This window comes from Abrus precatorius, unplaced genomic scaffold (genome assembly GCF_003935025.1).
Source record: "Abrus precatorius isolate BTA unplaced genomic scaffold, Abrus_2018 Scaffold5, whole genome shotgun sequence".
Lineage (NCBI taxonomy): Eukaryota > Viridiplantae > Streptophyta > Magnoliopsida > Fabales > Fabaceae > Abrus > Abrus precatorius.
In genome coordinates, this window is record NW_020874395.1 from 13,587,879 (window position 1) to 13,724,551 (window position 136,673).

Sequence of the window (136,673 nt, forward strand, 5' to 3'; positions counted from 1 at the left end):
TGATCCACCGTAGTGCCTTCCATTTCCGTTTCGGAAGAGGGTTCCGCGCCAGAAAAAATGGGGATACACAGTAAATTCGGATAAGTTCAGTTAACGCGGGATGTCCAGTTTCATTTTCTATTATTAATTGGATTGGATTCGGATCAGTCTACAGTAGAGCACCATTATTTCTAATTTTTCAAAATTAAACCGATAGATTTCTTTTCTATAATTTTAAAAAAATTATAAAACATTCTCTTTTAAGTTTATACAATATTCATATATTTGGATGACCATTGAATATTTTTCGAAATTATATTAAAATATTCAAAAATATTTAGATATTTTTTAAATAAATCATTCACTTCACTGTTAAAACATTAAATACTCCTTAATTTCCGAACCACCTCAGAATTTACCCTTAAACAAATCCACCAACCTTGGAACAATTTTATATGTCTTATTAGTTGTTTTCCCAACGCGCATTGAGAGATACATTATCCACTAAACTGATAAAAACAATATATAGAAGATAAGGAATTGTTTACACTCAAAAGAACTAGAAAGTTCCAGAAAAGTTCACATATGTGCTCCAGAAAGATATAGTGCAAGGAAATTGACACCTTTTGCATTGTTAAATAAACGTGTTATTAGCGTGTTCAATTATTCAACACACAGTACTCTTTTAACGTCTCGAATACATATTTTATTTGAGCAGCATTAGCCGTGACACGTTGTCTTCTTGAATAATTTACAGGTTGGTCTACTCTTCTTATTCCTTTTCTTTTTTAATCAAAACATGGTATTTTTATCTCCCTTCCTTAAAAGAAAAGTTGTCTTCAAATTTTAACTTACTAAGCTTACTCTTATTTCCCAACCAACACAATCATTCCTACAATTAGATCAACATCCACTGAACAATGAAATTTGTTACCCAATCAAATAATCACTTATAGGCATACCCATAACTAAAATTTTATTATTGACACAAATATAATGTTTTGTATAGATCTTTGTGCATTAATTAATAAATTAAACTAATAAACATTAACCTTTTCCACTGTCATGTGATCTGAGAGTGGAACAAAATATTTTAATGTTATTGTATAATCAAATTTTATAGTATCGAGATATAATTACATTATTTTTTTTAAAATTATGCAATTCCAAGAAATTAAAAAGAAGATCTAGACGTGTGAAGCTTCGTCGAAATTTGTTTGCTGGAGTTTGGTAGTCTGAACTAAGTTTTCGTTAGTGTTTATTGTGAAGACACAACCCTCCATCCATCCTCACAGCACTAAGCTTTCTTCTCAGTTCTAATGGCTGTGTCACCATCCCATTACTCACCCTCCTCTTCCTTCAGCTATGCATTTACCTACGATGTTTTTCTCAGCTTCAGAGGAGAAGATACTCGCTACGGTTTTACTGGTAATCTTTACAAAGCTCTTTGTGACAAAGGCATTCATACCTTCATTGATGATGAGAAGCTTCGAGGAGGGGACGAAATAACACCGTCACTTGTGAAGGCCATTGAAGGGTCTCGGATTGCAATCCCCATTTTCTCTATTGACTATGCTTCTTCTTCTTTTTGCTTAGATGAACTTGCCACCATCATGAATGGGAAAGATATGTTGGTTTTGCCAGTTTTTTATAACGTGAATCCTTGTGATGTGAGACATCAAAGAGGCAATTATGGAAAAGCATTGGCAAATCATGGAAAAAAGTTGAAGCCTAACAAGGAGAAGTTGGAGAAATGGAAGATGGCTCTGCATCAAGTAGCTAACTTGTCTGGTTATCACTTCAAACATGGGTACCCCTTCTCATCAATCTTTTAACTTTCTTACTATTACTATTATGATTAAATGATAAGAATATCGAGAGAAAGGAAAAGCTCGTTTGCTTGAACAAAACAAGCATATGGAACTGAGGCTTTTAGTGTGACTTCACATGTACTTGATCTCTAATTGAACAAGGATGGATATGAGTATGAGTTTATTGGGAGGATTGTTGAATTGGTCTGCAGCAAGATTAATCGTACTCTCTTACATGTTACAAATTACCCAGTTGGACTAGAGTCACGAATACTAGAGGTAAAGAACCTTTTGGATGTTCAATCTGACGAAGGTGCCCACATGGTAAGGATACATAGACCTGGTGGAATCGGTAAAACTGCTTGTCACTTGATCAACTTCCTCCGTTTCTTATTTAATGATAATAGGCAGCACTAATGTTTCGTGCACTGTTTCTTACTTAATGATATTTTTATTTTTTTGGTCAATTTTGTATGATTTGGTTTCGAAGAAGATTGAGCAGTTAAAGCTGTTTACATGTTTCTCTGAATCAAAATCAATGTTATCAAGAAGATTTAGACTTAAACAAGGTTCTCTGTCTTCTTTATTTATTTATTTATTTTTTAAATTTTGAGTATCTCTACTGTATATATAGTACTTAATTTAATTTTTTTAAGAAATGGGAAAGAAGGCTAGATGGGGCGGTTCTATTGCTTTGTATTTAAAGCTGTTCCCATTTCCTTGTAGCATATGTCAGAAAAAGGCATGTGAAAATTGTCTAAATTGCAGATCCTACTTTACAGTTGTCAATAACGAGGTCTTCTCCCAAGTTCATGTCTTATTAAATCGTTTAATTACCATCACATCAGTTAAGTAAGGTCTAAATATTTCATTTAATATCACTCTTTTACTCCTAAATTACGTTCTTAGTAGACTAATGTTCTCAGTGCCAATACTGAATTTTATGATGTTTTAAAAAATTATTATTATTTAAATTTTGTATATGTCTATTTTATTATATTATTTGAGATTGAAATAATATTTTTATTTAATGATGTAAATTTATGAAATTTTGATCATGATTATACTTTTGAAAGAGCAGATAGAATAATTTTTTTTAAAATAATGTGTTATAAATTCTATAATTATGAATTATTCATGTGTAACTCATTCTCTTATTTATTTATTTATTTATTATTTTTATGTAATAAGACAATGGTGTTGGAAGTCTTAATTGTTTCAATAACATTATTATTATTATTTTATTATATTTTTTACTCTTATCAATTTTGATAAATTTGTCATATTACTTATTTAAAAAATTATTTTATTTCATGTGTTGATTTCTATACAGGTTTGACAAATTTATCATATTACCTGTTTAAAAAAGTTTATTATTTCACTGTTTATTTCATGTGTTTATTGCCTATTAATCCGTGGGCCGACTACGAATCCCTATTTCACCTGGTAACGCAACATATTACTTCATTTTTTTCAAAATCTGTTATTTAATTGTACAAATTTTGACCGAAAAAAGCTGCAGGTGGATGATAAATGACATGATCAACAGTGATTTGGTTATTTTAATTTCTTAGATCTATTTGGTTATAAACTATTTGTGTTTTTCGGTTTATACTATACTGAATGTTTGACAATTGGATTGTTGCTTGGGCATTGGTTCCAAAACGAGTATATGTACTAATCTTCGTGGAAATTGTTGCGCTCTGCTAGACCCAGTTTGATAGTCTTCAACTCTATACCTTTGATTTTAATTAAAGACCCAAAAATTGCATCCACACTCAAACTAAGATTTTCTAGGTATGAATCAACCACTGTCCCTCGGTTCACCCTCCTCTTCTTTCAGCTATGCATTCACCTACGACGTGTTTCTCAGCTTCAGAGGTCCTGATACTCGTTACGGTTTTACTGGTAATCTCTACAAAGCTTTGTGTGCCAAAGGAATTCATACCTTCATTGATGACGAGGAGCTTCGCGGAGGGGACGAAATTAGACCATCGCTTGTGGAGGCCATTAAAGAGTCCAGGATTGCCATCCCTGTCTTCTCTGCCAACTATGCTTCTTCTTCTTTTTGCTTAGACGAACTTGTCACCATCACTGATTGCATTAAGGCAAAGGGTCGATTGGTTTTGCCGGTTTTCTATAAAGTTGACCCTTCTCACGTGCGAAAGCAGATTGGAACTTATGGTGAAGCATTGGCTAAGCATGAATTCAAGAAAAACAAGGAAAAGTTAAAGGGTAACATGGAGAAGTTGAAGAAATGGAAGATGGCTCTTAATCAAACGGCTAATTTGTCCGGATGTCACTACAAACCCGGGTACCTTCTAATATTTTGTTTATGTAGTTTTCATTTGGGTAATTTTCACAATTTGAACTGTAGTAATTAAGGAAGTATAAATGAACATGGACATGACACAAACTTTTCTTGCTGTGTAGGGATGAATATGAACACGAGTTTATTGGGAAGATCGTCGAACAGGTATCCAGAACGATTAATCGTGTTCCTTTGCCTATTGCTGATTACCCAGTGGGACTGAAGGCCCTTGTGAAAAAAATGAATTCGCTGCTTGATGTGGGGTCTGATGATCGAGTCCACGTTGTAGGGATCCATGGAATTGGCGGAGTTGGTAAAACGACACTTGCTCTAGCTGTTTATAATTCAATTGCTGACAGTTTTGATGGTTTATGTTTTCTTGAAAACGTGAGAGAAAATTCAGACAAACATGGATTACAACATCTTCAAAGCATCCTTCTTTGTGAAACAGCTGGATTGAAGAAAATCAAGTTAACAAGTATCAAACAAGGAATGTCAATGATACAACGGAGGATGCGGCGAAATAAGGTTCTATTGATTTTGGATGATGTTGACAAGGAAGAACAATTACAAGCAATTGTGGGAAGACCTGAATGGTTTGGTCCTGGCAGCAGAGTTATCATCACAACTAGGGACCAACAGTTGTTAGCAAGTCATGATGTTAAAACAACATATGCGATGAATACGTTGAGTGAGGAAGATGCTCTTCGATTGCTTAGTTGGAAAGCATTTAAATCAGAAAATGTCGATACAAGGTATGTGGATATCTTGAATCGTGTAGTAACTTATGCTTCTGGACTTCCATTGGCTTTGGAAGTAATAGGTTCTAATTTGTGTGGAAAAAGTATAGAAGCATGGGATTCTGCTATAAATCAATATGAAAGAATTCCTAATCACAAAATCCTAGAGATACTTAAAATAAGCTTTGATCCCTTGGAGGAAGAAGAAAAGAGAGTTTTTCTTGATATTGCTTGTTGCTTCAAGGGATATGACTTGGCAGGGGTAAAAGATATCCTTCAAGCTCATTACGGTTATAACCTGACTCATCATATTCAAGTTTTGGTTGATAAATCTCTCATTAAGATTAGTAATAAATTTGGGTATGATGACATGACACTACATCTACATGACTTAATAGAAGATATGGGTAGGGAAATTGTTCGTCAAGAATCACCGATAAAGCCCGAAAAACGCAGTAGAGTATGGTTTCATGAAGATATTGTTCATATATTAAAGCACAGTAAGGTGAGCAACTCATATGTAGATTGTTTGGTTTTTATCTTGAACCTTAATTTATTCCCTTAGACTATTATTTGCTCACACATAATTGTTTTTATTTTTCGATTACATACACATATGAGATAAACTATTTATTCATGAAAAAAATAAATGTTCAATTTCAATTTCTAAAAGTATGATATTTATAGCTCTTCCAATCAGCGAATAAAATAATTTACTAATAACGTATATAGTAATCAAGTTAAGCATTAAGAATTTGCTAATAAAAAGATGCCTAGTAGTAATAGAAACAGTGACCATAGAGAACATTGTTTTGCCTAAGAAATTAACTAGGATCATCATCATCACTGTTTTTTGAGAATTTTGATTCCAAATCAAGATAAATATAGTTTAACACGTGTAAATAAGGATAAGCTTTCAATTTCAAAGTATAAATTTTAACTCGTTGTCTATCTTATATTATGTTTTCTTTGACTATATCTTAGAAATAATAATGTAAACAAAGGGTGGAAAAATAATTCATTATGCTAACTAATTTTAGTTATTTATATAAATTTAAGAAAATAAATTAAACTTAAATATTTTCATGAAAAATAATCAATAATATGTATTTAAAATTTAGCTAAATAGTAATCGAATTATGAAAGTTGATTGGTTGTAAATAAAATAATAAGATTAAAACGTTATTATTTTAAGCAAAACAATCATAAAATAACTCATGCACTTAATAATAAAATATTGTTTTAATAGTATTTTCAGAAAATTGAATCAATAACTAAGTGTGTTAAAGAAAGTGTACTTGCAAAGTGAGTTTCTGGTACTCTCTTGAAATGCTATGTTATGATTGCAGTTGACTTTTGTTTTTTTTAATGTTTTAAGGGTTCCAATAAAATTGAAATCATATTTCTAGAATTTCCCTTTTCTGGAAATGAAGAAGTAAAATGGGATGGAGATGCCTTCAAGAAGATGCAAAGTCTAAAAACTCTTATTATCAAGAATGGTTGTTTTTCTCAAGGCCCCAATCATCTTCCAAATAGTTTAAGGGTATTGGAATGGCATAAATATCCTTCAGAGGATTTACCATCTGATTTTCAGCCAGAGAAACTTGCTATATGCAAGTTACCCAATAGTTGCTTTTCATCACTAGGTTTGGCTGGCTTATTATTGAAAAAGGCAAGTGCGTTGAGTTAATTTCCTTATACCTTAATAAGTGCAATTTTAAACTATGCATTCGGTTCTTATTGTCTTATATTCTTTTAATGAATTAACCTTTAGTTTATTGATTTGCTTCTTGTTTCCTTTGATTTTGTTGCAGGAGTTTATGACTTTGACAAGTTTGAATTTTGACAAGTGTAATTATTTAAAACAGATACCTGATGTATCAAGTCTCCAAAATTTAGAAAAATTGTCGTTTGCCTGGTGTCTGAATTTATCAACAATTCACAATTCGGTTGAGTTACTGAATAATCTTAAATCCTTGAGTGCTCTTGCATGCTCTCATCTAAGGAGTTTTCCACCAATCATGCTGAACTCACTTGTAACACTCAATCTTTCATGGTGTACTAGCCTCAAGAGTTTTCCAGAAGTATTAGGAAACATGGAAAATATGAAAGAATTGATATTGTATGGAACTCCAATAAAAAGATTCCCACGTTCATTTCCAAATCTTACTGGGCTTCGAAGATTACAAATGCATACAAGTGAATGGACAAGCAACGATACTTGCATTCTTAATTGGAACATTGTCACGATGCCAGAACTGACAGATATTTCAATTGCAGGAACAAAACTGTGTCTATTGCCTAAAGAAGATGAGGAAGAAGAAAACACGAGCTTTTCAAACGTACAAAGTGTTCATCTCGAAAAATGTGAACTAAAAGATGAATTTTTTCTAGTAGTTTCCACCTGGTTTGCTAATGTGAAGGAATTAATCTTGCGAGAAAATCATTTCAGAATCATTCCTGAGTGCATCAAAGAATGTCGTTATTTAGAGGATCTTATACTTGACAAATGTGAAGAACTTCGAGAAATTAGAGGGATTCCACCAAACTTGTGTTTGTTCAGCGCAGTTGGATGCACATCCATGACTCACCGGTGTAGAAGAATGTTACTGAAGCAGGTTTTGTCCTGTTTTTATGCATTTAGCATGCTGTTTGATATATATTATTATATATGTATTCTACACTAAAATGCTGCTAAGCTTAGAAAATATTTATGGCTAACAGGAACTGCATGAGGCTGGAAACACGGATTTTTTTTTGCCAGGATCAGAGATTCCAGAATGGTTTGAGCACCAAAGCATGGGAACATCAATATCTTTCTGGTTTCGTAACAAGATCCCTCAATTAGTTTTCTGTCTTGTGGAACTTGACCCAGGGAGAAATAGGAGGCCTGAATTTGCTCTGATCGTCAATGGCATTAGACAACCTTTATACTTTCCTCAAATTTCATTTAGTAACCAAGTTCATACATATCTCTTTCATATGCCATGGATGTGTTTTAATCTTTTAGACAACGAATGGAATCACGCAGAAATAAGTCTTCTGGACCAAAGCGGAGTTTCAGTTAATATAAAATGCGGAATTCATGTATGCAAACAGGAATGTGTCATGGAGGGTGTTCAATTCACTGATCCTCATAGAAAGAGAAAATTAGATGATAATCTTGATATCTCAGAATCACAAGTTTGAGAGACAACTTGTGGAACTGAGCACATAATTTCTTCATATTTCTCATTTCTTCCTTCTTCAGCAATGCTGACATTGAATGGTGATATAAATGAAGATTCAAGGTTTTTGGCATCAATGGAGGGGAACACAAGACTGCCAAATATAACTTCTCTTGTGATGTGCCATCACTTAAAATTTAGTCATCCTATTGCTTATTGATATATGTTTTTCGGGCAAAGTTGGGTTTTAGACATTTAGTTTGAGCATTGACGCTGTTTGTATGTTTCTCTGAATATGTTCATTGTTCTGTATTTTATCGCACTCTTCTGCGTACCAAATTTTTTTAAAGGGAAAAGTAGTCTTCTGTCGTTATTAATTAATTATCATTGATATACAGTGCATCTTAATTAATTAACTGTCAAAGTTCAAGAGATTAAGAAACCCATCTATCAGAAGCTTAATTCATTAAAATTAATTTAATACAGCTGATGTTTTAATATGTTAAACGAATTTATTTTAATTTATATTATGCGTTCTGCTTTTATTTATTTACTTCCCAATATTCAAAAACCCAACACAGAAACACCGAATATGAATGAAGTTATATTATTTTGACCAAATATATTTATTTTAAGCGAAAGTGGGTTTGAAGGAGGGGAGATGGACAGAAGAAGAGGAGGATGAAATTTTGATCAAATATATGTATTTGATCAAAATATTACTGCATGAGGCTGGAAACACGGAGTTTTTTTTGCCAGGATCAGAGATTCCAGAATGGTTTGAGCATCAAAGCATGGGAACATCAATATCTTTCCGGTTTTGTAACAAGCTCCCTGAATTAGTTCTATGTCTTGTGGTGCTCGATCCCTCGTTAGAAAATGAGCCGTATAATTTCTACCTGATCATCAATGGCATTAAAGAAAATCTTGCAAGTATTATGATTGAAACAGATCATACATATCTTTTTCATCTGAGAAAGGGGCACCTGGATATCATAATGAAACACTTCCAGAAAATGAATGGAAACATGCAGAGGTTAAATGTCCTAACTGCAGTCCTTATAGAAGGAGGAATTCATGTATGCAAACAGGAATGTATCATGGAGGATTTTTATTTCACCGACTCTCAGAGAAAGAGAAAATTCGATGATGATCTTGATTGCTTAGAATCACAAAACCATCAGTTGTTGAAAAAGAATAGGTTCATGGACTTGGAAGTTTCTGAGACACAAATTGTGCGGGAGGAACAACCTACGAGTATTTTGTCAAATGTGAAGAAGTGGGCATTTGGTGTTTTATTTTTCCTGCTGCAGAGATGCTGCCATTAGATGATAAGATGAATGAGGATTGAAGGTCTTTGGTGTCAACGCAGATGAGTGGCACTGTCAAAGGTAAATTGTCTTGTTTCTTATTCAATCCAGCGGCAGCTGCAACAAAACCACTTTTTATTGGAGTTCTCTCTCTTTATGGTTCCTCCTCATTCACGTACGTTTCTTACTTCTATTTATTCTTTTTGGATTTTGAAAAGCCCGTTTATGGCCTATTTATTTTTTCCTTTTACATACATAGTCTATGGTGAATTTTTAAAGTTGAGGATAATGTTCTTAGGATAATTTTTAAATTCTTAAAATATGCTCATTACTTAAAGATATAATAAAAATTAGTTATTAATATGTTTTAGTTTTAGGAATGGTATATTTTAAAATTTTGAGCATAGATATCCAAATTTATTTGTCACTAAATCTTGTAGTTTCAGAATATAATTATGGAAACCAATTTAGTGATTTTTTATTGTTGTGAGTGAATTATCACAATGACATATTTTTATAATTATCATTGTTATTATTTATTATATGTTATTTTTTACAAATTATTTACTTAGAGAAATAAGTTTTAAAGTTATTCCTTGATCATATGAAAATTTATTATAATATATATTTTGTTTAATTATATAAATCTATTTGTAAAGTGTGAAAAAAGTAATTATTTTAATTTTTATTTTATATTATTTAATTATAAAACAAATGCATTGATATTTTTATTGTTGAAAATAAGTGAAAATGACCTTTTGCAATGCAAATATTTTTAAGAAAAGTTATGTTAAAACTTTGTAACCATTAGCATAAAGAAATAATGATAAAGTGTACTTAATTATACTTTGAGAAGAGAATGTTAGCCGTGAGATGGAATAGTCAATGTATAGAGGGGCTATCAACAGAGTAGAGTATCCGTTGAAATTAATTACAACATAGTATACATAAGAAATTTACCCATTAGATAGAGCTACTCCTAGAAGAGATCACCATTAGAAGGAGAAGACTATGAACAAATGGGGCTGTTATGGACTTCAATTTTCTCACGAACGACTTTTATATTATTATATTAACATTTGTTTTTATGATACTCTAAAAAATTATTATTATTTAATTTTTTATATGCGTATTTTATTATAGTATTTAAGATTAAATGATATTTTCGTATAATAGTATAAATTTGTGAACTTTTAATTATGAAAATTATAATATATTTTTTTTTAAAACAATGTGTTATAAGTTCTATAATTATGAATTATTCATGTATAATTTACTCTCTTGTTTATTTATTTATTATTTTCATATAATATAGTGGTGTTGCAAGCTAATGGGATGGAAACATCATTTCATTTTATTAGAATCTTTATTGTCAAGCCTATGTTGTTTTGATAACTTCACTTATTTTAAAAAAAAAAACTTAGTATTTCATGTATTGATTTCTAAATTAATTTATCAAGTTAAGTAGTGTTTGTAACTTAATCGGTGAGCCAACCCCAAATCCCTATTCCACCCAGTAACACGATCAACAGGGAATTAGTTATTTTAATTTCTTAGATCTGATTGCTTACAAACTAAGTATATGTGTTTTTCGGGTAATACTAACATAATGTTTGTAAATTGGATTGTTACTTGGCCACTGAATACAATATCATTTGATGAAGAGTCAGTCTATAAGGAAAAAGAAAAATTCAAACATGCACCAAATAGAACATTCTCACTGAACACACAATCTTATTAAAACCTTTAATATTTCATAGGAAGGAACCACTCCAATGAGTTGGACAAAAAAAATAATATAAAAGAAAATGAACACAGAGAAGATTCAAAAGTCACAAAATATATAGAATGTACTTGGGAATTAAAAAAGGCAATTTCTTCAAAGGTATGTTACAAGAAGATATAAAATATAGAATTGCCATTGGTTCCAAAACGCGTATATATACGAATCTTCGTGGAATTGCGCTCTGCTAGACCCAGTTTGATAGTCTTCAACTCTATGCATTTGACATTTGATTTTGAAGACCCAAAAATTGCATCGATCCACACCCAAACTAAGATTTTCTCGGTATGGATCAACCACTGCCCCTCTGTTCATCCTCCTCTTCCTTCAGCTATGCATTCACCTACGACGTGTTTCTCAGCTTCAGAGGCTGTGATACTCGTTATGGTTTTGCTGGTAATCTCTACAAAGCTTTGTGTGACAAAGGAATTCGTACATTCATTGATTATGAAGAGCTTCTCGGAGGGGACGAAATTAGACCATCGCTTGTGGAGGCCATTAAAGAGTCCAGGATTGCCATTCCTGTCCTCTCTGCCAACTATGCTTCTTCTTCTTTTTGCTTAGACGAACTTGTCACCATCACAGATTGCATTAAGGCAAAGGGTCGATTGGTTTTGCCGGTTTTCTATAACGTTGACCCTTCTCACGTGCGACATAAGATTGGCACTTATGGTGAAGCATTGGCAAAGCATGAAGCAAGATTCAAGAAAAACAAGGAAAAGTTGAAGGGTAACATGGAGAGGTTGCAGAAATGGAAGATGGCTCTTTATCAAACAGCTAACTTGTCCGGACGTCACTACAAACACGGGTACCTTCTAGTAGTTTGTTTATGTAGTTTTCATTTGGGTAATTTTCACTGTTTGAACTGTAGTAACAAACTATAAATTATTTCACAAACTTTTCTCCCTGTGTAGGGATGGATATGAACACGAGTTTATTGGGAAGATCGTTGAAGAGGTATCTAGAACGATTAATCGTGATCCTTTATCTATTGCTAATTACCCAGTGGGACTGCAGGCTCCTATGGAAAAAGTGAATTCACTGCTTGATGTGGGATCTGAGGATGGAGTCCACGTTGTAGGGATCCATGGAATTGGCGGAGTTGGTAAAACGACACTTGCTCTAGCTGTTTATAATTCAATTGCTGAAAGTTTTGATGGTTCATGTTTTCTTGAAAACGTGAGAGAAACTTCAAAGAAACATGGGTTACAGCATCTCCAAAGCATCCTCCTTAACAGAACAGTTGGAGGGGAGAAGAAAATTGAGTTAACAAGTGTCCAAGAAGGAAAGTCAATGATACGGCAAAGGCTAGGGCGAAAGAAGGTTCTGTTGATTTTGGATGATGTTGACGAGCAAGATCAATTACAAGCAATTGTGGGAAAACCTGAATGGTTTGGTCCTGGCAGCAGAGTTATCATCACAACTCGGGACCAACAGTTGTTAGCAAGTCATGATGTTAAAACAACATATGAGGTAAATACGTTGAGTGACGAAGATGCTCTTCGATTACTTAGTTATAAAGCTTTTAAATCGGAAAATGTTGATACAAGTTATGCTGATGTCTTGAATCGTGTAGTAACTTATGCTTCGGGTCTTCCGTTGGCTTTGGAAGTAATAGGTTCTAATTTGTGTGGAAAAAGTATAGAAGCATGGGATTCTGCTATAAGTCAATATGAGAGAATTCCTAGTAATAAAATCCTAGAGACACTCAAAATAAGCTTCGATGCGTTGGAGGAAGAAGAAAAGAATGTTTTTCTCGACATTGCTTGTTGCTTCAAAGGATATGACTTGGTAGAGGTCAAAAATATACTCCATGCTCATCATGGTTACTGTGTGGAACATCATATTCAAGTTTTGACTGACAGATCTCTCATAAAAGTGAGTAAATATAACGGTGGCAAAGTGACATTGCATGACTTGATAGAGGACATGGGTAAGGAAATTGTTCGACGTGAATCGTCAAAAGAGCCTGGAAAACGTAGTAGACTATGGTTCCATAAAGATGTGGTTCCAGTTTTAGAGCAAGATGAGGTGAGCAAGACAAATACACATGGTTTGCTTTTTCATCTTAAACTTTGATTTATTTCTTTCAACTACTGTTTTCTCACCCCCATAGTTGTTTTTAATTCTCTTTATAACTAGTAAATTTCTCTACTTAATCTTGCATGTATAACGCATACTAGAGGAACATCCCATGGATGAGCAAATAGAAAATTGTTGTTTTAAAATATTACATATTTCTTGATTGTTTAGCTTGAAGACTCTCTTTCTCTCGATTGGCTTGGTAAAAATAAGTTTAGAATTTTAATTTTCGAAGGGTGAATATTACTTCCGTTATCACAATTTACTTACACTTATTATATTACGTACTTACTATTTACGTAAATTTTGGTCTATTTGTATTTTATTAATTTAATTTATCTACGATGTTGGCAGGGATCCAATAAAACTGAAATCATATTTCTAGAATTTACTTTTTCCAAAGAAGAAGTAAAATGGGATGGAGATGCCTTGAAGAAGATGAAAAGTCTGAGAACTCTTATAGTAAAGAATGGTTGTTTTTCTCAATGCCCCAATCATCTTCCAAATAGTTTAAGAGTATTGGAATGGCAGGAATATCCTTCAGAGCATTTACCATCTGATTTTTGTCCCAACAAACTTGCTATATGCAACTTGGACAGGAGTTGCATTTCATCACTCGGGTTGAGTGGCTTATTATTGAAGAAGGTAGGTGCATTGAGTTAATTTCCTTATACTTGTGTTTTTACTTATTAGTTGGGTTCTTGACGTGTTATATTCAAATAATGAATTAAATTTTAGTTTATTGATTTGCTTGTTTTTCCCTTTGTTTTTGTTGCAGGAGTTTAAGACCTTGACAAGTTTGAATTTTGACTATTGTGAATATTTAACGGAGATACCTGATGTTTCTGGTCTCCAAAATTTAGAAAAATTGTCGTTTAAATATTGTTTTAATATATGTAGGATTCACGACTCCGTCGGGTTACTAAACAATCTTAAATTCTTGAGTGCTAATGGATGCGAGAGTCTTAGGTGTTTCCCCCCACTCAACTTAACCTCACTCCAAACACTCGATCTTACAAGTTGTCGTAGCCTTGAGAGCTTTCCCGAAATATCAGTAAAGATGGAAAATATAACAAAATTGCTGTTGCTTGGGTCTCTCATAAAAAGATTCCCACGTTCATTTATAAATCTTACTGGGCTTCGAAGATTAATATTGTATTCAAATCGGACCTACGATGTTGTTGCTCCCCTTCTCCGTTGGGACATTGTCACGATGCCAGAACTGTCTGACATTTCAATTAAGGGAATCGGAGGGTGCGTAGTGCATAACAAAGAAGATGAGGAGGAAGAAAAGGAGAGCTCTTCAAACGTACGAATACTTAATATGGAAAGATGCAAACTAACAGATGAATTTTTTCTCGTAGTTAACGCGTGGTTTCCTAAAGTGAGGTCATTATCCCTGCCAGGAAATGATTTCGTAATCATTCCAGAGTGCATCAAAGAATGTTACTTCTTAAAGAAGCTTAATCTTGACAATTGCAAACTTCTTCAGGAAATTGAAAGGATTCCACCGAACTTGAATATATTCAGTGCAACTGGATGCACATCCATGACTTCCTCGTGCAGAAGCAAGTTACTGAACCAGGTTTTGTCTTGCTTTCATCCATTAGACTTGATGTTTGATATTCTGCATTCCACTCTGACAAACTTGTGAATTGTTTATGACTAACAGGAACTGCATGTGGCCAGAAAGACTATTTTTCTAGATGACTATTACCCAACCATTATAACTAATTTTGGTTTACCAGGATCAGAGATTCCAAGATGGTTTGAGCACCAAAGCATGGGAACATCATTATCTTTCTGGTTTCGCAACAGGATCCCTCGATTAGTTTTCTGTCTTGTGGTACTTGGACCCGCAGTGAGAAATGAGAAGCTTCAATTTGTCAAGATAATCAATGGCATCAGAAAACCTGTCTTTTTACCTGGAACTGATAAGATTAAACAAGATCATATATATCTCTTTCATTACTGTCTCATCGAAATGATAAGTTATGAACATGAACTTTTAAACCAATGGAACCATGCAGAGATAAGTGTTCTTGACGATAGTGGAATCTCACGTAAGATACTAGGCGGAATTCATGTATGCAAACAGGAATATGACATGGAGGATATTCAATTCATTGATCCTCGTGGAAAGAGAAAATTAGATCATGATCTTGATACCTCAGAATCACAGCACCATCAGTTGCGGAAAAAGCATAGATTTGTGGACTCGCAAGTTTCTGAGACAAAAATTGTGCAGCAGCAACAAGAAACAGGTTTTTTGTCACATGTGAAGAATTGGGCACGCAGTGTTTTCTCATTTCTTCCTACTCCAGCAATGCAATCATTGGATGATCATGTGAGTGAGAATTCATGGTCTTTGGCATCAAACGCAGATAATGGGCAGCACTAATGTTTAGTTGCCCTGTTTCTTACTTGATGATATTTTTATTTTTTGGCCACTTTTGTCTGATTTGGTTTGGAAGAAGATTGAGCAGTTGAAGCTGTTTATATGTTTTTCTGAATCAATGTTATCAAGAAGTTTTAGACTTGAACAAGGCTTTTTTTTTTTTTTTTTAATTGTGTGTATCTCTACTGTACATACAGTACTTAATTTAATTTTTTTAAGAATATTTTTATTTAATGTAATTCTTGACATGGGTAATATACACCCTATATGTGGCAAAAATTATCCTAGTTAAATAAATTATTTTATTTGTATATTTTTTTATAAATATTCTTTAAAAATTAAAAAATAGGTACTTTATAACGAATCTTAGAATGAAAACAACAATTAAAATTTAACCTATTGTTCAACTTTTGTATATAATTTTTAATATTAACTTTTGAACAAAAACAATTTTAAGAGTTCTTAAATAAAAGTTAATTTTCTTTTCTATGACTTTAAGTAATCTTCTATATCAAATATTTATTTTTAAATTTAATTTAATTTAAATTTTGAATTTTTTATAATTTATTTTTAATTAAAAAAGTATAACTTTATTTTTTTAATAGAATATAAACATTTTTTATTAATAATTATTAATATTTACTTCTAAATTGTTTTAAAATATTAAATTTTAAGATGGTAAACTCATTTTTTATTTAAAATATTAAATATTGCATGGAAAATTCAATGAATTAAAAAATATTTTCATGTTTCAATTATGATAAATATTATTTTCAGAAGTCTGGGCGATATTGGGGCAGGCAGAGGATAAGAATTGGAAAAGAAGGATGCATGGAATGGTTCTATTGGCTTTAAAGCTGTTCCCATTTTCTTGTAGCAAATTTCAGAAAAAGGCACTGAAAATTCTTGGAAAGTTCAGTTCCTACTTCACAGTTGTTAATAACAACGTCCCTTCTCAACATACACATCACAATTAAAATAATCACACTGTGGATGTATTATATGTTCTCAGTGCCAGTAAAATTAGCAACTTATTGTCATTTTCCTCTCTCACCTAAGGTAAAGAAAATAAAATAAGGACTAAACACAGGACATGATGTTCCATTTATCCAAGCGAATAACTTGGATAGACAATATTACAGATTGCATTTTCTTTTACACAGAATTTTCCACGTTACAAATGTTGATGTATAAAATCTAGAATATTATTAATTTGAGTGTTTTTTTTAAATAAAAAAATTTGAACAGTATTTTCAAGAATTAATTTCCGAAAAGAAAAACAGATGAGAAATAGGAAGTTAGTTCCCTCTTGGTCTTTGGTACGATGTAAAGGCCTCCATTATTGTTTGAAATTTCAGACGACCCAACCCTCTTACCATATTCCAAACTCTCTCTAACCTTTCTTCTCAATTACCATGGATCGGCCTTCATCCTTCTCTTCGTTCAGCTATTATGCATTCACCTATGATGTGTTTCTCAGCTTCAGAGGTTTTATGGTTTTACCGGTAATATTTACAAAGCTCTCTGTGACAAAGGAATTCATACTTTCATTGATGATGAAGAGCTACGCGGAGAGGATAAAATATGACTGAATCTGAGATAAGTATATTTTAAAACCAAATAATAAAATAATAAACATTTTCAAACAAATAATATAATACATTTGCTAAAAATTTTAACAAATTTTTAATTGTATTTTTACTATTTCAAAATGTGATAACTTATTAGAATTAATTTAATCTATAGCTCAATTACAATGGATAACTCCCTTGTTTTCTTGAAGTATTATCTCTAACTCTAAAAATTTATCCAAAAGTTATATATGTTAAGAGAAAAAATAATATATTGGATTACAAAGATTTTTTTGAAACTTTAAAAAGATAAATTAAAAAAATAAAATTTGTTCAGATAAAAAAAATGCAACAAAGAGTGAGATAAAATTGTGATAGACAAGAGGCCAAGGCGAGAATGTGTATACTGAGGGAGAGTGGTTATGTGTTTTTATCTCCCTCCCTTCCAAGAAAATCCATCTTCAAATTTTAACTTACTAAGCTTACCCTTATTTCCCAACCAATACACTCATTCCTAAAATTACATCAACATCCATTATTTGAAGAAAAATGGAATTTGTTAGCCTATCTCAAAGAATCACTTCAGAAAGTAGTATATATTTTTTATCTTAAATAAAACTGGATGTTTCATATTGATCACAAATATAATATTTTGTATATAGCTTTGTGCATTAATTAATAAATTAAACTAATAAACATTAACCATTTCCACTGTCAAGTTTTAATTTGATCGAATTGTCCTGCAAAAAACAAGGAACTCTCACAACTGTCATGTGATCTGAGAGGGGAACAAAATATTTTAATGCAATTGTATAATCAAATTATACAGTATCGACATATAATTACATTATTTTATTTTTAATTTGCAACTCCAAGAAATTTAAAAGATCTAGACGTGTGAAGCTTCGTCGAAATTTGTTTGCTAGAGTTTGGTAGTCTTAAACTAAGTTTTCCTTAGCGTTTGATTGTGAAGACACAACACTCCATCCATTCTCACAGCACTAAGCTTTCTTCTCAGTTCTAATGGCTGTGTCACCATCCCATTACTCACCCTCCTCTTCCTTCAGCTGTGCATATACCTACGATGTTTTTCTCAGCTTCAGAGGGGAAGATACTCGCTACGGTTTTACTGGTAATCTTTACAAAGCTCTCCGTGACAAAGGCATTCATACCTTCATTGATGATGAGAAGCTTCGAGGAGGGGACGAAATAACACCGTCACTTGTGAAGGCCATTGAAGGGTCTCGGATTGCAATCCCCATTTTCTCTATTGGCTATGCTGCTTCTTCTTTTTGCTTAGATGAACTTGCCACCATCATGAATAGGAAAGATATGTTGGTTTTGCCAGTTTTTTATAACGTTGACCCTTGTGATGTGAGACATCAAAGAGGCAATTATGGAAAAGCATTGGCAAATCATGGAAAGAAGTTGAAGGCTAACAACGAGAAGTTGGAGAAATGGAAGATGGCTCTTCATCAAGTAGCTAACTTGTCTGGTTACCACTTCAAACACGGGTACCCCTTCTCATCAATCTTTTATCTTTTTTATTATTACTGTGATTAAATGATAAAAATATTGAGAGAAAGGAACTCATTTTCTTGAACAACACATGCATTATTGAGATATGGAACTGAGGATTTTAGTGACTTCACATGTACTTGATCTCTAATCTAACAGGGATGGATATGAGTATGAGTTTATTGGGAGGATTGTTGAATTGGTCTCTAGCAAGATTAATCGTACTCTCTTACATGTTGCAAATTACCCAGTTGGACTAGAGTCACGAATACTAGAAGTAAAGAACCTTTTGGATGTTCAATCTGATGAAGGTGCCGACATGGTAGGGATACATGGACCTGGTGGAATGGGTAAAACAACACTTGCTTTAGCAGTTTATAACTTGATTGCTCACCAGTTTGACAGTTCATGTTTTCTTCAAGATGCTAGAGAAAATTCAAAAACCTATGGGTTACAATATCTCCAAAATATGGTTCTTTTGAAAACACTTGGAGAAAAGGATATTAAGTTAGCAAGTGTTAATGAAGGAATTTCAATAATAAAGAACAGGCTCAAGCAAAAGAAGGTTCTCTTGATTCTAGACGACGTTTGCAATCAGGAGCAGTTGCAGGCAATTGCTGGAGCACCAAATTGGTTTGGTCTGGGCAGTAGAGTCATCATCACAACTCGAGACCAACAATTGCTAGCACATCACAATGTTAAAAGAACATATGAGGTGAGCGAGTTGAATAGAAAAGATGCCCTTCAATTGCTCAGTTGGAATGCTTTTAAATCAGAAAAAAATGATCCAAGTTATGTCAATGTCTTGGATCGTTTAATAACTTATGCTTCGGGGCTTCCATTGGCTTTGGAAGTAATAGGTTCCAACTTGTATGGAAAAAACATAGAAGCATGGGAATCAGCTATAAATCAATATGAAAGGATTCCTAACAAAAAAATCCTAGGTATACTTAAAGTAAGCTTTGATGCCTTGGAGGAAGAAGAAAAGTGTGTTTTTCTTGATATTGCTTGTTGCTTCAAAGGATATGACTTGGCAGAAGTCGAAGATATACTTCATGCTCATTATGGTGACAACATGAAACATCATATTCAAGTTTTGATTGACAAATCTCTCATAAAAATTAAAGGATTTTGCTATAAAACAGTTACACTACATGGCTTGATACGGGAGATGGGTAAGGAAATTGTTCGACAAGAATCACCAAAAGAGCCTGGAAAACGTAGTAGATTGTGGTTCCATGAAGATGTAGTTCAAGTTTTAGAGCAAAACGAGGTGAGTAAACAGATAGATGGTTAGAAAATTTATTCCTTTCGACTATTATTTGCTCACATCATAATTGTTGTTTAATTATCTTTATAACAGGTAAATTTCTCAACTAATGTGTGCTAATTAAAGTCTGACACATACACATCTAGGGGAATGTTTTGGTACATAGAAGAAAAAAAAGGTCTTTAAAATGATTGCGAATTTCTTGATATTTTAAATTTATCACATAATTTTGATAAATTATAAGACATAAAAGAAATAAAGAATGATATTAAGAAACTAAAACAGGAATATTAGTTTATTATTATATTATTGTAGTATATTATATAGTTTCTTTTAACGTATGTTTATGACACATAATAAGAATTTAACAAATAATAACTTTTTTATTGAAAATTGTGGCATTTAATTTTATCATTGTATTAAATTTTGCGATATCCTAATATTTTTAATAAAAAATTACTCTACATACATTCTTATTATATGTCCCTAAACCAACATTAGGAAAACCATATATAATATATTATAATATTAGATTTTACATATCAATAGTATAGTAAAACATATATAAGCAATGTGATAGGTAATTAATTAAAAAAAAACAATCAATTGAATAATATACACATATAATTCGGGTTGATTCTTGTTTTATTGTTTATTTATTGTGTTTCCAGGGATCCAATCAAATTGAAATCATAATTCTACAATTTCCCTTTTCTGGAAAAAGAGAAGATGAAGAAGTAAAATGGGATGGAGATGCATTCAAGAAGATGAAAAGTCTCAAAACTCTTATTATAAAAAATGGTTGTTTTTCCAAAGGCCCCAATCATCTTCCAAATAATTTAAGAGTATTGGAATGGAATAAATATCCTTCAGAAGATTTTCCTTCTAATTTTTGTCCAAAGAAACTTGCTATATGCAACTTACCTAGCAGTCGCATTTCGTCATGTTTCTTATTGAGAAAGGCAAGTGCATTGAATTAATTTCCTTATACATGTAGAAGTTCAATTTAAATTTATTCATTTGGTTCTTGATCTGCTATATTATTTTAATGAATTAACGTTCTGTTCATTGATTTTCTTGCAGGAGTTCACAACTTTGACAAGTTTAAATTTTGATTGGTGTCAATATTTAAAAGAGATACCTAATGTTTCTAGTCTCCAAAATTTAGAAAATTTGTCATTTGCTTGGTGTAAGAATTTATGTAAGATTCACGATTCCATTGGGTCACTGAATAATCTAAAATTCTTGAGTTCTAATGGATGCTACAACCTTAAGAGTTTCCCTCCAATCATGTTAACCTCACTTGAATCGCTCAGTCTTTCAAATTGTGCTAGTCTTGAGAGTTTTCCAGAAGTATTAGGAGAGATGGGAAATTTGACAGAATTGGTGTTGATTGATTCTAAAATAAAAAAACTCCCACCTTCATTTCAAAATCTTACTGGGCTTGCAAGATTAAGAATGGGGTGTTCAGATATTTACAGGACCTGGGATGGAACTTTCATGCTCAATTGGAACAACGTCACGATGCCAGGACTGACTGAGATTTCAATTGAAGGAATGGAAGTGGAAGTATTTCGTAAAGAGAATGAGGGAGAAGAAAAAGCAAGCTCTTCAAACATGCAAAGTATTCATCTCCAAAGATGCAAACTAACAGATGAATTTTTTCTAGTAGTTCCCAGGTGGCTTGCTAATGTGAAGGAATTAGTCCTAAAGCAAAATGATTTCATAATCATTCCAGAGAGTATCAAAGAATGTCACTTTTTAAAAAAAATTGACTTGAGCTATTGCAAGCGTCTTCAAGAAATCAAAGGGATTCCACCAAACCTGGAATGTTTCAATGCAACAAGATGCACATCCATGACACCCTCATGCAGAAGCATGTTACTGAACCAGGTTTAGTCCTGTTTTAATGCATTTGATGTGATGTTTGATGTCCTTCATTCATGCTACTAATTTTGTGAATTATTTATGACTAACAGGAACTACATGAGGCCAGAAACACTGATTTTTGTTTGCCAGCAACAGAGATTCCAGAATGGTTTGAGCGTCAAAGCATGGGAACATCAATATATTTCTGGTTTCGTAAAAAGGTTCCTGAATTAGTTCTATGTCTTGCTGTCATGTATCCCACATTAAAAGATGAGCCGTATCAATTCATCCTGATTATCAATGGTGCTCAAAAACATCTTAAAGGTTTTAATATAAAAACAAAACATACATATCTTTTTCATGTGAAAGAGGAGACACTTGGATTTCTTAATCAAGCACTTTTAGAAAACAAATGGAACTATGCAGAGGTTAGATGTGTTTTGGGGCATTTTAAAGACCAAATCCCTGTCCATATACTAGGTGGAATTCATTTACTGAAACAGGAATGTAGCATGGAGGATATTCAGTTCAGCAATTCCTGTATAAAGAGAAAGTTAGATGATGATCTTGATACCTCAGAATCACAGCACCATCAGCTGCGGAAAAAGCATAGATTTGTGGACTCGCAAGTTTCTGATACACAAATTGTGCAGCAGCAACAAGGAACAGGTTTTTTGTCACATGTGAAGAATTGGGCACGTAGTGTTTCCTCATTTCTTCCTACTCCAGAAATGCAATCATTGGATGATCATGTGAATGAAAATTCATGGTCTTTGCCATCAAATGCAGATGATGGGCAGCACTAATGATTAGTTGCCCTGTTTCTTAATGATATTTTTATTTTTTGGCCAATTTTATCTGTAGTTGAAGCTATTTATATGTTTCGCTGAATCAATGTTATAAGAAGATTTAGATCTATACCTTAAACAAGGCTCTTCGGCTTTTTTTTTTTTTTTTTTTTTTTTGAATTTTGAGTATCTCTACTGTACATACAATACATAATTTAATTTTTTTAAGAATATTTTTATTAATGTCATTCTTGACATGGGTAATATACACCCTATATGTGGCAAAAACTATCCTAGTTAAATAAATTATTTTATTTAAATATTTTTTATAAATATTTTTAAAAAATTAAAAAAGACAATATACAATACATATGGGTACTTTAAAACGTATCTTTGAATGAAAACAACAATTAAAATTTAATCTATCAATCCACTTTAATATATTATTTTTGAATATTAACTTTTAAACAAAAACAATTTTAAGAGCTTTTTTAAATGAAAGTATTTCTATAATAAGTTAAGTAAATTTTTATTTTAAATATTTAACTTTTGATTTAATATTAATTTAAAATTTGAATTTTTTGTATTTTTTTAATTAAAAAAGTATATCTTTATTTTATTTTGTTTAATAGAATATAATATTTATCATTAATAATTATAATATTTACTTCTATATTTTTGAACTTTATTAAATACTAAGATAGTAATTTTAATTTTTTTAAATATTAATATTGCATGGAAAATTCACTGAATTAAAAAATATTTTCATGTTTCAATTATGATACATGGGACGGTTCTGTTGCTTTGTATTTAAAGCTGTTCCAATTTCCTTGTAGCATATGTCAGAAAAAGGCACGTGAAAATGTGGAAATTCCGGTTCCTACTTTACAGTTGTCAATTACGAGGTCTTCTCCCAAGTTCATGTCTTATTAAATCGTTTAATTACCATCACATCAGTTAAGTAAGGTCTAAATATTTCATTTAATTTCACTCTTTTACTCTTCAATTACGTTCTTTGTAAATTAATGTTCTCTGTGCCAATAAAATTGGCAACCTATTATCATTTTCCTCTTCCAATAATGATAAAGAAAAATAAGACAAGGACTTAACATACGACAGCATGTTCCATTTCTCCAAGTAAATGACCTGTTTAGACAACAGGAAGGAAGTTCCCTCCTAGTCTTTGGTCCGACTTAAAAGTCCTCCATTATTGTTTGAAATTTCAGACCCAACACTCTTACCATAATCCAAACTCTCTCTAACCTTTCTTCTCAATTCCCATGGATCTGCCTTCACCCTCCTCTTCCTTCGGCTATGCATTCACCTATGATGTGTTTCTCAGCTTCAGAGGTTCTGATACTCGTCATGGTTTTACCGGTAATCTCTACAAAGCTCTCTGTGACAAAGGAATTCATACATTCATTGATGATGAAGAGCTACGCGGAGGGGATGAAATCACGCCATCACTTGTCAACGCCATTCAAGAGTCCACGATTGCCATACCTGTCTTCTCTGCCAACTATGCTTCTTCTTCTTTTTGCTTAGACGAACTTGTCACCATCACTGATTGCATTAAGGCAAAGGGTCGACTGGTTTTGCCAGTTTTCTATAACGTTGACCCTTCTCACGTGCGACATCAGACTGGGACTTATGCTAAAGCATTGGCTAAGCATGAAGCAAGGTTCAAGAAAAACAAGGAAAAGTTGAAGGGTAACATGGAGAGGTTGAAGAAATGGAAGATGGCTCTTAATCAAACAGCTAACTTGTCCGGACGTCATTACAAACACGGGTACCGTCGAATAGTTTGTTTATGTAGTTTTCATTTGGGTAATTTTCAGAGTTTGAACTGTAGTAACGAACTATAAATTATTTCACAAACTTTTCTTGCTATGTAGGCATGAATATGAACACGAGTTCATTGGGAAGATCGTCGAAGAGGTATCTAGAGCGATTAATCGTGCTCCTTTACCTATTGCTAATTACCCAGTGGGGCTGCAGGCTCCTATGGAAAAAGTGAATTCACTGCTTGTTGTGGGATCTGATGATGGAGTCCACATTGTAGGCATCCATGGAATTGGAGGAGTTGGTAAAACGACACTTGCTCTAGCTGTTTATAATTCAATTGCCGACAGTTTTGATGGTTCATGTTTTCTTGAAAACGTGAGAGAAACTTCAAAGAAACATGGGTTACAGCATCTCCAAAGCATCCTTCTTAACAGAACAGTTGGAGGGGAGAAGAAAATTGTGTTAACAAGTGTCCAAGAAGGAAAGTCAATGATATCGCAAAGGCTAGGGCGAAAGAAGGTTCTGTTGATTTTGGATGATGTTGACGAGCAAGATCAATTACAAGCAATCGTGGGAAGACCTGAATGGTTTGGTCCTGGTAGCAGAGTTATCATCACAACTCGGGATCAACAGTTGTTAGCAAGTCATGATGTTAATACAACATATGAGTTGAATCCGTTGAGTGAGGAAGATGCTCTTCGATTGCTTAGTTATAAAGCTTTTAAATCGGAAAATGTTGATACAAGTTATGCTGATGTCTTGAATCGGGTAGTAAATTATGCTTCGGGTCTTCCATTGGCTTTGGAAGTAATAGGTTCTAATTTGTGTGGAAAAAGTATAGAAGCATGGGATTCTGCTATAAATCAATATGAAAGAATTCCTAGTAATAAAATCCTAGAGACACTCAAAATAAGTTTTGATGCGTTGGAGGAAGAAGAAAAGAATGTTTTTCTCGACATTGCTTGTTGCTTCAAAGGATATGACTTGGTAGAGGTCAAAGATATACTCCATGCTCATCATGGTTACTGTGTGGAACATCATATTCAAGTTTTGAATGACAGATCTCTCATAAAAGTGAGTGAATATTACAGTGACAAAGTGACATTGCATGACTTGATAGAGGACATGGGTAAGGAAATTGTTCGACGTGAATCGTCAAAAGAGCCTGGAAAACGTAGTAGACTATGGTTCCATAAAGATGTGGTTCAAGTTTTTGAGCAAGATGAGGTGAGCAAGACAAATGCATATGGTTTGCTTTTTCATCTTAAGCTTGGATTTATTTCTTTCAACTACCATTTTCTCACGCCATAGTTGATTTTAATTATTTCTATAACTTAATCTTGCATGTATAACGCATTCTAGAGGAACATCCCATGCATGAGCAAATAGAAAACTGTTGTTTTAAAAAGATTACATATTTCTTGATTTTTTAAATTCACTTTATAATCATTGAAAGGCACCGAAGAATGGCAATAAACTGAAAACAAATAGCTTGAAGACTCTCTCTCTCTCGATTGGCTTGTTAAAAATAAGTTTACAATTTTAATTTTCGAATTCCGTTATCACGATTTACTACACATTTATATTACGTACTTTCTATTTACGTAAATTTAATATACTTACCATACTTAGTTTTATTTACTTAATTTAAGTTTTTAGAAATAAATAGAAAATAAATAACATTTACACACTTTCTGAGGGTAAAGTAATTTATAATGACTACTTATTTACGTTAATAAAATAATGTATTTTATTAATTAATTTATCTACGATGTTTGCAGGGATCCAATAAAATTGAAATCATATTTCTAGAATTTCAATTTTCTGAAGAAGAAGAAGTAAAATGGGATGGAGATGGGTTGAAGAAGATGAAAAGTCTGAAAACTCTTATTATAAAAAATGGTCGTTTTTCTCAAGGCCCCAGTCATCTTCCAAATAGTTTGAGAGTATTGGAATGGCGGAAATATCCTTTAGAGTATTTACCATCTCATTTTTGTCCCAACAAACTTGCTATATGCAAATTTGACAGGAGTTGCATTTCATCACTCGGGTTGAGTGGCTTATTATTAAAGAAGGTAGGTGCATTGAGTTAATTTTTGATGGGTTTATAGTGTAGGTGATGAATAAGATAGTTAAAATATGTTAGTTGAAATTGTTAAAAAATGATAGTTGAAGAAGTTTTAGTTAGACACTCAAGAGATAGAGAATTGATAGTTTGATTACTTCTTTATACCTTTACAATGTAGTATCATACCTATTTATAGGCATCCTCCACCATGATGTTTGAGTGGTTCAATATTCTAAAACTATCTTGAAACTAGAAGATTTATAATATTTTAGAACTATCTCTAGAAGTATCTTGAAACTAGAAGATTAAAATGGCTTTTTCTTAAATTGTTTCTAGTATTTTTTCTAAACTATTCTAGAAATTTGTATCAATTTCTAATACTCCTCCTTAATGCAAATTTCTGTGACTCCAAGCATTGTGCATAGTTGTTCAAATTTTTGTCTTTGTAGTACTTTAGTGAAAATGTCTGTAACTTGATTTTTAGTTGTATAGTACTCGAGCTTGATTTCTTTAGTTCCTTCTACTTTCCTAATAAAGTGGTATTTGATTGCTATATGTTTTGTTCTGTTATGATGCACTGAATTCTTTGTAATTGCTATATTTGATTTGTTGTCGGAATAGATTGTAGTAGGCTTGTTTTGTTTTTCCTCTCATTTCTTCAAGTATTCTTCATAACCATATTGTTTGACTTGTAGTCTTAGTAACTGCCATATATTTCGCTTCTGCTATTGATTTTGCAACTGTTGCTTGCTTCTTCAAAGTCCACGAGATTGTTCCTAATCCTAGTGAACAGGCATAACCAAACATGCTCTTCATGTGTAGTTAAGTAGTTTTGAGTTGCTTATAGTTAAGTACTATATATCATACTCCTTTGTGCCTTGTAGGTATCCTAGGATTTTTGTTGTTGTTCCAAAGTGAATTTGGCTTGAACTTTGCATGAATCTTGAAAGAAGACTTATAGCGTACATTATGTCTGGTCGTGTGGCTATGAGACATAGTAAGCTTCCAATCAAGCTTTTGTAGCATGATGCATCAATTTCTGGTGCTCCATCATTTTTCTTTAATTTCTCATTTGTCATTAGTGGAGTGCTAACAATCTTACATTAATTCATCTTGAATTTCTTGAGTAGTGCTTCAACGTATTTCTTTTGTGAGATAAATATTCATTCTTTCTTTTGTTTTACCTCTATTCCAAGAAAGTAGTTCATCAAGCCAAGATCAGTCACTTCGAAGGTCTTTATCATATCTTCTTTGCACTTAGCGATTATCTCCACATTGTTCCTTGTGCAAATAAGATCATCTATGTAACATCTTGCATTTTGATTTAAATAAAATAAGATTTATTAAAGTATAATTAGAATAGATTTGGATGGAATTTATATTAAAAAATTATATAAAAAAAGATGTTGACATCATCAGTGATGTCATGCTGACGTCACGTACACGTACAGTACATGCGCACAGTATTTTTGCCATGAATAGTGACCGTAAACAGTGTTTCTGGCGTAAATAGTAAGGCGGTAAACAGTAAATTTCAAAAAATTTCTATAAAAAAGGGGGTTTCGCACAAAATTTTCATTTTTTTCACTCCTATCCAAGGTTCTCAAGGGTTTCAAGGCTATATCTCACTATTTTCTCTCACTATTTCTCTTCAGATTTGTGATTCTACATCCATTCTAAGGGATTTCAAGTAAGTTTCTCAAAATTTAAAGTTAGATTTACCATTTGTTTCTCTTCTTCTTTTTTTCTTATAGATGTTCATAGTGTTCTTAGGAAAAACTCCGTTTTAGAGTTAAATCTTTGCAAAAGCTCTGTTTTGAGATAAGGGGGCTCTACTTTATCATTTTGTTATGTTTATTACTTGTATTCTCATAAATCTTGTCATATATGTGATTATATGTAGAATAATCCTTATTTTATGAAAAATAATCGGTATGAAAATATTTTTCTGAACCTTTTCATCTTTTTTCAATTTCAAGCAGCATTTTCATCAAATTCAACATTCCGACTAATAGTGAGCTTTTTGGTTTGTAAGTTGTAGACTCGACATCCTTTCGATTGTGTGTTATACTCCAAGAAGATACCTCATATGGTTTTGTCTTCTAGTTTGTGTGTCTTCTCTTCTGGAATGTGTATGTAGCAAATCAATCCAAAAATCCTGAGGTGTTTTGTTGATGGTTTTTGTCCCTTCCAAGCTTCAATTGGGATTTTATCTTAGACAACCTTAGTTGGGCATCTGTTAAGTATATAGACAGTAGTGTAAACTACTTCAGCCCAGAAGGTATTTAGTAATTCTTTCTCCTTCAGCATGGATCTAGTCATCTCCATTAATGTGCAATTTTTCCTTTCAGTTACTCTATTTTTCTATGGGGTATATGCGACGGTAAGTTGTCATTGAATGCCTTCATCCTTACAGAATTTATCAAACTCTTGAGAGGTATACTCTTTGCCACGATCACTTCTTAATACTTTTATTTGTTTACCACTTTGCTTCTCGATAAGGGCCTTAAACTTCTTGAATATTCTAAAGACTTTTGATTTTGCTTTGATAAAGTAGACCCAAGTCATTCTAGAAAATTCATTGTAACACCTTAATTTTAATTTCAATTGAATAATAATTTCACAAATTGGATAACCAAATTTTCATAAAATATTTCGAAATAACTGCTACAGGACTAGTTCAGTTACAACAATTTCAAATTAAAATCTAGGTCCTATAGCAGTCCATCCGTCCCTTCACTGAGTCCGGTGCTGATTGTCTTGATTACCTGAAAAATAAATGTAAGGGTGAGTACTTTACACTACTCAAAAGCACACAATTTATCATAGAGTCTCACCTCCAATACATTTCAATACCTTTGCACAGATATAACACAAACAGTATCAATACATGGTTCATTCTAATTCCACATCGGTGCACTTACGGCACCAATAACATTTCACATTCATAAATACAAATAACGACAACAATCCTCGTGCATGTGCACGCCAGCCATGCTCACTATGGCACTGTGATCACAAATTCACACCATGAATTGTCACCAGTTACCCCCGCCTCACGGATACCACGTGGGCAGTCACGGGTCGCTCAGCAAAGGTAGTGGTCAAAGATCTAGTCGGAAAAAGAGTATGTAGCCCGTGGTGCACTCGTTCCACAGTCGGTGTCACTACATCATTCTCTCCTCCCCAAAGTATTTCTACCGTCCTCATATTCCACACCCCTAGTGTATCGCTGAACTATTCACAGCACATTACAACGGCGCTAACACGCCCCATTCACATACATTTTATTCATATACATTTTATTCACACACGCAATATTTATGCTTGCACACAGCACACAGCCTATATTCAATTCACATTACACAGCACATAGCCCAATTTGTTCACAATATCATTAATTCATCAATCAATGGCATTCCACCACACACAATTTCTCCCACAGGGCCTAACTATTCCAGCACACATCACATTGCACACCGATTTCCATCAAACACATAATTTCTACTCCCTATCTCATCCACAGTGCATTAATCAACAAAACACACAAGAATTACAACACATTGAGATAGGGTAGAGTCTCCTCTTACTTCGGATCGAAGACCCACACACTAAATCTACCAAAAAGTGCTCCCCCTCATGGATTTCGTCCTAAACACATGGAGAAATTCCATGAGAACTCAGGAAAACCATGAAAATAGAGAAAGGGGTGAAAAATTGAAACCCTAACTATTAAAACTCACCTCCAAGCGTTCTCCACATGGATTCAACCTTCAATCAAACTCCCGAACGGCTTTGGAGGCAATTAATCGGTGGAATAAGGCTTCGGATCGAGAGGATTGAAGAGATTTGGGAGAGAATTTGAGAAATGAATCTCAAATCCCTAAACCCCCTTTTAAAACCCCTCAGGTCGCGACACTCTCGCTACAGCGAGAAATTCTCGCTGCAGTGAGGCATCTCTCGCTACAGCAACGTCCTCTGTCGCCACAACGAAAATCTCAGACGAAACTGCACTCTGATTTCTGCAGAATCTCGCTACAGCGAGACTGCACCCAGAAATGCACTTTAAACTATCGCTCTATTGCTATAGCGAGACGTCTTTCGCTACAGCGAGAAGGCGAAAGTTTTGGTCCTTCCTTCCAGGGCTCTCTCGCTACAGCGAGAATCATCTCACTACAGCAAGGACAACCCAGTATTACACCCTGCACTTCGGCACTAAGCCCATTTTTAGCCCTATGCAGTCATGCATACACACACACACACATTCATGCTCATTACCCACAAAATATCATTGTTATGCATTCAATGCAAATTTATAACATTCATTTACACTTATACACACATATATACGCATTTAGATTTATATAAATAACAATAATTAATATTACAAAATTCAGGATGTTACATTTATCGGTAAAAAGGATAAAATACCTGTTATTATGAAGTAATGGTGTCCGCCTTGGTCCATAAATATCTGTATGGTAAGCTCCAATAAGTCTTTTGCTCTCCAAGCTTTTCTAGTAGAAAACGGTAGTTGATGTTGTTTGCCAAGGAGACATCCTTCACAAGTTTCATTATTTTTTTCAAGATATGGAAGATCCTTCATCATATTCTTTTGATATAACAATTTTAAGGCATGAGTATTGAAGTGGTCAAATCTTCAATGCTAAATTCGTAAAGTATCAACTTCTACTTTCATGACAATGTTAGTGCTTTGTTGAAAGCTTATTAGAAAACTTTTGTTTCTTTTCTCCACCTTTATTTGGCCAATCTCTTACTTTTTACTATTATATATCTTATATGTGTCCCCTTTGAAGTTGAGAGAATAACCTTTTTCTATCATTTGGCCAATACTTAAGAGATTTTCCTTGAGGTTAGGGACTAGTAAGACATTAGTAATAAGTCTCATACCTTTTTTTGTCTTCACCATAACTGTGCCTTTGCCTTTTGACTCAGCGATAGTACCGTTCTCCATTTGAACTTTCACTTTGATGGATTCGTCGATATCATTGAAGATGATTATATCTTTGGGCATGTGATCTACAACCGCCATGCAAGTAGCAATTTATGCTCTCTTCAGTGCTGGAATCTTGGGTAGCATAGAAAGATATGGTTCTCGATCATACTCTTCAACGAAATTTGCTTGATACTTGTTTTTGTTGTGACAATACTTTTCCACATGTTCAAATTTCTTGCAGTATCGACATTGTGGTTTTCCACTATACCAACATTCTTCTTCAGCATGATTTATCCTCTTACAGATGCTGCATGGAGGATATTTATCTTGATTGTTTCTAGAGAAATTTCTAGAATTTTATTTGTTTCTAGAAGTTTCTCCATTATTCTGTCTTCCTTCATTCCCTTTATTCTGAGACTATAATTTGAGCTTTGATTGAAAGACATTTTCTATTGAGTTCTCATCATGCCTTTTCAACCTTTGCTCATAAGTTTCAAGGGACCTACCAACTCTGTCACTAATAGAGTAGATAGATCATTTGTTTGCTCAATAGTAGTCACAATTGGATTATATCTATGGGAAACTATGATTAGTAATTTCTCAACAACCTTTTTTTCAAAAAAAAATTTCCCGTAAACTCTCATTTGGTTAACTATTTCTTTTATTTTGGAATAATAGGCATTTACGATGTCAGACTCTTTCATTTTTAGTAATTCAAACTCTCACCATAGAGCTTGGAGTTTTATAGTGCGTACATTTTCACTTCTTTCAAATTTCTCCTGCAGTGTACTTCATGTTTCTTTGGCTTTTATAGCACTCATTATTCTTGAAAAAATTGGACCAGTCACAATTTGTTGTAGAGTAAACAAAGTCTTCAAGTGTTCTTTTTTTTAAGTTGTAGTAAGGGATTATATGTCTGTTGATATAGTGAATCCTTCTTTTACAATATCCCACTAATCTTGGAATGTAAAATATGTCTTTATATTTGTGCCTTAAAAATCATAATTTTTGCAATTGAAAATGGGGATGAGAAGAGACGATGGTTGAGTTGTGGTAGCCATGAATTATAAAATTTTTGGAAGTAGTTTATTTTAATTTTGGAATAGTATAGTAATATTTTTACATCCAATAGATGACTAAATGTAACGCTGATGCCACTTATGGGTTTATAGTGTAGGTAATGAATAAGATAGTTGAAATAGTTGAAAAATGATAGTTAAAAAAGTTTTAGTAAAACACTTAAGAGATGGAGAATTGATAGTTTAATTACTTCTTCATGGCCTTTACAATGTGATAGCTAATGTATCTGGTCTCCAAATTTTAGAAAAGTTGTCGTTTCAACATTGTAGCAATTTATGTAGGATTCACGACTCCGTTGGGTTACTAAACAATCTTAAATTCTTGAATGCGTGGGGATGCAAGAGGCTTAGGTGTTTCCCCCCACTCAACTTAACCTCACTTGAAACTCTCGATCTTTCACATTGTCTTAGCCTTGAGAGCTTTCCCGAAATATCAGTAAAGATGGAAAATATGACAGAATTGCTCTTGCTTGAGTCTCCGATAAAAAGGTTCCCACGTTCATTTATAAATCTTACTGGGCTTCAAACTTTAATAGTGACTTCATGTTCGACCTCCGATGTTGTTGCTCCCCTTCTCCGTCGGGACATTGTCACAATGCCAAAACTGTCACTCATTTCAATTACGGGAATCGAAGGGTGCATAGTGCATAACAAAGAAGATGAGGGGGAAGAAAAAGTGAGCTCTTCAAACGTAGAGACAATTTGTATGCAAAGATGCAATCTAACAGATGATTTTTTTCTGTTAGTTAACGCGTGGTTTCCTAAAGTGAGGTCATTAATCCTGCCAGAAAATGATTTCGTAATCATTCCTGAGTGCATCAAAGAATGTTTCTTTTTAAATGAGCTTTATCTTCACAACTGCAAACATCTTCAAGAAATTGAAGGGATTCCACCGAACTTGAAAATATTCAATGCAATTGGATGCACATCCATGACTCCCTCGTGCAGAAGCAAGTTACTGAACCAGGTTTTTTCTTGCTTTCATTCATTAGACTTGATGTTTGATATTCTGCATTCCACTCTGATAAACTTGTGAATTGTTTATGACTAACAGGAACTGTATGTGGCAAGAAAGACTATTTTTCCAGATGACTGTTACCCAAGCACTATAAATAATTTTAGTTTACCAGGATCAGAGATTCCAAACTGGTTTGAGCCCCAAAGCATGGGAACATCAATATCTTTCCGGTTTCGTAACAGGATCCCTCGATTAGTTTTCTGTCTTGTGGTACTTGGACCCGCAGTGAGAAATGAGAACCTTAAATTTGTCCAGATAATCAATGGCATCAGAGAACCTGTCTATATACCTGGAATTGATTATATTAAACAAGATCATATATATCTCCTTCATTTCGGGAAGATGACTTATGAACATGAACTTCTAAACCAATGGAACCATGCAGAGATAAGTGTTGTTGATGATAGTGGAATGTCACGTAAGATACTAGGCGGAATGCATGTATGCAAAGAGGAATATGATATGGAGGATATTCAATTCATTGATCCTCGTGGAAAGAGAAAATTAGATGATGATCTTGATACCTCAGAATCACAGCACCATCAGCTGCGGAAAAAGCATAGATTTGTGGACTCGCAAGTTTCTGAGACACAAATTGTGCAGCAGCAACAAGGAACAGGTTTTTTGTCACATGTGAAGAATTGGGCACGTAGTGTTTTCTCATTTCTTCCTACTCCAGCAATGCAATCATTGGATGATCATGTGAATGAAAATTCATGGTCTTTGGCATCAAATGCAGATAATGGACAGCACTAATGTTTAGTTGCCCTGTTTCTTACTAAATGATATTTTTATTTTTTGGGCCAATTTTGTCTGATTTGGTTTGGAAGAAGATTGAGCAGTTGAAGTTGTTTATGTTTCTGTGAATCAATGTTATTAAAAAGATTTAGACTTATACCTTAAACAAGGCTCTTTGGCTATTTTTTTCTTTTTTTTTTATTTGTGAGTATCACTATAGACATACAGTACTTAATTGAAATTATTTTAAAGAATATTTTTATTTAATGTCATTCTTGACTTGGGTAATATACACACTATATGTGGCAAAAATTATCCTAGTTAAATAAATTATTTTATTTATATATTTTTTATAAATATCTTTTAAAAATTAAAAAAGACAATGTACAATACATTATGGGTACTTTAAAACGTATCTTTGAATGAAAACAACAATTAAAATTTAACCTATTGTCAAACTTTTGTATATAATTTTGAATATTAACTTTTGAACAAAAACAATTTTAAGAGTTCTTAAATAAAAGTTAATTTTCTTTTCTATCACGTTAAGTAATCTTTTATATCCAATATTTATTTTTAAATTTAATTTAATTTAAATTTTGGATTTTTTATAATTTATTTTTAATTAAAAAAGTATATCTTTATATTATTTTGTTTAATAGAATATAAACATTTTTTATTAATAATTATAATATTTACTTCTAAATTGTTTTAAAATATTAAATTTTAAGATGGTAAACTTATTTTTTATTTAAAATATTAAATATTGCATGGAAAATTCACTCTTGGTCTTTGGTACGATGTAAAGTCCTCCATTATTGTTTGCAATTTCAGACGACCCAAACACTCTCACCATATTCCAAACTCTCCCTAACCTTTCTTCTCAATTACTATGGATGGGTCTTCACCTTTCTCTATCTTCAGCTATGCATTCACCTATGATGTGTTTCTCAGCTTCAGAGGTTCTGATACTCGTTATGGTTTTACCGGTAATCTTTACAAAGCTCTATGTGACAAAGGAATTCATACATTCATTGATGATGAAGAGATTCGTGGAGGGGATGAAATTACACCATCACTTGTCAATGCCATTCAGGAATCCAGAATTGCGATCCCCATCTTCTCTGTGAACTATGCTTCTTCTTCTTTTTGCCTAGACGAACTTGTCACCATCATAGACTGTATTAAGGAGAAGGGTCGATTGGTTTTGCCGGTTTTCTACAACGTTGACCCTTCTCACGTACGACATCAGATTGGGTCTTACGGCGAAGCATTGGCTAAGCATGAAGCGAGGTTCAAGAAAAACAAGGAAAAGTTGAAGGGTAACACGGAGAGGTTGAAGAAATGGAAGATAGCCCTTAATCAAACAGCTAACTTATCCGGAAGTCATTACAAACATGGGTTGGTTTCAGTTTTAGTTTTCATTTGCCTAATTTTTTCAATTTGAATTGTAACAAAGAATAAGCATCGACATGATGCATTTGTGTCACATGATACAAACTTTTCTTATTGTGTAGGGATGGATATGAGCACGAGGTTATTGCAAAGATCGTTGAAGAGGTGTCTAGAAAGATTAATCGTGTTCCTTTACATGTTGCTGATTACCCAGTTGGATTGGAATCCCAAGTGTTGACACTGAATTCGCTTCTAGATGTTGGGTCTGATGATGGAGTGCACATGGTAGGGATCCATGGAATTGGTGGAGTTGGTAAAACAACACTTGCTCTAGCAGTTTATAACTCAATTGCTGACCGTTTTGAGGGTTTATGTTTTCTTGAAAACGTGAGAGAAAATTCAGAGAAACATGGATTACAACATGTCCAAAGCATCCTTCTTTGTGAAATAGTTGGAGTGAAAAAAATAAAGTTAACAAGTATCAAACAAGGAATGTCAATGATACAACAGAGGCTGCGGCGAAAGAAGGTTCTATTGATTTTGGATGATGTTGACAAGCAAGAGCAATTACAAGCAATTATGGGAAGACCTGAATGGTTTGGTCCTGGCAGCAGAGTTATCATCACAACTAGGGACCAACAGTTGTTAGCAAGCCATGATGTTAAAACAACATATGAGGTGAAGGCTTTGAACAAGGAAGATGCTCTTCGATTGCTTAGTTGGAAAGCATTTAAATCAGAAAATGTTGATACAAGGTATGTGGATATCTTGAATCGTGTAGTAACTTATGCTTCTGGACTTCCATTGGCTTTGGAAGTAATAGGTTCTAATTTGTGTGGAAAAAGTATAGAAGCATGGGATTCTGCTATAAATCAATATGAAAGAATTCCTAATCACAAAATCCTAGAGATACTTAAAATAAGCTTTGATCCCTTGGAGGAAGAAGAAAAGAGAGTTTTTCTTGATGTTGCTTGTTGCTTCAAGGGATATGACTTGGCAGAGGTAAAAGATATCCTTCAAGCTCATCACGGTTATAACCTGACTCATCATATTCAAGTTTTGGTAGATAAATCTCTCATTAAGATTAGTAATAAATTTGGGTATGATGACATGACACTACATCTACATGACTTAATAGAAGATATGGGTAGGGAAATTGTTCGTCAAGAATCACCGATAAAGCCCGAAAAACGCAGTAGAGTATGGTTTCATGAAGATATTGTTCATATTTTAAAGCACTGTAAGGTGAGCAATACATATGTAGATTGTTTGGTTTATATCTTGAATCTTAATTTATTCCTTTAAACTATTATTTGCTCACACATAATTGTTTTTATTTTTCGCTTCATATACATATGAGATAAACTATTTATTCATGAAAAAATAAATGTTCAATTTCAATTTCTAAAAGTATGATATTCATAGCTCTCACAATCAGCGAATAAAATAATTTACTAATAACGTATATAGCAATCAAGTTAAGCATTAACAATTTGCTAATGAAAAGATGCCTAGTAGTAATAGAAACAGTGACCATCGAGAACAGCGTTTTGCCTAAGAAATTAACTAGGATAATCATCATCACTGTGTTTTGAGAATTTTTCTTCCAAATCAAGATAAATATAGTTTAACATGTGTAAATAAGGATAAACTTTCAATTTCAAAGTATAAATTTTAACTCGTTGTCTATCTTATATTATGTTTTCTTTGACTATCTCTTAGAAATAATAACGTAAACAAAGAGTGGAAAAATAATTCATTATATGCTGACTAATGTTAGTTATTTATATAAATTTAAGAAAATAAATTAAACTTAAATATTTTCATGAATCAATAATATGTATTTAAAATTTAGCTAAATAGTAATCCAATTATGAAAGTCGATTGGTTGCAAATAAAATAATAAGATTAAAACGCTATTATTTTAAGCAAAACAATCATAAAATAACTCATGCACTTAATAATAAAATATTGTTTTAATACTATTTTGGGAAAATTTAATCCATAACTATGTGTGTTAAAGGAAGTGTACTTGCAAAGTGAGTTTCTGGTACTCTCTTGAAATGCTATGTTATGATTGCAGTTGATTTATTTTTATTTTTTTGTTTATGTTTTAAGGGATCCAATAAAATTGAAATCATATTTCTAGAATTTCCCTTTTCTGGAAATGAAGAAGTAAAATGGGATGGAGATGCCTTCAAGAAGATGCAAAGTCTAAAAACTCTTATTATCAAGAATGGTTGTTTTTCTCAAGGCCCCAATCATCTTCCAAATAGTTTAAGGGTATTGGAATGGCATAAATATCCTTCAGAGGATTTACCATCTGATTTTCAGCCAGAGAAACTTGCTATATGCAAGTTACCCAATAGTTGCTTTTCATCACTTGATTTGACTGGCTTATTATTGAGAAAGGCAAGTGTATTGAGTTAATTTCCTTATTCGTTAATAAGTGCAATTTTAAATTATTAATTCGGTCTTATATTCTTTTAATGAATTAACCTTTAGTTTATTGATTTGCTTCTTGTTTCCTTTGATTTTGTTGCAGGAGTTTATGACTTTGACAAGTTTGAATTTTGACGATTGTAATTATTTAAAACAGATACCTGATGTATCAAGTCTCCAAAATTTAGAAAAATTGTCGTTTGCTTGGTGTTTGAATTTATCCACAATTCACAATTCGGTTGGGTTACTGAATAATCTTAAATCCTTGAGTGCTTTTGGATGTTTTGATCTAAGGAGTTTTCCACCAATCATGCTGAACTCACTTGAAACACTCAATCTTTCATGGTGTACTAGCCTCAAGAGTTTTCCAGATGTGCTAGGAAACATGGAAAATATGAAAGAATTGACATTGTTTGAAACTCCAATAAAAAGATTCCCAAGTTCATTTCCAAATCTCACTGGGCTTCGAAGATTACAAATGCATACAAGTGAATGGACCAGCAACGGTACTTCCATTCTTAATTGGAACATTGTCACGATGCCAGAACTGACAGATATTTCAATTGCAGGAACAGAACTGTGTTTATTGCCTAAAGAAGATGAGGAAGAAGAAAACACGAGCTTTTCAAATGTACAAAGTGTTCATCTCGAAAAATGCGAACTAAAAGATGAATTTTTTCTAGTAGTTTCCACCTGGTTTGCTAATGTGAAGGCATTAATCTTGCCAGAAAATCATTTCAGAATCATTCCTGAATGCATCAAAGAATGTCGCTATTTAGAGAAGATTATACTTGACAAATGTGAAGAACTTCGAGAAATTAGAGGGATTCCACCAAACTTGTGTTTGTTCAGCGCACTTGGATGCACATCCATGACTCACCGATGTAGAAGAATGTTACTGAATCAGGTTTTGTCCTGTTTTTATGCATTTAGCATGCTGTTTGATAGATATATTCTACACTCAAATGCTGCTAAGCTTACACAATATTTATGACTAACAGGAACTGCATGAGGCTGGAAACACGGAGTTTTTTTTGCCAGCAACAGAGATTCCAGAATGGTTTGAGCATCAAAGCATGGGAACATCAATATCTTTCCGGTTTCGTAACAAGCTCCCTGAATTAGTTCTATGTCTTGCGGTGCTCGATCCCTCGTTAGAAAATGAGCCGCATAATTTCTACCTGATCATCAATGGCATTAAACAAAATCTTGCAAGTATTGTGATTGAAACAGATCATACATATCTTTTTCATCTGAGAAAGGGGGCACCTGGATATCATAACGAAACAGTTCCAGAAAATGAATGGAAACATGCAGAGGTTAAATGTGATTTTGGTGTTGAAGTCCTAACTGCAGTCCTTATAGAAGGAGGAATTCATGTATGCAAACAGGAATGTATCATGGAGGATTTTTATTTCACCAACTCTCAGAGAAAGAGAAAATTCGATGATGATCTTGATTGCTTAGAATCGCAAAGCCATCAGTTGTTGAAAAAGAATAGGTTCGTGGACTTGGAAGTTTCTGAGACACAAATTGTGCGGGAGGAACAACCTACGAGTATTATGTCAAATGTGAAGAAGTGGGCATGTGGTGTTTTATTTTTCCTGCTGCAGAGATGCTGCCATTAGATGATAAGATGAATAAGATGAATGAGGATTGAAGGTCTTTGGTGTCAACGCAGATGAGTGGCACTGTCAAAAGTAATTGTCTTGTTTCTTATTCAATCCAGCGGCAGCTGCAACAAAATCCACTTTTTATTGGACGTACACTTCTTACTTTTATTTATTTTTTGTTTAGATTTTGAAAAGCCCGTTTATAGCCTATTTATTTTTTCCTTTTACATGCATAGTCTTTGGGGAATTTTTAAAGTTGAGGAGAATGTTCAAATAAAAAAAAAAGGTGTTACTCGTTAATTTTTTTTTAATTTATAAAATACGCTCACAACTTAAAGATATAAGAAAAATTAATTATTGGTATGTTTCAGTTGTAGAAATGGTATATATTAACGGAATAAAACTACCGTTGAGATTAACTGCAACATGATATATATGTACAGAAAAGGTTACCTGTTACTCCGAGAGATCATCCCAGGAAGTAGAAGACTATCAACGAAATGGGGTCATTATGAACTCTAATTTTCTCCTGAATAACTCTTATATTTTTATATTAATATTTACTTTTTTTATGCTTTAAAAAACTATTATTATTTAATTTTTATATGTACATATTTTATCACAGCATTTGAGATTAGAATGATATTTTTATTTAATAGTGTAAATTTGTAAACTTTTAATCATGACAATTGAGAGAGCGGTTAAAATGAATTTATTTTAAAATAATGTGTTATAAGTGCTATAATTATGAATTATTCATGTGTAACTTGGCTATAATTATGAATTATTCATGTGTAACTTGGCCTCAGTTGTTTTGATAACCTTATTATTATTATTATTTACTCTTATCAAATTTTGACAAATTTGCTATATTACCTATTCGAAAAAATTATTTTATTTTATATGTTAATTTCTATATAGGTTTGACAAATTTATCATATTACCTATTTAAAAAAGTTTATTATTTCACTGTTGATTTCATGTGTTTATTACCTATTAATCCGTGGGCCGACTACGAACCCCTATTTCACTTGGAAACGCAACATATTATTTCATTTTTTTCAAAATCTAATGTTATTTAATTGTACAAATTTTGACCGAAAAAAGTAGCAGGGGGATGATAAATGACATGATCAACAGTGAATTGGTTATTTTAATTTCTCATATCTATTTGGTTATAAACTATTTGTGTTTTTCGGGTTGTACTATACTGAATGTGTCAATTGGATTGTTGCTTGGGCATGAATACAATATCATGAAGAGTCAGTCAATGAACACCCAATCTTGATTCAAACCTTAAAAACAATATTTCATAGGTATGTTACATAAAGAAGATTCAAAAGTAACAGTATATAGAATGTACTCAGCGAATTAAAAAAGGCAATCTCTTCGAAGGTATGTTACAAGAAGATATAAAATATAGAATTGCCATTGCTTCCAAAACTCGTATATATACTAATCTTCGTGGAAATTTTTGCGCTCTGCTAGACCCAGTTTGATAGTCTTCAACTCTATACCTTTGATTTTAAAGACCCAAAAATTGCATCCACACTCAAACTAAGATTTTCTAGGTATGAATCAGCCACTGTCCCTCGGTTCATCCTCCTCTTCCTTCAGCTATGCGTTCACCTACGACGTGTTTCTCAGCTTCAGAGGCTGTGATACTCGTTATGGTTTTATTGGTAATCTCTACAAAGCTTTGTGTGACAAAGGAATTCGTACATTCATTGATGATGAAGAGCTTCGCGGAGGGGACCAAATTAGACCATCGCTTGTGGAGGCCATTAAAGAGTCCAGGATTGCCATCCCTGTCTTCTCTGCCAACTATGCTTCTTCTTCTTTTTGCTTAGACGAACTTGTCACCATCACTGATTGCATTAAGGCAAAGGGTCGATTGGTTTTACTGGTTTTCTATAAAGTTGACCCTTCTCACGTGCGAAAGCAGATTGGAACTCATGGTGAAGCATTGGCTAAGCATGAAGCAAGGTTCAAGAAAAACAAGGAAAAGTTGAAGGGTAACATGGAGAGGTTGAAGAAATGGAAGATGGCTCTTAATCAAACAGCTAACTTGTCTGGCTGCCATTACAAACATGGGTACCATCTAATATTTTGTTTATGTAGTTTTCATTTGGGTAATTTTCACAATTTGAACTGTAGTAATGAAGTATAAATTACTTCACAAACTTTTCTTTGTGTAGGGATGGATATGAACACGAGTTTATTGGGAAGATAGTTGAAGAGGTATCTAGAACGATTAATCGTGTTCCTTTACCTATTGCTGATTACCCAGTGGGACTGCAGGCCCCAGTGGAAAAAGTGAATTCACTACTTGATGTGGGGTCTGATGATGGAGTCCACATGGTAGGGATCCATGGAATTGGCGGAGTTGGTAAAACGACACTTGCTCTAGCTGTTTATAATTCAATTGGTGACCGTTTTGATGGTTTATGTTTTCTTGAAAACGTGAGAGAAAATTCTAACAAACATGGGTTACAGCATCTCCAAAGAATCCTTCTTTGTGAAACGGTTGGAGAGAAGAAAATTGAGTTAACAAGTATCAAACAAGGAATGTCAATGATACAACAGAGGCTGCGGCGAAAGAAGGCTCTATTGATTTTGGACGATGTTGACAAGCAAGAGCAATTACATGCAATTGTGGGAAGACCTGAATGGTTTGGTCCTGGTAGCAGAGTCATCGTCACAACTAGGGACAAACAACTGTTAGAAAGTCACGGTGTTAAAAGAACATACGAGGTGAAGGTCATGAACGAAGAAGATGCTCTTAAATTGCTTAGTTGGAAAGCTTTTAGGTCGGAAAATGTTGATCCAACTTACGTGAATGTCTTGAATAGAGCAGTACTTTATGCTTCGGGCCTTCCATTGGCTTTGGAAGTAATAGGTTCCAGCTTGTATGGAAAAAGCATAAACGCATGCGAATCTGCTATAAATCGATATGAAAGAATTCCAAATAATAAAATCCTAGAGACACTTAAATTAAGTTTTGATGCTTTGGAGGAAGAAGAAAAGAATGTTTTTCTCGACATTGCTTGTTGCTTCAAAGGATATAACTTGGTAGAGGTCAAAGACATACTCCATGCTCATCATGGTTACTGTGTGGAACATCATATTCAAGTTTTGGTTGACAAATCTCTCATAAAAATTAGTGGATATGTGACATTGCATGACTTGATAGAGGATATGGGTAAGGAAATTGTTCGACAAGAATCGTCTAAAGAGCCTGGAAAACGTAGTAGATTATGGTTCCACAAAGAGGTGGTTCAAGTTCTAGAGCAAGATAAGGTGAACAAGACAAATATATATGATTTGGTTTTTCATATTGAACTTTGATTTATTTCTTTCAGCTATTGTTTTCTCACGTCATAATTGTTACTAATTCTCTTTATAACTAGAAAATTTCTCTACTTAATTATGTTTGCTAAAGTCTTGCATGTATACGTATACCAGAGGAAACATCCCATGCATGAGCAAACAGAAAAATGTTGTTTTAAAAGATTACATATTTCTTGATTTTTTAAATTCACTTTCATAATTCTTGGAAGACACGGAAGAATGGCAATAAGGAACTAAAAAAAATCCTTCAGAGCAATGTGATCTGTTTTATGAAATCAATCTTGTATCATAATAAATAAATTAAATGTGAAAATAATAGTGACTGAATAATACACACAAACACAGATGTAATTTTGGTCTATTTGTATTTTATTATTTATTCATTTATTAATTATTTTATCTATGATGTTTGTAGGGATCCAATAAAATTGAAATCATATTTCTAGAATTTCCTATTTCTGAAGAAGAAGTAAAATGGGATGGAGATGGCTTGAAGAAGATGAAAAGTCTGAAAACTCTTATTGTAAAGAATGGTTGTTTTTCGCAATGCAATCATCTTCCAAATAGTTTGAGAGTTTTGGAATGGCAGAAATATCCTTCACAGCATTTACCATCTGATTTTTGTCCCAACAAACTTGCTATATGTAACTTGGGCAGGAGTCGCATTTCATCAATCGGGTTGAGTGGCTTATTATTGAAAAAGGTAAGTGTTTGAGTTCAATTCCTTATACTTGTATTTTTACTTATTCTTTCGGTTCTTGATGTGTTATATTCTTTTAATGAATTAAATTTTAGTTAATTGATTTGCTTCCTTTTTCCTTTGTGTTTGTTGCAGGTGTTTAAGACTTTGTCAAGTTTGAATTTCGACAAATGTGAATATTTAACGGAGATACCTGATGTATCTGGTCTCCAAAATTTAGAGAAGTTGTCGTTTGAGTGTTGTAGCAATTTATGTAGGATTCACGACTCGGTTGGATTACTAAATAAGCTTAAATACTTGAGTTCCTACGGATGCAATAGTCTTAGGTGTTTCCCTTCACTGAAGTTAACCTCACTTGAAACCCTCGATCTTTCAGATTGTCGCAGCCTTGAGAGCTTTCCCGAAATATCAGGAAAGATGGAACATATTACAACATTGCGGTTGACTGATCCTTGCATAAAAAGATTCCCACATTCATTTATAAATCTTACTCGGCTTGAAAGGTTAGACGTGTATTCATATGAAAACTGCACCTGCCATGTTGTTGCTCCCATTCTCCGTTGGGACATTGTCACGATGCCAGAACTGACTGAGATTTCAATCACGGGAATCGAAGGGTGCGTAGTGCATAACAAAGAAGATGAGGAGGAAGAAAAAGTTAGCTCTTCAAACGTACGAACACTGTGGATGCAAAGATGCAAACTAACAGATGAATTTTTTCTTGTAGTTAACACGTGGTTTGCTAATGTGAGGTCATTATTCCTGCCAGAAAATGATTTCGTAATCATTCCTGAGTGCATCAAAGAATGTTGCTTTTTAAACGAGCTTTATCTTAACAATTGCAAACTTCTTCAAGAAATTGAAGCGATTCCACCGAACTTAAAAATATTCAGTGCAATTGGATGCACATCCATGACTCCCTCGTGCAGAAGCAAGTTACTGAACCAGGTTTTGTCTTGCTTTGGTCCATTAGACTTGATGTTTGATATTCTGCATACCACTCTGCTAAACTTATGAATTATTTATGATTAACAGGAACTGCATGTGGCCAGAGAGACTAATTCTATTTTTCCAGGATCAGATAACCCAGATTACCCAAGCATGGAAACTGAATTTCGTTTGCCAGGATCAGAGATTCCAGAATGGTTTGAGCACCGAAGCATGGGAACATCGATATCTTTCTGGTTTCGTAACAAGATCCCTCAATTAGTTTTCTGTCTTGTGGAACTTGACCCAGGGAGAAATAGGAGGCCTGAATTTGTTCTAATGGTCAATGGCATTAGACAACCTTTATACTTTCCTCGAATTTCATTTAGTAACCAAGTTCATACATATCTCTTTCATATGCCATGGATGTGTTTTAATCTTTTAGACAACGAATGGAACCACGCAGAGATAAGTCTTCTGGACCAAAGCGGGATTTCAGGTAATATAAAATGCGGAATTCGTGTATGCAAACAGGAATGTGTCATGGAGGATATTCAATTCATTGATCCTCATAGAAAGAGAAAATTAGACGATAATCTTGATACCTCAGAATCACAAAAGCATCAGTTGCTGAAAAGGCATAGATTTATGGACTTGCAAGTTTGAGAGACAAATTGTGCAACGGCAACAGCGTATGGATTTTTAATCACATATGAGGAACTGGGCACATAATTTCTTCATTTTTCTCATTTCTTCCTTCTCCAGCAATGCAGACATTGAATGGTGATATGAACGAGGATTCAAGGTTTTTGGCATTAAGGCAGGGGGAACCTAAGACTGCCAAATATAACTTCTCTTGTGGTGTGCCATCACTTAAAATTTAGTCATCCTATTGCTTATTGATATATGTTTTTAGGGCAAAGTTTGGTTTTAGACATTTAGTTTGAGCATTTGACGCTGTTTGTATGTTTCTCTGAATATGTTCATTGTTCCGTATTTTAATTTGTCTCCTGAGATCTCTCTAGTTTTAGATAGCAATCTCAACTTTATATTTGATCTCTAGTCTAGACATCCCCGTCAGGTTTCAATGCTTCATTGAAATTCAAACGGAATCTCTTGATATTTCCTATTGCTCAAGCCACAAGTATTCAACAGAATTCTTGTGACATGATGATCTTCAGAAATTGGAACGATTCAATTAACAGTTTTATGTATCCCCAGCTTAATTCATCATTGGAGCTTTAGTCCAAACTCAAGACAAACAAAAAGCACAAGGTATTCATTGCAGAGTGGAAACTCATCTAAAGCATCTAAAACGAAAATGTCAAAAACTAATTAAATGTTAACACTGTCCCTAGCCCATTAAGCAATCCTGTTAGATTGAAGATATCTTCACACTGAAAAATCCCAAAGGCAATTCAATATGAGAAACATTTTACATTTGCCATATGCGGCCTTTTAACTTTTAAGGCCTATTTGAAAAAAAGATAAATTTTGTGATACCCTTAAAAATTTTTAAGGTTTATCTAAAAAATTTTAACCAATAATATTTAAATATGTGTATAATTAATAAATTTATTTCAATAAATTTATCGGAATAATTTATCACAATTTTTTTAAAGGAAAAAGTAGTCTTCTGTCGTTATTAATTAACTATCATTGATATACAGTGCATCTAATCGTGAGAATCTTAATTAATTAACTGTCAAAGTTCAAGAGATTAAGAAACCCATCTATCAGAATCTTAATTCATTAAAATTAATTTAATACAGCTGATGTTTTAATATGTTAAACGATTTTATTTTAATTTATATTATGCGTTCTGCTTTTATTTATTTACTTCCCAATATTCAAAATCCCAACACAGAAACCCCGAATATGAATAAAGTTATATTATTTTGACCAAATATATTTATTTTAAGCGAAAGTGGGTTTGAGGGAGGGGAGATGGACAGCAGAGGAGGATGAAATTTTGACCAAATATATTTAATAAATATCTTATTTATTATTAAAATAATAAAAAAAATTAAATATTTTTTTCAAATACCAAATAAATAATTTATTTTTTAAGTAAATAACATTAAGCTTTTATTTTATGCATCATTAAAATCATTTATAAAATTTATCTAATAATTTTGTTAATATATTATCAATAATCAATAATAGAAAATATTATTTGCTTTACAAATTCATAATTATTTAATCATAATTTTTAATAAATTTTAAGTAATAATTAAAATCATACAAAAAAATTGTATAATTCTTTAATTTACATAGCAAAACACTGAAACTTAAACCAAAAATTATATATTAAGTTATAGCAATTTATGTCAGCTTATGCACTACTCAACGGTAAAAAAAATTGTTTGTACGATGGATTTAAAGATAAAAATATCTAATAATAAATTATTACAAATCTGAAATGTTAGAATGGACATGACTAGAATTTTAAAAATTGTTAATCTTACTCTTTAAAACTAAAAGTTGAAAGTAATAAATTTTTTAAAATATATTATTAAGTATATAAAAATATAAAAAATATTAAAAGTTTTAATAAATATTATATTTTTAATTACTTGAAATAAGTCTTTAATTAACAAAACTGTTCAAAATTTTCTTTCTTACACTTAATTGTACACGTAATCATTAATCTTCTACTTAGCACTTACCTCGTACAAAAAAAGGGGAGAAATGCAGTTAAATTCTAAGAAAATAAAAATGTTTTATTTTGACGGCGGTTTATATTCCTCAACCGAACCAAATACACAAACCAAATCCATTGTGCCCTAATATCTCAAATCGGAACCTCACTCTCCACCGCCCCAACCCTTAATTCCGATCAACGGTGTGCCCCTCGTTGCTCTCACGGTACCGCATCTTCTTCTTTAGTTGATTTTGCAACACAGTTCCATTTCTCGTTTTACGTTTTCTTAGAATAATAAATTTTCAGAAATTAGGGAGTGTTGTCGACTTGGATCGGATACTTTGTGAGCCGAAATTAGGACAAGCATCATCAGTTATTCAAACTTCGTTTTTTTAAGCTGGTTAAAAGTTTTTTTTTTTTTTTTTTACTTGGGTGTAATATTTATGTGCTTTGTATTTGATTGAACTTCGATACTGAAATTTCCCTTCTTTGCAATAGCTGGAAATCTTGATTGTTTTGATTGGGTGTGTTATCCCTTGAATGTGTTTGTTTTTATTCGTGGAGAACTCCGTTGCGTGTTTTGTTTGAGGATTAGAAGATTCTGTATTGGAAAGAATAGGTTCACTTCACATTTCTGTGCCTTTGACATTATAGAATCTTGTAATATTTAAAATTTTGGGTTCTAAGATTAATTGGGTTATTTTAGAGTCTCAAAATCTGATTTTGGAATGTTTGAAAACCTTTTGCAGTTATGCCGGATGCTTGTATTAATTTTGATTAGTTTTTATAACTGAGGCATTTACTTGTTAAGTGTCATGTTGACAGTGGTAGAATGGAATATAAATGTTTTTGATTTTGATGTGAATCTACAGATTTGCTGATTTAGTTTGTCACTCTTTTTCAAACACCCCACCCCCCCCCACCCCCCATGGCTTACATGTATATTCCATTCTACCATCTGATTTAGTTTGTTACTCCTCATTGAGCTTTCATTGTTATCATTGATTTTTCAGTCCTGACTAACTTTATTCTTCATGCAGTCGGTTAGCAGTAATTCTGTTTTATTGACAAAGGACTAGAAATGGATGATTGGGGTAATGAGATTCTGCTTCATTTATCTGTTTGTATATGGACTTAAGTTGTTTCTTAATGTTATCTTATTGCTGGAATTTATTATTTTTTTGGCTGAATTCTTTAATTATGTATGTAAAATGTTTTCACTTTCATTAGTTTCAAACTGTTAATGTGTCTTCGTCTTTTGTATTCTTATTCATTTTACCTCCAGAATCCATCCACTTTTAATATTTTCCCTTCTCACCTTGTATTGCTTATTCTAGATACTTTTTTACAGTGGAGGGTTAGGATATGAGATTTGTATGTATCACAAATTGCTAGATAAAACTATATTAGTTGCTGCTACCTGCTAATGAATGTGTTAGGTGCTCAGAAGTTATAATGTTGTTTGATTGACAGTTTAATTACGTGTTGATCTGTTATGAGTATGTTTCGAATAATCAAAAAATGGATTTGATTTGATTTGATTAGCAATCAATGTGTATGAATGGCAATGATTATAAGAAAAATAAATTTCACTTGATTCATTTTTTTTTTCCATTTTTGAATCATTGAAGATTAAATAAGCTCATTACTTTAATAATTTTTCTTTGTTAAGCTTACTTAGAGAATTAGAGCAGTTAAAATGGCTGAACTTGTAAGAATGAAATTGTCAATTCAAACATGAAGGCCATAATCAAATCATATTTGCTCAAATTCAACCATCTGAGTGAAGTTCTAAATGTACCCTACTAAAATGAATCCCTATTCGTAACTTTCCAAACAAAAGATTCCATTTACAAATCAATTCTCAAATTATATGATTTCAAGCACACAGCATGATCATAAGCTGTATATTGTATTTGTTCTACTGTCTGTTCTATCCCTTTAATTTGTGCAATGGATATTTGTTGCAGAGGATGAGCACATTGCTCCCCTTGATCTTACATCAAAAGATCAATCCAAAAATAAATGGGATGATGAAGATGTTGATGAAAATGATGTGAAGGAATCATGGGAGGATGAAGATGAGCCTGCTCCGGTATGAACAATTAAAAGTGATATAACAACAGAGAATTGATCATTTATGTGTAACTTGTGCAATTTTTAAAGATGGAAATTTCTTATTCCAAGCAAATTACCTTCTTATTGCCTTATTAGCATTCCCTTATCACTACTGCTATGCCACTTTAACCAATATTATCATTAATCTTTTATATCTTTTTGATTACTAAAATATTGAAATTGCTATGGTTATCGACAATACAATTTATAATTTATCAGTAATTAGTAGATATTATTTACAGTTACATTTTTATTCCTGTTATATCTATCTATTTTCTTTCAGAGGAGAGGGTCGGGAGCTTGTATAAAACTAAAAAATGGTGCAATTTGTTTAACATACACTTTAAAGATTGACTACTTTACTAGTACAATTAAATTTGGATCATGATTACTTCTAATGAAATGATGCTGTATTTCCTTAGTTATAAATGGCCAGATTTTTTTGTTCCTTTGCATAATATTGTCAGGCACCTGCAGCACCTGCTGTAAAAACTACTGAAAAGGCTCCCAAAAAATCTTCTGACAAAGCTACTGAAGTGAAGGGAAAGAAAGTAGAACCAGTAAAGGAAGAACCATTGGACCCTATAGCTGAAAAACTTCGCCAACAAAGGTATATTGTTTTCCATTCAATTTGGTTATCCTTGTTAAGTTGATTTCATGTACTTTTTAATGGCATTTTGGTTTTGTTTGCTTGACAAATTGGTCTGTTAAATGTTAATACTTTGTGTCGTTTAAGTACAATTTCTCTGTCACGCTATGTCTTCTTTGAGTTCTACATAAAAACTGCTTTTGTTAAAGTGCAATGATTTCAATGGTTTCTTTAACTAGCTATGATACTCACATAATGAGGAGTTGATTTATTCTTTTTGGAGTAAAAGAACTATCACTAGAGGTAAAAATGGATTGTAAAGGAGGGAGGGTAAGGAATAATCCTAACCCAAAATGAAACTTTAAAGAAAGGCAGTCACAAAGCAGAAACAAAGCAAAACCTGCAACAAAACTATGAACACAAAATTTAGCTCTAAGTTTCTATGCAAATTTACCTATGGGACTTTATGGCTGAATTTGTGTGCTGAACAACGTAGAGAGGCTGAGGAAATAATAATGTGCCAGCGCAAGACTGAGGATTGAGACCTTTTTGTGAGTCAAAGCATTTTTATTTAACCAAAGGCAAGACTAAGGATTGATACCTTTTGGCTTCCTTGCTTCTGCCAAAAGCCTCTGAACGTAAATGATCCAAAAATACTGTGAGAAGCCTACACCATATTTATGACTTGCAAGGTGTTTGGAGTGATTGGTTTGGCATATTCGTTCTCTGTTCTTCAATGCTATTAAATTTGATGTTTAAGTAATGTCATTGGTAAAATTGTCTTTTTTTTAATTAAGTTCACTACAACATTTAAAAGAAGCTGATTGCTAACTTAGATGAAGCAACCTAATGTCTTGTTAAATTTACTCTATCACAGATTAGTTGAGGAAGCAGATTATAAGTCCACTAAGGAATTGTTTGGTGGTGGACGAGATGACAAGAACCTTGATACTTTTATACCGAAATCTGAAACTGACTTCTTAGAGTATGCAGAGCTCATTTCACATAGGCTTCGTCCTTTTGAGGTCAGTCAAATACTTCTGCTTTCTTGCTTCCGTAAATATTTGTTGAAAGGGCATCCTAATTTCCTTTTTGATGAATGCAGAAAAGTTATCATTATATTGGTTTACTGAAGGCAGTAATGAGACTTTCGATGACTTCTCTAAAAGGAGCAGATGCAAAAGATATTGCATCTTCAATAACTGCCATTGCAAACGAGAAGATCAAGGCAGAGAAAGAAGCCAATGCTGGTAAAAAGAAGACAGGTAAGTTGATCTTGGATTAAAACCCTTTATTGCTTTCAATTTGTGTGTTTACTTTTTCTCGTTTCTTTTTTTTTTTTTTCCTGTGTTTTCAAGGTTTCTGTTGTGTTGTGTCTGCAGGTGGCAAGAAAAAGCAACTTAATGTTGATAAACCTGATGAAGATTTTATTACGGATCGATATGATGCTCTGGATGATTATGATTTCATGTGAAAAATTTTGGTTCTGTTCCATTCAGATTCAGTTTACGGGAATCAACTGTTTTCAACATTGGAAGTTGGGACAAGACCCTTCGGCATGCCCTTTGTCAAAAATTTAACGAGTGCTGTCCCGTATTTTGTTGAATAAGAGTGTGCATTAGTGTCTTGTTTTCTCATTGTCAATTTTGTCACCACCATTATATACTTCGACGTTAGTTTTTCACCATATAATTTATATAACTTGAAAAGTTTGAAGATGAACGTAGCAACATTACCTTTATCTTGGGTACATCTATGTTCTTGGATTGTAAGGATAGAACTCGCCTTTTTTCTTGTTAAGGGAACATGTCAGTCTTTTTTGTTAATGTTGGACGTTGACGGCATCATAAGGAACCAAACATAGTCTTTTTGTTAATGTTGGACGTTGACGGCATGGATTTCCACTGGTTGCTCATAAGGAACCAAATGACTATGCATACGCCTTGCTTGATGTCTACTACAATGAGAAATGGATGCGATAAATTAATACATCAGGGATGGTTTTAAGTGACTAAAAAAATAAAATTTTATTAAGAAAAATATTTATTATATGATTTTTTTTTTTTATGCAATAAGCACTATTTTTTTAAGAAAAACTTGCTATATTTAGATCTTTAAAATTATCCGTTTTGGCTGATATTAACAAACAGGAAAATTTATGAATCATAGACCACTTTATAATAACTCTTATAAACCAATCTTTTATCTTTAAGGGATCAATTTAATTATTTATTATTAGAAATATACTATGAACAAACTGGGAAAATTAAATTTGGAAAGGATAATTTAAATATTTATAATATCTTGGGAATTGTTTAAATTTGAATAAATAATTAATGCCTTTTATCTCTTCGAAAGCTTTTAAAAAAACTATAAAAAAAAAAGTTACTTTCTTTAATTAAACTAAACTCAATATGCAATTTTTTCTTTTAAAATATCATATAAATCAAATCATTGAGATTTATTTTTTTTTGCTATTTGAGATTAATTATTTATTTCAGCCTAAATTTTACAGTGAGGATATCTATGATATGCCTGCCCATCGACATATAACATCGTTAAAAATAAAATAAAATAAAATATTAAAAAAGTATTTTATATTAAAATTATAAAAATATATTTACTTTTTAGGTAAATTAAAGTGTTTATCGAAGTGAGTTTATTTTTTCTCCTTTATGATATATCGCACATATAAAGCTGAATGTGATTAATAAATTTATGGAGTTGGTTTCAAATTCAAATATTATTATTGAGTTTGTGAATGTTCTTTAATTTATTTATAAAATTAAATAACCAAACTAAGGTAGTGAGGGTTAGGCATAAAAGGATGAATGGAATTAGCGTATTTTGCTCATGTCATGTCATCCCAAACCGTGTTTGTCTCCAAATTTGTGGGGCCACAAACAAACCAAACTCCACATTGATTAATAGAAAATTACCCACTTTCCCCTCCTTCCTTCCTTTGTTTGCTCTTCCTTCGCTGAAGGTTTTGCAAACATGAACTCGAAAGCCTCTGTCTCTAAGGAGCTCCATGCCAAACACACCAAGGTTCCATTTTTTTCCATCCCTTTTGGTTTTTCTTTCATCAATTCATATCTGGCCGCTTATGTTTCATGAATACGGATACTGTACCACCCAGTATGAATACGGGTACAAAATACGGTAATTTTCAAAAAATTATAGATTGTTGTAAAAACATCTATAATAAAAGAAATTAATAAACTTGCATTTTACAGAAAAATAAATATAGGAAACTTGAAAGAAAGATGAAAAAATTCCCTAAATTTACCTAAAAGACTGTCATTTTTAGGAGGGAAAATTATCAAGTTAGCATCTAAGACATACCAAGTTATATTTCAAGTTGCACCTAGTTTTATTGTAATATTAATCATCCTCAAATTGTGTATATTTTAAGAATATAATATTTTTTACAAGTACCAAGTGTATTAACATATATAGGTACAGTATGTTTCGGGTATAAATATATTTAACAAAACGAGGTATCGATGCTTCAGAGCTGAGTTTTGATGCCGAGAGCTCGCAACAGCATGTCTTCACATTGTGCACATAGAATTTGTATAATATTTTAACAATGTGTTTTGTTTAGTGTATTATGTGAAGCCTAGTTAGCAACGACTTATCCATTTTTTCATGTTTTATTTTATTTATTTTTGTGACTGTATGCAGATCTTGGAGGGACTTCTTAAACTACCTGATAATCGGGAATGTGCAGACTGCAGGACAAAGTACATGCTTTTTCAGAACTCATTGTCCTATGTTTTATCAATGTCTTTAATCTGTGAATCTTTAACTACAGTAGATCAATGAATAGGTCTTCTATTTTCTTTTTCTAAGGGGGTATTGAACAATTTGAGCACTTCTGTTTTATTTACATGAAGATTGGTTTGACACCATCATCTATTTATAAGTTATTTTTGTTTTTGCCCGCTTCTTAGTATAACCCTTTTCGTTCACTTTGTTGTTCATATCCATTGATTTTGGAGAACAAGTTGTGTTTCAACATTCATGATTTACTTAGAATTTTTTGAGTTTTTTCATGATTTATAAGCATATATTTTTTAATATTTCAGGGCACCACGATGGGCAAGTGTGAACTTAGGAATATTCATTTGCATGCAGTGTTCAGGAATTCACCGAAGTCTTGGAGTTCATATATCAAAGGTTGATATATACCTTTTCTTCTTAGTTTATAAATTCACAATGGCTAAGCCTTCTGATTTTGCAAGTAGGTGCGGTCCACAACTTTGGATACATGGTTACCAGATCAAGTTTCTTTTATGCAATGTAAGAAACTACACAATCTGTTTCTTACTTTCTTAGGCAAAAGTATGGTTAGGGGAACTATCTAACTTTTTCCTCTTGAATTAACTAATTTTCTCAAAAGGTCTAACAAAATTATAATAGTAAATCACATAACTGGTATGGTCCATTCCATATATATACCGGTCAATATACCATTTATAGTTTACATAATATTGATTTAACTTATTGGTGAAACTAGTTACTCATGGAAAATAGGATAATTGTTAGAAAATTTTGTTGGGCTCTTGAATACTCTCACAGCTGAAATTGCATGGTACTTTAGTTGTGTGCCTAATGGCAACATATCTCATCTCTTGATTTTCGTGTTTTATGCAGTCATGGGTAATGTCAAGTCAAACATGCACTGGGAGGCTGAACTGCCACCAAATTTTGACAGAAATGGATATGGAATCGAGAAGTTTATTCGTGCCAAGTAAACTGTTAATGGATTCTCATGCATGATTTTACTTGAAACCTAAAGATTAAAGTTGCATCTACTTTCCCATTTTCTACTGTTATGAACTTGCTTAAAATCTTTCAGGTATATAGAGAAAAGATGGGCTTCAAAAGGTGGACTACAACCAGCTTCAAAGTCAGCTGAAATAATCTTTAACTTGAATAATTCACCACCAGCTTCTAGGGCCAAGAGTGCTATTCAAAAGAACAGAAGATTGTCTCTTGAGGAAAGCATTCTTGTTAACCACATGGCACAAATTCGGCCTTCTGAAACAACATCACATGGGGTATTCATGTTTTCATGTGAAGTTCAATCCTAATAAATAATATTTTTTAGATTTTAATTGCATAGATACATGTACTACAGATCATTTAATTGACCAATCACATGCACAGTTGTTAAGTAGGTGACCTTTATTGTTTGATCTGCAAGTGTAGCTCCTTTACTGCTTTCCCCTGTTTCTTGGAAGTTTGTTGTTATTTTCAGTTGCTTGACTTAGTTTACTATTAAGATACCCTGCGCTGTTGTGGAAACTTCTGTATTCATTTCTTTTTTGCCTTGCAAGGCAATGTAGTGAGGAACTGTAACTATTTCTTCTCATTTCAAAATGCTCAAAAATACCATTTTATGGAATTACTTGCCCTCAACCTGAATTATTTTTGCAAGGCATATGCCATGTTAAGGTATATGGCATTTAACATCTCATGGCCGTGGCCATAGCTTTTCTTTGGTGGACTTAGTCACATCCTTTAGTCATTACACCAAGATATTCAGAAGGGGAATTCAAAGGGCAGGGGGAAGGTGGTGGGAGGAGTGTGTAGTCACGAAGATATCAAGGATCAAGTCATGGCTTGCATTTTATCATCTTGTTTTTTCCTCTCTACTATGTAGCGTTGCTCTATTCTTGATTTACTCAAAAATTTTGGTTGCCTTCCAGATCTCAAAAAATTGATATATGATCTGAACTTTATCTTTTCCATTCAGGGCTCCTTAGATTTGCAAAAGAAGATTTCACCACCATTAAAGAGACCATCCGCATCAGTTGATTTTGACAGCTCTGGTGCAAAGAGCAATGGTACTATTGATCTTTTTGGCTTGCTTGATAATAAACAGGATTTCTCAACTACAACTCCTCCAAGCTGGACAACATTTGATTGTAAGATAACAGTACTTTTATCATGCATCTTGTGTTACCTTCCATATATTTTCTTTCATTCTCTTGGTTCTAAAGGTTCTTGGAGAATTACAAAAGCATTGAAGATTTTTGACGTTTCATATAGAATTATTTTGCCTTGACAAATTTGAAGCTATTAAAGCTTTTATTTTGCTTCTAATATCTTTCCACCCTACAATGAAACGAGGAAGATTGTGGCAGCTCATGTTATGCACTTCCTAATTCTTAATTCGATTCGATATTCACGTTTGCAGGAGAAGGCTTGTGAGGTTTTTGTTCATAGATTGTTGAGCTAGCCCGTTGGATAGATGTCACAACATTATAGTTGCAGACGATCTTGCAATGTCGCATGACCTTTGAGTTGCATCGCCCTGGTCTGTCCCCTTTTTCAGTGATGACTATTTCAATTTTGGATGACCTTTATATTTGTATAATTTTTTCTAAATTTCAGACACTTGTCAAATATATATGACCTTTTTTTATCTATACATTACAATAGAAGTAAATATCCATAATAAGGTATATTTTGCATGTTGAGAAACATTTGAGATATAACCATGCTTCCAAGTTTTACTGCATAGGGTTAGCCTTAAATGTATAGTTTGATATGTGGCATTTATCTCGAAGAGGGTTTATAAAGATCATGTTTTTTCACAGGATTAAGGACTAATTTTTTAATCAACACACACTGCAACAGGACATAAATTTGACACACATTTGCACCACTTTGGCATTGATGTATCATACAGCCTGAGACCGTCCATCAAATGGTTTGATATGCATTGTTGTTCCTATTACTTCATTCCTATTACTAATTGAGATTAAGAAAAGGATAATTGGAATAACAATTATTGTTCTTCTCTTCTTTCAGTGTCACTTCAAGAGTCTGCGACTGAAGATGTTGTAAATAAAATATGCCCCATTTTGATTTATTCTTTTTTCTTCTAGTGCACCTTTTTTTTTTTTTTTTCTCTATTAGCGAAATACATAGAGAATGTTAACTTTATGCATTGAATTTTTGGTTGCTTAACAATGGTTAACATGTTCAGAAGTTCTGTCATAGTTTCCTGTATACTTCTAATCTAGCAGTGCCATTACTGTGCACCCTTCAAAACAAACGCTTTAATCTTTCTTCGCAAGTAGTGAAATTCAATGGTTTAGCGAATGTGTTTTTTCGTTCTAGAAAAAGAAAATCTTAAAAGTTACTTTAATAGCTTTAATAATTAATGTTAAATAGTAGTTTTATAAATGCCATATACAAAATGTTATAAGAACAAACCATTGATTTTGTCTTTTGAAAATATTTCAAGGTTTTTTCTAACAACTAATTTATTATAATTTTTAAAAATACATTTTAATTAAAACTTATGTCAAACAAAATTGGCCATAACCACGTGCAATTGATGCATTCCACCCAAATCATTTTTCCAGCAAACATAGCAATCAACAATTGGTGCACAAATCTTATATGATCAAAAAGTAGCATGCAAGACCATTTGCATTTTACACAAATGGCCTAAAATATTAGAGTGGTAAAGAAATTGTATCGTTCTTGGTCTTGAACGTTCATTTAAGACCAAGAAATATTTTAGTCAAAATTTGGCATTCGGTGTTGGAGGTGTCAAAATATATTATCAATTTAGAATTTGACTCTTATAAAATGAAAAACATATGTAACATTAAAAAAATAAAAATATATCTACTATGTAATTTATGAAATACAGTAATTTAAAATAATAATAAATATACCAACCGCTTTATTTACATTTTTCTTCTTCCTAACTCACGCCTAGTTATAATTTGTTTATTTTGTTGTTGAAATATCTGTTCTAGAAATTATATATATGTATATACACACTTTTAAAGAAGCCATCATGAAGCATGATAACTCCATTTAACTGTATATACAAACAGGTCTTTAATTGTTGTTAAAAAATCATTCGAAAATTTGAGGAATTAATTGTGTATATAGAAATAAAATTAACTTTGACTAGAATAGATAATAAATTAAAAATGAAAAAATTATTACTTCAATATTTAACTTTATTATAACTTTTTGATCTCATTTGTAACTTAATACATATTTTATTTTAATCTTAACTCATTTAAATATATTTTAAGTTAGTCCTAATATTGACACATTAAGCAACAACTTCAAAAAATATTATTTGACTCTTAATAAGCTAATTATTAAAATTATGTTCAAATCAAAATGATCCTCTTTCAAAAAACTCTGAAGTTTTCAATTTTTTCCTTGAGTTATCTTAAGTCTTTATTGATGTTTACTTTTTAGCTTCTAATACTAGTCTAATAGATAATTAACATATTAAATTAAAATTTAACGTGCAATGCAAATACATTGGTTAAGTGGTACTAATATTTACTGTCGTAAACTAACATGATAGATTTTTAACAATTCAAAAACAAATAAAAGCTTTATTAAGTTGTAAAGAAATTAAAAAAGAGATTACAAAATGAGAGACTAGCTAGAGATTTAGCAAATTAAAAGCGGACGCAGGATACTTACGGTAACTGCGCCCGCACTGTAGTTGACTCTCCGCAACAGAAACAAAAACTATAGTGTGAAAGAACCTCTCTCTCCCTCTCTTTCTCTCTCTCTCTCTCACACACACACTGTAATGTATAAAGGCGGGAAAACGCTACTTTCTCTTTCTCCTCGCTCCCCGCCATACCTTCAAACTCTAACGTATTCTCTCTTCTTCTTCATCTTTCTTTATTAATATTTTTCTTCTTCTTCGTTTGTGCTTCAAGAGTTAAATTCGTTTTCTGAAAGCTTGCAGGTAGCTACGATTTCTTCTGTGTTCTAACCAGCTTCGTCTCCTTGTGAAGCTTACCATCGGTACCTCGCATTTCACCTTTTTTTTCTGGAGAAGATTAAATCACGCATTATCTAATGCATTCTCTGATCAATATCTATTTGTTTCTCTATCGGAGTTAATTAAGCTTTAAATTTCGATTGTTCGCATTTGCACCGATAATTTCTCTGGAATTCAAAGCTGAACTTCCAATTCCATATTGTTTGATGTTATTATCGCTTACCAGTTAGTTAAACTCAATGTTCTTTTTTTTTTATTTTTTTCTGTTTCGTTCGAAGGAAAATGGAGAGACTGAGGCCAGCTTGGGCTGTGAAGGCTATCATCGTGATCGTATTCACTTCGATTTTGTTCCGATGCGTCTGTGGTACGAACCACACCGTCGGTGGAGCTTCCGGCTGGGATCTCAAATCCAATATGGAAGCCTGGTCATCTACAACCACGTTTAACGTCGGTGACGATCTTGGTACGCATCTACATTCTCTCTTTCTCTTCATCATTTCCACTCGCGTTAATCAAGCTTGCACTAATCTCTTCCACTTCGAGAAAATAATTTCCGCTAAAACGTTGCACATTCGTTCTAATCTTCGAATTTCTGAAGCTTCAAATCTTGCCGAAGAAAATTAATTACCAATTAACAACGGGTTCGGTTTAATTTAATTTTCGTTTCAAGAATATTCGAATTTGCGTTCGTTTTCTTTTTGCTTCTATATATTTTCTCTGCAGCCAAACATTCCGATTGTTCTTCAACAGAAGGCGATAGGTAATCGTTTTGGTTCTCGAAGTTAGTTTTGCGTAGTAACACAAATGAACCGAGACGAAGCCAAAGGCATTTTCAGCGTAACCTGATTTTAAATTTGAGATTAAAATCCACGTTTAAGCCTCTATAATTAATATTTATTTATGAATTAATTTATATATTTAAATATTTTTAGTTTATATTATTATAATATACTTTAAAAATATAATTTAGTGTACAATAATTTTTATTAATATTACTATGACGTAACAAATTAAAATATAACAAAACACTCCTATAAAAATTAAAATATAAATTTTTAATATAGAAACTAATCGTGAATTAATGAGATTCAACGTGTATTTGAAATTATGAGAAAGTTAACTAAAATGCGGAACGTTTCGTCCTAACTGTGATGGTTGGTAGTGTTCTCATACACGCCGGTTCACGATGTGGTGGAAGTTAACACACTTGGTTACGACACGTGTACGGTAGCCAACGCTCTTGCCACGTACAACACCGGAGATACGGTTATCCACTTGACCGCACCCGGAACCCGTTACTTCGTATGTGGCCGAATGGGCCATTGCCAGCAAGGCCTGAAACTTCAAGTTCAAGTTCCCGCTCAGTCCAACAACAACAACGGAACCGGCGATGATCAAGACCCACGCGCCGGAGTGGGCGGTGGTGGTCCTTCTCCACCGGCTTCTCCACCTCAAGATGGTTCAAACCTACCTGATGACGTGCCCCTCCCCTGCCATTGTTCCCGTGCTGAGGAACGATATGGGCTTCTGCCATTGATTACGCTCGTAATCTTCCTCTCTTTCGCTTGTTCTCCTTTCTTCTTACCTTTCTCGCGTCTCTCGGCTTTTATATGAGGTGTTGATTACGCTCGCAATCAGCCTATGCGTGTTTCTTGTGTTTCGTCTTTTACCACGGCCTATTGCTCAGTGCATGTATGAATGTGATTAGGGTTAGTAAATTGTTTTGTTGGTGTATTCGAAATTGAATAATGAGTTTACTCACTGTGTGCTGTGGTTTGCTCTCTCGCAATGCTATGTACATATCTGCGAATTTGTTTGTTGAGATGCAGTGTATGCACTTATTTCTTTCTTATAATTACTCTGCACACTTAAAAGTGAGTATTTTCTCTGCGGTTATGAATCTCCTTTTTTTTTCAAGTAGACTTCTGGGACGTTTTTGAGTTTCTACGCTTTTGCCCAGTTTTTCAATTTGTCAAAAAAAAAAAACAGTTCATTTAAGTTATGTAATTTATCACTTGTTCTGATTCCATAATTATGTATCAAGTTCTAATTGATGTGATAGTGTTAATTAGAAGAAATTTCTAATGTGACACGTTTTCATTTAACAATGATTTAAATGATAAAAAAACAAAATGAAAGGTAAGGACTAAGTAAAGAAATTTCTTTTGTGGGATTCAAGGGCGATAATGAAGTAGTTTCTTAAACATTCGGCCCTATCGCCATTTCTTTGCTCTGTATTTCCACAGCCTTGAAAATGTCTAACGAAATAAACAGGATTCTGCTAATTAGTCCCGGGACAATGTATACATGTTGGCACAGATTGTTTCTCTATATCTTGCATCGAACGAACGGACGGACGGGGATTGGGCCTTTAATCTCAGCCATTTATCGGCCTATGCCATGTGATAATCTTGCGGCGGCCACTGGCCCACTCCCATTGTAGGTCTTTTCATTATTTTTGGGTGAACCCATTGTAGGTCAAGCTATAGCAGCACCATATTGAATTGTTAGCCCTTTTGAACACTCATCAAATCCCCATCCAACCATAAAAATAAAAACGTTTTTACAAGTTGACAAAGATGCTGCTGCTACTATGTAATTAAATTGTCATAGTTACTAATATTTAAATTCTGTATGCATAGATGATGTCCCCTTGTACCTACAAAAGGAATGTTATTTTCACACGTTTTCCTCAACATTACATACATCAAGGAGAGAGAGAGGGAAAAAAAAGAGAGAAAGAACTGAGATAAAATGAATGTGATAAAGAGAAAAAAAAGATTTGTAAAATATTGTCTTGTGAATAGAATTATTCCAAGGAATAATATTTCAATAGCAATTACTTTTTCCACGTAATTTTTATGTGCATTTTTCTTACGTAGAGTATATCACATCACCATTGGTTTTTATCAACGAGAGAGAACAGGGAAGAAATGGATCACGATTATTTGTATATGGGAGTCACGTTTACCGAGCAAGTTGCTGCAAACAACTCATGCTATTTTCAACCAAATCCAGAAAAAAATCGGACCATATAAAAAATAATCCGGTTTGCCAAACTTCAAAAGGTTTCACCAAATGATATGAGCTTCTCCAAATTTTTTCCATAGATACTCAGGAAACGGACGTGGCATCATTTAAATCAGCAATATTGTTCGAACGTTATCCATTCTACACTTCTCTGATTACCAAAAACGAATTGGGATTATTTGTTTATGTGACTTACGTTTCCCGAACAAGTTGCAACAAACAACTCATGCTATTTTCAACCAAATCCAGAAGAAATTGGACCACAGAAAATAAATAATCCGGCCTGCTAAACTTCAGGTTTCACCAATGATATGAGCTTCTCCAAAACTTTTTCATAGATTCTCAGGCAACGAACCCGGCATCATTTTGACCAGCGATATTGTTCAACGGTATTTATTCAAACAAAATTTAGGTGCAGGTGGTTTTGGTGAAATTTTTCGGCCAAAATTGAAGTTTTACCTCAGTAACATACAATAACATTAAATACAAATCGTTTGTTAAAATAAATCACTAATTTTAATTGATAAACAAGCACCTAAAAAATATCGCATGAGTTTTGTCCTATTTATTCTAGGCTCCTTCGATTATAAAAAGCGGGACTTGGCGTCCAAATGTACACAGGAAATGGTTCTTGCAATGAAGGCTCCCTTGGACGTTTCCTAATTTTCACTATGCCAAGTTCTTGGCAATAAAAAGATAATCGAAGCTTTTTTGTTGCAGCCACTGGAAATTGGCACATATAAGTCTATTTCAGAGGTAATTTTGAATGCTGTATCTTGAAGCCATTGCGCCAACTTAAATGCTAATTAGCAGCGCCTGAATGCCTTATTGCTGTAGGAGTCACTTCTGATATCTGCCCTACACTGTCTGGGTCACTATTCAAAAGCCTCTGGCCCACAGCTTACTTGTGCCTTGACAACGTGTACAAGTATTTTCTGGTTTGTTTCCATTAGTGGTTAATAAGAAAAGGACTAGTCTTTGATAATGGCAAACATTGGGTCTCAAGCTTAGGTCCTCTAGCTTGTACATCATCTCTAATTAATATTTAGACATAATTGTTCCATAAGCAACAGTTATGCCTAACGCGTCAAACCAGCCCCAATTGACCGTTGTCCTAGTGTAGATAATTAAGATTTCCATTAAAGGAAAATAAAACTAGTTATTGAATTATACATGGTTATTTTCAAGGCAGTAGATTCCACGTCCAAAAGTAGAAAGGTTAAAAATAGAAAGAGAACGCCAAATTTTCATAATAAAAGTGAACTTTTCTAATTGAAGTTAAAGGCATTTTGCAGGCAGGAGATGAGGGGGTCCGATTGTGTGGTTTTTTATAAATAAAAGACTCTCACTGCTTGGTTCCACTTATATTTCAAATTGTACGAAGGTCCTACTTCTTTATGAGGTTCTGTACTCTCAAACCACTCAAAGCTCGTGACACAACAAGGAACATGGGGCTCTTCTGTTTCAATTTTCACTGGCATGTAAAGGGGCAAGGCAACTTGCTTTGCTTTCCGACCTAAGGGGATCATAATTAAAATGAAGGCTTAAAGAAATAGCAAGTCCCACTACATATATAATGATCTACACCATTCTGCCAGATAATATCCATGTGCCCGTGTGTTCACCAAGTTTACGTCCCTAATCCCATAATTTGATCCCAAATCTAATTGTGCCTTTGGAGATTTTGACAGCATAACCAATCTGTTTAAGCCAAGATGCATATCTTAGTTGATGGCCACATGCAACCATGCACAGTTGAAGCGACAACTCACGGTTAACGTTACGTTCAATTTGTCCATGTTCATTCACTTCAACCCATTTTCCAAAAAAAATATAAGGCACAGTTCTTTTCTTTGTCCATAATACGCCAAAGGGGGTCCGAGTCTCTATTCCAACTCCATGAGTTTGGTCTATCAATAAACACTAGCAACTAACAACTATCATCTCCTTGCATGAGTACGGTTGTTACTTTTATTGGTAGACGTAGGCGATTTTGTTCAACTGGTATGTCTCCAGGTTTGTTCTCCCTTTCCTTGTATGTCGGTTTTATTGTAATTAAAAATAATAATAAAAGGAAATAAGAAAAAGGTAACTATTCAACAAGCATTTCAAAGCTGACTTAACTAAATTAGGTCTGCGTAAAATTGCTGAAATTGTACATTCAATTTGAAATAATAATACCCTTATGATGCTACCTAAAGTTCAAACTACATAATCAATACAAACATTAATACATTATAAGAAACACTAGACTTCGGAGTAGTTTAGTAGAACAGGTAGGGCAAATATCTAGATAAAAGAACGAAAACAACAGATTAGGTTGAAACTAACTTATGCCCACTATGTCACAAGAAACTTGACAACGGAAAAAAAGTACACCATGTCTGATGCTTGTCTTGGCTTCTTCACACAGTCTCAGCAGCAAAAATATGTACATAGCAAGTCCTGCCAAGGGAGAAGAAAAAAGGTCAACACAGAGAAACCGACAAATCAAATTTATAAATGGAATTAGATATATTATGTAGTAATGATGTAGATTATATTTTTCTACCCTTCAATCAAGTGTTTGGTAGGTGGAACAGCTTAATCAAAGCTAAACTCGTTTAATGGTGCTAACTACTACTTATGTTTTGCCAGGTGTTGAAAGCCCAATGCTTCAAGAATATAAGATGCCATAGATATATACCATGGAATCATACTGTCTCTTTTGGAGTCATATGAACACATATTTGTGTGTGCAAGAAGCTCTAATAGAATCCTTTCTGAGGTCATGCTTCGTAGAAAAAACGGATAAAAAGTTCAACAAACATTTGATTATGTTTAATTTAGCCATAAAAAAGATTCCACATGAAAGTGCTGTATTTAACTACTATTCTAATCCAGCATTAATGTGAACAGTTGTCATCTACCCCTTGACAAGACTAACCATTCTAAAAGCATAACTTGTTAGGTAAAAGGCTAATAATGAATGGTTTTATAGCAACAATTATGTTATATATGGTAACAGTAACACACATAACCGACAGTGAAATTCTGCATAACACATGCAATGAGAGTCAAGATACAAAATTAAGAATATAGTTAATATATGTACCTCCAAAATGGTTAAAACACTTCCAGAGATTCTCATTTTGCTAAATTTTCACTGTGACTGGTGAAAAAGAAAGATTAACCACATCAAACCCCACGATTGACCATTTCCATGAAACGCTGGTAAGATTCCAGCCTCTGCAACTTCATTTGATTATTGAACTTCTTAATGAAGGCTTCTACCTTTAGATTCAGTTCCTCGGGACTCATTGATTTTTCCCTCCTCAAGGAAGCTCTATCATTGAAAGTTTCAGACTTTTTGAGCTCCCTTTGAGCCCAAGCCACAGGATCATCATCACCACCCTCACCATTGTGATTGAATGGTTCTGCTTTGGCAATCCTTGCACCCCATGTGTCACTCTTCTTCAGATGAGGCTTCGTCGTTTTCCCTTGTCCCTCCATGATAGCCCTCCACGTGGCTTCCAGCGTGTCCTCACTCTTGTCGTCAGAATCAGGCAAGAAATAGTCATTGGTGCATTTTTCAAGTGAAGGGTCTACCATGAATTTGTCACATGAAAAATCAGTGTCTTTAACTTCTTCCTCAACAACTTTTTTTTCTTCTTGTTCTTCTTCAACCTCTTTTTCTTCTTGTTCTTCTTCTTCTTCAACCTCTTTTTCTTCTTCCTTTGGTTCATTGATTTGGTTCTCTAGCTCTGTGGTGACGGTTGTGGTTGTTGTGTGCTTAGGATCAGAAGGTGCAAGTGAGTCAGAAAAGGGTAGGTTGTTATTGCTTTTGTGATGGAAATTGGAGGAAGCTGCAATGGTGATGATGATGAAGTTAACAATGATGTAAAGGAATGGTAGTGTTAGCCAGCTTCTTGCTGAGATCCAAAGGTGAGGAAGAGTTGAGAGAAGAAGGTGGAATGTGTATGGGACTATTGCCACTTTCAACAAAACAAGGGTGGAGATAACTCCCATGGACATGAGCACCAGTTTTGAAGCCCATATAGCTGTTTCAAATCTGTTTGATTTCAGAAAAGATGGGTTTTGAAAAAGATCCATCATTGGCGCGTTGCAACACTTGTAATTAATAATTTTTCACAACACCCAGAATTTAAAACAAGGAAAAGAAAGGAACTTTCTGCTTGGAAAATTGAGAAGAATAAGACCCAGATAAAGGAGTTTATTTATACTTCATCCACTAGTTCTTCAGAAGAAAAAAATAGCTTTTAGAAACTGAGGTTTGAGATTGAGAATCTGATTAGGTAACTGGATTATGATAAGCAGTTTCTGAAAGAAAGATTTATGGTGAATTAGATAAGATCCTTGAAGATGAAACAGAAGAAAAATGAACAGAAAGAAAAGGAAGTGGAAAACTGAATACAATGTATTGAAGGGTTTAGGGAGAACTTGAGTCCTCTGTCTCTCTATTGCAGAAGGAAAGAAAGGAAAAAGGGTTTTAAAGGAAGAGAGCTTTCAAAATTCATTGTTTCAGGTGCTGTAGTTAGCTGCAGAGGCAACAAAAATTCCTTTAGTACTGGGTTGGCGTAGAGGACCACAAGGGTCAAGACGGAATTTAAATGAAGAAATTTGGTATGACCCCTCTCTTACTAGTATAATATACTGTTTGTAACCAAGTAAGTGATTAATTTCCCACCGTCAGATATGTTTCAGAATAGTTTAAAGAGCATATTTTGTTATCGGTTTTTTAATACCATTTTTCCAATCTTTACCATTAAAAACTTAATAAATAGTAAACTTTATATTAAAAATTATAATATTTAATTATATTGATACATTAAATTTTATAAATTTTTGTATTATGTTAAAATATTATTTAGATTAAAAAAATACTTTTAATATTTGCATAAATATACGTCAAAAATAAGAAATAATCAATTTTTATAAAATTTTAATATTCAATATTGTTAATGTATTAAATATTTTATTATTTTTAAGAGAAATTTATTGTATATCGTATTCTTGAACTTATATTTAAAATTTACTGTTATTTGGTTAATTAAATTTGATACTATATTTAACATTATTTATAATTATTTTATTTTTATTTATATACATATATTTCAAAAGTAAAAAAGAATAAAATTGTTTTCTAAGTTTGTCAGAAAAAAACATTCTAACAAAGGTCATGATATGATGACTTAATAAAGTGTGCACCTTCATCGTCATTCTATTGCTATGAAAAAATGTTTTTTTAAATAATTTCGAAGATAAATTCAATTATTTTTTATTTTTAGGTGTATTTTCAAAATATCTTTAAAAAGTTAAAAGTTATATACAATATAAAATTTTAGTTGTTTAAATAAGGAAAAGTGATTATTATAATAGGAGGCGATAAAGTTAGACCCACCGAGAATTTTATTTTTTTTTTCTAGAAATGTTTGGATATAGTTTTAGTTTTGAAAAGTGAAGCAAAATTAAACGATGAATTTGAGTGGAAATCACATTATTAGTTAATTAATTATAATTGGGTTTGTTGTTAGCATGGCTTAATTTGTTTTAAGAATTGTAACGAATCTTTGAAGGTAAGTTAATTAATCCAAATTAAAGTTGCTGCGTTGCGCGGCGGTGACCCCAATTTGCGGAGGGGATAATACCAACTTTTGGCACCACTAAGCTAAAGCTGCTATTACTAACCATAAGGCTATATCCATTGCATATATGCATAAACTATCATTTCTATGCCAATTTATTGCTACATTCTCGATTCTTCTTGCATGGTTACTAATTCTTATTTTTAACAACTTTTGTAATTATACAAGTAAATTCATTGATTTTTTTTAAAAAATCTCAAATACCCACAAAACCAGTAATAAATATTTGAAAGAATTTGTTTATGTAAAAATTGTTTAGTGAATGTTATTATTCAAACTTAATTGTCCACACACCACCACTAATTGTGGTGTATTTCACTACACCGTTGGTTGTTCTTTGTTTATCTTTTGAATTGTTGATTTAAAAAAATTACTATTTGGTGACACATTCTTTTGGATGCTTTTTCTTTATTAGGTAAGACTTATGCATGTCTAAGTAAACAATAAATAGATTTTTGTTAAATAAAATAAAAGTCACATTATTTAATAAATCGTGTATGAAATTTTCAACGATGAAGAATGTTGTAATTAAAATGAATGTGTAAAATAGAATTGAGTCATGTTAACTAATACTTTAAGGAAGTTAATTAAAGATTAATTAATAATATTTTTTATTAAAACTTAAATTAAGATATATTAAAAATTATAAAAGTGGATGCATTTTTACAAAATTTTTTCATTATTATATCTTTCTCAGTTTGATTAGGTGTTCATTTCCTCCTCTAAATCCATATATCACTAGTTAGTAGAAGGAAAGCAGAAGGGGCAAAACCACAAAAGATTGAATAAGATGTAAGGCTATTAGTAATCTATTTTGACCATTGAATTATCAATAATTGGATATAATGTTGGTTCCACCATAAGCTATGCAATTAAATTGAACCTTCATCTGAAACACTGTTGACCGAATAAATGGGGTGGGGAATGTTAGCCATTCCATGGATATAAGTAACCTATATATATATACACATGAAAATGCTTCCATCAAGCCACAAAAACCACAGCCCCAGCGGCACCCAACCATTAACAAATGCTCAGTGATTTGTCCTTTTCCCTCCCATTGAATTATAATTCTCAAATGGTTTTCTCTTTTTCCAACAATTTCAAGGAATATTTTTTAATTATCTCTTTCATTTTTTAATTTATTTTTAAGATAAATAGATATAAAAGAGGTAAAAAAAAATGAAAATAATTATATATACAATATTAATATGATAATCTAAATTAACTCCTAAACATTTTCTTATGCTTCTTTCCTTTTCTTAATCTAAAGAGATATGAATTTTAATGGTGAGAAGCAGGGGAGACAATTAACCAAAATTGGGTATGATAATTTATAAACTTATATTAAAAAAAGTTATTTTCATTATGTACTCAATCCATCATGATCACCTTATAAAGTGCACCTAGATAAGAGGGGAGAGAGAGACAATGCTAAAAGAAATTACCTTTGGGGGGTTGAGGAGGATAGCCATAGCATTGCAAGTTGCAACACGCGTGTAATGTAATATATCTATGCCAACATGCATATAGACTTTGATCAAAATTTTGGGTAACAGACAAAATAAAAAAGAGGGTAAGAAAACAGAGAAACACCACTGTTCACTATATATTGAAATTGTATAGCAAGTAGTGTGTTGTTGGGACTCGAGTGAGTACTAATGGCATCAATGTGGCATGGGGTCACTTGTCTTGCCCCAGGGAACCAACCACCCACCGACCCACCCCTAAGATGGTACTACTACTATACAACACATACACACTCTCTCTCTTTCTCTTGGTATCTTATCATAACCAGTACATGTCTAGAGCACCACTTTTTTTAAACCATCTTGTGATAATCATAACTGGAACACTTTTTTCTTGAAGGAGGGTTTTCAAATTTGAGCTACAACTTTCGTCTTTACCTCCGAACAGTGAGTAATGGCAAAATCATGCTGCATTGTTTTGTTTACTGAGTACTACTCCTTCCTTCATGTGCTAACAAAATGTCACTAAAATCACATCAAATCAATTAGTCTTTCTCTCAGCCTTTGTCCTCTTTATGGTGTGTGGGAGTTCAGAGCCTCACTATCTTTTCTTTTTCTCTCGTGTGCTTTTTTAGGGTAAATGTCTACTTATGTGTCAAAAAAATTCACTCCACTCAATTTGATCTTTCAGAAGAAGTTATCTAGTAATCTTTTAAGATCTTAGAACTACAATATACTTAAGTCTTTTGTTCATTTTTTATATCTTTTAGTGCACAATTAATATTATAGAAAGTGAAAATGTACTAATTTAATTTTTGAAGGAGACATCGTTGACCTTAATTGGTCTTAAAACTATGAACTAAAATAAATAAATGATAATTTTGAGATATTGTTCAAAAAACAAAATTGGTGATTGTATGTTTAGAAAGTCTCTAACTCATTGTTAACGGAAGAAACCCAAAAACAAAAATTGTACGGAACTACGAACGAGATCTATTGATAGGACGAAGGAAAAAGTTGAATAGAGAAACTCATATCAATCATTACTCATTTTGACACTAATAAAACATTTACAAAGTTGTCAAACTTATTTGAAGATCATTTATATATAGTACTGTTTGAAAACTGATAAATACCTAAATCACACAAATTATTGCATATGTAGTAGAGTTGTATCAAATGCCAAATGGTGAAGACAACTTGCACTTTCACTTTTTTTTAAAATAAAATAAAAGGGTGTTCCTGAATATATTTTATTGTAAACTTAATTAGCCATTCATAGAGTTGAAATAAAATATCTTCAATCATTGGTGAAAAAGAAAAAAGAATAAAAATGATCTCTTTAAGCCATCACGGGATTCCATTTTATGTTAGGTATAATAAATTCAACTGCGTGCAATGATTAAACAATGCATTAGAATGTTCTATTCAAACTTTAACATGGCTCTTAGTAGTAGGGTTAGGAATTCTTGGGTTGCATTTGGTAAATATGCAATTTAAGAATAGGGTAAGCGAATTATATAGTAAATAATTGGGTATTATTAAGGGGTTGACGTGACATAGCTTTATCAAAATGCAACTATGTTGTATCAAGACTAATATAAACACCAATGTTACTGTAGTTTAAAACAAATCAAGCCAACTTATTAGAATTTATTGAATTAAGGTCGTTTTTGGTACATTGTATAGAACAAAGCTCCATAATATAAAGTTTGATAGTATGTTACCTTAAACTTGTTTATTGAAATTTTAAAAAAGAAATTTTATAATATAAGTTTAGAGATTTTTAAACTTTTTTAAACTGAAAATTACTAAAACAATTCTTTAAGAATTGTATTTTTTATTCGAAAATACAAAAAAAAAATCTATCCAACAAATATTAAATGCCAACAAATATGAAACATATTTTAATTTTAATTCTTTAACTATTCACCTAACATAATTTTCAAAACATTACATACCAACAAATATTCGGCCCCTTTGAATTTTCGAATTGAATGAAATATTCTGTTTTTCATTAAATGCTGTTCATTTCTTTTTAAAAAAAATTAAAGAAAAATCACTCATTGAATAAAGCTAAAAGAATAATATCATTTATAAAAGCAAAGAGCTAAAGGGATAATAAAAGAGTGAAAACAGAACACCCTGTTTCGTATAATGGATTCACTCACTCTCTTTCTTTTCTACCTAATAGTTAATAAATAATCCAAAATCGAAACACATAAACATTTAAGAGATAAAGTTGTGAAGAATTTGATTTTCTTGCTTCTTGTTTCATCTAATGGAATTCCTACTTCACAGGAATTATTGACCAAGTCATTAACACTGATACAGTGACTTCTACACCTAATTCTTACATTTCATTATTTTAAGCACATGCCCTAGTTCATTTTGAAGCAAATGCTTCCAAATGCCAAATGATTGCTTTGCATTCCAACGTTTTATCCATTTTACGAATAATTTTATCATTCAAATAATTAAAAATTAACATTTTATATGATGTATTTTTTTTAATAAACACATCTTAAAAAATATTTAATGAGTAGAAGATAACTAAAAATTGTGCCTCAAAAATGTTACAAATTATTATTATTTATCTTACGAATGTCATGTTTGGATCTAGAAAACTCTATCAAAATTGCATCAATAGTCAACAAACTTTATAGGATATGAATCAACGTAGCTTTTAGCCAATTTAAAGGCAAGTAGTCATTCGCTGAATCACTAACACTTGGACACATCACAGCTAGTGTTGAATACAATCAATTTAATGTTATCAAGCATGTTTCATATGTAATTATAGATGAAATCCTTAACTAAATATTATATATATATATATAAAAAATACATGAATGTAGGTAAAATCCTTAAATAAAATCATCTTCATGTCGATGGTGAAATATTACATAAAAAATAGTGAAATGTCTTATAATAACAGCGAAAAAAAATCACAAACACCATGCATACTAGTTGGTATCTGCCACAATCATTTTTAAATTCAAATCCAGAATGATTATAAAAGTAAGTTTCAATTAAATTACGATATCAAATTCATACAAAGCTAGTAATGTTATAAAAAATATAGAAATGGGATAAAGAAAAAGAAAAAGACAGCTTAATATATGTAAACATGTCATTTTGCGTTCTCTTTTACGTGTACTTTTGACAGAGTTTAATTAATCGCTAATCATAATTAGAATACTAAAACTCTTGATAAAAGTTATGAAAACAATGATTTACTATATATAGTCCGAATGAAAACAAGGTGACATTATTAAAGATTTCATAGGAATGCTAAACTGCATAAAGCAGGCAATTATTTAGCCTCTATTATGAACTATAACTTTTGTGGTGTATCGGCATTCACTACTCGTCCATTCTAAATATGTAAATTCAATTATCTCGAAAAATTATAATGAAGAACATGAGCTAGCCATATTGATCCCAATGATTGGACCTATTGTAATTAAATTCATACCACCAATGAATATATATAATTATCTTCTAGATGTTCACGGAATTGTCTTGATACACTATATACTATTTGTGATACTGATATACAAGCATTTGAGAAAGTGGGGGGTGAAAAAAGTATTGAGTAATTGGTAAGGTAAGGATGGCATGATGACAAGAGGGCCACAACATTTTCAGTGACCAAAGTGCTTAGCTTGGCAGAAAAGTGTGTGCGCCATCTTTGAAACTTAATGGGTGGCCTAGTGTGCTTGCCAAAGCATAGAGATCATCTAGGTTTGCTCAATAGTTGTGAATGGCAAGAACAAGCTAAGTGTCTATTACTAATATAATTATGAGAAAAAAACTATTTAAATAAAAATGAGAATTAACACTTAAAAATGATAATAAACACATTGCAAGAACAATCTCAAAGTTTAGGGGACCCATTCACATAGATTTTACTTCTTATTTGTCCCTATATATAGACCCTCACAAAATTCAAAATAACCCTCCCTCTCCCTCTCATATCTTGTACACAAGCATGAATAAAGAAAAACAAAAACTCACAAATAAGATGAAAGATAATTGAAAGAGGCATAACGCCGCCTGGTGGAGACCCACCAATATGATGTAGCTCTCAGGTCATTAGTGGCAACAACTCCATTGTTGCCACAACCTATAACCCTTAACCTCAATGTCCCCATCCATAGCCTTCAAGAGTACCACATTACTGTAAAAGAGCTACCAAATCCCATCACTTACAGCTAAGCCTTCAAAAGGCAAGATTTTGGCGGTAATTAGGATAGATCGTCATTGCCTTTTTGCATTTGTTAATTCTTTCAAGGTTAAACTCATATTTTAGTTCTTACACATAATATGGTTTTCTTTTATCCTTACATTAAAAGTGTTGCATATGTTTTTATCCTTATATGAAAAAGAAAAACGTATACAAATTGATTCTAGCTGTCTTTTGTGTAATAACTAGATTGTAATTATTTTTCTTGTTGAGACAACAATGAGGTTTAACTTTTTTTTTCCTGTAAGAACATTTTTTAAAATGAAAATGTCAAGTATAAGAATCAAATTTTTAATTTAACCTAAATTAACTCAATAAAAATTAACACTAGTATAACTTTAACAAGCAACAAAAAAAGTATTTGTAATTTTTTTCATAACTGTTGAAGTGTTAAAAAAATTTATGTTTACGGACTAAAACAAATTAAAAAGCAGTTCTGGGATATCGGGATCAAATTATTGATTTAGCCTTCTTTATATTATTTATAGTTTGTTCAATTCATTCACAAAAGCTTGATAGATCTATGAGTTCTATTTATTTTTTATGAAAACCAATGGTTATGTAGAATTTTTAAGTAAAAAAAGTAATATGGATGATTGTGTAGAATTTTGAAGTAAAAAAGTTATATGGATAAGAAATAGTTATGATTTAGTGGTATATATATGTTGTTGTCTTATTATATGCCCTGACAAAGATACTACAGAAAGGGGATGAGGCTATACAACTGTTGCAGTTGACCCTTTAAACCATCTTTGTTCCTAGCTATATATACTTGTTAAATTAATTAGCCTAGCTAGTGCATGTGTATAATACAAAGAAGATCTTTGGTTTAGCCGTACGTTTAGGCTTCCCACTTGGGGTTGATCTATGATAGATTTGCACCATACAGGATCTGATAATTAAAGAAATTAACCATATTCAGGCCTTCATTCTTGGGCAAGATAGGGACAAATGTCTCGAGAAAAAAAAAAAAGGGTTTTCTTAATTAAACTCATGACTAATTAACACCAAGTTTATTTCATAGTTCAATAGATGTATATTTATAAATCATAATAAAAAATCTCCAACCTATTTTGAACCTGTTTGAATAAACAACTTAATTAAGCATTGATTCAATAAAAAATAATTAAAAAGTTTAATAGTAAAAATTATTTAAATAAGTTGAAAAAATTAAAATTATACATAATTTCTTAATTAAAAATTCTTTGAAATGCTTCGAAAACTGTTCAAAAGTGTTTTTCTTAGGGTGTTATTAGTTTACTATGACCTAAATATCCAATATATTGATTGTGAACAGAAATTGTGTCTCTTAGATGTTTTAACAAACAATTAGAAGAACTAAATTCACAAAACATTTCACAGACCTGTCGTTATTATTTGGGTTAATAAAGGCAGAGGACAAAAGCCAATTTTTTCGGTACCTAAAGAGAAAGATTATCCACTAACACATGCGATCAATAAATAGACCCTCAAAGTGGGTAGGAACATATACATGAGTGGGCCAATGCTAACCACTAACCACTGTTGATTCATGCCTTAACTTCAACGTTTAAGATCACAAGCAATTTATATTTGCAAATTTCCCATGCATAATATAGTTAGTTATATTTACGGTCATGGAAGACCCCATGAATAATATCAATCATGGACCTTTCTAATTTTACCTAAGTGTTTTGATATAACTTTGAAGAAACGTTTGGTACTTGAATCGCTCCTTGAAAGCTGAAGCTGCAAATGTCATTTTCCTTGATTTGTTTTTGGGCCTCCACATGCATCTTTATTCTTGTTGTACTTCCTCTATCTTAAGGAAACTTTCCTCCATTGTTCAATTGAAAAGGTGCATAAATGGAAGAAACACTCATGATTGATAAAATATCAGTGCACAAACAATAGCCCAAGGAATTCCACATAATTGAAGAGCATAGAATATACATGTATCCATGGTTTGAGAGTTGGGTGGGTTTCTGATATTTCATACCTAATGTTACCCTAAATTCAAATTTGTATGCATTAGCATTACATATACACAAAAGTCATTTTCAGAGCCAATATTATATATTTGTGATGATCTCCTCAATTCTCAAAAGGAATTATACCTTTTATTTGTAACACCTGTCACGTTACCGACGAAGGATTTGGTGTACAGTGTCGAACAATTTTTCATTATATGTTGCTTAATTTAATGGAAAAAAGGGTAATACATAGTTCCTGGAAGCACCTATGAAATGCAGAAACATTTCCAAATGGTAACTGAATGGGACAAAAGAAACAAAACTAAATGGAGGAAAATTAAAAAGGGTTTTGGGGTATCTTGTTATTATTCTGAATGGATGGCCTCAAACATCTCCATCACAATTTTACATGAGACAGGAGGGTATGGATATGTGAGCATCAAAAGTGATTTTCCATCCAATAGATCATCGAATTTGCACATGATATTGTCGGTTTTGATGTCAATAGTTTGATTTCTTTATTATGTTTGTTGAATGTTTAGAACTAAAATCCAACCTCATTAATTAAGAACCCAAAAAGAATTTTTAATATTTTTATTTGCTTATCTTATTGGCCAAAGAAATTGCAAGGAACTTGCAAGACTCTTATTTCATTTGGGAGAGGAGGGGGGGTGTTCCTATAAGCTCTACCTATACATTGGATTATATAGCTAATTCATATATTTCATGCAAATTTGACCAAATATCTTAATCATATCTTTGCATATTGAATGAAACTTTTATTGAGTATGTTCACTTAATTATGTGGGTGCAAGGGCCCGGATGAACAGTTGAGATGTCACTTAATAATGATATTGAAATGTATGATTGTGAATGCAACCATGCCTTGCTGTACTTAAACACAAACGGGTCAACTATCATAACTTTGAAATATTCATCTTGGTTATGCTTGTAAAACATGATATTCAAATATCAGAACATTATTTTTTTGACTCATTTAAAAAGTGGAGAATACATGGAATCAACGCTCATATATCTTGCACCGTATAATTGTGGTCCTACAGTTCCATAATGTTATTGCTAAAACGTTCAATTTGTGGATTAGTTTGGTGGCCTTAAGATCTCTCGAGAGAGAAGAAAACAACATTTGGGATAACTACAATTTCGTTCAGCGTTTGATTGATTACATTGCTATTTTCTCATAGCATTATAACTGTTCAATTTACTTAAAAAAGGACTATTTAAGGTGTTGTTCCCTTCAAAGTTAAAAATAATATCTTTATTCTTCACTCAACTATCTTAATTGCTTATAGGAAAAGGTATTAGCTATTTGTAAATTTTTAAGATAATATATGGTTGTGTTTTTATTTTATATTTTTAAATTCAAAAGTTTTAATATTTACTAAAGTCACACATTAGCAAATGTCTTAAAGGCACTAATTTCTTGATAAAAAGAGGCACTGATTAAGAAACATTTAATATGTTTATTAAATGCTTTCAAGTATTTACAAAAAAAAATATTAATAATTGTTATTTTTTTATATAATAAGTGTTCATTAATAACTTTTTTTTCATTTTATTTCCTGAATAACTGACACTGCTTAGCATTTCTCCTAAGAAAATTACCATAGTACCTAATAACTCACTTCTTGTAGCAAACGAATAAGCCAAAAAGGAAAAGGGAAATTTTCCCTTCTCCTAGATTTTTGTGTAGCAAAAAAATTTGCCAATTTTTTTTATTATATTGAAGGCAGAGATTATATACCTCTTATAACGCAATAGAATGGACTCTATGATTGATCAAATTGAATAACGAATAAGAATTTCTGGAGTACAGATTGCCTATAAAAGCTGTATTATCTAAATAAATCAATTAATGATACATAATCATTAGATGCTAAAAACTTGCAAAAGTATTTATATTGTATAATTATTTATATTGAAATAATAATGTATTAGTTCTTGATTAATTTGTTCTACATAACCTGTATAAATATTGTCTGCATGAGTCTTTTCGTGATGAATACAATATTGGAAAAGAGCAAAAGATAAACAAACATACAAAATCATACAGCCCTATTATTCGTATGGAGCGGAGAGAAGAACCTACAATCAGTTTTGTGAAAATATTTCAAATGAAAATTTCAAAATAATCTTTTAATTTTGCATTTTATCACGTTCAACTATATATAGTATTCTATCTATCAAGTACACTAAATATACTAAAATAGCTACAGTAAAATTTCTGGTATTCATATTAATTATTGCTGAGAAAATTGTTTCTGGGCAGAGATAAAGATTTAATAACTATCGGAGTGATTTTTCATTCTTCTTAGAAAATGAGAAAATATTTTATGCTCTGTAAAACAATCATAAACGTTAATTTTAACAGCAGATTTAGTAGTTTATTTAAAAAAATGTAAATATTTTTTAATATTTTAGTATAATTTAAAAAAATATGTAATGTTTCTTCAAATTTAGAAATACTATAGCAAACACTTAATTAATACATTATTCTTATCATTTGAAGTTAAATACTTCTTTACAACTGAAATAATCAGATTTTTTTTCAACCGTTGAAATAGTTTAACATTTACGAATTTTAAATACTATCATATAGTCAAGTTTTTTGTATAGCAGGGGAATATATAAATATATGATGCTACAGAATTCCTGCAATAATTATTTTCCCGCTTAATATATGACAATTAAAATAAAGGCCCTACAATTAATCAAACCAATTGATACTTCTTAAGGTATTAAATAGGAAGCTACTTGCTAAGTTTTTACCGTTTGCTCTTCGTTCACAATAATTGCACAAAGGGAGACCTTCCCAAAAAAATTTCTGCATGGGTCAAGATTTGTGCTACAAAATTCCCACCATGACCAAATCTACGGGGCAGAACCAGATAGTATTCATTAAATTTATTTGTTTATTTTAATTTTTATCGTCGAATTTTGCTTTGCCGGGTATGGAACATATAATTGTAACACAGAACATCCAAAATCAACAAAGAAACCCCAAGTCCAGATTTCTGCTTATAAATTTTGTGCAAAGCGACCCTAGTTTTATGGTCACGCACTGGTGATAACGTGTTATTCTACTTCCCTCAAAATCTCAAATCATAGATCTTAAATTCTCTAAAACACAACTTTATTAGGAAAAAAATTACCATAGGATTTGTAAAACACACATTGACAAACATGTTCTATATATGCTTTCTCGGCCAATAATATATTATACAAGTTTTCTCAACCCACCACAACGGTTTAGATTTGAGTCTTCTATTCTTTCTTTTAAGTGACGAGGTATATACCAATCCACAATTTATTGGCGGACAAGTCAAAACACCCTATAACTTGTTAATTAAAATAACTATAATGGTTACTAGAAAAACAAAATTAACTCATTTTAATGAAAAGTTTTCATTTCAACGAGACCAGATTATAAAATTCAGAATGCCTAATCGTCGATTTATTTCGAACTTCTCTCCTTCTTGAAACCCTAATTAAGTTGTCAATTCTGTAATCTTCAACCACTAAGGCTGATTTGAAATATCTAAAAATATTTTCTTCAAAAAAATATTTATTATACTCTTTATTTTGTCCATAAAAACTTGCCACTTTTTCATCCTTTTCCATTATTTCTATGCAAAGAAATGGTAGTTGAAAGAAATGACTTGAGCACAGGCGGTTCTGCATGTTCTAAAACTTCAGCCAACATAGCACTTCATAAAGATACTGTTTTAAAGCAAAGGTAAGATAATTTAGACTTCATAAATTGAATTTTCAAAAATATTTCACGGAAGATTCCAACCCAACTCCAGCACTTCATAGAGATAGGCAGATATACTTCTATAATAATAATAATAATAATAACAAACAGATATCTTTCATAAAATCACATCACGTAGAATCATTATGCAATCTCTGAAAATACAAGTCATATTGTCAATGCAATCTATGAAAATACAAGTCATACTGTCAATAGAAGCACACGATGTGTAAAGTACCAAGAAAATAAAAAAGAACATTCCAACTCAGTTCTGAAAGTATGATTAAGGCATGAAAATATAGTCATGGACTAACGCTCAAGTGCCATGTATAGCAATGCTGGAGCATCCTTGAATAACTACTTTCGATGAAGTACTTGGATTCACCTACAAAACCCACAAAACAAGAATGAAACTCAGCATGAGACGAAAAGACAATGGTGGTTCAGAGAATGTAATGATGGTCGGTTGACGCAAGCCTATGCAGACACCACTGCTAAAATGTATATATGCAGCATAAGTGAAAAGACTCGCGCTCACCCACACACACACACACACACACACACTTGGTACAAACTACAACTAATTACAGAGCACTGCCTTGGTGCATACAATGTAACCCAGCAATGGCAGATTGCCATTGTAAGCACTGCCTGTACAGAAATAACTTGATGTACTCTTGAACATTATTACACATGAAGCATAGATGAGAAGAGTATTGGCCGATCATTATCAACACTCAAATGGTCATTTACTCACATTGATCATATAAACATTTAAACAAAGAACATACTAATGCATTCATCATCATGGCTAGTAGAAACCAGTATCAGCAGAAAAACATAAATTGGTAGAAAATACTAATGCAAAGCACTCAAAAAAACCCTCACCTAGCCTCTTTTCATAGCAAATTATAATCATAAAAAAGAAGTTACTGTTGACCATCAAATATAGAAAATAAAATGGATAATAATTTCTACTCAGCAACAAAGCTGAATTTACCTTGAATCATCATGTTCAACAGAGGTTGAACTAAGAATTTTGTAAGTTACGCATAAAAGTTCAACAAAGATAAACAAAGCAAGAGAATTTTCAGTTCTTTTAAAATCTCGTAACATCAAAAAGAATACATAAGAATAAGGAAAGCTGTAATACAAGACTAAGATGTAAGCTAAGAAATTTGCAATTAATACCACAAAATAGGTTTGAAAATACAAAAGTTAATGAAAAAGATAAAAAGGAAATTTTTGCTCGTGGATCAAGAGCAAAGAATCTTTCAGTAGACAACCCAAATAGACTAAGTATTATTTCTCTAAAGTCTCCAAGATAAGACACAGATTGGCATCAATTTTGTCCAACTATGAGGAAATAGACAATTCTTAAACTAGAAATGAAGTTTTTCTCACAATGGAGCAGCTATAGTTAAGATTTAAAATTAGTGTATTAACAGATAATGTAAACAATAAAGCAACCAGCGTCATAGCTTTGGAAAGCACATAAAACAGCTCAACAGCTTCGTTCAATTTCTCAGCAGCTCAAATAATGAAAGCTAAAATGTGCAAAGGAATATTGAAAAGTACATAAACTGATTATGTTAGCTCATTCATAAGGACTGACCTTCATTTATGCTAGGTTGTGTTTCCATGGGGAACAAGTCTTTGTTCTTGCCTTGCAAGAACATAGTAGGGGAGCTAAAAGACAAAAACCAGATATGTTCAGGGGAATACTTACATGGACATGAAGTAAGAAGATTTAAACAAAAACCTAAATATAAGAAGATAAGCCAAATTTTCACCAGATGTTGCGAGCAACATTGCAGAAATTGGTGGTGCCGGTGTGAAGGATAAGAGAACAATAGTGTTACTTGAATCAGTAAGCACTTTGGGGGAAGCATCTGAAAAAATATTATAACAGTAAGTTAAAGAAACTTGCTTTAAATATATATTACAATCAGAAACTTATTTTGGTTAGTATTTACTAATTTCTAAACCTACTCCAAAAAAAATAATAAAGTAAGGGGGAATTAAATTAAACCTCGATTCACAATCAAACTTTCCGTGCAACACCACAGACAAGTGAGGAGGAGCAGCACCGGCAAGTGCAACCACCTCCCATACTGGTGCAGGTATTTTGACCCCCTTTCCTGCACCAGCAGTAGGAAGCATTTCCTTGATTGCTATTCAGAATCTTCATATAAGCCTCCATCATCAGAGAAATCATCAAATGATCGCATATCAAGTTGATAGCGCAAGATCCCACCTATCCCACCAAAACCTCTGCAAAACTGTGAACCTTCTTGTGATTTATTGGTGACAAATTCAAGAGTGCAACCAAACCGTTTGTATTCATTTGCAAACCACTCCAGCAGAGTTGTCTTTTCCTGAACCTCATAATCAGCAGAGCTCACAGGATCCCGAAAATTGCTTTGGTTGGTCTCCTCATCCTTGCCATAGTGCTTAATAATAATCTCACCAGTAGCACTATTTTTCAGGACATACCTATTCTTATCGAGATTTTCCCAGACAATAAGTGTCTCAACAGCTCCCATCTCCAGAGCTTTTAGAGTATCATCAACCCCGTAAACAAACTTTCCAGTATCCTGGCTGATTTCCTCAAAGTATTTTCCAATCAATCGTTTCTCCTGGATAAACTTCACATTGGCCAGTATTTCAGCAGATAGTTCAATGGCCTGATTAAACCCATTTTCCCCTCCATAGGAAACATCAACAACATTAAGTATTTTTGCCTGAAGCCGAGGATCAAACATATCTGACTGACTAAGCTCAGTTTTGAAATCAGCTGAACCAGCCAGTATTAATCCAGAAACATTAGGTTGGCTGGTAGAAGGATTGATGTAAAACTGAGTAGCAAGCTCTGCAGTCTTTCTCACATAGTTATGACGCTTCTCCATACGAAGACGGGCAAACCGTAGAGCTGATTGTCCTCCTCTTCCATGTTTCTTTGGGAGATCCACACTAAATTTATGAAGCACCTCTCTCGTATTACCACTCAAGGTCCCAAACAGAGTACCATTGCCATCCATGACAATAAATCCAAACTTATCATCAGATTCCAGAAGTTCATTTAAAGCTTCAGTATGAAACTTATTGTCACAAAGATAGAGAGATGCATTAATAGGTCTGAAAGGCTCAAAATCTATAGTCACCTTTTTTTCCTTCCCATCTTCTGTCACAATTGTGCCAGTATACAGAACAAGGCCGTTTGAAGGGACCTTGTTATAAAGCTTAAGCCTCTGCTGAGCAGAAGTGATTGCACCAAGAACTGACTGTCGATTCACCCTGCTTTTGATATTCGATGCGGTTCCAAACTCATCACCAAGCATCTTGGTTACCCGAGATATTTGATCGCGTGGGGGCATGATAAGGGAAATCATACTTGTCCCATTTCCTCTAGCAGCCTCAAGAGCTTTGATCAATTTCTTGATTTTCCACACCTGAATGTTCTTATCTGTCTCATGACCATCAGCCATCTCCGAACAATAATAGGCCAATAACCTTGGAAAAAATAAAATCACAACAAATAAGCCACATCCATATCCACACAGATAGAAATTCAGAGCATAGAACGAATATAAAGGTACCAAGGGGTAATAATAATTCAATAAAAAAATTAAACTTGTACATCAACCCTAAAAAAATCATAGCTCACCTTCATCCCTCCAAAAACATAGCACTCTGATGAAAAAAGGAACGGAAAGACACAAGATTCCATTCGTTCCATTTCAACACATGCATTAGAAGAAAGCTATTCACGGCTTCATATTAAGATTCAAACAGGTTACCATCTACACTTTTATTTCCCAGAAAATTCCAACCACCCCCTCCACCACAGAAAATAAAAATTGATACTTTATCGACAGGTCGTCACATAAACTAATATAAAACACAGGATATTAGGTGCAGATATATTAAAAGCACAATAAAATATTATTATTATTAAAAAAAGAAAACCCTTTTTCTCACTCTGCTCCATGCTTACCTTCTCCCTCATGCAAGTTGCAAATTAAAAATTCACACCATAAAAACCACAAAAAATAAAAAAACTCAATATTAAAATAGAAAAAACCCCAAACACAGATTCGCAATAGCATATATTAATCCTAGTATATCCATACACACATGTGTGCCTCTAAAGCATCACAAAACAAAACACATCCAATTAACAACAGCACAAGTCCATTAATTTGATCAACCCAGACACAAAAACCTTATAAAAATAACGATGATGACCACAACAACACAAGCACCAACATCGACGAAAACTATAAGCAATCGCAGCATCAAAAGCTATAAAGTAAACAAAATACGATAAATAATTGAACAAGCAAACATTAGATGATTGAAATTGCAGAATCGGTGATTCGAATTGGCGAAAAAAGGTACCTTTTTTGGGGGCGGCGCAAGAGAGAGAGGAGGCCGCGAGAGAGAGAGAAGCGTGCCCTAGCTGAAAACTCGCAAATGTTTTGATTTGTTTGTGAAGAGTGTGTGGGGGATTTTGAAGGGCAATCAAACGGCGTCGTCAGGAGCCTTCTGTCAGCTTTTTCTTGGCGGTGGATATTAAAAATACCATTTTGTCCCAACCTTTTAAATTTTTCTTCCACTAAGTAATGCTTCTAACTGGAATTATTTATTTTCTGTGGTGCCAGATTTTTTTGCAAGGAATTTTGGAAGGTTCTTCTTAATTTTCTTGTAACCATAAAATTACGTTTAATATCTTTTTTCTTAATGTTTATTAGTGTCTATTCATCTCATTTTTAAAAAAATTGTGTAAATAATATTATAGACAAAATATTTCTTAAAAGAATAATAATAAACATATTACTGTAATAATAAGCAAACTCTATTTTTTGATAGGAAAATATAGACTAGTATCCATATTCGTACAATGTCAATGTCTACGGTAAATAATAATTTTTTTTAATCTATCAATATTCTTAACCGTAATTAAACTTTAATATAAAACTCATTCTCAACATTTTGAATTATTAACACTGTTATTAATTTATAACTAAACAAAATTTGTATAACATAAATTTTATGAAAAATAAAACATCAAATATTATATTTAAAATCTAATAGAAATATTACAAATGTAATACATTTAATGAAGATAATATTATCATATTTTTTAAATTAATTATGTACCGTATTTATTAAATATAACATTTAATATTACGGTAATATCAAAATATATTTGTGCAAGTTATAATTATTCTTATAGCATTTAATGTTTTTATTAAATAATTTAATTTTAAAATTAATTATTAAAATAAAATTTTTAATTATGTAAAACATGTTTGTAAAATTTTATATCAATCTAAAATTATTTGGTATATTGTTTTATATTTTAAAAGTAATATAATATATATAACCATTTAATGCATTTTTTTAATTTAATTTTGATAAAATTTGATATAAATAGTCAAAATTATATATATATATATATATATATAAAATAGTTAATCAACAAATATTATTATATTTTGTATAAAAGTCATTGATGATATAAAATGAGTATAATTTATGCCAATAAAATTTAATCTTTCTCCTTAATATTATTATAAAGTCATTTTTTAATAATGTCATCCTTTTATGATTCTCTTCTCTTTTTTTTTTTTTTAATCTTATTCAATCATTTTAATTACATGTTCAAAAGATGAAATATTTACATCACAATATTATAGAACGTTAAAATAATTTGATATATTTAATATTTTAAATTATTTTAAATTCAAATAATTTTACTTTATGAATCAATTTTTACATCAATTATTTTTATTTATAAGACTTTAATGTAAATTTTTTTATGACTAAATTTGTTAAGAGTTGAATTATTCAGTGTTCTTTAACTTTACATTAATATAAATTTGTTTTAATTATAAAAAAAATATATTTATTATGGGAGACAATAATTGATCAGTTACAAAATCATCTGTAATAAATATAAAATTTTAATATAAATGAGTGTATTTTTTAAGAGTTATATCAAACAAAACTTTTTTTAAAAAAAAATATTATTATATTAATGTAATTCTAGTGAAATTGAGAAAGATAATTATAGGTGATGAAGATTTTTTTTTCAAATATTTAATGTAATTGTATATTTAAAGACTCAAATTTAAGATTATTGATTAAGCTGAAATAAATTCGTGTTAATTGGTTTATTTAGTGAATAATTCATTTAATCATCTTTAATATAATAAAATATATATTATTAACAATAAAATTTTTTACCATTTTTTAATGTATAAAATTTATTAAATTAAAAATATTCATATGATATATTTTTAAAATTTTATTAAAAATATTTTAATTCAATAAGATTCATGTAATGCACAAAAAATAATTTACTAGGGAAAAATTGTATTATACTATATAAGTATAAACACACTTTAAAGTATATTTTATTTAAATTACAATTAAATATGCTATCACTCAATAATGAAATAAAAATTATATACCTGTACACTTATATCACAAATTTTTAGACATTTCATAAAGACTAATATATATATATATATATATATATAAATTATTTTAATATTTTTTTTATCTAGAGTTTATTTTTAAGAATCTTATTTTTTAAAATTTATGGTTAATAATATATATTGATTATTGACATTTTATTAAAAAAATTTGACACTAAACAATAAAGGAATTATTTTAAAATAAATTATATTCTAAATTTTTATATTTTGACACATAATATTTATGATTATATAGTTAAATTAAAATAATTTTTAAAGAACTTTATTATTTAAAATAATTTTATTATATACGATTTTACATAAAATTATAAAATGGTGTTGTTTAATTATTAAATTTTATATATTTGTTTTAAAATGACATACTATGCATTGTATGGGTACTAAACTAATATATGTAAATATTTTTAATGACAATAGAGAAAAATTTATAGGAAAACTCATTGGCTTAAACATAAATGAATTTTTATTTGAAAACTCCGGTCCAACAAGTTTTGGTAGATCAATATAGAGAGTGATTTTTCGATTTTTTTGATAGTATTGAAATATTTGAAATTTTGTAAGAAGATCTTATGCAATTATATCATAACCTTAGATTTTGATGAAAAGTTAGATATAAAAAGGTAATTTGCATGTCAAACTCAAAGGAATATACAAGCTGATTAACTCTTAAGTATTATATATATGATGCTATAATTGGGAACATCAAGAATTTGGTAGTTGGTTCTCACATACCAAAATCATCATAAATCGCTTGTGAATGTCAAAATGCAACCCTTAAATATTGATTGATAGAATAGACATCTTTATTTTGAGATATTGGTTTGATTTTTTTTTTCTTTTGTTGAAAAAGCAATTAAAATTCTCCTTTTAAGTTTAGTTTCATTTAATATGCAAAAACAATAATAAATAATATCATGTATCATATATTTTATTTATATTAATAAACTTTTTTGGTAAGTCACAATAGTTAGTTACATATCTTGAATTTTTTTCATTTCTTAGACCATATCTTAGGATACAACTCTTCTAAACTGTATCTCTGCACTTTGAAGATTAAAGTGCGTAAATTTTAATCATTAATAATAATAAATGATGGGTCATAATTTAAAGTTTTTTAAGAGATGTGATATTTATTTTTAAAAGTAATAATCACCAAGTTAAAAAAAATGACACTAAACGCTATTCACATCTATTGTATTACATTTGTGGAGTCTTAACAAATAGTTAATATACAAAGTTTTATGCTATTCAACTAAAACAGTGATGACATGTTGACAGAAACAAAGAAACACAAATCAACCACAAAACGGTTTTTATGAGCGATGGCTGCTATAGTATGCATACATGGTAAGCCTGTAAGTTACCAAAATCGTCAAGTGCATGTTCTAGTGGTCAAGTCCATATCAACCTTGCTATGCCATGATTGTATTTCAAACCTACTTCCCTCCCCATCACAAAACCATATAGGAGTCAATTGGCCATTGTATCCAAGTAGTTGTAACTTATGAGAAGCCATTTTTCTCAGAATATAGCATCTTATTTCCTCAGCCATGGTCAATATTGGCCAACCACTGAAATAAGCTTTTCTCCATGTTTGCATTGAACTGTGGCATAGTGGAGGACTTTGAACATTCCCATGTCGCAAATCTCATGTTTAAGTCCCTATTTGTTCAATAATTTTTTTAAGTGCATGGCACAATATCTTTGTGCCACTCCAGGCATGACCTCCAGCATGACAGGTTTAATCCTTGACATCATAATAAATGATATTAGTTCTTAAAAGATTTTCATAGACTTTAAATTGGTCCTTGAAATAAGTTAAGAAAATTCAAATTGGTCCCTTTATAGAACCATAAATGCATACCTTTTGCACGTCAGACATAAAGTTCTACTAATACAGTTGTAATTCCTAATGTTGTGGTGCAACAAAGTTGCTTGTTGCACCATTTTCAGTTTCCTTTATTTTCCAAACCAGCTATGACATATGCTAAATCAAATATTTGATTATTTCCATTGCACACAATAACTGTCCACGAGAGTATCCTTTAAAAAAGAAACATCCATCAAGACCAATAAAAGCCTTACATGCAGCCAAAAAGTCTCTTGCAATCCTCAAGACAAACATTTTTCCTTTGAAATTGTGCAGAAGCTACGTGCACATACAAATTTAATAAAATCACATTTTAAAGTGAAAATTATAACTTTTAGCGTCAAAATAAATTCAGGAGAGTTGACATCTTTGTTTATTAGAATTGTTTTGCATATAAAATTTTTTTGTTAATATTATATAACGAAAGATAATATAAGAACTTCAAATTTTTGTCAATGTTACTTAACATATGATGATTTAAGAACTCAAGTTAGAATATAGCTTCGGTAAAACTCTTATTCTATTAATATGGTCTCTTTGTATTTATAATATGGTTACTTAACGTATGATAATTTTAAGATAAATTTCATAGTACTATATAAAATTATTTTATGAGTATCGTACTCAAAAAATTTAAATTAATATAATAAAAAATGTGTTAAGTTAAAAAAATTATTATATATATTTTATTTAAAGTTATATTTTTTATATTATTTGTTACGTAATCTTATAATATATATATATTATACATTCAATTTTTTATTTTATTTTTTATCATTTTTATAAATTTTTAGTATTATTTTTTTTATTTTTTTAAATAAAATATAATTTATATTTAAGTAATTTTTATTTATTATAAATAAGAAATAATTATAATATAATATATTAATCTAATAATTAAATAATAAAATTAAAAATATAAATATATTGATATAATATTATTATTTCTTTTTAAATTTTAATTAATTTAATTTTAATTACATCTTATATTTATTTAAAAATTTAATCATTTTTAACTTATTTAAATATAAAAATATAATAATTTATTATTAAATAAATTTAATATAAATTATATTTTATTTAAAATTAAAAATTTATAAAAAATATAAAAAATTAAATATAATAATAATAATAGTAATAATAAAACTATATAACAAATAATATAAATAATATAACTTTAAATAAATTATATATTATAATTTTTTAAAAATTAATACGTATTTTTTTTATTAATTTAAATTTTTCATAAAAAAATTTTAAGATACCATAACACATACCTAATTTTAAAATTCAAATTCCATATAATTCCTATGTATTTAATATGGTTTACTTAAAAACGTGTGATAATTTAAAAACTCATAATTACTGTATACAGAAAATTCTTCATCTTTGTAGTTAATACAATTGACGACTAGTTAATTTGGAAATATCAGGACCAAGCATGTCGACCAACAATGTTTAAGAAACTAAAATAAAGTTTAGTCCAGCACTCAGTTGAGGAACTTTGGAACGAACTCGTCCCAGCCGAGTGAACACAGCGTAACTCACGCATCCATATACAAATCCAAGCGAAAGTACAGTCATACATGCTAAAGACAGATCTCAGATTCTGAGACACAGAGAGAGAAATGGCAACGACATCATCTTCAACCGAAGAATCATCATCGAGTAAGAAGAAGAAGAAGGAAGGTTTGGGTTGGATAGAGTGGTTACGTGGCTGGTTCTACCTGATCTACGAGATGCTCTTTCAGCGCATCATGGCAAGCCACTTGCACAATCCCATGCCACTTCCACCCATTAATGATCTCACTTGCATTGTTACTGGCTCAACCAGTGGCATTGGCCTCGAAATCGCAAGGTCCCACTTCCATTTTCCTTCAAATTCATGGCAATAAATTATGGATTTTTGTTTTTGAGCTGAAAAATTTTGAACTTTGCTACTGGGGTTGGTGCTTCTTGTGTGATTTTGAAAAAAGGGTAATTTTGGGAAGTGGGTATGTGTTGGTTTCGTGGTTGGGGTTGGAGTTTGTGCGAAGGAGGGGACCTTTCTGGTTTTGTCTGGATGGGTAATAAATGGTGTGTCCCATTTTGATTACTGTGTTTGCAAGGCAAGGTAGGGCAAGTTTGAATGAACTTCTATTTTATTGTAGCTTTTTAGTTGAGATAAATATTTTATTCCTAATTGAAGAGGAAAAAAAAAAAAAAAGCTTTTCCAAGTTTATAGGAACTTATGGAGAAATTTTACGATGGAGTGTTTTTCTATGAAAAGTTAAGATGCGTATATTGATTTTAATTTATGTGAGAAATTCGATTAAATTATTTTCTTCTTCTACAATTACTTGTTGATTAGTTTATATCCAATTGGATGACTTGTAATGATGGTCATGTGCGGATGGGAATATTTTTAGTTTAAATTCTATAGTTTGACACTGAGAAGTATGAGCATTTTTTATGTTTTTTTTTTTTTTTCTTTTTAATCTTATTGTTGCTCTTCATATGTTGCAGGCAATTGGCACAGTCAGGGGCCCATGTTGTCATGGCAGTGAGGAACACAAAGGCGGCTCAGGAATTGATCCAGAAGTGGCAGATTGACTCTGAAGGATTGAGTATTCCCCTCAATGTTGAGGTAACTTTATGTCCCTTATTTGTTATTGTGCAAGGAACTTTAAACTGGCACGCTTGGAGCCTGCTTTGTTAAAGTTTATATGATCCATGGATTTTTTTGAGTTGGATTGTGTGGTTGGATTAGCTTATTTTGTACTAAGTAGAGCCTTTTTGCATGATGCTCGAAAGAGAGATTTTGTTTGAAGATTTTTTAATGCAAAATAAGCTTGATTCAAACGTGTTTTGAGATTAATTCCGGTCATTGATATTTCCTTTTGGGTTGTCAAGGTGATGCAAGTTGATCTTCTCTCATTGGATTCCGTTGCAAGGTTTGCTCAAGCATGGAATGCACGCTCAGCACCCTTGCATGTTCTCATTAATAATGCTGGAATTTTTTCCATCGGAGGTTGGTTTTTCTGATGAAACAAGGTTGTTGCTAAATTTTAGCCATTCTTATGTCTATCATTCTAAATCTTAGACAGCGCCAAGTACTGGCTCAATCTGTTTATGGTTTGAGTAAATAATGGTAATGTTTGGGCTCACATGTTGAAACAAACTTACCCTTTTCTTTTATCTCATCTTTTGTTGTTACAAGATTATTATGGTTACAACATTATGAGGGTAGCAGTAGTGGTAATAGTAGTAGTATTAGTCTTGTTGATGACAAATGTAACTAATCTACTCACCTGTTTTTCTTTTTACTCAGAGCCACAAAGGTTTTCCATAGATGGTTATGAACAACACTTGCAAGTGAATCACCTTGCTCCTGCCTTGCTTTCAATACTTCTTTTGCCATCCCTTATTAAGGGTTCACCTAGTCGCATTGTTAATGTGAATTCCATTGTAAGTCTCTTGCTATTTAAAACTGTTATATGTACATAGGACGTGACCTTGCACATCAAAGTCAATGTTTATTCTCATGTATTTTTTTAGTCAAATTATTGCCTTTGACATTTACTTTACTAATGTTTATGAAAAAAAATTTCTTTCGCTAGATGTTTGCTTGATTGAGTCATTATGTGTTGGTTTCTTGTGCCTGAATCTTTTGAAAGTACATGACAATAATCTTCTGATTTATTTTATCAGAAAGAATTTCAAAACTTTTGATACATTGCTGCTTTGCTATCTAAGGCTATTCAATTTGAAATCTTCTGTGCCGCTAGCTAGGATGAACGTTGATGCTTTCTAGAATTCAAATTTAACAGCAAACTAGAAGTTATGAAGGGTTAAATGGTAGATGTTTTCTGTTTAGGAGCATTTCTTGGCCTCCTGATTCCTGGTTGGTGTGCTTTCCCTCCTTGTTTTCTAGCAAAAATTGTTTTATGGTAACAAGAGTACGAGCGACATATGTGATACTGAAATATTTATAGTCTGTTAATGCTTGCAATAAGTTTGTTTTCTTTTTCTTTTGCAGAAAATCAACATCATAAGATATATTTCTTCTTTGTGGTGTATTATCAGGTTATATTTGACACTTTAATTTGCAGGAGATAACAATATTGTTGTACTCTTGCTCAAATACTTGCTTTTCAATGCATAGCTAATTAGCTATATAACCCTTTGCTTAGTTGCAAAAATACAATTTTGTTTTTGTGAACACCTTAAATTTCAAGAATTTGCAAGAGCTATATTTCTTTAATACATGATTCTTACTTGATGAAATACTTGTGTACTTGAAATATTAGGCTTCAAAGAAAATATCTCTAAGAAAAAGACAAATACAGTCAGAGGCTCCATTAATCAGTTGTGTTCCAGGAATTAATAGTCAGATGCTTTATGAAAAGGAAGCATGTCGAACAAGTAATTGATTGGGCCATCGATTAATTCTCTTGGATATTATTCTTTTTCTCTTTAGCTGTTTCATGATTTTTCTATGCTGTAAGTGTTGATTGCTTTACTGTTGTCATCATGGTAAAGTAATTATTCCTAGAAAATTGAAAATTTATTTTATGATGATAATGACTAACTATTTGTATTTTCTTTTAATCTTTCACATTTTCTTTCCCTAATAATCATAGAGTGCTTTGTCTTTTCTTTCCCCCTCTTTTCTGTAGATGCATCATGTTGGCTTTATAGACCCTGAAGACATGAATGTCACATCCGAAAAAAAGAAATTTTCAAGTATGGTGGGGTACTCAAACAGCAAGTTAGCAGAGGTACATGTCTTTCAAAGTTTTTGAGAAATTGATATCTTGCAATTTACAAATAACTTTTTCTTTCTAATGAAGTTTCCAGTTATATTATATGTAGTGATTTATTTCTTCTGCAAAATCTTAAATACTTAGGTTTTAGCAGTAGTGTACAATTCAACCAAGAGTCTTACTGCAAATAAAATATATTATTTTATATGTGTGTGCATATTAACCATTTAATTATTACTGATGTTGATCTTGCACATTGAGTTTCAGAGAACTAACTCAAGTACATAGTGTTTAAGAAGCGTAACATATTAATGTATACTAATTTTAGGAGAGAATACAGAACAATTATGTAAGAATAAGAAATTTTGTAACATGGATTTGCATGATACAGGTATTCATTCTGGCATAAAAACCAGATTATTTCTATCATTCAATTAGAATTCGGTGTGTTGATTTCTTGAGTCTTAACACATTCTAATGGTGTATTTATTCATTGGTGAAAGTTAGCCATCTTATATTTCAATGCTGTCCATTGCAATTGCAAATACATTGAGAGACTGGACATATATCTTGCATTTTTGCATCACTTGGGTTTTATTGTTTTCTTTCTGTTTTAATTTATAGGAGGACCCCACCTCTGCCCCATCCCTGCCCCCAAACCATGGTAGTCAAAATTGTGATTATACTCATAAGATCATACAATCTTATGATTTTTTATATGTTGAGTGATCCCAATCCTAGGATTTGATGCTGTTTTGTAAAATCATTGAACCATGAGATCCCAGCTTGCCGAAAACAAACCTGGTTAAAAAAATTCATTTTTTCATAAAAAAACCCAATTGACCCACATGGTTTTCTTATGACCCAGTTTATAAAACCCAAGACCCGCATGTATTGGTTATTTTCCTGCAACATTTCTTTGCATTCTTTGCTCTTTCTCCTTCAAATCTAAATGTGAGCATGACTGGGTGGGTACTGGGTTGTCTTCTCTACCTCTATTTTGTTGGTGTTGGTTGCTGCTGCACCTGCAAGTTTTAATTGCTGCTGGGTGTTGGTTGCTGTGCCTGTGAGTTTGTCTTGCAAATGAGTTATGGGTGTTCAAATATGAGCCACTGTCTCGGATCTCACTTGTATTCGTCTTCATTTGTTTTGTATTATGCATATTTGTTTCTGATTTTGGTTTCTGGTTGCACTGCCCTGGTCCTTTTGGGTTAGCATTTTGCTATATTTGGCAAGGTGTGGGCTGAGCCATGTGAATAGTTTAGACATAGGTATTGTAGAAAAATGCTTTTCTTTTTTTGTATGAAAACTTATATTATTTAAATAAATAAATAAAATAGTATTTTTAATAGAGTTGTAACTTTTATGGGTTATGACATATTTCTAATTAAATTTTATTAAATGTTATTTGTGATTTTAATGTTACTTCACTTATTTATGGTATTTTTCTTATGTATATATATTTATTCAAATATAATTCTATATTTTAAGTAATATCTTACTTTCCATGTTACAATCCTACTATTTACGTGTTTTCTTCCTCGTCCATCTTACGTGAGATCTTAATTTTGACTACCTTGCCCCCCAAAAAAATAAAGGAAAATACTTATGTATGCTGCATCATTCTGCAAATTGGTATACTGTCAGTAGATGTGGTAGGTAAAAATCTGCAGATTACTTGAATTATGGATGTCATTACACTGCTGACCTCTACACACTTATATCTTTCTAGTTATTCTTTTCATTTAATTTGTTTACAACTATTTCTTTATAGTTTATACTCCGTTTTTGTCATGAATTGTTTCTTTTTGCATTAAATTTTACAATTATATCAATTCAAACTATGATTATGTCTGTGCTAATGTATTAATCCCCCACCCCCCGTCACACACACACATCCACATAGAAGCGCTGAAAAAACACATGCCGTTAGAATTGTGACTTAGATATTTTCCTTTTACTCTCAAAATAATAGCTTATCTGCACTAGCCAAACTATAAGCAGGTGTTTACATACATACTACTTAAAAGGTAACTTTTTAGCATTTTGGTCTTGTTTGTTGCTTAGCTTTTGATAGATTGAATTCACCTGTTTTCTCCCTATTTTTTTCCTTTTGCGTTTGATCTTGTAGTCTGTTGTCAATATTGACTTCTAAAGTTTATTGTAACTGATCAGTGGTACAAAATTACACAAAGGTTAATTGTTTGCTTTACTTTCTTGTAGAAGTTGTGAATGATACAGGAGTTGTCATTTATGTTGCAGGTTATGTTTAGTAGTGTTCTTAATAAACGACTCCCTGCTGAAGCTGGCATCAGTGTAATGTGTGTATCACCCGGAATTGTTCAGACCAATGTTGTAAGTTCTTTGAAAATTTGAATGTCTGTTTCTGGATGGAACATTTTTTTATTGTACTTTCAATCTTATAATACCTATTTTATTTTTACAAATCTGTGACAACTGAACGTAACTTCTGCTGAAGAATCAACCTAGGATATAATTGTTCTTTTGCAAGAGGTCAACAGAGGACTCTAAGAAATTATCTTTTGCTTGAGAATATTTTCCCTGTAATTTTCTCCTCCCTTTGCCATTATCGTGTCAACCTTGTCGAGAAAACAATGTAGATGGGGGAGGGAGAAGATTATATTAGTTGGGGCACAATTTTGTACTATAAGTAATTTAGCAAAACCAGAAAAAAAATTGAAAGAATTCTAGGAAAATGGATATACAAGGTACTTTGAGGACCTGCAACCTCCCTCTCCAAACTTTTTCCCTCAAAACTGAATCCCTCCATCTCTTTCTTGTCCTTCCCTTTTAAAGTTCTGCCTCTAACAACCAGCTGCATGAACAGGTGGTCACAATTAGAACTCCCATACTCTTCCCTCTACCCATTTGATTGAAAGAGACTATACCCTACTTCCCTTTCTACTAGATGTACCTAGTAGTCTGATGGAACATATTAGCTTGTTTTGTCAGATTAATATTTATTTTAAGATGTCTATGTTTGACAAAAGTAGATGGATGAAAATTAACAATGGATGAAGATATTTGTTTAATGAAACTTTTGGCTATTTGTTAGAATAAGCAAGTGTCAATCAGATCGAAGAGGATGTATGAATCTTGAGGTTGGTTAAACAAGACTGAGAGTGAGATGTATCTAGAACTGCATACAATTACAAATAAATACCTCCAATTCTAATAGTAAATTTTCTGATTCATAATATTGTATCTATTGGTTCTGAAGCCTAGGCTGCTAACGGCATGCTTGTTTTAGATTTTGGAGGATTCAGAGCCTTCTTGGCCCTCTCAGGACTTGGCCATAGAATAATTTCATCCTGTTTTTATAACTTCAGTGCTATAATTTATTGTCATAACATTTTGCCAACGGGGCAATTATGATTTGTGAGTTGAAAGTTATTGAGTTCAAATCTCTGAAGCGAGGCTTGGTAATTTTTTGTTGCGTAATGGGATATAGATGCTGTTTGATTCCTTGGTTTCACTGCATTATTCAACAATTTCCTGCTTTGCTTTCAACTTTATTTCAGGCAAGAGATCTTCCAAAAATTGTTCAAGCTGCATATCACTTGATACCTTACTTCATCTTTAGTGCTCAAGAAGGTCTGTTTACTCACCACTTTCAACCTAAAGCTAGAAATACTTAACAATATACGTTTTTAAGACACTATTATGACTGTTGCCTGTTTTTAATATTTTGGATGTGGCTCGATTTTGAATGCGTTGTTCTAAGCAATTCAGGGAAATCACATGCTCTCTCTTTCTCTCTACTCTTCTTTTAGTTCTAACGTTTTGGTAATCTTGAAATTTATTTCATTTTCTCTAGTAAAATATGGAGCTTAGTTTTGGCAATATATTACTCAAACATGATCCTATGCTATAATCAATTGACCTAACCATCCTAGTCGATGGGTATTTTGTTAGAGTGAAAATAAAACATCTGTTGGGTCCAAGCCAACTGGGCCTCCACTTAAGACATACCAGAGAAGGAGGGGTAAAATAGGGAATGTGGGCAGGGAAGCTGTTATGCAAGATTCTAATAGATTAACAAGTGAATGATGTGGCAAGAGTGAGGGAGTGCGGCTGAGGGAAGGATATATGGTGGATGATAAGAGTGAATAAGGTAGGAAATATCCGGGAGGTTATTGGGGGGGTGGCTGCTACCATAGGAGAAGTTTCATTTGTCATTGCTGTCTTTTTGTTATTTCTAGCTTTCTACTTGTATTACCAGGGTATTCCCTGAGCTTTCGTGTTAATACAATAATACACTCAGTTCCTATCAAGTTGGTATCAAAGCTCTCGATCCTGGGAGTGCCTGATGGTATCGACTCGAATGGAGAATCTATTGGAAAACATCGAACGAAGGTTGGAGGGCCTGCAGATCGCTATGCAGGAGGAGTTTAGGAGGTAGATGGACGAGATGATGTCGGTGATGACAACAAGGTTCGAATAAGCCTTACAAGTGGTGAGGGCAGAGAGGGAAGGTGAGAACAATAACTAAGAAGGTGGCAATGGTGAGGGCGATGCTTAGAGAAGGGAGGAACGGGTGAAGCGAGTGAAAGTTCCCTACTTCGCATGGGATGACCCATATGGATGGGTGAATAAGGCAGAGTAGTACTTCGAAATTAATGGCATTCTCGAAGCAAAGAAGGTGGATACTGCAGTGGTTTGTCTGGAGGGGAAGGCGCTCAACTGGTACCAATAGTTGGAACCGCGGGTTCCGACAACCTCATGGCCTGCGTTCCAATAGGCATGGTTGGGACGTTTCTAGTCGTCATCATCAGAGAACTCATACGAAGCATTAATGGGATTATAACAAAGGGGAATGGTCTTGGAGTACAGGGAACAATTTGAGCTATTTTTTGCCCCTCTTCGCTTTGCCGATGAAGAATTTATGATTGGAGCTTTCCTCAATGGCTTGAAGGAAGAGATCAAAAGCAGAGGTAAGGTTGAGAGACTCTGGAGATTTGAGCACTATCATGGAAATGGCATAGAAGGTCGAAGAGAAAAACAGGGTATTGGGCCTTTCATATGGGCTTACTTTTAAAGGGTATTGAGCCGAAACAGGAGGAGCCCAATACACGCCTAGGCAGAGTTGGACCAGAAGGAGCGAACCCACTTCCTCTTTTGGGCCTAGGGTTCCTAATCGCCCCAGTGGGAGCCGCGTTGAGACCCAAGGGAACCAAAGTAACTCTTGTGACCCTTTCGCAACCCCCTCACACTGCAGAGGCCTAGGGTTCAAACGACTGATCGAGGAGGAGGAAAACAAGAAGAGGCGGAGGGGACTCCATTTTTGCTGCGATGAAAAGTTTTTGCTGGGTCACGTTTGTCGCAATAAACAGCTCCACATCATCCTGCTAGGAGAAGAGGATGCAGCTCAAGAGGATGAAACAAAAGAAGTAAACCTCCAGCTAAATGCAAGTAGTATCGCGGGTATAACCTCAAAAAATTCATTTGAAACTATGGGGAACGATCTCGGGGAAGCGGGTATTCGTGATGGTGGACTCAAGAGCATCACATAACTTCCTGTCACTAGGTCTGGTAGAAGTGCTAAAAATTCCCACCGAAACCACGAAGGGATACTTTGTTGAAGAGGGAGATGGGCAAAGGTTGGGAAGCCAAGGTGTTTGCAGGGGAGTGGTGTTGGAACTACCCAACTTACTAGTAGTTTAGGACTTTTTCTTGTTTGACTTGGTGGGGATGTATGTGATCCTAGAGTACAAATGGCTCAAGAGCTTAGGAAAATTTAGTGCTGATATGCAACAACACTTGATTGAGGTGCACAAAGATGGGAGAATTATTGAGGTAAAAGGCGACGTAGGACTATCCAAGATAGTGGCTTCATTAAAAGCCAAAAGGAAGAAGCTAAAGGGGGAGGCTGAAGCTTATTATGTAAAGCTGGGTATGATTACGGTGGGATGTACAGAATTACCTACTCAGGTGGCATCGACAGCTCTAGAGGCTATGAAGGAGCTATTGAGGGAGTTTAGCGAATTGTTTAAGGAGGGTACAGCCCTCCTACCTCTAAGGGAATGTGACCATGCCATAGTTTTGAAGGAAGGGATTACTATTCCTAACATTTGTCCTTACCGGCATCCTCATTGCCACAAGGAAGAGATTGAAAGGTTCGTAAGAGATATGTTGGCAGCAAGCTTGATCAGACCAAGTACCAGCCCTTACTCTAGCCCACTAATTCTAGTCAAGAAAAAAGATAGTAGCTGGCGCTTCTGTGTGGATTACCACGCCCTTAATAGTATCACTGTCCCGAACAAGTTTTCCATTCCAGTCATTCAAGAATTGTTGGATGAGTTGAGAGTGGCCACAATCTTCTCTAAACTCGACCTGAAATTAGGCTACCACCAAATACGTATGCAGCCAGAGGACATTGCTAAAACAGCCTTCCAAACACATGAAGGACACTACGAGTATGTTGTAATGTCATTTGGGTTAACCAATGCCCCCTCAACTTTTCAAGCCCTGATGAATAAGATTTTTAAACCCTATTTACGTAAATCTGTATTAGTCTTTTTTTATGATATTTTAGTGTATAGCTCATATTACTCTTCCCACATTGACCACTTGGGTGTAGTTCTTCAGTTGCTGAGAAGCCAAGAGCTATGGATCAATGGTAAAAAGTGCAGTTTTAGAGAGTCACAATTGGAGTATCTTGGACACATAATATCTTCTGTTGGAATCTCTGCTGACCCTGCAAAGGTTTCTGCAATGAAACATTGGCCAGCACCCACGGACATTCGCAATTTGAGGGGTTTCTTGGGTTTGTCAGGGTACTACCGCCGCTTTGTTTGGAATTATGATGTTATTGCTAAACCCCTCACGCAGTTATTGAAGAAGAATAATTTCAAATGGACAAGAGAGGCACAAATGGCATTTGAGCAGCTTAAGCGAGAGATGGAAGTTTTGCCAACTTTAGCTATGCTGAACTTTGATCTACAATTTGTGATCGAGACTGAAGGCTCAGGGTATGGATTAGGGGTATTTTTAATGCAACAAGGCTGACCCCTGACCTTTATTAGTCAAGCTCTATTGGACTAAAATAAGGTGAAATCAGACTATGAACGTGAGTTAATAGCAATTGTGTTCTCTGTTCAGAAATGGCACCAATATTTGTTGTGCAATCACTTTATTATCCTAATTGATCAGAAGAGTTTTAAGCTTCTATTGGAGCAATGTGTTTTGGTGGGAGAGCCGCTAAAGTGGGTAACCAAGCTAATGGGTTTCGATTTTGAAATTCAGTACAAACGGGGGCTAGAAAACAATGCAGTTGACACGTTGTCTAGAGTAATGAATTATAATGTCATATCCATGGTCACTAACGCTGACTTAGTAGATTTGGCTGAAGAGGTTCTTGGAGATGAAGTGTTGAAGGGAATCATGCAGCAAGTGGTGGCATATCCTAACTCCCACCCACATTATTCAGTTTCTCAAGGCATAAACAGAGGCTAATCCTGCCTAAGCAATCTGCTCGCATTCCATTATTGTTAGCAAAATTCCATGCCTCACCTTGGGGGGGCCATTCTGGAGTAACAAGGACTTACAAGAGGTTGGCCATAGTTTTCTATTGGACTCGGATGAAACAAGATGTGGAAAAATTTGCCGCTAGCTGTCAGGTTTGTCAATAAAGTAAGCACGAAACCTTGAAACCTACAGGATTACTTTAGCCTTTGCCCTTTCCAATGCATGTATAGGAAGACATCTCGATGGATTTTATTGGAGGACTTCCCAAGGCTAAGGGAGCTGACAGCATTATGGTGGTGGTAGATAGACTGAGCAAATATACCCATTTCATCCCGTTACTTCACCCATATTCCGTTAAGGAAGTAGCCACTGTATTTGTAAAAGAAATCGTTCATTTGCATGGATTCCCTACATCCATAGTTTCAGATCAAGATAGAATCTTCATCAGTTCATTTTGGAAGGAGTTATTTCGTCTCTTGGGCACCAAGTTGAAATTCAGTTCTGCGTACCATTCTCAAACAGATGGCCAAACTAAAGTAACTAACTGCACCATTAAAGCCTATTTAAGGTGTTTTGTGAGTGATCACCCTCGTCAATGGGTGAATTGGCTACTATAGAGGAAATTTTGGTTTAATTCTTCATTTAATGCTTCTATTAAGATGGCCCCTTCAAGGCACTTTATGGCCGTGACCCTCCCATGATTATCCCTTACTATCGGGGCAGTACCGTGGTGGCTGAGGTAGACCATTTGTTACTGCTACGGGATAGCATCATAGAGGAGCTCAAACAACATTTACTTAGAGCACAAATGAGAATGAAAGGACAGGCGGATAAGGGGCGGCAAGAACTAGAATATCAGATTGGGGACATGGTATACCTGAAAGTTCGATCATATAAGTTGAAGTCATTGGCAAAAAAGGTCAATGAAAAATTGAGCCCCCAGATTTTATGGCCTTTTTTGCGTGGAAGAAAAAATAGTTGTTGTTGCTTATAAATTATCGCTGCCACCGATTGCACCCTATTTTTCATGTTTCCCAACTTAAGAAGGCTCCCCCTACTAGTCAACCTAGTCAAGCACTGCCCCCATTTTTAACAAAAGAATTGGAGCTCCAAGTTGAGCCTGAAGAGGTGCTGGATGCCAGGAAACTCATGAATGGTTGCTGGGAGGTTCTTATTAAATGGAAGAAGTTGCCTAACAAAGATACGGTAAAATAGGGAATGCGGGCAGGGAAGCTGTTATGCAAGATTCTAACAGATTAACAAATGAATGAGGTGGCAAGAGTGAGAGAGTGCGGCTGAGGGAAGGATATATTGTAGATGATAAGAGTGAATAAGGTAGGAAATATCTGAGAGGTTATTAGGGGTGGCTGTTGCCATAGGAGAAGTTTCCTTTGTCATTGCTGTCTTTTTGTTATTTCTAGCTTTCTACTTGTATTACCAGGTTATTCCCTGAGCTTTCATGTTAATACAATAATACACTCAGTTCCTATCAACATCACTTATTCTGCAATGCAGGTTCAAGGAGTACTCTATTTGCTGCCACTGATCCTCAAGTTCCAGAATATTGTGAAATGTTGAAAGCAGATGAGTGGCCCGTTTGCGCCTATATTTCTCAAGATTGTCGTCCAGCAAATCCATCGGAAGAAGCGCACAACATTCAAACATCGTATGAAGTGTGGGAGAAGACATTAGAGATGATTGGCCTTCCCTCAGATGCTGTGGAGAGGCTTATAGAGGGGGAAGAAGTTAAATGTCGTTATGGACAAGAACAGTAATCTAATTTACAATGATGAATGCAAAACACTTGAGTCGCTGAAGAGTCCTCACATGAGCACCCTCTAACATAACGTACAAGGGCACTTCCATTATTTATGACAAGTAATGAGCATTTCATTTGAATCTGTTGGAGAAGAACCCTTCTATACACTTTGGATAAAATATGTACATCCATTTTGATCATATTTATGTACTCTAATGCCACCTTCTTTTGACCTAAGTTTTGCTGACATTTTGATGATCATCCATAGGAGTAAGAACTAAAAGCACCATGTTGTAATAGTTATTTTGACCCATGCCAAAAGGTGACTGTCCTAATTAAGTAAAAATGGGTTTCAACATTAGTTTTGCTTTCAATTTTGGAATGTTATCATGCAGTTCATTACTTTCTTTGGGTGGATTCTTCACGTATTTGTGAGGCCTAGATTATTATATGGTCAGGTTCTTTCTTATGCTTCGTAATGTTGTTCTCAAGAATTTTGTCACCCTGCTTGTCTTCCACTTGTTATCTGCTATATAATTTAAAGAATGTTTGTTTCAGAGTAAATTTAATTTTGATACAATTAATGTTAAACTGTCGATTATAACAGATGTGTGTTCAAACCAATACTCGTTCCATTTGAATGCATGTTTTTCTTCGAATGAAAAGTGTGAAAATTAATTTTTCAATGTCAAAGCAAAGAGCTTAGAGCCTTTCATTTCAAGTTTTTCTTCCATGCAAAATCATTTTTATTTTGGTAAACAATCACTTTTGAAAACTAGTGTTTGTTCAAGTTTACGGAAAAAACAGAATACGAAAAAACTCTGATTATTTTGAGAATTTTTCAATAACTTTTCAGAAAAAGATGAAATTATAAATAAAAGTGCTTTTTATAATCGTAAACAAATAAAATATAACTTTTACTTTTTATAAAATCACTAAAACTCAAATTGCTTTTTCATAGTCTTATAATCAATTTTCAATTTAGTCGTCTTAGCTTTGGAGACAACATTCATCCAAACGTTTGCTTCTTTCTTTTTTTTGAAATAAAAAAGAAAACAATGATTAGTGGGGCAGAAAGCATCTCAGTACCATGATTTAAAATTAAGTTGCACCATACTTTTTTTTTTATAGAAATTTAGGCAATCATTTGATAATATCATAGTAGCGATTTTTGTGCCATGATGCAAGGATCAAAGGAAAGAAACATTTTTCATGATCATGGGTTTGGTTTGATCTGACGACCTAACTACTTTAGTTAATTTATAAATTATGATTTTGATTGAACTTGAATTAACTCGGTTTTTTTACTGGTGTATAGTAATCTGATCTAACCTAAACTAATTTAATCACCTTAATTTTATACAAAATTATTTTAATTATTTCAATTTATAAATATAAAATGATGCTTTATTAAATTTAAAGGAAAAACTCAATATGATTATCCTACTGAAAGTCTTAAACTAACCTGACAATAATCAAATTAGATTTAGCTCAGTTAATAAAAATTTACACTCAATCCAATTCAATTTAATCCGAGAAACTTTGATTTCTATGTTTGCTCAAAATTCACCTAACTTAACCGGTAATTACTCCGAACTCGTTGCTGCGACAGTAGGAAAAAAAAAAGTTTTGTTTTTATCATATTTCAGTGTCTGTTCTGATATTTTCATCTGCTTCTTTTCAAGAACAAATGACTATTTTTCATAACATGGACAGCACTTTATCTTGGGGCAACACATTGAAAGCAAGTCCGGAATTTTAGCAATGATCTTTCTAGATATTAAAAGCCATTTTTCTCCCAATGTTTGAAAAGGAAATTCTAAATTGGGTATTCTCTAATTTGTCTTTTATTGAACTGGGCCATGTTGTATAGTTTCCCTTTAAAAAATTTTGTGAAGTATTTCTATAATGTGAAATACTATGAAATGTAGCAATTCTATGTAGCTTCTACTTGTGTCTATATAACTGGAAAAGAAAAAAAAAACGTTGTTGATTGCAAAAGGTTTTTTTTAGCTAAGGAGTTAAAATGATGTGTAGCTTCTGTCCATTTTCACATTGATATTTTACTCCACAAGTTAACCATGCTCTGCCTTCCTTTAAAACAACTCAGTCATTGCCACTGCTGAACTTGTGTATACGAGGCCTTAATGCAATTCTCATAAGTTGAATCAACTTGCTAGATGTAGTAAATAAGATAGGCCACTTTCTCTGTTAAGCACAATTAATAAAAGTATCGACAAGTAGAATTGCATCTTATGAAAACCTCTCAAGATAGGAAAAAAATTTTAGTGATTCGAGACCATGTGATCTTAACCACTCACAGCTTGACACTTGTTTACCTTTTAAAAAAGTACATGCGTGTTGCATTACTATTGATTGAAACTACGGTAATTTGAGATTATAGGAAAAATTCTCTTCAAAATAGAGATTTCAGTGAAATGACACTAGGACAAACTACATACATGTATTATTCTACGTTTCATATTCATCTCAAAGGAGTGATCCAAATCGTCCATTTCATTTAATGATAAGAGAACTTTATGAAATGACAATTAAATACTTCAGAAGATCCTAATTTTTCTCCAGTCACAGGCCTATCATCAAGGATTATAGGAAATTACAGTTACTTTTTTTGTATTTATATAATAACATAGCTTATGTGAATTAAGCTACATTGTCATAATGTTTTTTCTTTATATGTCTAATAATGTTGTTTCTGTCAAACATATTTTGTCCTCTTATATCCTCTTCTATTTAATGGAGAGAGAGTTTGTGTATCAAATTATACCAAAATCAACGACTCTTTATGTTTGTATAACAATGAATTTCTTACAAACTTTTCTTTTTGTAAACTTTATTTAGGATATTTATACACTAGTTTGTGAGTAAAAGTTGTTCTGCACTTGCCTGTTCCAAAGTATCCTATGCATTAGAAAACTTCTGTTAAAGAACTAGATTTGTATTGTTTTTACCATTATAAGAATAATATTGGTTTTTATGGTAAAAAAAATAATATAGAAAAAAAAGTGCAGAATTATGAGAAGAATGAATAAAAAACACTTAAAATTATTGAATAAAAACACCACGTTTATAACAAATTAAATAAACAAAAATTAATTATATAACCAAAAGATTGATATCAAATTTAAATAAAAAACTAAATTATTTCTAAAATTTAGAAACTATTTGTTGACTATAATATTAATCTAATAAAACAACAAAAAATAAATAAAAATAATTTCAAAAGTACATTATTAACAAGTATATTATTTATATGAGATATCATAAATATGAGAAAAAATGCAAATGATATGCTTAACCAGTATTATAAAATTAGTATTTAAGATGTTATCTTTATAGTCCGTAAGACTCTGTTAGGACTTGGTGTAGAGTCTAAAGCTTCTAAAAAGAAGGGAGAAAAAATGGTATAAATATCATTAAAAGTGAGTAACTAATTTCACCTTTTATGTAATGAAAATATAATATTGTGCTTCATTCTGAGATATTATAAATCATAGATGTTTGGATATTGGACTTGATTTTATAAAATTATATCAGTTCTGTTAATTTTTTCATGGTGTAATGTTCCCAATAAAATGATTTGTTATTTTGATGATATGCTAACAAAAGTTATTTATGAACATGCAAAAATAAACAAAAGTAGTTATATGATTGTACGTGCTCAGGGCACAGTTCTAAAAAATAATGTAGTTATGGGTCTTCTGAAGATTTAAAAAAATGTACATTAAAAAATCTAAAGTGATTTTTTGGAGATACACCACTTTGTCAATGGGGGGATTGTAATAAAATCATTTAAACTAGTTCATCATTATTCTGCCTTGTCATCAAAACAAACCATATCAGGATAATAATATAGCAGAATAAATCAACCAAAATAGTGAGGCAAAAAACAAACCCATTCTAGCTTTTACAAGATAATATTAACTGATCTACAATTAGTTTGGTCAAGGATTAGCTAGAAGTGGTTCACATGCACTCTACTTCAAAGGCCCCATATTGGAATGTACACCACCATGGCTTACAAGTAACCTAGTAACCTACTACTACCTTTCAAGAGCCAAAAAGTATACATAAAAGTATTTTAATAAAACTTCTGTGGACACAAAAACCACCACCCATCAAATCCTTAAGCACATGTTGGATTAGTCCCACACAGTAACAAGTCCATGTTCTTGAGTTTTTTCCATAAACTATGGCCTTTCTTCCCATCATATTTCTTCCCAGAAGTGTTGCCATCTTTCCACTTGAACCTTCTAAGCTTCTCCATCTGAACACACACCTCCAAAGCTATTCCCTCATTGGTCTTCACTTTGCTATCATCCTCTTCACCATCTCTTCTCAAAAGTCTCTCGTAGTACTCTTTGTTCCTCTTCTCCAACCCATGTATCTGTGCTTGAAGATCTTCAATTTTCCTATGGAGCAAGTACACTCTATGATCCTCCCTCATCTTCAGCACACACTTAGCTAACTCACCAGCTTTCCTCTTAATGAACACCGACTCAGATGCAAGCTCTTTGTTCTCTTCCACCAAAGTATTGACTCTATAGCTCAAACTTGCATTCTCATTCAACAAAACAATCCTCTCAGACTCCAACACCTCAAGCAAGCTCTTCTGAAGCTCACTTTTCCTTGATGACTCACAGTACTTCCTCTCCATGACGCCAACCTCATGCATCAACACATCATATTCAACATTCCTAATCACAAGCTCAGCCACAATGGCATCCAAATCGAGTATGGAGCTACTCCTAGGTAGAATCATCGGCATCATCATGGGTAGGGGATGTTGGTAAGAGATTGAGCTTTCAAGATCTGAATCAAAATGACTAACACCACTTACTTCTTCCTGGTCAGAAAAGCCTTCATCCACAGTTGAGACTTGAGAAGAGTGTCTACTATGACTCTGATGCTTGTGCTTGGCTAATGTTTGGATATAACGGTCGGATAAGGTGATATAGCCATTATACAAGTCCTGCAAAAGGGACAACAGTTGAGGCCTCTTTTGGTAGTAAGACTCTGCTCTTTCTGCGAAAGTATCACCAATCTCTTCATCTTCTGTTGTGGTCATTGCCAACACTTTCATTCTCTCCTCCAAGTCTGCCATCAAAGACCAAGTTTCACATTTGAATTAGAGTGTATTCGAACACAAAAAGTTTATAACAATGATTTAACACAAAAATTCCAATTAATAAAGTTAAAATCAAAGTAGATCTATATGCAACCTAACATGAAACCATACGTGTAATATTAGTTATGTGCAAGAAAAATAATCCACAAAGAACAATGCTTTTCCTTACTAGATTTACACAATTCCATAGCTTCAGAACCATAAAGTCACAACATGTAACAATATTGACATTTTGATGCATACGCAAGGGGTGTTAATATAGACCAGATCCCTCAACTTGATTGATGAGTGATTTGAACTCTAAGAAAGTGACAGGTTAACTATACATGACACCAGAAAAGGGAACACTGACAGAACCCATAAATAATTCTGGCAAGAAAGATAAAACGCTTTAACGGAATTAAATAGTGTATGACTAATTTGAAAATATATTTTGAATTTGTTCTAACGAGTTAGGCGTAAGGGTATGGCACTATAGTGTCTAGTCTATGTTACATCAACCTCTAGTTTTGAATGCAAAGGTCAGTATCATGTACTACACCTGATGCATGTGGTACTGTTGACAAAAAAGCTCTTACCCTCCAACTTTTAATTTTTTAAGAGTAAATCCAATAAAGTTTAAGAGAATATGTGCACAGGCCACGAGGCTTAAATGGAAAGGTCACCGATACAAATGACACCAAAATCTAATGTACACTGCAACAAGCCAATGACATGGATAGGGACCATTATTTAATATGTATGTGGCCACCACTAGACCCATTTTAGTTTCAAAATTTGAACACTTTGAATGTCCAAAAAGCTCAGCAAAGGCCAAACAAAAGGGTATAGAAAGAGACAACGGATGCATTGCCAGCACAAAGACAAATGGGTGTGAAAGTCGGGTTCAAATCAAATTGGAAATTTGAAAACACATAGACACCAGAAGGGTAGACCTGTCAACAGCCACCTATGAAAAAGACATATTGACACGTAATATCAATTTTTTCTACCTTTTTCTTCACCACAATCAATACAAACTTTGAAATATATTACCAAAATATAATATTACAGTAGTATAAAATTACAACATATAACAATATATTATAAAAAAATTATCCTATATTTTAAGATAGAATTTAAACATTTAAGAATAGTACTTTTTATTAAAAAAAAAAACTATTTATTACTCTTCTAATAACTTTGCTACTTCTGAGTTCTTGAAGTCACCCTAATATTTAAAGTTAACAAAAATTCATTATTATAATCCAATAATTCAAATTTAAATTCAATTTTTAATAGAGCGCGTGTGATAAAGCGCGTGGTATAAGTGATGTTTGATAAAAATGTAACAAGGTAAATAATGATGTACGGCGTTGTTGTTCCCAAGGGGCTTAGACGTTTGACAGTTGACAGGGACATATCTGCATGGGTTGATTCTTCTTCTTCATCCATTGCTTCTTCTTCCATTGATCATTGCTTGGAAAAGGTTGCTACCGTTCAACATAACTTGTAACACACCAGAAGCATGTGACCCCATTAAATTCAGATTTCTTCGTTCATTTATTGGGGATCTATTTCACCTTTCTTTTTCTGCTCCATGCTCATTAAATAATTATCCATTAATTCATTTCATATTATGATATTATTTTATGTTATATGATCTAGATATTCAAATATAGCCATCCACGTCATTAACAACTTCATACCAATCACACTACAAACAAAAACCAAAAGACTTGTATTAATATGTAAAAGGGTGTTTATTGTTGGCTTTACTTAGATTTCAATAAAATATAATTTTAATAAAAATATTTAAATTTATGCAAAATTAATACTGAGTAATGAATTATACATGATTTTAGTTGGAAGTTAATTAAAATTATTTTTATATAAATTTGAATCATTAAGCATAACTAAAATATGTATCTAAATTAATACAAACCACAAGTTTGAAAGGAGTAAAAAAAATTACCCTGACCTGACTCCATTAAAAACAGACAAATAAACAGGCCTTTCATTTCCTTCAATCTTTCTTTTTCATATATTATATTATCCAACATCTTTCAGAACTATTATTCGTCTCTCCTGTCTCTTTCTACCTCTACATGTAAACAACTAAACATGGGATTCACAAAACATTTTCTGTTCATTAAAGCATGTATCTTCATTAAAAATCATGAAAACTGATTTTATAATTTTAAAATAATCCAAAATAAATTTATAAGGGCATCTCCATTATTTTCACTAGTTCAAAATCAAACTTATTTTATTAAAATTAACTTTACCCAATTTCAAATATATATTTAAAAGAAACTAAATATTTTTTATTAAAAGTTGTAACATTTACCTTAAAAAAAAGTTACAAAAACCATAGAAGTAAAATGGTTTTGGGTACGGTATGGTGAATTTAATACATACCAGAAATGCTGGTGAGAAGCCAGGAGGGCATGTTATTGTTGGGGATGCTCTTGTCCTTATACCCTTTTGTGGAAGAGAAAATCAATGGGGAATTTGAAATCACTTTTTCCTTGCCCGTGTCCATAAAGTTTGGGTCCCTCTCCATTAATAATACCCTTGCTTCAAGGACCCTCTATACATTGCAATTATAATACATGAGATCAACAACAACAACACAATCTAAGGGAAACCAAAAAAAAAAGGACTGTTGCCAGAAATAGATGGTCCTTTGCATTTAATAATAATGACAAAGTGTGGAACAAAGAACAGCTACAAAAGATGTACAAGAGATATTAAGGAGGAAAAGACGGAAGCATACATAAACACATTTATAAGCACAGATCTCTATAACAATGCATCAACTAATTACTAATAAAGTAATGGCATAACCTCACAGTGATAAAAACAAAGCTACCCACATTGTTTTGAAAGTGAAAATTGTTGAGTTTAAACTAGGCATTCAGAATATAGCAATAAACCCAAATCCCAAAGCATTCTAAACCTGTGTATTCTGAAATTCAAAAAGGAAATTTCATTTTTTTATTTATCAATCTTTTCAAATTCTGTGGTTAACCCGGGATTCAAAGAAGATCATGTGAACGGCTTGACAAAGAATACCAATATGAAGTTTCAGGAATCAACCAACAGAAGAACAAGAGAACCCAGAACAAAACACTTTCCTATTTTCTCTGCGTGTTCCGCTTGTTTGGCACCAGAGAAAATCAGTGGAAAAGCGAGAGAAAGTTGGAAACTTTTTAACATTAGTCCATTAAATTTGAAAAACAAGACATACCCATCAAAGATCAGATACATTGTAAAACGATGCAACAAACACAAACAGAAGATTGCATGCCATTCAAAAATCAGTCCATTAACTCCACAGTTACAGAGTACTCTGCTATTGTCTGAGATAAAATGACCATAAAAGTTGGATTTTCAAACTTTTAAATTTGAAAACAAAAAGGAAAAGAAGAACAAAACAGCAGTAGTAGAATAAAATAGTGAAGTGAAAGACAGGAGAAGGAGCTCACCTTGAGAAGTGTTGGAAAAGGGATTGATTAGAGGGTAATGAAGTGAAACAGAGTAGAACTGAGAAAACAGGTTGATGACAAGTAGCAGAAGCAGTTTCCAGAGAGGGATATGATATGATTTGAAAGAAAGATATATGTTTTTGCAAGTGATGATATAAGAGAAAGGAACTTTGATGAAAAGGGAAGAACCATATCAGTGTCAGTCCAACAGGTAACACCATATAGTCAAAAGCAATCACTCAAAATCAGGGAGGACTCTGTCACACGGTAACAATGCTAACCCAAAAAATCAGATATTTATATATTAAATTAAAAACACAGTTTAATAAAAGTTTATAGCTGAAATTAAGTGATGTGTGTATTTTAATTATATTTAACGATTTAAAATTAACTCTATTCAACTTTCCATTAAATGTATACAAATTGAGTGCCTTTTATTTTTCCTCTGCCTAGAATAGAAAAATTATCTATATCAATGGATATCCAGAAGCAAAAATCCATAACGGGTAAAGTTACATGGATCCTTGAATTATTGGTATAAGCTTAATCAAATGGATTTGTTTTATCCACTTATTAATAGGGCATTCTGAGTATTAAGGTACCTACAAGTACGTACGTACAATATTATTATGTATATTTAAATATTGTATTTTGATAATTGTAACAAAATACTATATTATTTTTATAATTTAAACACTTTACATTTTTATTCTAATTATATTTCTATATAAGTTACTTTAAATTAAGTAATTTTTAAAAAATTATAATTTTTTCGTTTAACGGATACTTACATGGATATGGGCTGAAAGGGGGCCAATTATTTATTCGCGAGTACATATAACTACTATTCATACATGTTATTGTCCCCTTGACATTTCTAAGTCCACCTAACAATATTTTTTTAAAAATAAATTATTAGCATGAATTACAAGACACATTTAAAGGGCTTAATGTCTTTTTTATTTACTAGAGAATCAATTTTAATTATTGTAAACATCCTAGCAAGATCCTGCATGTTTGAATTCTCACTAAGAAAACTATAATTGATTTTGTTTATCAATTTTATAATAAATAGTTACAAATTGAGTGCCTTTAAATTCTCCATTCGCCTAACAAAACAAAGTTAAAGAAAATTGAATTAATAGATATAAGGAGATTTCAGAAAATCAATTATAGTTTTCACAACAACTTGAGGGGTATAAGGTGAAATTAGGTGGGATTGGGAATGTTGAATACTTGTCATGGCTAGGTGTATGAGAACTTTCCAACTGTATGTAAGAATTATATTACAAAATTTGATTAAAAAAAAGGATTAAAATGTAAAAGGTTGTTAATTAAAAAACTTTAAGGATCATTTGACATTTATAATACATTTAAACATATTATGCTATGTCACGTAATGAGAAAATTCCCCCTCCAAATTGTGAAGGTAGCAGAGCAATCCTCCATATATAAGTTATCAACACAAGTTAGGGGATATATTTAATGGACTTGATATATTTTTATTTTCATTAGATGGTCAATTGATTATTGTGAAGATTCTGCTTGATTTTGTATACTTTGATAGAGAGTTTTAGTTTTAGTTTCTCAAAACCAAAAACATCTTGGATAAGATTAATCAATTACCACTTCCAATAAAATTGATTCTAAGTGTGGCACGAACAGAATATTTATCTTATTTTTGCCATGTAATCCCTGTTAAGGTTTTTTTTTTTCAAATAATTATTCAGATAAAAAAATATTAATTTAATTATACTTTTAGTTTCTTTAATTTGAATCACATACCATTTTAGTTTTTTTTTTAACTAATTAAATCTTACTCTAAAAATTAAACAAATTTATTTTCGTTGTAAATATTTTTAACTGATATTTCTTAAATTCTAATTTTTCATTTAATTATATTATAAATTAAATCAGTTAGATTTTTAAACTTTCATTTACTCAAAACACATACTAAAATATTAAGTTTAATCAAAATACATAAAAATTCAAAAGTTCCCTTTTTTAAATCTTATCCTTCTAAAAGATATTGGGTAGTACTTCCCTAAAAGTACCATTTATTCCATCTCTTCTTATTAGCATAGACAGTAGAAAAACAAAACTGGTGTATTTAATGTAAATTTTTTTATAAAATTGGTTACAGTTAGATGCTGTTAAAATATAATGTTAGGTGAGATGTGTAAAAGTGTGTATAAATCACAACATTCAAAGATAACCCATAGAAAGTATAAATTAAGAATACATTACTAATTGAGATGCTATTGTTATGGCAACCAAGCATGTATTAGTACACAACATGCAACCACTCCAACATGATAACTTTAATTTACCTAATCCAATCAGTTTTGGACTCAACCCAATTTCTATTTACACCATCTTCTCTTCAATTATTTTCCCAGCTCAAGGCCAACATCATGAGACATCCAGTTATGTTTTTCCTCCTCTTCTTGTTGCTTCAATGTCTCATACAAAGGAGCATTTCTAGTCTCAGGCAACCAAATGCTTAAAAATCCACTAACAATTGAGAAGGTCCCAAATACTAGAAAAGAAAGAGATGGGCTCAACCGGCCCAACACAACCAACACAGGTGCCACTGAGGCCCCTAACATCAAAGCCTGACGCAGCATTGACACCGCAAAGTTCCTCACATTAGTAGGAAAAAGCTCCACACAATATATGTACAACACATCAAATGCAGTGGAAGCACCCATGAACCCAATTGCTTCAATAATAAGTTGACTCCAACTACCTCCATATTTACTATGATCATGCACTTTTGAAGTACTTCCTTTGTGCGCAAAGAATGTGCACAAAATAGAAGAGACAGCAGCTATATAAGAGGACACTGAAAACAACAAGCGCCTATTGGTAAAGCCCAAGAAAAAGGTACCCATCAACACTGCAGGAATCTCCATGAGTGCATTAAGTGCAACTGAGACATAAAGGTTGAAGTCCAAGTTTTCCACATTTAGTTGAACTCCATAGTAAACAAAACCAACTCCAAAGCCAGATAACATAACAATGACCATTCTTATAGCTGCCCATCTTGTGGTCCAGAGGCTCTCTTTGTTGTTTAGGCCTTTTTCACCTTCATTGGTGCATCCAGCTTTGGGTCCACAAGGGTTAACCAAAGAGAGGTTATTGGGTAGTTTTTTCTTTCCATTGTGTGTAGCAAACCTATCCAAAACTTCAAGGGCTTCTTTGGTTCTCCCTCTTATGAGAAGCCAGCGTGGAGATTCTGATACCAAAGGGAGTAATAAGAGAGAATATGCAAGTGGAAAAAAGGATAAGAGTCTGTACAAGTTTCTCCAACATGTTCTAGTTGGATAAGCCACAAGAGGGAGAGTGAGAAAGCCAAGTGTGAAGAAAAAGAAGCCATATTGGCCTACTTGGCCACGCCACTTTCGCCCTACTGATTCTGTGCTAAGGACAAGGCAACATATTCCAATGCCTGATCTTGCAAACCCATTTGCAAAACGGAAGAAAGCATAGACCCAAATGTTTGGGGAGAGAGATGTGGCAAAAGCTGTTATGGATGTTAAGATGCACGAAAGTTGCACTGTTCTCTTTCTGCCTAACCATGAATCAGCTAGGTGGCCAGATACAGCAGACCCTGCACCAAAATTCAAGCAACATGTTCAAGTTAGGAATTAAGCTGTGTTGAAGCACACAATTAAGTACTTGAAGATTATTTGAAAGAGTAGTTTATAAAAATAGTTTATAATTCTTCTAAGTGTTTTTTTTAAGCTTATTTTAATAATTTTTAATATAGTTTATCAAAATAAATTATTTTGAACAGATCTTAATAAATTTTGTGCTTAAATTTATGACATAATAAATTAATGTATTTAAATGTACCTTTCAACAATTTCTTTATTATAAGGAGGTTTACAGTATAATTTAATCATAAAATTATTTATATAAACAAAAAGAAAATTATTTTAATAATTTATAACAGGAGATTTACTTAACAAAGTTCTTGCAAGTGCTTTTTTAATATTGTTACTGTTGTTGCAAATTTGCAAATTTAATTAACATTTAACTTCCCTCACAGGATCGTATATGGTCATAGAGACTTGAGATTAAGTTTCACCTAGCCTTTTTATTAGACAAACAAAGTTAATGTTACCTTTGAGTTTTTAATGTATAAATAAAATAACTAAAATAATAAACTTGCACGGGAAATAGACAAACTAAAAAAAAAAAAAACACCAGTCAATTGAGATGCTTATTTTTTTTGAGAAAATTACAAACATGTTGCTCAAAGGAAAAATTGTTAAATGCTCATGTTTTATAAGAAAATTACAATGACACTAGGAAGGAAAGTTATATAATCGACAGCTGAGACCTGGCTTTTCCTGAACAATTTATTATATAGTATGGTAAGATCAAAGTTAATGAGTTCCATATCATTCATAGAGGAGAGAAGAGAGAGATATTAGACAACTGATCAGCTCCCTGTCAAAGCATTAACACAAGCTAGAAATTTTGCATGAACATTTAGTGTAATCCACTGAGTATCAATAATGTTCATAATTCTTTTAGCTAACTACATTTTTTTGTAAACAAGTAATCCATTACGATTACTAAACTACAAAACTTCTAACTTTGTTACACCATTAAATTTATTCATATTTGCTTTTACACAATTTCACATTTACTTCTCCAGTACAGCTGTGTAGCTTGTCTTTTATTGAATTATGGCTATAGTCAGAGCAAACTAAAAGAGTTCTTAAAGAGGGAAAGTAACCCCGTTTGTCAACTAATACTGCAATACGGATTGCTGAAAGAAGACAATTTGTTCAGTGGAACGCAAGTGCATGTGATTGCTAGTGGATGAAGTAGGAGAACAAAGAGAAGTGGATGAAAATATACTCTTTAACATACAATTTATTATTTAATTAAAACTCACAAAATTATGAAAAAATACGAAGTGAAACTCACTCACTTCTTGAGTCTAAATATATTTTATCAATTAATAATGTATCAGAATGTGTGTTATTAGCATTTTTTACAGAACAAAAGGGACAAGTAATATATATGTACCTATAAGAGAACCAAGGAAGTAAACAGAAGCAGGCACAGCAGCCAGAAACCTTCTATCACAAATAAGATTCCACTCAGCTATGGTGGAACTTGTATGGCCATCAACCCATTCCCAAGTGCCAGGCACCAAAGCACACACAGAACCACTGCTTTTGGAACTGCTATTGTTACTTGCACACAATTCATTTTTGCACCTCCAAGTAGGTGGTTGTGCATCACTGAAGATTGTCACCAAAGTACTATGAGCATCAAATATCCATGCCAATGACACCAAGAGCACATGCAGCAACTGAGAGAATCCCATGGACCCCATATACCCTTCCACCACTTCATCCACAGTGAGCTCAAGTTTGTTACTCACTTGTTCACTTCCCTCCAAATTTGTGCTCCCATGAACCAGTTTTTGTTCCTCTTCCATGATTCCTACAATCAAAGAAAAAGAAAATTAGTTGCTACCTTGCTCCAATGTTAGGATATCCACATCTATATATACATAATTAAGCTTACTCTAGCACATATACTAATGTTAAAACATTAAAAAAAATTGTGACATGACATCATAAAAGAGCCCCTTTATTTGGCTATGAAAAAGAAGGAAATTATGTCTTGCGGGTGTCCTGTGATCAAACATTTGAGGTGCATGCACTGTTTTGGTGAATCTCATTGGTATTGGAGAAAAGCCAATTAGAACCCCATGTTAAGAGTGGATTAAATTTTGTTGACACACGTATCATTATAAAACAATACTTAGTATATAGAATTAATTGGTGGGCTAATGTGGAAAGAAACATTGATGAATTATTGATGATGGTAATCAATGGATCTGGGGCCCAGTATTTCACAATTGTGGTGGTTGGTGGATATGAATGAACAGCATAATTGGAAAACATGAAGGGATCAAAATGCTTCCATGCCTATAGAAATCTAATAAAAATGAAGGGAGTGATATCTCAACATACCTCTAGTTTGAGAGTGGAGGAACCTGATGTGCTCACTGATTACCGAATCATAGACTTAATTTAAGCCTCTGTTGTGAAAATTAATTTTTAAACCAACACATAATGAGGGGTTTCAATAGTAATTAGACCCTCTCTTCTTTTGCCCCAAAAACTAATGACTACAAGATTGTTAACTCTTATATATGACCAAGTTCAGCTGAGCTAGAAACATGGCATGCTTTTTTCAAGATGCTGAAAATATTGCTGATTCTTGGTCATCAAACAAACTCATCCATTCTGGCACAGGATTTTAAATTGCTCAGTTAACTTGTTCCAAGGGATATTCCATCTTACATATTTTTTTTATCTTCATTTATAAATTATTCACTATAATTTTTATTCACAAAAATTGGTGATCAATTATTGAACAGTAACACACGTTAGCTTATCTCTGTTTTGGGTAAATACGTAAGCCTAACTTTCCTGTACGTCAAATATTTATCTCAATCTAGTTACTTAGTCCCGTGAAATTTTGTATATTTGATAATTTTTATTTTGTCATTTTTAGTTTTATATTTTTTTCCAAATACTGTAATTTAAATTTATCTATTCAATTTATTTAGTTGTTAATATTAAACTTGGATTTCATAAATTTTGCCCACCATATTGAATTGATGATTGATTGATACAAATTTTTTTTCATAATTTATTCTTTAAATATAAAGGTTTTATTTTTTTTAATTTATTCATATGTAATAAGATGTATTCCTTATTCTTCATTTGATGAAATTTCTTATTATATTTTATTCATTTGTAAAAAAATAGTTTTATAATTTTTGAATAACAATAATATATTTATTTTATGTACCTTGAAAATTAAAAATTCTCATAAATATATAAAAACTTACTAATATGCTTGCAATTAACACAATTATAATTTGTAGAAATACTAAAATTTCTTAACATCGTGTTAAAATTAAACACTTGTATTATTTAATAACTTTTAAAATACAAGATTAGTCAATTTAACAGTTAGTTTAAAAATTCTTCATAAGTATATCAATTTTATAAAATTTTATATAAAATAAAATTAATAGATACTTCGTTGCATTATTTTATTCAATAAATGATATATTTAAAACAAATACCAAATTTTTAATATCAAACGTTAAAATTATATAAAATTGGTTATAAATAAAATTAATATAAAATAATCCATTAGTTACGTTCAGAATATCCCAAGCTCATTTATAATTTGATCATTGGTCGTGATGTCTTGATATACATCCAAATTACCATTTCTCATGTTAGTTTGCCAAAATTCTATTAAAAGTTACTTTGAAATTCAAAATTTTAGAAATAAGTAAGAAAAAATACATCTAAATAGACTAAAAAAATCCAAGATTCTAAATAAATTGACAAACTTAATAAAGTTAGTAGGCTTATTATTAACTTAGTTTTAGTAGTAGTTAATTAACCTGATAAGTTTATAAAGCTTTTTAAATATTGTAAAACTTGATTTTCTTTAATGAAATAGTTTTGTTTAATTTAATCTAATTTATTTAATAAACAAATCTGACAACCAAAGAGTGATTTATGCTCAAGCACTTGAAGCTATCAAAACATCAACTTTTATCATGAAAAGAAAGATACTTGACAAAATTTGAAAATCATTATACTAAATTAAGGATAAGAGACAATATCTTCTACACCCCATTAGAGATTATCTTTTCTATTTAAATACTACAATTCTATTTTATTGCAATGCAGACAAATAATAGAGATTAGAACTAAAATTTCATTAGCGTATTTCAAACATTTTACACTTCCAAGAGTTTTTTGTTCTCTAACTCTTTTAAGTTCTAAGATTTATTCAGAAGACTATTCCCCCTTGAAATAAAAAAAAATAAAATAATACTTCAAGCTTCATGTTTTCTTCATTATATTGTTTTCTTTTAATAAATAAAATAATTTTTTGGGTGTTAAGAAAAATTTTAAAAAGTTATTATAATTAAAAAATAAAATTATCTTAAATGAAATAAATATTTTTAAAAAATATGCATCCTATTTAGAGTATTAGAAAAAAGGAAAAGAAGAGGAGAAAATTTGAAAAGAAATAAAAATAGAAAGTGAAAATTTACCCCAATTATTATTATCATCAATTGATTAATTTTAAATTAAATTGAATAGATAAAATTTATCAACATAACATATTATGTTAAAATAAAAAATGAAAGTATACTCTTTTGAAGGATTCACTTACTGTAAGATTAAATTTAGCTGGCTTAATAGTTTTTTATTAAATTTTATTCAGTTAACTATTTAATTATATAATATTATCTTTGTGATTATGTATGGTAAACTTTTACGTAAATTAAACATTAATGATTATATAATTTTATAGTTAATATTTATTTATACTTTTAAAAAATATTATATTTTAAAATAAATTTATTTAATAAATTTTATAATAATTTTTAAATTTTATAAAACTTGTTAATCTAGATATAGTTATGAAAAACTCTTAAATCAAATGCAAATAAGTTAGGTAGGTATAGTAAGTGAATCGATCCCTTAATTATCTGTGTATATATATTTTTTGTTTTCCATTTATTTTAATCTAGATTCAACTCGGGTTGCATACTTAGATGTAGTGGATGAGTTTATCACTAAAGATTTTTTATATACATAAAAATCTAAATTTAAAATTTTACTTAAATGATACTGAATTACTTGCTACTCAAATTAATCACTATTAATTTTGTATATATATATATTTGATAAAGAAATTAACAATTAAGTGTATATTTAACTATTTATTGAAATAGAATCTAATAAAGATTCAATTAAAGAAACTTGCTTTCATATTATTTTTAGCTAGTTGCAACGATTTTTCAACCAATAATTTAAAACACTCTAAAAGACCAATTTTTAACATATACTTAAAATTATTCTAATTCATCAAAGATAATTACATCTTCTTCACATCCATTTTAAAGATTATATTTTTTATTCAATACTATACAATTCCTTTTATTGCAATGCAAACAAATAATAGAGAGATCAGAATTAAAATATCCTGACCTATGTTAGGGTGTTAGGTTAAGTAGATATTTTACATAAAAAATTACTAAATTTTATCAAAATTTTATGGGTTGTATAAAGTTAATTTTAATGAATAAAAAAATCCATTCGCTCTTATCACACAGACAAGTTGAGTTGATTGACTAATCGAATTAATATCTATAACATCATTATATAAAAAAATAAAATTTTGTATATTTTAATTGTCTATTTCTAATATTTCAAATAATAGATCTATTAAAATTAAATAAAAAAATTATTTTAAAATATAATATAATATTAATAATTTATTATTCATCTAAAATAAAAAATTAAATAATACAAAATTTAAAATGAATTTTGATAACTACTTATAAATTATAAAATAAAAAATTTAATATTTATTTTACAATTTAAACCAATACGTGATATTTAAAAATTTTAAAAGTTAATATGCGAATTATTTAGTTCAGTTAAGTTTTAATATTATAAACTTACAACTCAACCTATATTTTATTAAATTCTAATATTTTGATTCAAACTATCTACTTAAATCAACATGTTAATTTTAATTAAATTAAATAAAATTAGTGAAATTCATAGTGCCAACAAAATCAATTAATATTATAATGTTTCTAACGCATTTCACTTCTAAGATTTATCCAAACTCTATTTTCCTCTGCCTGCCAAAGGGCCTTTTTTTTTTTACTTTCTTTTTTAGTCTTTTAAATGGAAGAAATTATTCTACTTATAGAGAATCGTGAAAAGTATGAACATATATTTGTATTTAAACTTCACACGGGTAGTGCAATAATTTTTACTGCACATAAATTTATATAAAGTAGAATTAATATTCACTTTTATCAAATAATAAAATGAGGGTAAAACATAAGATAAACATTAACTAATTAGATAAAAAAAAATTAGAAAATTGTGTAAGAAGATGCTTTGTTTATAATATTTTTTTGTGGGATTTATAAAAATAAATACATACAAAACGTTGTGATATTTTTTAATTTTCACATATCTTACTTAAAATAATTTTTAAATGATATAAATTTTTTAGATAATACATAATTAAGAAAAATATTATTATATTATAATTTTTAATTTTTGTTAAAATATATTTTTGTATTAATATTATAAAATTGTTTTTTTAATATAAATTACCTTTTTTTACACTCTTTTTCATTTATCTAAATAAGTAAATTTTTCACTGTTTTTTCCTCTTATTTATTCAAACACATATTTTTCATTTATTTCTCACATATTTCTTTCTTACCATATTCTTTTCTAGTTATTTTCCTTTGACTCATTTTCTATTTCATCCCAACATAGTACTCGAATAATTTTTTGTCCGGTTCTCTTATTATAACTTTTAATATAAAAAATTATTATCATAATAGTAATAACAGATTTATCAAAAAAAATATAATTTATTATATTTTTATATTCTTGGTATAATAAATATATTTTTGCTAAAAAAAACTGTCATTTTTAGTTGCTTTTGGAGCACTTAACGTGATACATAAATAGATTTGTTAACGGTGAATGATGCAAGTTAAGGCAAAGATCAACCTCATTAAGAGAGAACAATTTCTGATTTAATATCATGCAAATGATCATGATCATATGACATCTTAGATAAACTCACATTAACCAAGCTAAAGACCAACAACGCTTAATGATACAAATAAGTAAATGTTAACAAGACCTGTTCCATCAATCAACACAAAATGTGTGTTTAATTTCTCATTATCAAAGTTCTTGGTCACTTAAAATTTTGTCAAAAGTGTTTAATTTACTCAAGGATAGTACACTTAATGTTTGTATCAATTTTCTACTTTTAAAGGCCAAAATAGTGGTTTACTCTAAAAAAATTGATTAAAATATTATTTCAACTAACCTAATAAGGGTTGGTCCAAAATTGTCATGATTAATTAATATAATTATCAAAATTCTATTTAATAAATAATATCTCAATATTCTAATTTAAAATGATAATTAATGGATTGATACATATCCATACAGATCGACTTAAATTAACACTCATAAAAGAAGTGTATGCACATAGAGATTATAAAAGGGATTCGAGAAGGAATTGTCTTCAGTAATAAGAACATAATCAAGTTTCTTTGTCTTTGCCACTCTAATCAGCAAAATTTGGCAACTTAAACCCTAGATTGTAGGGCCTAAGGTGGTGATTTGGTGGCCACTCATGCATGCGATGGTGGTATTAATGCCTACCCAAAGTGCCAAATGACGTGTTTTGCAACTCCACAAATCCATTATTGATTGATCTTTTTTATTTATTAACATGAAAAACTCTAAGGTGGTACATGACTATGATAACAAACTTAAAAGGTTTCAATTGTTTAATTTTAGGCATTATTCCTAAAGGGAAAAATACTGTGGTCCTTATGAAGCTGAAGCTTTTTCTAACACCTGTCTTACAATAAGCAAAAATGGTTCTCCATGTCTTAATCACATTATCAAATTACCTATTTAATTAGCTAGGGTCACGTATAAATTCATAATAGGAATTATAATTTATTTTGATGTTATCGCAAATTATAGTTCATTAAGCAAAATTAAACAAATACGCATGTATTGGTTCAATTAAAGTTCTTTGAGCACGAATTTTTGGGTTGAATCGTGAAATTACTTCACTTTGAGAGTTGATTATAACTCCCCTAAATGATAATATTTTAGAAAGCTACAAAAAATTATAAAACGATAAATAACAGCACGATTTATATTATAAAAAAATTTACACATAAAATGTTGTCATTTAAAAAAATAAAGTAAATTATACAATTTATACTCAAATTGTTTGGGATTTAACAAAATCGCATCTTATTCCCTTTCATTTTTTACCCTTACATGAACATATTTTTTATTTCGTAATGATATAATATAACATGTACTTTTTAATTATACAAATGACTTTTGATTTTTTACAGCTTAAAGTATTGTTTGAAAATAAAAAATTGTCAATAAAATTTTGATAACTCTCAAAGGAATATATATGCAATTTTTTTCTATTTATATGTAATTTGTTTTTAAGAATATAATATATTTTAATTGTATTCGTATATTTAAAACGCTTGCTACCAATGTTGAGTGCATATAAATATTATTTTTAGTAATTTTTAAGTCAAATACTTGGCTCAAGCTAACATAAGGTAGTAAGTAAGTGACTCATGAGTAAGTGACTATCTTAATACAGAAGTTTATATATATTTATTATTTAATTCTTTGTAAAAATTTGTAAAATTTCTCTTTAAACTATCAAAACTTATTATTTTGTATCTTCAAAATATGTTGTCTTTTATCTTCAAAAATATATTGTCTTTTCTTATATGCACCTTTGTATATCCTTGATTTTCAAACTTTGTTTTAAGAAGGTATGCAGTTTAAATTTATAATAAAAAACTTTTGAATTAATTTTAATATTATTTTAGATCTTTAAAATTCTAGACAAACTATATTTATAAAGTTAATAATTTTAAAATTTAATTTTTTACATCCACTTTTACAATCTCAATTTTGTATTAGATATATTGTTCAATGTCTTTTTTAGATCTTTCTCATATCTTCCTTGCACAATAATTAGTTTTGCATTGTACAATTTTTGCAACATTCCCTTAAACCAATTTTTCTAACATAAGCAAAAATTATATAAAAGAATATCTTACAGAAGGTAATTCGCTTAAGTGATACATAAACTACTTAAGCCATGCAATATAGTACAACAATAACTTAAGTGACAAATTTTAGGTTAAGCTAATGGGTGTTGGCTTAAGCCAATTTTGATGAAATTTGTTAGTTTATCACTATCTAAATTTAGCTTGAGTGGATAATGTTTCAGCAAAAATTACAATAAATAAATTCTCTGTATTTTTTTTTGGTTCAACAAAATCTTTTAGTCATTACCCTTATTCTAATCAAACTAAAATGTTAATTTTAAAGATAATTGAGATGAGTATATGATATTTTCAAATTTATAAAGATCACATTTGAAAGTATAACAATCCAAAGGGAGAATGGTTATATAGGTTTAGGGTTTAAGAAAATGAGTTTGCATAGGAGAAAATATGAAAAAATTGAACAAAACTTATACAACGATATTTCAAGAAATGATTATCTGATTTTATAAAATCTCATGCCTTGAATATATCTTTTTAGACTTATATCAAGTAAATTTTAACTGCAACTACTTAATTTATTGTTGAACTTTACCCTTATTCTAATCAAATTAAAATGTTAATTTTAAAGATAATTGAGATGAGTATATGATATTTTCAAATTTATAAAGATCACATTTGAAAGTATAACAATCCAAAGGGAGAATGGTTATATAGGTTTAGGGTTTAAGAAAATGAGTTTGCATAAGAGAAAATATGAAAAAATTGAACAAAACTTATACAACGATATTTCAAGAAATGATTATCTGATTTTATAAAATCTTATGCCTTGAATATATCTTTTTAGACTTATATCAAGTAAATTTTAACTGCAACTACTTAATTTATTGTTGAACTTTACATTAAAAACATAAAACAAATTCTTGAACTTGTTTCAAAAATAAAGATAAAAGTAAGTTTGAGAGAATATGATATAGTTTCATATGAATAAAAAATTATATTATTTTTTAAATGATAACAATCTTAAAAAGACTTATATTAAAGAATGACTTATTTTAAATATTTAAAAAATTAAGATCCTCTGTCTAAAAAAATATTTTGAAAATTTTATTAAAAATTAAATTTTAAATATTTATATTTTTAAAATATATTATAGTAAGTCATTTTACTAATTTTTTTATAATTTATTTATTTTACTAACACATCATAGTATTTGGCCAAATATTTATAAAATTAAAAAGACATGTAATTAATAGTTTCCTTTGAATAGATCATGCATATGGTTGCCTTGTAAATAGTTAATCAAACTTTATTTTATGAGAACGATGATATTTTTAAACAATAACTATTTTAAATTATAATAAATATTTTTTATATTAAATATTTATTTTTAAATTTTTCTCTTTTTTAAATCTATTTAATATAATAAAATATTTATTATTCATTATTATATTAATCATTTCTTTAAAATTTATTAAATTTTCAGATAATCATACAATATATTTTTAGCTATTTATTTTAAAAATTAATGTATGACGAACGAACGAATGCTGGCCCCCTATCTTTATCATGTCATCATATTCCTTCTTTTGCTTTTTTTTTTTAATACTCTATTTAGATGAGAGATAAAAAAAAATAAAAATAAAGCACATGTGAATTATTTATACAGATAAAAAAATAAAAAATTATTTCACTTTTTTAAATAGGTAAAAAAGTAAAATAAATAAATAAATTATATAAAATACTTTTTATGTAATAATAAATCTTTAATTTTAAAAAAAAATTATTGTAACATTTTTTTAATATTATGTACTTCTTATATTATATAAAAAATTACTAACAATAAATAAATTAAAACAAAAATAAAATAATACATGTTCCCATCCTCCCTTCTCCAAATTGGGGCAAGTTTTTTTTAAGGTCGCCCATACTTTTTTTTTTTCCTTTTTTAAATTCTCCCCTCAAATCAATTAAAAGATAAAATATGTTCATTTTAGATAAATAATAAATATTTTATTTTAAAATTAAAAAATTTAAAAATATTTAAAAATATATAACTTTGAAGGATTCAATTGACTGTATAATTTTGGATCCAATTATTTTTATTAATTCAATTTTAAAAAAGCAAATGAGCTAACAAGAGAGAAAGGGAGTATATAACTTTGGAGAGGAAGCTTATAACTTTTAAAACTTGTGAAAAGTTAATCAAGTAACATGCAACTTATTGGAAGCTAATATTTAACTCACACAATAATTTCAACAATCTTTTTTATTTAACACATTTCAGTTAATTATACAACTGGTTTTATCAAATAACTTCAATTCAATAATCTATTTATAAAAATTCAACTATAAGTAAGCTTTCAATTAGCTTTTATTAGTAATAAGCTACAAGTTACCAAATAGACTTAAAGAAAAATTTAAATTTGAGTGTAATTATTTAAGAAATAAAAGAAGCTAAAATTTAAGAAATACTAATACAATGAGAGAGAAAAAGAATTTAAAAAATGAAAAAGGTGATAAACAACACTAAATAATAATGAAGGTTATATAAATAACATGATAAAAATTATCTTATTTTTAAGACTAAAGATAAGAATAATTTTTTCTCTCCTTTTTTGTCAACCAATAATATTTTTCTCTATTTGGCACTTGGACCGCAAGGCTTACACCAATGTCAACTAGTATGCCCCTTTTTTTTGGGTTGCAAATTGGTATGAACATTGAGCCAAGATTGTTCATATTTTGGGATTAAGAAACAGAAAACAAAATGGACCAAAACAAAATTCAGAGAACTTGAAGAAGTTTTTCCCCTTGGCATTCATTTTCAATTTGTGTACCACTTCTACACATTTCTTTACCAACACAAGAATTAGTTTGTCAAAGTAAATCTTTTGCTGTGATCCGAAACTAGACTGAGTCATTCTCCAACCTTCAAAACCAATTGAAATTTAACATAAGTGTCCTTGAGCCAAGTTTAAGGGGAAAAAAAATTGTAGAACGTGTAATTAAATAATTATTCACTTGTTTAATAGAGGAGAAAAGTGGGAAGATTTACCCAATGAACATGGTTAAATAGTATTCAAAGTCAATAAAAGTGTTAACTATGTTTTTGACCCTCAACATACATTGTATTTTGATTTTGACCTCTACAAATTTTGCATTTTAGTTCCTATATTTTCAAAATTGTTGATTTTAGTTTTAATAATTAATTACTAAATGATGTCATGGTTAACTCAGAAGTTCTCGTATGTCAATTTTTATGTCACATAGCGATTTTTTAAAATAACATCAATAATTTCCAAAACTTTTGTCACACATGATTCGCGTAGATTCCTATACGTTTGTACTTAGAACAGATAAAACTTTAAGAGGAAAAGAAAGGTAAAATTAACATATGAAACCATTACATCTTTCTAAAGTAAAAACAAAGACAATTTAGATTAGACAATACTTTTGTTTTATTTTTTTATGGGGCCATGGTGGAGTTCTAGAAGACGCCAATGCTACTTTCATCAAACAAATCAACAAGACCATAAAATTTAAGAGACTGTATAGTTTGAGAAGCTAAATACCTTTTTTTTATTTATTTTCAAAGCGTCAAATCAATAAATATTTTTGTCACAAAAGATTTGTATAAGAAATTGTTTTTTAATAATTTTTTGTATAAGATGTTAAAAAACAATAAATAAAATTAAAATAAAGGGATGATATTTTAACAATTATCAGCAAAAATAAAAAATTACAACAGAAAACGTTTTATTTGTCTAAAAAAAGTGAAAATTTCCAAAGAATGATATATTAGCAGACAATTTTAGGTACCTCTTTATGCAAACATGAAACAATGGTCACAACCTCCTCCCTCTGTTCTTCTTCCTTTGTTTGGCACGTTGAAAGGACGTCCTGCATGAAGTCAACAATGTGAGACAGAAAACGACGTCCATTAATGACAGTAACACAAGATGGAGCCTCCATTAAATGATGTTTGAGGTAGAAAAATCATTATTATATATTTCTTAAAAAATAAAAATCCACCAATTGAATTACATTTATCTATATATGTGATTTTATATAGATAATATTTATCTAATCCAACAACTCCTTTCCCTTTGTCAAATTATGTGAAGACTCTAATCAAAGCTTAATTTTCATTGACTTGCAAGTACGTATTAATAATTATTTAAAAAATACATTTTTCAAAGCATAGAATGAGAAGTTAATAAATAAAAAAATAAGCATACAATATTTTTGTTAATTATGATACTAATTAACTCCATTAAAGTTCTGTATGGGAATTTCCACTAACAGGTAAAATCAAATTCATGGTTAATATAAAAGTGAATGCAGAAAGAAAACTTTTAATAATTAAAATATATATTAAAACTATTCTCTCTCTATAAAATCAATGGATTTATTAAAAGAAGAAGAACTCATCAAGAGAAAATTTAAGAGAGATTAAAGAACTGTATTTTTTATTGAACGAAAACAAGGTTACAGAAAGATACAAAGAATATAGTCGAGAAAAGTAATTAACAGAAAAACTGACTAACCACTATACAATTCAGCTACTAACAGAAAACAGAGTGTAAAATTAACTAAATAACACTAACTATTACTAATTATTGTGTAACAGGATTTATTGAATAAATGAAACAACAATAAAGAGCCCATGTCAACAAAAGAAGTTTAAATTACCTGCAGCTATCTGGTACTCTCCAAGAAGGAGGTGATTGTTTTTTCTGGGTTTCAGACAATGCCATGTACTTCTTCCAATCCTCAAGCAAAATTTTAAGATCATTGACTTTGTTCTCTAAACCAACACAACAATTGGCATGCATTGTTGTGACCTCGTTAAGATCCTTACTAGGCTGACAAAACCCTCCAAAATAACTAGTGCTAAGGAACTTGATCTTCAGCTTCATGTCGGAAATTAAGGCATTCCTTTTTATCTTGTTGAGCACATCCTGGTCATGCAACCTTGGGTAGGCTGTCCTTGAGTTGAACCAGAACTTGTAGAACCAAACTGTTCTGTCATTAGATTTCACATAATTAAACCCACCATTTGGCATGTTCTTCAAGTCATTTGGATAGCCATTGAAAAAATCACAAGCTATTTGGAAATCTGCATCCAAGTAAAATTGGTTGAATGGATCTCTAAGCCACATTATATCTGCATCCTGCAATGGAAAACAAAAAAAAAATCTGGGTATTTAATTTAACATCTAAGTTAATGCATGTTTCTTAATTGTGTATTTATAAATTAGATAAAAAAAAAAAAAAACTTTAAACGTGGATCCAACGCAAGTTTGATTTGCGCTTAAATGCCTATGTATCCATGTTTACTTCAACACTACTCGTTGTAGTTTTTACGTTAAATCTATATTTACAGGTCATCTAATGAGAATTTAAACACACTAATTGCGTTAATTTCCTTAAAATTAAGTTAAATCAGTCATGTTATAAATCCTGGTTGTCTTGTATGGTTGTGTGTGTGCACATTGGTAAGATTTTATGTAGTTCTTGCAAAATGAATAATATATACCGTGAACACAAAGCTGTACCCCATTTCAAGAACAGAACCAAGAAATTCAATTCTTCTCCACATCATGAATAGGTAATCTGGGGTCATGAAAAATGCTTCAGCGGTGAAATTGACACCTTGAGTTTCAAGTCGGTAACAATGTTTATGTATAGCAAGGCAACGAGTATGGGCCTTTTCGTCCAAAGTTACTACCACCAAGTGATTTAAGAGCTTCTCTGTCTGGTTCCCGATGTGAAAACTCTCAAGAAAGAGATCAAACATTGAACCTGGTTCTGCCCATGCATCATTCAAAGTTGTGAGTATCACTGTCTTATCCTTCGTAGATGCATTTCTAAGAACACTCTCTAGCTTTTGATCATAATCACCCTGATACATAAAGTTAAAGACAAGACTTTATTAAACACTTGGTAATCAAAGTTCACATTTCACAGAAGAAATTCCTCAAACACGTGGAGGGGGTGTTTGATAATGTGTTTGATGAGACAAGTAAAAGCTAAGCATAACAAATAGTTACTAGTTTCTAATATGCTTGCCAAAAGCATAAAACAATCAAACTCCCAAGCAACCAAATATTCTGAGAGTTATGTGATCCTCAATAGTTAAAAAGTAAGCAAAAATAGTACATCATATAGGAAGTGAATATACCATGTGTTAATGAGGACATAGACAAACTTATAAAAACATCAATGAACATAATGGTCCCCTACTATTGCATATAAAAGCACAAGACTAGTGACATCTATGGCTATTTTAGGGGTGAAATTGTAGCCAAAATTGAAGTGGACTACATTTCCAGTAACCTTCAAGTTCTCACTAGTCCTATACTTCTATGCAACTATAGAATAGTAACTGACAGTGTGAAACTATCACAGTACCATTATTGATGTTGATCATCATCAAAAGAATAATATCCCATAAAGGAAATTGCATCCCTTTATTCCTTTCCCACTGATACATCAATAATCAAACAATGGCTAATACCCACTATGGATCATGCTGGTCCTTTTACCTGAAAATGCAATTAAGGTTTTGCTACTATAGCCAATTTCATCAATTTACATTTATTCCTTAGAAAAGTGACCGTGGTTAACACTTCCTCCTTAAAATTTTTCTTTCCATCTAGTCAATTAATTGATAACTTCTCTAATCTAAGTCAATCGTAATAATATCAACAAAACTTTAATAATACAGAGAATGATCAATGTAGATTAGTATTGATTATTTGAACCTTAAAGCAAGCAGCTTAGCATAATCAATGGTAAGTCTACGTTGGAGAACCATGTGAACAGCTGGTTATGTCTGACGGCAACTATGTTGGCACATGGTTCACCAATATTGTCACCACATGCAACATTATGACCCTAGAAAAATATTAATATGGAGAGTTTCTTGAAATGACATCAACTATGAATAAAGAAAATAATAGAAAAATAATTTACACTAAATAACTAAAATATAGTTATTCTCATATAAATGTTAATAATTCAAAAAATTTGGTGCAATAATCTTGTGAACTCAGACATAACCGATCAAGACTTTAAGTCTGTCGTCGCTAAATTAATTCACGAAACAGAATGTCGTTTTCAATAATTGAAGTTTGTCAATAGTTTTTCATTAATAATTAATGAGATAACCCAAAAACAAAAACAAAAACAAAAAAAGAGTAAAAATTAGCCTATATAATTATTGTCAATGCTTGTTATATTGCTCTCTACTCTACACATTCATGTTAATGAGATGAAGATAGGCAAAAAAAAGGGTACCAGGAAAATAAATAAATTTCATATTGGGTGCAGAAGAATATTAAGTTTAATAGATTCACCTGTTTGTGAACTAAGAAGTACCTTTTTTTTTAACTAATATTTTAAAGATACTGACTAATTCAACTCTTCAAGTATTCATTTTTTTATATATATATTAAATAGTTGTGAAATATTTATTAATTGTTACTTGTATTTAATAGACTAAAATTTTGATAAAATTAAAGTCAATGTATGCATGCATAAATGTAAGAATAATTATGCATTCTTTTTTTTATATATTAACACTTACCAACGTCACATCACAAACCCTTCCCAAAAGTGTTAACTTCAATGGGTCAATTATAAAAGATGAGAAAGTAACGGCACTTGAAAATAAAATTAGAAATTTCCGATTCGAAATTATCCATCGGAGAAGTTTGGAGTGAAAAAAAAAATATTTACGTTATTATCTCAAATAGATAATTTTTTCAAAACACTGGGTATAAAAAAAAACTATTTTTTTATTGTTACTTTAGAACACAAAACCCGTTTATTAGCGTTGCAATATTTGAGATCAGTCATATTTAGATACGTTCAGTTTTAAATTTTTCTTTTTATTTAATGTATAATATTAGTAATTATAAAAATATTAGTTTATTATAAAACTTGATCAATTTTTAAAATCAAGAAAATATTTTTATTATTATTATTAAAATATTAATTTATAAATACAAAAAAGTGAAACTCACAATAATAATAACAACAACAAAAATGTGTTACTAAGAGTAAATTAGAATATATTATTAACAATATACTTTTTTATTAAAATGAAATAATATTGTTTATATGCATTAATTATTGGGCCACATATGATCCCCTAACTGATGTCACAACCAAAATTCCCATTGGTATATCCGCATTTCCAGAGACACTTTCTAGAGAGAGAAAGAGGATGTCAACAATTCACCACAAATTATTTAACTAATTATATTCTTAAGATTAAAACACCCCAAGAGCCACATTCTAATCATTTCCAAACAGATATCATATTCCCCAAAATTAGGAAAAAAAAACAAATTTAAAACAGAAACCCACCAATTAAGAACATGCTTAAGAGAATTACAGATAGAAACTAGGAAAATTTTACCTTTATTTTTCTTTTTAGTTTATCTACTTTGACATGAAATTGACATGTGATAGTTTTTTAATGAATTATGTCAACATGGGGACTAAAAATAAAATTTGAAAAATATTAAAATCAAACTTGAAAATTTTTGTTCAAAAAATCAAAATCAAATTTTTAAAAATACATATTTAGTTTATTAAATATTTGTAAACTAAGAAATTTTAAGCACAGGGTCTACTGAATGAGATGCATGTCCAATCAGCACCGGTAATAAGGTAGATATTTTTTTGTCATCAAGTATTAGAATAAGCCCCACACGCCACTGTCCTTTTTTCTCGTTCCCTTTTTCTTATCAGTTACAAACCCATGATCTCCTTCTTATCTTTCTAAGCATCTCTCAATGTACACATAATATAAGTTTAGCTGAATAATGGTGAGTTGTCTTTTAACATTATCTTAATCTTCAAACATGATTTGCCCCCCAATCTGACAAAAGAAAAAGGTAATTTTTTAGAATTTGACTCTTCTAAAGTTTAAATTTCAAATTTAGAAAGAGAACCAAGGAATCCCAACCATTAATGAGCTAATTCCATACAAAGGTGCTATTAAATAACAATTTTTTTGTTGAAAAACAAACAAGGAGAATGAAACAGTGAGTTCCACCAAGAAAACAAATAGTACAACATCCTAATACCACCATAAGCATTCAAAAGCATGGTTCTTCGGTTCATGTTTGGCATGGAGAATCCAAATTGACCCCGCAAAACAAAAAGTTTCTTCAATCCAATCAGAAAACGGAAAACTAAAAAGCATCAAAACCCAAAATTTAAAAATTGAACCTTTTGATTGGTTTGCAAGAAAATAAGCATCAAAGCCAAAACTCCAACTCCTTTCATTCTTCTCTGTCCACCACTCATTAATTCCAATTACATAACACAAGTTGACACACAAAAATAGAGAGAGAGAGAGAGAGAGAAAGAGAGAGAGAGAGAGAGAGAGAGAGTCACCTTTGACGAGTCATCCACGAAGTAATGTGAAAAGGTTGGGAATCCAAAGGGAGAAGCAGAGTTATAGAGAAACATCCACAACACGGCAAACCCAACAAGGAACATGCTGAGTTGCATAACCCTTCTCACCAAAAGGTAGCCTGAGCCACCCGAATTCAACGCCTTGTTGCCGTCGCGGGCGGCGTTGTCCACGGCGGCGCCGGCGGAGGAATCCTTCATTGTTTGAAATTCTCAATTGGGGTCCCAAAATGATCACTTTGGCTTCTTCTAAACAAGAATACAATAATACTATTATATATGTGTGTTTAAGCTATGAGTTTGACAGCCTTTGCTTCTTTGTTTTCTTCACCAACAAAACAGCAACATGTGTTTAGTAGTATCTACAAAGTTTAAGGATTTTCCAAAGTTGCGTGGAGATCGCATGAATTTATGGCTGTGAAACTGATGATCATGTGTTGAATGAGAAAGGAGGGATTTGGAAAGAACCTTATTGACTGGACAATTTGTAGGGTGCCACAAGATGACAAGAGAGAGACATTGGTGAGGGAAGAGTCACCAAGTTGCAAAAGGAAACTAATTATTAATTAATAATTTTGGTTTTTAAGGAATTCATATTAATATTGAGCAAGCAGAAACTCAGAATTTTTTTAAAAACATTATATATCAGAATATTAGATTTCGGAGAGAATTATGAAAATATAAAAATATCGACAATTTGTTAAGATCTCCTATTTTTATAATCTTTTCAAATTTACATATTTGAGTGTATAGTATTTTCAAATCTCATATTTAAAAAAATTACAAAACTACTTTTTTTTACATTTATTTATTATTTATTTTTCTTTCTCTTATTTTTTTTAGTATAAATTACATATATTTTTTTTTATTAGAAACAATCATATTTAAGTTAAATTTAATTATTGTAAACAGTAAAAAAATTTAATGATTAACACAACTAAATTTATTATAAATAATTATACTCGAACTAAGTAAGACAATTGTTATTTTATTAATTATATATATATATATATATATTATCTCTCATTATTCTACCTATTTTACTTTCTAAAATAGAATATAAATAAATAATTTCCTTTTAAACGTAAAAGATTGTGAAAATTAATTTTACATTAGTCTTTTCATATTTTTTAACCATTCAATTTTTTTCGCTTCTTTTTGTCCACTTTATATCTATTTATTAAGTATGAAAATAAGAATCCTTATTTTTATAATAGAAATTATCACTTGTTATAATTTTGATATAGTGTATAGAAAAACATTTAAAAAATGTAGCCATAAATTTAATATAAAAAATTTTAATTAATAGTTTTGAAATAAGTAAAAATTCATAATTCTTCAAATATAAATCAAAAATAAAATGAAGAGACATCATGTTTGTCAAAAGATTAATTTAACATATAAATGATAATTTTATTTTTAATTACGAAAGTCAAGGGGAAGAAAACGGATACGTTAAAACTATGAAGTTAATTTTGAGAGTTGTTCTTTGTATATTTTTTTAACTCTTTCAAATAAATATAATTCTTAATTTAATATTTTTTTCTTATATTTTTGTAATTCTCAATAATCAATAATTAAGAATGTATTAAAAAATTATGTTACAGAATATATTACCTGCGCATCACACAAAAAAATATTATGTTTAAAGTAAAATTTTAAAAATAAAATTAAAATAGTATCAATAAATAATAGATATCTTGCATGTAAATGATGAAGAAGATAGTTTTTGTTGGCAGATAACCTTCTTCTTCTAATTTTTTTTCAGATATACTTATTCTTGCAGCTTTTCTTTCATAGTTGAAAAATGATAAGAGCTTGTAATAAGTGTGAGTCTAAGCATGGATATATAAACTTTGCATGTATTATATAAGACTATACTTTTTATTCGTTGAAGTTTTTGATAAATAAAATTTGGCTCTAAACAATTCAAATTTATTAGCACTGGAAAAGGGAAATTTTATTTAATGAATTAAATTACAGTAATAAATATGAAAATTTTCAAATTTATTAGCATTGAAAAAATGAAAAAAGTATTTAAATAATTGAATTACAATAATAAATATAAAAAATAATTCAAATTTATCAGCATTAAAAAAATAAAAAAAATATTTAATTAATTTAACTGCATTAACAAATGTAAAAAAGATTACAGCAACTCAATTAAATTAAAATATTATAAATAAATTAAAATTTTAAAAATTAAAATTTTAAATATTATTAATAAATAATAAAATGCAACAATAGTAGTTGAATATAAATTATAAAATATTTTAAATATGTCTGTTAGTGAATATTCACTTCATAGTTTACATATTGATATAATTTTATATAAAAAAAATACTTGTGTATTTTATATGTAAAAACAATTTTAATATATTTAAAAATAATTTTATTGTCATGAAAATCATATAATAACTAAATTTTTCTATTAAAAATATTAAAAAAACAATTTTTATGGTTTAATTTATCAATGAATATATTTTTATGCATATTTTATAAATAATTATTTATGTGTGATGTGAATATATATTTCTCTGAAAATAGATAAATCATATTTTTTCATATGAAATTTTTAATTTGAGTCAATATAAAAATTTATTTTAAATTTATCTCGATCTCTTACTTTGTATAAAAGAAATTTTTTAAAATAAATAACTATAAATTGAAAGATATAATAACATGGCTCAAAAATAGAAAACTTTGCTCGTTCGAAAAAGAAAACATTAAGGTTTGATCGGTCATGTTATAGGTTTTTTTTTTACAAATTTAAGGTTCTTTAACTAGTAGTATTAAAAATCAATCCAAAAATTATTTTAATATACTAATTAAATAATAAACGATATATATATTAGTGAAAGACTCAATTTATACTCTTATCAATTATTATATTTAATTCATTGAACTGCAGTGGAGTGGTTGAAGTATTTTTATCTTTAATAATAAATAATTATTTAGAAATTTGAAACAATTCAAATTTATCAATATTAAAAAAAGAAATTTATTTAATTGTTTGAAATGCAATAATAAATTTGAGAAAGACTTTAACCGCTCTATTATTTTAATAATATTTTTATATTTTATTAATGAAAAGAGTAAAAAGAATGTAGAAATTTTTTTTCACTAAATAATAATATATTATCAAACTTTTTACAAAATAAACTTTTTTATGGAAGGACTTTGCATGCCAGAGCAAAGGCCAACTCATGTTTAAATACAGGCTTATTCATTAAAATAATGTTAATTAAAAACTATTTATTAAAATAATATTTTTAATAAACTAACTTCTTATTAAGACTATTTTTTGCTAAATTATTATAAATTTTGTATTTTAGGTAAAATTTATTGTGCACCAAACACGTATCAACTAATCTTACATCTGCAACATGTAATAATAATTATGGTAATTTTATATAGTTCCACTAGTAAATTTATCTGTATAACTAATTTCATTCACTCAGCATACATGCTAGTTATTTTATTTTTTTAAGGAGTTTTAAAATTATGACTTATTTAAACTACTACTAAATTTGTTTCCACCACTAGAACTTGATGAGCTTTTTCCCTTTTCCATAACCCTTCTCAACCCCTTATAAACTATTTTTTCTTTGAGTCATGTAGAGATGAGATAGTCACTCCAAATCATTTGATTCATTGTTTAGTCATAAATCCATCTTAAGCAAGTCAAATCTATTAGATTCTAATAATAAATAAATAAAATCTACCATATCCTCATTATCCACTAAATTCTAAGAAATTTCACAAAATATTAGCAAAGTATCAACAAATCAAATTTACTAGATCCTTTTATTGATACAGCGAGAGTTTTATTGAAGTTTACTTTTATTTGAGTTAACTTTAAATGATTAAAAATTGTATAAAAATCATTTATTATATAAAATATAAATTTTAATGAAAATTTATTTTTTAATTACTCAAAATCAATTGATTATCAAAAATAATAAAATAATTAATTTTATTAATATTAACTTTCAGAACTGATTATAAGTATTTTTTTAGAGGAAAGTAAGAAAATAAACAAAAGAAAAAAATTACAACTTTGAATATAAGACTTATCTAAATCAGCGTCAAGAAATAATATATAAGACTAAATCTTTCAAATCACGATATGAAAAAGTTGTTAATTTAGTTAAAAAATTTACACATATATTACATTCATGCATAATATGTTTGATAATAATATATTAGTCTTTTTCAACTACATCTTTTTATCCTATATGAAATTAACTTATTTGTAAAAAGATGAAATAATTTTTCAACTCCTAAAAATGACTACAAATTTAACATAAATATTGTGAGAATTATCAATGATTTATCATCTTTTTAAGTCAATTTTTATCTATATTTTTAATAAAAATAGTGAAATTAACCTTTCCAAACACTCATCAATATTAGAGATAAATTCAAAATTTTAATTAATTTTTCAACAAACCGAATGCTTTAGGATGTTATGAAATTGTTGCATTTATTGATAATTTTATCAAAAATAAAAACTTATAATAAAAATGTTTTTAATGTAATATTTGTTAATCAAACAACGAGTGTTAATAGTATAAAACTCCCTTGCAATGACATATGTCAAGTTAACCTTTTTACCATATTAG

General features: G+C 31.3%; 11 protein-coding genes and 2 pseudogenes across 15 annotated transcripts; 8 read left to right on the forward strand and 5 right to left on the reverse strand.

Moving 5' to 3' along the window:
• Positions 1-3,586: 3,586 nt before the first annotated feature.
• Positions 3,587-15,584, forward strand: LOC113866726 (annotated as a pseudogene).
• A 2,591-nt stretch (positions 15,585-18,175) lies between these two features.
• LOC113866727 (TMV resistance protein N-like) lies at positions 18,176-22,615 on the forward strand. Its single transcript, XM_027501531.1, has 5 exons — positions 18,176-18,666; positions 18,830-19,943; positions 20,612-20,902; positions 21,024-21,833; positions 21,920-22,615. The coding sequence occupies exons 1-5, from the start codon at positions 18,176-18,178 to the stop codon at positions 22,613-22,615; spliced, it is 3,402 nt and encodes a 1,133-aa protein (XP_027357332.1).
• A 1,166-nt stretch (positions 22,616-23,781) lies between these two features.
• LOC113866728 (TMV resistance protein N-like) lies at positions 23,782-34,260 on the forward strand. The gene is made up of 8 exons (XM_027501532.1): positions 23,782-24,386; positions 24,493-25,609; positions 26,164-26,461; positions 27,746-27,798; positions 29,174-29,180; positions 32,705-33,252; positions 33,331-33,453; positions 33,541-34,260. Exons 1-8 carry the CDS (start codon positions 23,878-23,880, stop codon positions 34,258-34,260), a joined length of 3,375 nt encoding a protein of 1,124 aa, XP_027357333.1. The 5' UTR covers positions 23,782-23,877.
• An 868-nt stretch (positions 34,261-35,128) lies between these two features.
• On the forward strand, positions 35,129-45,535 carry LOC113866730 (annotated as a pseudogene).
• Positions 45,536-47,400: 1,865 nt separating this feature from the next.
• On the forward strand, positions 47,401-51,894 carry LOC113867494 (eukaryotic translation initiation factor 3 subunit J-like). Its single transcript, XM_027502858.1, has 7 exons — positions 47,401-47,538; positions 48,355-48,408; positions 49,285-49,409; positions 49,900-50,042; positions 50,899-51,046; positions 51,127-51,286; positions 51,404-51,894. The coding sequence occupies exons 2-7, from the start codon at positions 48,396-48,398 to the stop codon at positions 51,493-51,495; spliced, it is 681 nt and encodes a 226-aa protein (XP_027358659.1). The 5' UTR covers positions 47,401-47,538; positions 48,355-48,395; the 3' UTR covers positions 51,496-51,894.
• A 992-nt stretch (positions 51,895-52,886) lies between these two features.
• LOC113867884 (probable ADP-ribosylation factor GTPase-activating protein AGD15) lies at positions 52,887-56,898 on the forward strand. Of its 2 annotated transcripts, XM_027503389.1 has the most exons (10): positions 52,887-53,069; positions 53,709-53,767; positions 54,113-54,203; positions 54,272-54,326; positions 54,681-54,777; positions 54,886-55,087; positions 55,786-55,957; positions 56,230-56,349; positions 56,633-56,745; positions 56,847-56,898. In XM_027503389.1, coding segments are annotated over exons 1-8 (729 nt in total). In that variant the 5' UTR covers positions 52,887-53,018; the 3' UTR covers positions 56,232-56,349; positions 56,633-56,745; positions 56,847-56,898. The 2 variants fall into 2 exon arrangements, with proteins under 2 accessions (XP_027359190.1, XP_027359188.1); XM_027503387.1 differs by having other exon boundaries at positions 56,633-56,892.
• A 1,882-nt stretch (positions 56,899-58,780) lies between these two features.
• LOC113866731 (chemocyanin-like) lies at positions 58,781-60,426 on the forward strand. Its single transcript, XM_027501533.1, has 3 exons — positions 58,781-58,835; positions 59,091-59,275; positions 59,975-60,426. Exons 2-3 carry the CDS (start codon positions 59,095-59,097, stop codon positions 60,424-60,426), a joined length of 633 nt encoding a protein of 210 aa, XP_027357334.1. The 5' UTR covers positions 58,781-58,835; positions 59,091-59,094.
• A 3,733-nt stretch (positions 60,427-64,159) lies between these two features.
• LOC113867852 (YTH domain-containing protein 1-like) lies at positions 64,160-66,426 on the reverse strand. Of its 2 annotated transcripts, XM_027503350.1 has the most exons (3): positions 65,526-66,426; positions 64,937-65,495; positions 64,160-64,287 (listed from the first exon to the last, which is right to left on the reverse strand). In XM_027503350.1, the coding sequence occupies exons 1-2, from the start codon at positions 65,935-65,937 to the stop codon at positions 65,020-65,022; spliced, it is 888 nt and encodes a 295-aa protein (XP_027359151.1). In that variant the 5' UTR covers positions 65,938-66,426; the 3' UTR covers positions 64,160-64,287; positions 64,937-65,019. The 2 variants fall into 2 exon arrangements, with proteins under 2 accessions (XP_027359151.1, XP_027359150.1); XM_027503349.1 differs by having other exon boundaries at positions 64,937-66,426.
• A 12,586-nt stretch (positions 66,427-79,012) lies between these two features.
• On the reverse strand, positions 79,013-83,435 carry LOC113867125 (eukaryotic peptide chain release factor subunit 1-3-like). 2 transcript variants are annotated; one of them, XM_027502164.1, is made up of 5 exons: positions 83,334-83,435; positions 80,965-82,445; positions 80,726-80,824; positions 80,548-80,621; positions 79,013-79,317 (listed from the first exon to the last, which is right to left on the reverse strand). In XM_027502164.1, exon 2 carries the CDS (start codon positions 82,418-82,420, stop codon positions 81,107-81,109), a length of 1,314 nt encoding a protein of 437 aa, XP_027357965.1. In that variant the 5' UTR covers positions 82,421-82,445; positions 83,334-83,435; the 3' UTR covers positions 79,013-79,317; positions 80,548-80,621; positions 80,726-80,824; positions 80,965-81,106. The 2 variants fall into 2 exon arrangements, with proteins under 2 accessions (XP_027357965.1, XP_027357966.1); XM_027502165.1 differs by having other exon boundaries at positions 79,037-79,317; positions 80,548-80,824; positions 83,334-83,414.
• Positions 83,436-88,755: 5,320 nt separating this feature from the next.
• LOC113867372 (dehydrogenase/reductase SDR family member FEY-like) lies at positions 88,756-101,801 on the forward strand. The gene is made up of 8 exons (XM_027502654.1): positions 88,756-89,166; positions 89,814-89,934; positions 90,201-90,318; positions 90,619-90,755; positions 91,967-92,068; positions 94,316-94,408; positions 95,596-95,668; positions 101,057-101,801. Exons 1-8 carry the CDS (start codon positions 88,937-88,939, stop codon positions 101,314-101,316), a joined length of 1,134 nt encoding a protein of 377 aa, XP_027358455.1. The 5' UTR covers positions 88,756-88,936; the 3' UTR covers positions 101,317-101,801.
• A 3,467-nt stretch (positions 101,802-105,268) lies between these two features.
• LOC113867859 (kinase-interacting family protein-like) lies at positions 105,269-110,052 on the reverse strand. 2 transcript variants are annotated; one of them, XM_027503356.1, is made up of 3 exons: positions 109,920-110,052; positions 108,850-109,021; positions 105,269-106,418 (listed from the first exon to the last, which is right to left on the reverse strand). In XM_027503356.1, the coding sequence occupies exons 2-3, from the start codon at positions 108,992-108,994 to the stop codon at positions 105,448-105,450; spliced, it is 1,116 nt and encodes a 371-aa protein (XP_027359157.1). In that variant the 5' UTR covers positions 108,995-109,021; positions 109,920-110,052; the 3' UTR covers positions 105,269-105,447. The 2 variants fall into 2 exon arrangements, with proteins under 2 accessions (XP_027359157.1, XP_027359158.1); XM_027503357.1 differs by lacking the exons at positions 108,850-109,021; positions 109,920-110,052 and adding an exon at positions 106,619-106,784.
• A 2,254-nt stretch (positions 110,053-112,306) lies between these two features.
• Positions 112,307-115,383, reverse strand: LOC113868140 (organic cation/carnitine transporter 1). The gene is made up of 2 exons (XM_027503705.1): positions 114,966-115,383; positions 112,307-113,532 (listed from the first exon to the last, which is right to left on the reverse strand). The coding sequence occupies exons 1-2, from the start codon at positions 115,381-115,383 to the stop codon at positions 112,307-112,309; spliced, it is 1,644 nt and encodes a 547-aa protein (XP_027359506.1).
• A 10,041-nt stretch (positions 115,384-125,424) lies between these two features.
• Positions 125,425-132,249, reverse strand: LOC113866732 (uncharacterized protein At4g15970-like). Its single transcript, XM_027501534.1, has 5 exons — positions 132,031-132,249; positions 128,156-128,521; positions 127,309-127,790; positions 126,436-126,516; positions 125,425-125,545 (listed from the first exon to the last, which is right to left on the reverse strand). The coding sequence occupies exons 1-4, from the start codon at positions 132,247-132,249 to the stop codon at positions 126,462-126,464; spliced, it is 1,122 nt and encodes a 373-aa protein (XP_027357335.1). The 3' UTR covers positions 125,425-125,545; positions 126,436-126,461.
• Positions 132,250-136,673: the final 4,424 nt, after the last annotated feature.

Bases quoted from the DNA above. Each gene is read 5' to 3' on its own strand.
- LOC113866727 (XM_027501531.1), top strand. From the start codon at position 18,176: ATGGCTGTGTCACCATCCCATTACTCACCCTCCTCTTCCTTCAGCTGT. The intron at 18,667-18,829 runs GTACCCCTTCTC...CTAATCTAACAG, and splicing joins GGTTACCACTTCAAACACGG to GGATGGATATGAGTATGAGT. The intron at 21,834-21,919 runs GTTTAGTCCTGT...TATGACTAACAG, and splicing joins GAAGCATGTTACTGAACCAG to GAACTACATGAGGCCAGAAA.
- LOC113866728 (XM_027501532.1), top strand. From the start codon at position 23,878: ATGGATCTGCCTTCACCCTCCTCTTCCTTCGGCTATGCATTCACCTAT. The intron at 24,387-24,492 runs GTACCGTCGAAT...CTTGCTATGTAG, and splicing joins GGACGTCATTACAAACACGG to GCATGAATATGAACACGAGT. The intron at 26,462-27,745 runs GTGCATTGAGTT...TGTGCAAATAAG, and splicing joins CTTATTATTAAAGAAGGTAG to ATCATCTATGTAACATCTTG.
- LOC113867494 (XM_027502858.1), top strand. The intron at 49,410-49,899 runs GTATGAACAATT...TAATATTGTCAG, and splicing joins ATGAAGATGAGCCTGCTCCG to GCACCTGCAGCACCTGCTGT. The intron at 50,043-50,898 runs GTATATTGTTTT...ACTCTATCACAG, and splicing joins GAAAAACTTCGCCAACAAAG to ATTAGTTGAGGAAGCAGATT.
- LOC113867884 (XM_027503389.1), top strand. From the start codon at position 53,019: ATGAACTCGAAAGCCTCTGTCTCTAAGGAGCTCCATGCCAAACACACC. The intron at 53,768-54,112 runs GTACATGCTTTT...TTAATATTTCAG, and splicing joins TGTGCAGACTGCAGGACAAA to GGCACCACGATGGGCAAGTG. The intron at 54,327-54,680 runs GTAAGAAACTAC...TGTTTTATGCAG, and splicing joins TCAAGTTTCTTTTATGCAAT to TCATGGGTAATGTCAAGTCA.
- LOC113866731 (XM_027501533.1), top strand. From the start codon at position 59,095: ATGGAGAGACTGAGGCCAGCTTGGGCTGTGAAGGCTATCATCGTGATC. The intron at 59,276-59,974 runs GTACGCATCTAC...GATGGTTGGTAG, and splicing joins TAACGTCGGTGACGATCTTG to TGTTCTCATACACGCCGGTT.
- LOC113867852 (XM_027503349.1), bottom strand. From the start codon at position 65,937: ATGATGGATCTTTTTCAAAACCCATCTTTTCTGAAATCAAACAGATTT.
- LOC113867125 (XM_027502164.1), bottom strand. From the start codon at position 82,420: ATGGCTGATGGTCATGAGACAGATAAGAACATTCAGGTGTGGAAAATC.
- LOC113867372 (XM_027502654.1), top strand. From the start codon at position 88,937: ATGGCAACGACATCATCTTCAACCGAAGAATCATCATCGAGTAAGAAG. The intron at 89,935-90,200 runs GTAACTTTATGT...TGGGTTGTCAAG, and splicing joins GTATTCCCCTCAATGTTGAG to GTGATGCAAGTTGATCTTCT. The intron at 92,069-94,315 runs GTACATGTCTTT...TTTATGTTGCAG, and splicing joins CAAACAGCAAGTTAGCAGAG to GTTATGTTTAGTAGTGTTCT.
- LOC113867859 (XM_027503356.1), bottom strand. From the start codon at position 108,994: ATGGAGAGGGACCCAAACTTTATGGACACGGGCAAGGAAAAAGTGATT. The intron at 106,419-108,849 runs GTATGTATTAAA...CTTTGATGGCAG, and splicing joins GCTTCTCACCAGCATTTCTG to ACTTGGAGGAGAGAATGAAA.
- LOC113868140 (XM_027503705.1), bottom strand. From the start codon at position 115,383: ATGGAAGAGGAACAAAAACTGGTTCATGGGAGCACAAATTTGGAGGGA. The intron at 113,533-114,965 runs GTACATATATAT...ATTTTGGTGCAG, and splicing joins CTTCCTTGGTTCTCTTATAG to GGTCTGCTGTATCTGGCCAC.
- LOC113866732 (XM_027501534.1), bottom strand. From the start codon at position 132,249: ATGAAGGATTCCTCCGCCGGCGCCGCCGTGGACAACGCCGCCCGCGAC. The intron at 128,522-132,030 runs GTGACTCTCTCT...TTTATGTATCAG, and splicing joins TCGTGGATGACTCGTCAAAG to GGTGATTATGATCAAAAGCT. The intron at 126,517-127,308 runs GTAATTTAAACT...GACTTCATGCAG, and splicing joins AGAGTACCAGATAGCTGCAG to GACGTCCTTTCAACGTGCCA.